This window comes from Callospermophilus lateralis, chromosome 7, assembly GCF_048772815.1.
Source record: "Callospermophilus lateralis isolate mCalLat2 chromosome 7, mCalLat2.hap1, whole genome shotgun sequence".
Classification (NCBI taxonomy): Eukaryota; Metazoa; Chordata; class Mammalia; order Rodentia; family Sciuridae; genus Callospermophilus; species Callospermophilus lateralis.
The window spans coordinates 120,901,546-121,045,724 of NC_135311.1; the positions used below are offsets into that span (position 1 = coordinate 120,901,546).

General features: G+C 39.7%; 4 protein-coding genes across 18 annotated transcripts; 2 read left to right on the forward strand and 2 right to left on the reverse strand.

Moving 5' to 3' along the window:
- The first annotated feature begins 1,275 nt into the window (after positions 1–1,275).
- Positions 1,276–20,963, forward strand: Sync (syncoilin, intermediate filament protein). Of its 2 annotated transcripts, XM_076860821.1 has the most exons (5): positions 1,276–1,434; positions 6,766–7,942; positions 18,423–18,547; positions 18,713–18,789; positions 19,934–20,963. In XM_076860821.1, the coding sequence occupies exons 1-5, from the start codon at positions 1,382–1,384 to the stop codon at positions 19,942–19,944; spliced, it is 1,443 nt and encodes a 480-aa protein (XP_076716936.1). In that variant the 5' UTR covers positions 1,276–1,381; the 3' UTR covers positions 19,945–20,963. The 2 variants fall into 2 exon arrangements, with proteins under 2 accessions (XP_076716936.1, XP_076716937.1); XM_076860822.1 differs by lacking the exon at positions 18,713–18,789.
- A 95-nt stretch (positions 20,964–21,058) lies between these two features.
- Positions 21,059–40,342, reverse strand: Rbbp4 (RB binding protein 4, chromatin remodeling factor). Its single transcript, XM_076860823.1, has 12 exons — positions 40,186–40,342; positions 39,457–39,604; positions 35,175–35,320; positions 31,100–31,273; positions 30,648–30,763; positions 30,376–30,536; positions 30,124–30,250; positions 29,574–29,651; positions 27,911–27,987; positions 27,621–27,678; positions 27,296–27,406; positions 21,059–22,061 (listed from the first exon to the last, which is right to left on the reverse strand). Exons 1-12 carry the CDS (start codon positions 40,199–40,201, stop codon positions 21,996–21,998), a joined length of 1,278 nt encoding a protein of 425 aa, XP_076716938.1. The 5' UTR covers positions 40,202–40,342; the 3' UTR covers positions 21,059–21,995.
- On the forward strand, positions 39,821–68,910 carry Zbtb8os (zinc finger and BTB domain containing 8 opposite strand). 8 transcript variants are annotated; one of them, XR_013091836.1, is made up of 9 exons: positions 40,986–41,194; positions 47,640–47,664; positions 47,941–48,062; positions 48,603–48,685; positions 51,163–51,215; positions 52,987–53,023; positions 56,139–58,832; positions 62,924–63,037; positions 68,547–68,910. XR_013091836.1 is itself a non-coding variant. In XM_076860825.1 (8 exons), exons 1-7 carry the CDS (start codon positions 41,098–41,100, stop codon positions 55,231–55,233), a joined length of 474 nt encoding a protein of 157 aa, XP_076716940.1. In that variant the 5' UTR covers positions 40,853–41,097; the 3' UTR covers positions 55,234–55,273; positions 56,139–56,227. The 8 variants fall into 8 exon arrangements, 6 of the variants coding, with proteins under 6 accessions (XP_076716944.1, XP_076716940.1, XP_076716939.1 ...); XM_076860825.1 differs by lacking the exons at positions 62,924–63,037; positions 68,547–68,910 and adding an exon at positions 55,177–55,273 and having other exon boundaries at positions 40,853–41,194; positions 56,139–56,227; XR_013091837.1 differs by lacking the exon at positions 62,924–63,037.
- A 5,371-nt stretch (positions 68,911–74,281) lies between these two features.
- Zbtb8a (zinc finger and BTB domain containing 8A) lies at positions 74,282–125,756 on the reverse strand. Of its 7 annotated transcripts, XM_076860832.2 has the most exons (8): positions 125,611–125,756; positions 120,732–120,848; positions 116,292–116,368; positions 115,322–115,425; positions 101,933–101,996; positions 90,197–91,020; positions 86,757–86,926; positions 74,282–80,979 (listed from the first exon to the last, which is right to left on the reverse strand). In XM_076860832.2, the coding sequence occupies exons 6-8, from the start codon at positions 91,017–91,019 to the stop codon at positions 80,647–80,649; spliced, it is 1,326 nt and encodes a 441-aa protein (XP_076716947.1). In that variant the 5' UTR covers position 91,020; positions 101,933–101,996; positions 115,322–115,425; positions 116,292–116,368; positions 120,732–120,848; positions 125,611–125,756; the 3' UTR covers positions 74,282–80,646. The 7 variants fall into 7 exon arrangements, with proteins under 7 accessions (XP_076716947.1, XP_076716946.1, XP_076716948.1 ...); XM_076860831.2 differs by lacking the exon at positions 101,933–101,996; XM_076860833.2 differs by lacking the exons at positions 101,933–101,996; positions 125,611–125,756 and adding an exon at positions 121,643–121,691.
- Positions 125,757–144,179: the final 18,423 nt, after the last annotated feature.

Consider the following 144,179-nt stretch of genomic DNA (forward strand, 5'->3'; position numbering starts at 1 on the left):
CCAGTCACTGCAGCCGGCTCCCCATCCCCCACAGCCCACAAAGAACACACGACCACAGACATAATCGCCACACTTGATCTTGTGATCATAGTCACACATCCACACATCCACATACCCACATATGGGAACACAACCCCCACAATCTTGCACTCCACACACAAATCCAGGCCCCACCACTGTGGGTACCTTCATCACAATGCCCAAGCCCACACTCATTCAATACATGATTTTGCAACCCACCCCCAAACCCTGGTAATTGTTCTTCTGGTGATTGAGTCAAAATCACCCCAGACCCAGGGACTAAGTGGGAAAAAAAGGAATCAGGAGAATGCCTGAGACCCAGGTCTGGAAGGCCCGCAGCAGGTGTGTGTGTGTGTATGGTGCTGGGGATTGAACCCAGGGTCTTGTGCCTGGGAAGCAAGCACTCTACCAACTGAGCTATGTCCCCAGTTCCCTGCAGCAGCTTTTTCCTTGGGGGGGTGGGGAAGAGTTCAGTGTTGAAGTTTGACCCTGACACTAATGGGGCAAGAACTTGCGGGGAGATGATATCCCTCGAGGTTGACCAAAGCCAACTGAGTAGGGGTGACAGAGAACACTGGGATACCCCAGGACGGAAAGCGATGTTAAACACGGGCTCAACCGTAGCCTTAAACTCCTTGACAGTCCTCCCACAGTCCTTCTCTAACCCCAGCCAAGGGCTCCTAAGCCCCGGGCTGACCCCAGAGGCAAGGGGTGTGGCCGTTAACACACACACACACACACACACACACACACACACACACACACACACACACACCCCCCCCCGCCCCAACCAGCTCCCTACCCCACCCCTTCACGACAGCTGCGGGGCACTCGCAGGAGGTTGCGCTCCTATCCTCTGCGCTGGTTGGTTTCTGAGGGCGTCAACACTCCTAGACACAAACCTGATGGGGGTGCTGGTTCCCTCTGAGCACCCCTTCCCCAAACCTTGTTCCCCTACCCCGCGGGGCAGCAGAAGTTCTCTCCTGGGATTGCAGAGCCCTCCCCTTGACTCCCCCTATAACCCGGACCCCAGGAAGGGAAGATGGAGAGAAGGAAGGTTCAGGAAGATCTCGGGGCTGGCTGGTTTTGGAAAGGCCACTAGCCGCCCCTCACCCCTATCCCACGCCATCCCACCCCAACCGGCCTCTCCGGCAAGGGGCGGCCTCTCCCCGCCCCCAGGGCCTCGGCCCGCTCCCTCCTCCCGCAGGCTGGAGCCTGGGCCAAGTGGGCGCGCCCGGCCCGGGGCGGCCGGGATCCGGTGTCGGCTGCAGCTGGCAGTGCGGCGGGCGCGGGCGCCTGAGCAGCGGCCGGCGGGGCTAGCTATTAATAACGTGCCCGCTGAGCCCGGGGTCGCGCAGCCATGGCCAGCCCGGAGCTCCGGCGCGGCGGGGACGGCGCCGCCCAGGCCGCGAGGTAGGACAGTCCAAGCTTGTGTCGCCTCCCCTTTGGGGAGGGGGTGTTGGACGTATTCCCTTCCCCCACCCGCAGCCCCTTCACCAGGCTGGAGGTAGTGGTCCAGCCGGGGTGGGGCACGGGGCGGAGCCGCTCATCCAAGGGAGATGGGGAGCTCTGGCTCGGGGTCATGGGACCTTCCTTGATCAGTGGCTTTTTATAATCCCCCTCCCCCTCCCAAGGGCGCGTGAGAATTAACCCTTTCGGGCTATAATCTGCTCAAAATCAACCTGCCCATGTATCCAAAGACAATACTCGTTTTCTGTCATTCCTCAACGCCAAATGTCAACTGGGAATGTCAACTGGGGCAACCAGTTGTGAATTCGCTGGGTGAAGCCACTTGGTGCAAGGTTGGGCATTTGCCAATTTTAAGTTAAAAGTCTGGTCGGCAGCTTGTTCTCTCCTGTCTAATTGGGATGGGGGTGGGGAGGGTCTATTTACCCTGGAGCAGCAGGAGGGTTCTGGCTGGGCAGGGACTAGAAGGGACAGCTGCTACTCTGTCCACATTGTTAGCTTACCACTGGTTAGGGGAAGGGACCTGTGGCCAAGGGATTTGGGAATGAGTGGGGAGTGTTTTTGTTCCACCTCAGGCTGTAGCCCTGGGATTTTCCAGTGTACCAAGAAGGTGGAGGTACAAATATATACTCTTGACATCCCTCCACAGTCACATTCCTCATGTGGATCACATTCAATCGCCTGTACTGCTGTGTACACATAGAGGTGTACACAGAGTCAAATAGATGTAATCTTGCCTGCACAGTGTCACACACACACTCCCAGCCAAATCCCTGAGGAACAGACAGTGTTAGGGAGCTTCTGGAGTCGTCTGGGAACAGGGATAGAATGGCAGAAGCACACTGCCTGGGCTCAAGAAAGCCTGAGGTCAGGGGTCCTGGCCAAACTCATCCCTCTCCCCTTAGTCTCCCATAATGTGCTTCTTGCCCTGCTTGGTAGAGGCAGCTGTGTGAGCACAGCATCTGGTACCCTGGGTGGAGTGACAGCATGGCCTGAGAGTCAGGAAGCCTGGGTTCTACTCCAGCTTTGCCACTTGACCTTGGGTAAGTTTCCTCTTTGAAGATCAGTCATTTCTTCTTGCCTTCCTTTTAAGGACCCCACCCCTGGGAAGGAGAATATAACTGTTTTTAGGAAATTCACTATCAGTGAGACAGACACATGCACTTCGGTAATGCAAAGAACTGCGCGCAAGATGAGCTGCATTCAGTGTTGTGAGGACCTAGATGGATCTTGTTTGGGAAATAACTTCCCAGAGGAGATAAGAGTTTGAGCAAGTCTTGAAAGATAAATAGAAATTTCAGGAAATAGAAAGCTTTTTTTTTTTTTTTTTTTTTTTTTGGTGCTGGAATCCAACCTAGAGAGTCAATGCGTGTTAGGCAAGCACTCTATCCCTGAGTCACACCCTAGCTCTAAGATAGTTATTTTTGACCACTATGTTCCAAACTCTATTATATGTGCCATGCCACATTTACTTCTTCCAGACATCACACCTATGCTAGGCAGAGAGTGGTAAGTACTGTGGCCTTCTTTAGGCCTGTCTGCCATTGTATGAGTTGTGGAACTTCCAGTGAGTTCCTCATTTTCTTTGTGCTTCAGCTTCTTCATCTATACAATGGGGATAATAGAGGAATATTCTATAAGAAAGTATTCATGGGGCTAAGGTTGTGGCTCAGAGGTACAGCGCTCTTCTAGTATGCGTGAGGCACTGGGTTCAATCCTCAGCACCACATAAATGTAAAATAGAGATATTATGTCCACCTAAAAACTAAAAAAATAAATGTTTAAAAAAAAGATATTATGTCCACCTACAACTAAAAAAAATGTTTTGTTTTGTTTTTTTGTTTGTTTTTAAAGAAAGTACTCATGTATAATGCTTAGAATAGTACCTTGAGTGTGGTTAAATCATTCCAAGATGGAGGTCTCAGCAAGAGCATGATGGGAGGGCCATTGGCTGGGAAAGCAGGTCTCTGTTGAGTAGAAGAGTGGGCCTGGCTGACTGAGCAGGTGTGTCTTACTGGTGCCAGGAGCTTGACCTTTCTGTGTAGTACAGGGCTGTTCTCTAGGCAGGTGGTGTTCGCGAAGCTGCATTTCTCAGCCATTGGATCCTTCAGTCATTGTGGGCTCAGAGTGGGAAGTGTGAAAAGTTAACACATGTTCTGGGTTGTCAGGCATGGGGTGGGTTGCAGGAGTAATGTGAGCTGAGGCTAAAAAAGGTAAGTTGGAGCCACATGAAATTGTGAAGTGGAGCAACATTAGGGTGTAGCAAGTGAACTGTGGCCCTGTAGAGAATACATTGGGTGAGGACAGGGAAGAAGCCATTAGAAGGTTGGTACAGCTGAGTGTGGTGGCACATGCCTGTAATCCCAGCAAGTAGGGCAGCCGAGGCAGGAGGATTGCAAATTCACAGCCAGCCTATCAATTTAGCAAGACCCTGTCTAAAAATAAAAAGGGTTGGGGATGTAACTCAGTGGTGAAACACCCTGGGTTCAATCCCCAGTACCAGAGGTGGGGACAGGGAGAATATGATGGGGCTGCCCTATATTCTAAGGAAATCTTGGCTGCCTCAATAGGATTTTAGTGTCTATGGACTTCTGTTTTTTTGTTGTTGTTTTTTTTGTATAGGAGATCGAATCCAGGGACGCTCAACCACTAAACTTCATCCCCAACACTTTTTAAAATATTTTATTTAGAGACAGGGGTCTTTCTTAGTTGTTTAGGGCCTAAGTTGCTGAGGCTAGCTTGGAACTCCCAATCCTCCTACCTCAGCCTCCCAAACCACTGGGATTACAGGTGAGTGCCACCGCATCCGGCCACACCTGCTTTTAATACTCATCCTCAAGGGATAGTGACAATATGGAGCCTGGTCAGAGGAAGTGATTCAAATAAGGAGGACAGAGGAAACTTTGGTATGTATGCAGTAATTGAAAGGTAAATTAATTATCTTTTTATTTTTTGGTGTTAGGGATTGAACCTATGGGGCTTTGCGCATGCCAAGTACATGCTTGACCACTGGGCTATCTCCCTAGCCTCTGAGTTAGTTATCTTTAAGTGTTCAAAGAACATACGTGGAAAAGCAGAATTGTCTGATTCTAAAGGGAGAATCAAGTCCAGCAGGCAAGTATTGTAAGAAAGAAGTTTCTACTTCAACATTAGAATTTTACTCTACTATGAAGCACATAGTAGAGGTTCAGGTGTAAGTTTCTTGTCCTTGAAGTTATGTAAACAGATGAGACAGTGACTTTGAGGGGGTGTTTTTAGGGAATCAAAACAATGGACTGTGTGTGCAGAGGCACCAGATCAATACAGGAAAAGGAGCCTTGATTTGAGAATCTGCTGGAGTCTATGTCTTTGGTTTCTGTATTATTCTATCAGGAATATTGGTCTTTAGTTTTCTTTCCTTGATGCGACTTTGTCTGGTTTTAATACCTGGATTATATTGGCTTCATAGTTGTTTTTAGGACTGTGCCCTCCTTTTTTATTTCCAAGTACTTTGAGGAAGACAAGTGTTAGTTCTTCTTTAAAAATCTGGTACATCTCAGGGTTGGGGCTGTGGCTCAGTGGTAAAGCACTTGCCTTAGGATGTGTGAGGCACTGGGTTTCATCCTTAGCACCACATAAATAAATAAAATAAATGTACTGTGGGGCTGGGATTGTGGCTCAGTGGTAGAGTGCTTGCCTAGCACCGGCGGGACCCGGGTTCGATCCTCAGCACCACATAAAAATAAAGGTATTGTGTTGAGTCCATCTACACCTAAGAAATAAATATTTAAAAAAAAATAAATGTATTGTGTCCATCTGCAACTAAACAATATATATATTTTTAAAAATCTAGTAGATCTCAGCTGAGAATCCATCTTGTTCTGGGCTTTTCTTTGTTGGAAGACTTTGTTTTCAAATTTTTTTTTTTTACTTGTATATGGATACACAGCTTTATTTGATTGATTTATTTTTATATGTGGTGCTGAGGATCAAATCCAGTGCCTCACACATGCTAGGCAGGTGATGTACCAGCCCCAGCCCTGGAAGACTTTTTTTTTTTTTTTTTAAGTTACAGGTGAACCCAATATCTTTTTTTTATTTTTATGTGGCGCTGAAGATCAAACCCAGTGCCTCACGCATGTAGGTGAGTGCTCTACCTCTGAGCCACAACTTTTAATTGCTGCTCCAATCTCATTTGATATTGATCTGTTTAGGTTTTCTCTATTTTCCTGATTCAATGTGAGCAGCTCATATTTGTCTAGAGATTTGTCAGTGTCTTATAGATTTTCCAATTTATTGGCGTATAAATTTTCAAAATGATTTCTAATGATCTTCTGGATTACAGAAGTATCTGTGGTGATCTCTCCCTTTTCATCTCTAATTTGTTGATTTGGGTCTTCTCTCTTTTGGTTAGTTTGGCTAAGGATTTATCAATCTTAGTATCAATTATAGTAGAGGCTCAAGTGTGAGTTTCCTCTCCTTTAAATTATGTAAACAGAGATGAGATAGTGACTTTGAGGGGGTGCTATGAGGGGATCAAAACAATGGACCCTGTGTTCGGAGGGGGTAGATCAATAGAGGGAAGGGACCAGATAAGGGAATTTATGTTTCACAGAACTAACCCTTTGTTGCACTGATTCTTTGTATTATTTTTTTTATTCTCAATTTCATTAATTTTGGCTCTGATCTCCATTATTTCCTGTCTTCTACTGTATATATATGAATGTACCACAGTGAATTTCATCTTTATGTATATCTATAAAGCAGCAATTAAAAGAACAAAAAATAAATACAAGGAAGACAAGTAAAGGAAGGGGAATAGGGAGAGGGAGGAGGGGAGGGAAAGAGGAAGCATTGGGGACTCAAATGGAGCAAATTATATTTCATGCATGTATGATAATGTCAAAATGAATCCCACTACTATGTATATTATAATGTACTAATAAAGACATTAAAAAATTGACCTGTGGCTGATGGTTCTGTCAAAAACCATCCTACCATAGTTGGAACCCTTTCACTTTATTAATTAATTAATTTATTTGTGGTGCTGGGGATTAAATGCAGGGCCTTGTGCATGCGAGGCAAGTACTCTACCAACTGACTATATCCCCAGCCCTCATTTTATTTTTATTTATTTTAAAAATATTTTTTAGTTGTAGATGGTCACAATACCTTTATTTTATTTATTTTTATGTGGTGCTGAGGATCAAACCTAGTGTCTCACACGTTCTAGGCAAGCACTGTACCATTGAGCTATAACTACAGCTCCCCTTTCACTTTAAATAATTTATTTTGCAGAGAAACAAGAGCAGAGTCCAATTCTCCTCTTCAAGAAGAGAATCCTGAATCCTGGAATGAGTCCAAGACTGTGAACCCAGAAGTTACACTATCTTCGGAGGGAACTGTGAACCTAGAAGACATTCTTTACCTTGATGACACAGGAGACTTTGAAGAGACACCGCTCTACGTAGAAGAGACAGAGAAGCCAGAGGAGACACTTTATATTGAGGAGCCCAGGCAGCCAGAGTCACTGTATGTGGAAGAACTTGCAAGTCCAGAAGAGTACGTGGAAGAGACTGTGAAGCCAGATGAGATACAGTTTGTGGAGCAGACTGCAGAGCCAGCAAAGAGTCCCAGCCCAGGGCTGATTGTTTGTGATGGAGAGATGGTGGCAAAAGAAGAGAAATGTTGCCCTGAGGAGAGCCTCAGAGCAGGGTTAAGCCCCAGCACAGAGGACAACCTAAGCATGGCAGACCTGGAACTGCTAGAGGGCCGTTTCCAGCAGTGTGTGCAAGCAGTGGCCCAGCTGGAAGAGGAGCGGGATCAGCTCATCCATGAACTTGTGCTGCTCCGTGAACCAGCTCTGCAGGAGGTACAGCAAGTCCATCAGGACATCCTGGCTGCCTACAAGCTGCATGCCCAGGCAGAGCTGGAGAGAGATGGGCTCAGGGAGGAGATCAGGCTGGTCAAACAGAAGTTGTTCAAGGTGACCAAGGAATGTGTGGCCTACCAGTATCAGCTGGAGTGCCGCCAGCAGGATGTGGCTCAGTTTGCTGATTTCCGGGAAGTGCTAACTACTAGGGCAGCCCAGCTCTCAGAGGAACTGGGGCAACTCCGGGATGCCTATCAGAAGCAGAAGGAGCAGTTAAGGCAACAACTAGAAGCACCCCCAAACCAAAGGGATGGGCACTTTATCCAAGAAAGCCGCCGGCTGTCTGCCCAGTTTGAAAATCTCATGGCAGAGAACCGCCAGGGCCTGGAGGAGGAGTATGAACCTCAGTTGCTTCGGCTCCTGGAGAGGAAAGAAGCAGGGACCAAAGCTCTGCAGAAAACCCAGGCTGAGATCCAGGAGATGAAGGAGGCTCTGAGACCCCTGCAAGCAGAGGCCCGGCAGCTCCACCTACAAAACAGGAACCTGGAGGACCAGATCACACTTGTGAGGCAAAAACGAGATGAAGAAGTGCAGCAGTACAAGGTAGGCCCACTGGTTGTGAAAGGAAGAGAGGTCTTCTACCAGGAAGGAGAGGGTGGTCAGAATCTAATGTCTTTGGGCTTGGAGGATACTATCCTGTGTAGGAAGAACAATGTATCCTTTGGGGCCATTCACTCATGTCTTGACTCCATTCTTCATTCACCTCCTTCAGTCAGGCCTGTGTTAGGAGCTGAAATTACTTACGCTCTTTTAGTTTACACAGCATTTTCACACCAACTGTCTCATTTAATCTTTACATTAATACTACAAGCATTCTCATCTTTTAGATGAGGAGACTGATGCTGTATTTGAACCAACCCAACCCCACCCCAAGTATTTCAGTGCTCCTTCCTAGGTTTCTTTTTCTAATTCTAACTGAATAGTGAGTGAGTCACACTTGGGTATGTGGAGAGCTGGAGGGAATGAGGCCAGATGGAATGAATTCATCCCTCTTCTCCACCCTTAAGTCCCATCCATCCAACCTCTACCTTAAAGCTCTTCAGTCTTTAGACTGGGATGAAATCTATAAATCTCTATTCCTTTTTTTCCTTTTTTGTGCATGTCACCGTCTCCCTTGTATTCAAGTTATTTCTGATTAATTGTGAGCCAGTTCTAATCCCTTTTTAGAACAGTGGAATATAAATACTAAGTGAATAAACAATTACGTCTGCCTTTCCCATAGACTGTGGGCTTTGGGAAGGTAGCGGTGGTGTTTAACTTACCTCTATATTGTCTGCTACTCAGGGCTCAGGACACATCAGGTAAGTGTTGAGTTAGGTATTGCTGAGCACTATGAGACTTTGTTGTGGGACTTTGTATTTATTTTGAAGAGGCAAGGTCTTGCTGAATTTCTCAGGCTGGCTCCTAATTTGGCATTCACCTGCCTCATCTTCCCAAATAGCTGGGATTATAGGGATCTGCAACTGTGCCCAGCTGTGTGGGGCTTTTTCAATTTTTCTTTTGGTACTGGGGATTGAACCCATGCAGGGATGCTTTACTCCTGAATTACATTCCCAGTTCTCCCCTCCCCTGCTTTTTTCCCCCCAAAGACATAAACAAGAAACTTTTTATTAAAAAAAAAAAAATTGTACTGGGAATTGAATTCACGGGTAGGAATGCTTTATCACTGAGTTATAGTTGGTCAGTTGTAGTTGTTTTGTTCAGTCTATAGATTGGGATGAAATCTATAAATCTCTATACCTTATTTTCCTTTTCTGTGCGTGTCACCATCTCCCTTGTATTCAAGTTATTTCCGATTAAATATGAGCCATTCTAATCCAGTTCTAATTTGAGACAGGGTCTCACTAAGTTGCTTAGGGCCTTACTAAATTGCTGAGGCTGGCCTCAAACTTGTTATCCTCCTGCCTCCTCCTCCTGAGTTGCTACAATTATAGGCATGCATCACCACATTACAACTTAGAGGTTTATTTAGGAAAGCAGAGGGTACTTCTAGGGTAAATATGGGCTGTGAGGTGGTTTTGGGTAAAGCAAGGAATATACATTCAAGGGAGAATGTGGGCCAACTCCAAAGGGAGAAACAGCCCCAAGTCTTTGTTAATTTTGAGATAGGGTCTTGCTAAATTGCTGCAGATAGCATTGAACTTGTGATTCCTCTGTCACAACCTCTCAAGTCACTGTTAGGATTATAGACATGTGACACTGTGGCTGGCTGTATGGGGTCTTTCAGAGCAGTATTTTTTTTTTCATATTTAACAACATTTTATTATATAGTTTACAGAAAATTACATCAAATTTTATTTCACCAGTAATCTCAATTTTCCAGTCAGAGCAGTATTTTTGTCTCTTGAAATATGCCAGGTATGGAGGCATATACCTACAAACCCAGTGATTCTGGAGGCTGAGGCAAGAGAACCACATGTTCCAGGCCAGCCTGAGCCATTTAGGGAGACCCTGTCTCAAAATAAAGTTCTTATTATTTTTTTAAGGTACTGGGGATTGAACTCAGAACTGCTGTACCACTGAGCCACAAACCCAGCCCTTATTTTGTATTTTATTTAGAGACAGGGTCTCACTGTGTTGCTTTGTGCCTCGTTTTTGCTGAGGCTGGTTTTGAACTTGTGACCCTCCTGCCTCAGTCTCCCAAATTGCTGGGATTACAGGTGTGTGCCATTGCAACTGGCTCAAAATAAATGAAAAGAACTATGATACATTTCAGTAGCAGAACACTTTGCCTATGTGTGAGGTCCTGGGTTCAACCCCCAGACTGCTAAACCAAAGCCAAACACTTTATGCCTTCCTGGAGATTTTGGTGTATCCTTAAGGGAATATGTCCTCTATTAAAAATGGCTGCACTTACTTGATTAAATATTTTGTCCAGGTTTCTGTGTCTGTATTATGAAAACAATGGGGTTTGGTCATGCATGGGTATATTCCTTTCTTTGTGGGGGGTAGGGTACTAGGGATTGAACCGGAGTGGAGTGATTTACCATTGAGCTACATCCCCAGCCCTTCTTATTTTTGAGACAGAGTTTACTAAGTTGCTGAGGGTCACCTCAAACTTGCAATCCTCCTGCCTCAGTCTCCCCCAGTCGCTGGGATTATAGGTGTGTGTCACTGTACCCAGATGGATGTTTTAAAATTATTCATCAAACACTCACTCACCCAATACCCACATTGATTTTTTTTTTTTTAAGGAAGGGGGGTGGGAAGAGGGTGGAGAGAGAGAAAGAGGGGGAGAGAGGGGGAGAGAGAGGGAGGGAGGAGGACAGAGCGGGAGAGAGAGAAGTTGATTTTTTTTTATTGGTTCACAATGCTAGTGAAAGGGCAATTATTTATTCAGCCTAAGTACTGTCCCTAACAACTAAAACTCAAGTAGATATTATGTTAATAATTGTAACTCAGGGTAAAAAGTAATGGATATAAGAGATGTGCAAGTAAGAGGGCTATGGGATATTTTTAACTACAGGGTTAAATTAGAGAACTCATCATGGAAAAAGGTAGAATTTGAGCTATGAATTGTAGGAAGAATTTAGACCTGTGTTGTCCAGTGGAAATACAATGCAAATCACATATATATTTTAAATTTCCAGTAACTATATTAAAAAAGAAAAATAGGTGAAAGAAGTTTAAAAATGTGTGTGTGTGTGTGTGTGTGTGTGTGTGTGTACACAAATACATACACACACTTTTTGGAGGTAAAAGGCAGGGGGCTACTGGGGGGTTGAACTTAGGGACACTTTACCACTGAGCCACATTCCCAGTCCTTATTTTTTTTTTTAATAGGTATTTTATTAGAGACAGGGTCTCACTGAGTTGCTTAGTGCCTTGCTTTTGCTGAGGCTGGCTTTGAACTTGGCGATCCTCCTGCCTCAGCCTCCTGAGCTGCTGGGATTACAGGGGTGTGCTACCCAGTTCTTTTTTGAGACATAGTCTTGCGAAGTTGTCCAGGCTTGCCTTGATCTTGTGATCTTCCTAACTCAGTCTTTTGAGTTGCTGGAATTACAGGCATAAACCACTGAGCCTGGAAGTTTTAACATTTTATCTAACCCTAAATATCCAAAATATAATTAGTATCTTGGCTGCAGGTAAAAGGTGAAAAGCCGTTGTTAAGGTGAATTGTGAAGGTAGGTTGGGTTGGAGTACCTTGAAGTTTATTTAAAAAAATTTTATGGTACTGGGGATTGAACCCAGGGGTGCTCTACCACCAAATTATATCCCCAGTTCTCTCTCTTTTTTTTTTAAGTTGTAAATGGATCATTTATTTATTTATTTATAGGCGGTGCTGAGGATTGAACCCAGGGCCTCACATATGCCAGACAAGTGCTCTACCGCTGAGTCACAACTCCAGCTCCCCGTCCTCTTTTTTTGATACAGGCCTCAAACTTGCCATCCTCCTGCCTCACCCTCCCAAACTGCTTGTACAGGACTCTGAAACCCAAACTAATCATCTGGATTTTATTCAGTAGCCAATTGTATAATTAAAGACTTTTATTTATTTTTTAATTAAAGGCTTTTAATTAGGAGTAACATATATCATTCTCTACTATTAGAAAGTACTGGTGGCAGTGTGAAAATGGGCCAGACCAAGGGCAAAGGAGGCTACTTAAGAAGTTATTGTAGGGCTGGGGATCTAGCTTAGTTGGTAGAGTGCTTGCCTTGCATGCAGAAGGCCCTGGGTTCAATCCTCAGCAACACACACACACAATAATAATAAAGTCTTAAAAAAAAAAAGATAGCTGTAATCCCAGTGGTGAGGCACTAAGTAACTCAGTGAAACCCTGTCTCTAAATAAAATACAAAGTAGGGGTGAGGATGGGGCTCAGTGGTCGAGTATCTCCCTGAGTTCAATTCCCAGTACCAAAAAAAGGAAGCTATTCTAGGTGAGATTATAACCAATGGTGCAATGGTGGTGGGACTAAAAGGGGGTTTCCAGAACAACTATAGCTAGGGACCTGTAATCCCACCAATCCCAGTGACTTGGTGGCTGAAGCAGGAAGATCACAAGTTTTAGGCCAAACTGGGCAATTTAGTGAGACCCTCCCTGTCACAAAATAAAAAGGACTGGGGGTGTGGCTCAGTGTTGAGCACCCTTGAATTCAATCCTCAGTACCAATAAATAACAATTGCCAAATAAACTTGGTGATTTGATGAGACATCAAAGAGGAGGCTAAAATTTCAAGCAAGGATAACTAAGATGGTAATGCCATAAAATGGGAATTTTCTGCTTTAATTTTTTGACATAGCACCAGTTATTTTCCCCAGTGATTTCCAGCACTTTACTGGGTTTGTTTCATATCTTATGATCTGTTCAGCTTTCTAAGGAGTTAAATGACACATACCCTTGATGTGAGTTTCTGCTATCACTTATACCATAAGTTAAACAGGAATCAGGGTTTAAAGGACCTAATTCTTCTTTTTTGAAATGGCTTTCTAAAATGTATTTGTCAAAGTTTTTCCTATTTTCATCTGATTACTTTTCAAGGGTGCTCCTTTAATTCTTAGACTGTGCTCTTAGAATTTGCAGTTCATGAGGGATACCAGATAAAAGTAATACATTTCATAAAACCTAAGCATTAATTTCAAGATGCTAAAATGTGAAAGTCTTGGAAGCACTTTCCTGAAATCCCAAAATTTTGGAAGGCTGATGCAGGAGGATGGCAAAATCAAGTCCAACCTGGGAAACTTAATAAGATCATCTCAAAATGAAAAAAAAAAAAAAAAAAGAGCAGGGAATGTTGCTCAGTGGTAAAAGTGCCTTTGAGTTCCATCATCAGTACCAGAAAAAAAAAAAAGTGAAAATCTTAATGAAATCAATGAAATGATACACTTCAATGTGACAAACAGTGTTAACTGTTGTAGTAATAAAGCATTTTATCAATGACAACAGGTATGCTTACTCCTACCTGTGGAAAAAAGGAGAAATTTTAGAGGATTAGTAATAGCCAATCATTCACTTATACCTCTATTAGGGAGATCTGAAGTATTTGGAAAATTATAAAATGGAGGGGACACTGAAGTCCTTTGTCCAGAGTTATTCAGCTTGTGAGTGAGGCTGTAATCCTGAGCAATTTGGCCCAAGTCCACACTCAATGAATTCTTCAGAGCTGCGCCTTGAAGAAGTCATTGAGAAGGTAGGGAACTGTATTCTAGACAGAGGGAACAGTTCATATAAAAGCAAAGAGATGCAAAAGGACACTTCGTTTTGGGAAGTGAGCTCAGTGTGGCTGAATCACAAAGAAATCAAGCAGTAGGCATGAAGCTGGGGAGGCAGACTGGGACCAGAGTGTAAAAAGATTTTCTCTGAAGGCAGACCCTTTCGAAAAACAAATTTTACTAGGTAAGCACTCTTATCATTGAGCTACTCCCCCAGCACTTTATTTTATACACAATAGGTGAAAGAGCAGCAAGGGCACTTGTTTGGCCCCTGCCTGGCCTTCCACCAACAGTTTTTCTCTAGAAAGAGCCTGCCATCTCTGAATGACAAAAATGGAGTTGCAGGAGTATGAACTCAAAACAGCAAATTCTGGCTCAATAACTAACTGGGAAACTAGATGCTTAAGCTCTGTGGTTCAGCTCCCTCACATATAAAATGGGATCAAATCACAAGGTTGCAAGGAGTGAGCTAATAAGTTAGTATCTAACAAAGCTTTTGCACAGCTATATGCACTCCTGAGGCAGCACTTTGGATGGTAAGTTGAGAGTGTGGAAAGACCACTTAGATCTTATGAGAGAATATGGAGGTTTTTGAGATCAAACTGGTAGGATTTGGTGACAGCTTGCAGTAGGTGGGATGGGAGATTTGCTGAGGATGATATCAAAGTTTTTAGTTTAATCACTGCTTTAATATGGAATATATTTACCATCGGCATATTTCATACCAACAAACGTAGGGCACTAGATGTGGTAAGACATAAGAACCTACAATCAGATTTGGGAGTACACATGGGTTACCAAAAAAAAAAAAAAAAAAAAAGGCAATGTAATAAGGGGGCAGATGCTAAAAGCCACGGCCACATTTCCTTTCACCCTCACAACCAACTTTATTTTAGCCATCCCTAAATCACCTGCAGTTCCAGTGAGACACCACATTTCCCACAATTTCATGCCTGGTACCTTTTTTTTTTTTTTTTTTTTTTTGGTGGTAGTGGAAAAAGGGATTGAACACTGGGCTATATCCCCTGGCTTTTCTTTTTCAATTTTGAGTCAGGGTCTTGCCAACTTGTGAGGCTGACATCAAACTTGCAATCCTTCTGCCTTAGCCTATTCATTACCTAATTCTTTTTTGGACCCTTATTTACTTTTTATATGTAGTGCTGAGATCAAACCCAGTGCTTCACACATGCCAACCCCTGTTACCTAATTCTTACTCTTCTTTAAGCCCTTGTCTGATTCGTCCTGTTTTCCATACTATTTTTTTTTTTTGTAGTTGTAGATGGACAGCATGCCTTTAATATGCTTTTATGTGGTGTTGAAGATCAAACCCAGTGCCTCACATGTATAAGGCAAGCACTCTGCCATTGAGCTACAGCCTCAACCCCTCCCTAATAATTGTTTTTTAAATATTTATTTTTTTAGGTGTAGATGGACACAATATCTTTATTTTTTTTAATTTTTTTTTTTGTTTTGTTTTAGGTGGACACAATATCTTTATTTATTTTTATGTGGTGCTGAGGATTGAACCCAGTACCTCGCACATGCCAGGCCATCGCGCTACCACTTGAGCCACAACCCCAGCCCCACAATACCTTCATTTTACTTATTGTTGATGGACCTTTGTTTTGTTTATATGTGGTACTAAGAATCGAACCCAGTGACTCACACATGGTAGGCAAGTGCTCTGCCATCCCAACCCAATACCTTTATTTTTATGTGGGGCTGAGGATCGAACCCGGGCCCTGCCCGTGATAGGCAAGTGCTCTACTGCTGAGCCACAATATCAGTCCCCTAATAATTCTTATTGTGCAACAGATGCCTTTTAAAAAAAAATATTAATTTTTTTTTATTTTAGGTGGACACAATATTTTTATGTGGCACCAAGAATGGAACCCAGTGCCTCACGCATGCTAGGCCAGTGCTTTACCACTTGAGCCACATCCCCAGCCCTGCCCTTCTTGTTTTCAAAGCACCTATTACATGTTACTATTGTTCTCTCCATGCCCCTCTCCTGAGATAGAGAATGTACCTTTTCTGACTTCAGCTTGAGTAAGTACCTATGTAGAAACTATTAGGAATACTGCCAAAAGAAAGCACACCTTTGTCAGATTTGGTTTGGGGACTACTATAGAGACACGTACTAATCCTCAGATAATGGGTAAAGTGTAGGCAGGGGAAGGCAGAGAATGAGTTTGTCTTGGTGATAAGTAGCAAGGAGCAAAGGCATTACCAACTTAACTGACATGCAAACTATAGTGTCATTTTTTCTAATGGCCACATTAAAAATGTAAGAAACATGTGAAGCCAAATATGGTGGCTCACACATTCAATCTCAGCAACATGGGAGGTTGAGGCAAAATAATAAGTTTGGGGCAAAGACTCAGCAACTCATATGAAAAGATCCTGTCTCAAAACTAAAAAATAAAAAAGGCGGTAGGGTATAACCAGGTGAGGGGATACATACCTGTAATCCTAGTGGCGCAGGAGAAACTTGGATTCAAAGCCAGCCTGAGCGACTTAGCGAGATCCTAAGCAACTCAGCAAGACCCTGTCTCTAAAATATAAAAAAAGGACTGGGGATGTGGCTCAGTGGTAAAGCACTCCTGGAACCAAAAAAAAAGGGGGGGGGCTAGAATGCAACTCAGTAACAAAACGCCCTTGGGGTTCAATCCCCAGTATCCCCCCTACCCCGAAAAAAAGATGAAATTAATCCAACATAAAAATGTACTTACTTCAACATAAATATTTTACTATTATTCTTAGAAATCTATTTTATTTACATCCACAGCACAGCTCAATTCAGACTAGCTATATTTCAAATACTCAACCACATATTAGTGGCTTCCCTATTGGGACAGCTCAAGGTGAGAGAAAAATATTCTCATGGAAGAATGGATCCAGGAGATTACAGGTGTACCCCACCACACCCAGCTATGTTGGAGGCTGGGGCAAGAGGATTACAAAATCTAAGGCCAGCTTTGGTAATTTATACCCCCTCCCCCCAAAAAAAAAGTAATGTAGGTTCAAACCAAAGGTCCTGAATGCCCCCTAAATAAAATAGAAAGCTTTAGGATTTTGAGATAAAACAATTTTTATTTAATTTTGGACAGGGTTCTCTCACTAATTTGCTGAGGCTGGCCTTGAACTTGCATTCTACCTCAGCCCCCCATTGCTGGGATTACAGGTATGCACCTCCATGCCCAGCTAGCAGCACACTACATAGGATTAAAACTGAAGACAGTCCTCACTGCCACTATATGGATTCATTTCAGTGAGGCTGTTCCAGTCTGTTAGAGCTAATTTCTGGTGGTACAGACTGCTTTCACAACCACATATTTCTGTCTCACCAATAGATTTGCTAGGTAATGAGGCGTGGTAAATCAGGGCAGCAGTGTAAAGATGGCTCCCTTCAGATGACACTTGGTTGGTAAGGTTGCATCTTTTTAGAGTTGTGCCCAGGCATGGTGGGGTACTAAAAGAAATAGCCTTTGATAGTGCTGACAAAAGCTGAGATTCAGCAAAATCATCAAATGAAGATTCATGTACCATAGGTACAGTATTCACGGCTGTCTCAGAACAGTTTATTTAGATCCCTCTAATAATAGCATGTGCCCCAACTGGATACTATTTAGTATTCTTCAGTCTGCCCCTTTACAATATACCTTTCCATGTCAACACCCTTTCCCTCCCCCAGGGCTTTAAGGTTCCAAGCCAGTTACCAGCTAAACCAAAGACTTATTTGCCTGATATCTGCCTTACTGCCTTTCCAGGCATTAATCTGAGGCAGGGACAATTTATAGAATGCACCTCAGACTGTTCTTGGCAGAAAAGGAAGTGGACACTTATCTTGGGGGCTGAAGGGACTCCTCCTAGGCATAGTATCACATTTTCCAACTTAGAACTTTTTTTCCATTACTCTGGATCAAACCCAGGGGTGCTTAGCCTGAGTTAAAGTAGGACCAGCTCCTACTTTTTCTTAATTAAGAAAAAAAAAACAACAAAAAGATCCTTTAAGACAGGATCCTGCTAAGTTCTCAGGCTGGCCTTAAACTTGGGATCTTCTGAGTATCTACATTAGAGGCACGTGCCACCACAGCTGGCCCAACTTAGAACTTTTGAACAAGGCTGGAGATGTAGCTAAGAGGTATAGCACTTACCTAGCATGTACAAGGCCCTGGGTTTGATCCCCAGAACTACCCTTTTTATTTTAAGACAGGGTCCAAGTTGCTTAGAACCTTGCTAAATTGCTGAGGCTGATTCTGAACTTGCTCCTTCTACCTCTCAGCCTCCTGGCCTCTGGGTTTTACAGGTATATGCTGCCATGCAAGGCCCCAGCATTACATTAAAAAAAAAAAAAAAAAAAATCTACACACACATTTTTTTTTTTCCTCATACAAATGTTGAATTTGGTTTCAGTATTGAAATAATCTTTAAAACCTGAAGTCTGGTAAACAATTTATGAAGGAAGTACAGATAAATCCTTAATGTCCTTTAAGCCTTTACAAAGATAAAAATAAACTTTAATAGGTTCCTAAAAGGAAAAGTAGTTAGAGGAAAAAATTTTAAGAATGTCAGCCAGTTGCTGGGGCCTTGAATTCTTAATCCTCTGCCTCACCTCCTGAGGGGCTGGGGATTACAAGCATGAGCTACCACCCTCAGTCAAGCCACCATTTTCTAAAGCAGTTCACTATGTTAAAATACAACCTATTTGATGTTAAGTTGCCTAACTTTTACTATCAAGATGATACAAGTCTCAACACTGCTGTGAAGATTAAACAATGTACAAGAAAAGAAAGTGATTTATAAACTATGATGAGTAACATCAAATTTTTGTTGGCTCATTAGAAATATTCTTGGCCTTTCCATGCAGGAACAGCTGGAGGAAATGGAAGAACGACAGAGGCAGTTAAGAAGTGGAGTGCAACTCCAGCAACAGAAGAACAAAGAGATGGAGCAGCTAAGGATCAGTCTTGCTGAAGAGCTCTCAACTTATAAGTCAGTTTTTGCTGCCACTCAAATCTCATCTAACATTAGTTGAGGGGAGGGGGAAGGCTCAGGAAAAATTTCACTTCACAGTAGAAAACAAAAAATGATTTGGGAAATGATTTTCAAATTGTGCTCATCCAGGAACAGATGGAAAATGGCTCTCTCTTTTTAAAGGGCTATGCTTCCCAAGAGCCTGGAACAGGCTGATGCTCCCACTTCTCAGGCAGGTGGAATCGAGACACAGTCTCAAGGTGATCTTTGTGGGTAATAGAGTGGTATTTGTGTTTCTGGTTTTCTAACAATACTAATTATTGTCTTTTTCCCCCCCACCCCTAATATGACCTAATTACCATTAGGAAATCTGTAAACAGATAAAACACCTAGGCTCTGAGCATTCTCAGTTCTTTACCCTACCCCACCCACACCTCCTGTTCAGTTTCCTCAGTATAAATCAGAAGGCAGCTGTGATATCAAATTCAGACTATGACAAAGGTGGCCAACAAGAGGGCTAAATTAAGTAAGTCATAAAGTTGTATTTCACAGACTTAACTTAGGGCCTAGCGAAACTGAAAGTATTTTTTTTAATAATGAATTATTCCAGACCCCTGGTATCTTATAACATGTCTTATGTAAAGTCTTATTCTTATTCATGTCTTATTCTTTATGTAAAGTCTAAATTCCCTTAAAAAGTCTGTCAGTTGTGTACTGTATCAATGCCCATTTCTTCCATTTATTTCCTACTTAAATTTACATCTTGGATACAAAATCACAACTATCGGAGCCAATGCTCCTTACTTTCTAGGACTTTCTTTTACTGTGTCTTATCTAGATATAATTTATTATGCTTATTGTTGGATTAACTACAAATTGGGGGCAATGATCTGTCAAGTACCTCTGTATGAACAGGAAAAAAAAGACAATGCTCATTTCTGAAGAAATGAAATGAAAGTGGCCAGGTACAGTGGCATGTGCCTGTAATCCCAGCGGCTCAGGAGGCTGAGGTAGGAGTTAGGAGTATCCAAAGTTTGAGGCCAGTCTCAGCAATGTACTAAGGCCCTGTCTCAAAATAAGGCCAGGGATGTGGCTTAGTGGTAAAAGCCCCTCTGAGTTCAATTCCCCAGGACTGGGAAGAGGGGGGAAAAATACTCATGTGAAGTATTCCTGAGAGAAATTTTAACTACCTCAGTCTTCACCATCATATAGATAACCATTTGTTGTTTTGCAAATATGAGGCTTCTAAATATTTGCTAGGGCAACGTCACCCCTGATCATATGTAAATTATATTTCTCAACATAGCCTTTATAAACTAACTTTAGAAGTTCAATATTTCTAATGGTAGCATTTAAGTTGTAGAAAGTATAAACTTAATCTTTTTCTTTTCTTTAACCTTACAGGGGCTGTTTAGAAATGTATGGCCAAATCTGTAATCCAGAAACAAAAAAAACTTATTAGCAAAGGATCACTGAATACCCTTGTGACACACTTCTTCCCAAACCGACAAGAGTACCAGAATTTGATGAGCAATTCACCTGTGGAAATTGCAAATATTGGCTGAACTGTATAAAAAGATTTTAGGAGTGGCTGGAAGCAGAACACCAGTCAACTTTTAGCTGGATCCTATTTTGTAGGCTGCTGATACTGATCTCAATACACTGAGGAATGGAAAAATGCCTTTTATCTGCCAGCAGCAACCCTCACATGCAGAGTAAATGATGAATGTATGGACACTTCTTGAAGTATTGTGAAAATTGTATTTGCCTTATGTTTACCCAAACCAAAAACATGTGTGGAACACAACGGGGGTCAAAAAGACAACTGATTTTCCTTATGTGGGTTTATAGTTAGAATTCTTTGGTGCCATGAGTGTTAGATTTTAAATGAATCCTCTTATATAGTTTACTTTTTCTTAAGGGCTATACATATTCACATGGTATATTCTTAAAATTTGTGTCAAAATAATTTTCACTATACTCTGAAATAACTAACTGACTTGGAGAAAAGGAACCCATCCAGATTTGAACCTCATGGTGTAAGATTTCAGATTTCCCAAAGAGCTTTAGAGTTTTGGGGTCTATTCTGCCAAAACAAAACTAAATGACTGAAAACAATCAGGCATGTTATCTTGTTTTGGCATTTGGTGATAAAGGATTTTAGAACCTGTTGTTTCTAACCTCTAAGTACAAACTCCAGTGAAAAACATACTAGGGAGAGGCAACCCTGTGAGATAAGCCTTAAACACCTTTCCCAAATTTAAATTCTGCCTTAAACCACACTGCCTTTGAAAATTTTTAAAAGAGTCTGTGTTGTTCTCTGGGGTCAGACTTCAAAAAGATGTCATTTTATTGCACATTAGTCTGTATATCTCTAGTTCTGTGTCTTATGTCTTGCACTTTTCCCTAGGAAGGAGTAAAGCTCTTTTCTATAGCTCTTGGCCTATTATATTTAATTCTACTCTTGATAGCCAGGGGATGGGTGTTTGATGGATGTTATATACTAAATAAAACCCATTGGCATAGGGCTATGTAGAAAAGCAATTTATTCCATTATAAGCACTTACACAGTTAGTCATGGGAGTAATAGGCCTGCTGATAAAACAGGTCACCCAAAATGCAGATGGTATCAAACTAGTGGTCAAGGACCAAATCCTAAAAAAAAAAAAAAAAGCAACTCTTATCAAGGATTAATTTAATTTTAAAAACATACAAGCTATCAATTCACTCTTCTCAACTTGACAGTATACCTGTGGTACAACTGTCAGGTAAAAACATACATCTTTACAACTTGGTGGTCCCAAGTTTAAAAAAAAAAAAGAAAAAGAAAAAGAAAAAAACAAAAACCATTTCACATAAATGTAAGGAATAATATGAAAACAGCTCAAGAAATACACTAACAAGCAAAAATATATGGGAAAGGAGGAACACGTAGTTTTGACTTAACTGTAGAAATCAAGAGGAGACTGGTCTACATAGGAAAATGTGCATCCTGGAAAGTCAGGTGTGAAGATTTTAGAGTAGGAATCTATATGACTTGAATCTCCCCTAATTCCTGAATAAAAATGACATCTTGCGGTATTTATACTTCATGGCTCAGACACCTACCTCACTTGGCTCTATTCCTTACTCACTCTAGCTTTTACTTAAATGAGTCCAAAAAACTTGGGGGATATAGCTTAAGAAGAAAAATAACCACACATAATATTCCCCTTTCTGTAGCTACTTTAGACCCGGGTTTGTTACTAGAAAATTCCTGAAGAAAATTTAAATAAGTCTGGCTTTGCTGAATAAAGTATCCCAGTTAATATTTAGAAAACACCCACTGTTTGGGCTAATAGCAATTGTTGGTGGTACCTATATAGAGGGATAGCTGAACAAAGTCTGTGTCTCAAAACCAGTGTTAAATCAATCTCAGGGTTGAGAGGGAAAAAAGGGGAGTCTAAAATCACAAGTGCAGACACATCTAGGATCCTTGTCCTTCAGGATCCACACTTCCTTCAGGATCTTCATCATTATAGATGTTCTCTGCCTGCCAAAAACAAGAAAAAACGGATATTTAGTAAACACGAAGGCTATTCTTTCTCTCTTTCGGTGGTGCTGGGGATTGAACCCATGGCCTTGTGCATTCGAGGCAAACACTCTACCAACTGAGCTATATTCCCAGCCCAAGGCTGTTATTTCAAGTCAAGATTTCTAATTATTTGACTCTGCCATTGCTGGATAACTGCAGCTCTAAAGAATCTGTAATGTGCATCAATCAAAGAGTGGGTATGGCTGCATTCCTCTAAAATAGGCAGCTGGTCAAAGGTCCCTGGATTAGGACATTCCCACAAAAAGTTTGGATATTGCTTATCTTGATAACCAACGTTCTTGAGTCCTCTCATCAGATATTAATAGCCCCAAAGTAAATACAAACCAAGTGTCCACCAAATGATGAATGGAAAAATTATGTATCTTTAAAATAGAATATTACTTGACAATAAAAAGCCACTCACATTGTATGACCCCATTTTTAATATGTTCCAAATAGCCTGATTCATATAGTAAACGGATTGGTGGCTTCAGGCAAATTGTGTGTGTGAGAACTATGGAAATATAGAAGCGATGGCTTATGGGTATAGGGTTTCTTTTTGGGTTGATGAAAATGTTATAAAATTGGTTGTGATGATGGATGCACAACTCTTTAGTGTAGCAAAAACCACTAATAACCTGTAAACAAATAAAAAAAAAAATTCACCTAAAAAGATCTTATGTCCAAATCTTGATTAGTTTTTTAAAAACTGCTCTTACACAAAACACTTGATATTGCTGGAGGCATAATTTAAAATACAGAAACAACTTTCATTTGGGCAAAATGCATTGTTCTTAGAGAATCGACTGTACCCAAATTGCTAGGCTTGATGCTGCAGAAGATGGGATAGTCTTTTACCTTCAGAATCTTGTGATGTGATTGCGGAGAAAAGGAATACATATCATTCCTAATACAAAATATGCTGTCTTTTTTCCTGACACCGAGTAGGCAAAACACAATCCAATTCTAATACTAACTATCCAAGGTTAGCATCACTCAACAGGTTTAAGGTTCAGTCCCATAAGACTGTTCTGTTCTCAAATTAAAAAAAAGTTTTGCATGACACCCACATACATGGTTTGATAATTTGCTAGAATGATTCCCAGAACTCAAGAGTTTTTTATTTTTCTCCCTAGTACGGGGGATGAAACTCAGGGCCTCATGCACACTAGGGCTGATGTATAGCCCCAGTTCCACTTTTGCTTTGTATCAGTGTTTATTATAAAGCACTTAACAGAGAACCAAATGAAAGAGATGAATAGGACAAAGTGCAGAGTAGGCTCAAAAATTCCATTAAGTCCCTGTGCATGCCACTCTCCCAGCATGTCAATATATTTACTAACCGGGAAGCTCATCAAATTACAAGTTCAATCTCCAGATTTCCCTAGTCCCCTGGCTAGTAAGCGGGGGCTAAAAAGTTCCAAATACTTAATCTACTGTTTGGTCTTTCTGATGACTAGCTACAAGGATATTTAGAGGCCCCACCAACCTCACCTTTACATCACAAACCCAGGTTAAAATACTTGTTATTCAGTGTCTTGAGCAAAAAGACAGTTACCACTTTGAATATTCCAAGCATTTCTTAGGAATTATGCCAAGAAATGAGACAAAGATGAATTATTTACTTTGTATTATATCACATTTCTAAAAAGGTAATTAAAGTAACATTTGAGAATAGAAGACATTCTAGGCCTTGGAGGAGATGTAGTTCTATCTCCTAAACATTTCCCCAACTACTACCAATATACCTTCAAATGATAGTCTACCCACGGCAACCCATTTCACTTTCCCATCAGAACTCTTTAATTTATGTTAATTTTGAATGGATGTATTACAAAGAGGTTAAGGTAGATTTTGGTGATACATTTCAAACATCCTTATTGTAAAAAATACAATATAGAAACGTATGGAAAAAAAAAACCAAGTACTGCCTAACTCGATATATTGAACACATTTTGGCAATCTTGGCGGGGGTGGGTGGGTGGTGGGGTGTGTGTGCTGAGGATTGAACCCAGGAGGGTTTTACCACTGAGCTACATCCTTAACCATTTTTATTTTTTTAAATGCTTTTTTAAAAAATACCTTTGTTTACTTCTATGGTGCTGAGGATGGAACCTAGGGCCCTCATACATGCTAGGCGAGCGCTCTACCGCTGAGCAACAACCCCAGCCCCTAGTTTTGAGAGAAGGCCTTGATAAGTTGCTGTGGCTGGCCTTGAATGTGAGCCTGCTTTAGCCTCCGACGCTACTGAGATTACAGTTGGGTACTACCACACCCAGTGGAAACAGCCTCCTAAACAGAGTTGTCTCTTAGTATCCTGAGGGAGTAGCTTCCAGAACAGCCATCCCCAACAGGCTGCCAAAATATCTCGGTGCTTAAATCATTTATATAAAATGGCATAATATTAGGATATAACCTATGTACATCTACCTGTAGATCTTAAGCCTTCTCTAGATTACAATTTCTAATATAAAGGCTGTACATACAGAGATCATTATGTTATTTAGGGAATAAAGACAAAAAAATTTTCTACATGTTCAGTACCTACACAATTTTTTAAAAAATATTTTAAATCCATGGCTGTTTTAATTCACCGATATGGAGGGGGCAGCCGTAGTTATATACAATTAAACACAGAACTAGAGACACAAAATATTAATATGAAGGATACTATCATGTGATTCTTTGATCTGCCTTTTTCCTATTTAACCTTACTTCTTTTTGATACACAATATTCACAAGTACAGAGGTAGTACAATTTAATTTCAAAGGCCATAAACACTTTTTCATATCTTTAATAGTACTATCCATTTTAAGCAAGTTCTGCTTATTAAAATGTTCTTTCTCATGGTTGATTCAAAAACTTTCCTCTAACCCAGCTATCCCAACTCCTCAGTTTATACCCAAAGGACTTAAAATCAGCACACCACAGTGATGCAGCCACATCTATATTTATAGCAGCTCAATTCACAATAGCTAAACTATGGAACCAATCTAGATGCCCTCAACAGATCAATGGATAAAGAAAATGTGTTACATATACATAATGGAATATTATTCAGTCTTAAAAGAAGAATGAAATCATGGCATTTGCAGAGAAATGGATGGAACTACAGAAAATTGTGCTAAGTGGAACAAGCCAGTCCCCCTCAAAACAAATGCCAAATGTTTCCTCTGATAAGTGCATGATGATCCATAGTGGGGGGTGGGTAGGGAAGAATGAAGGAACTTTGTATTTTCAGAGGGGAGCAAGGGGAGGGGTGGGGCTGCGGGATGGGAAAGATGGTAGAATGAGATACACATTATTCCCCTATATACATTATACACTTTATATATAGTGTATACCCTATATACACTACTGGTGTGACTCTGTACCATGTACAGCCAGTGGAATAAGAAGTTGTTCCATTTATATATAATGTGTCAAAATGCATTCTACTGTCATGTACAACTTATTGGAACAAATGTAAAAATAAATAAAAAAGAAAAACAAAATAACAAATGACTTTACTTTCAATCCAGAGTTCATCCTACCATATTTTACCAAATAGCAAAGTAAATGGGGCTGAGTTTGGAATAATGGACTAAATTGGAGACTATGTAAACAAGCCAAAATAAAAACTGTGTACTCTGATAAAAGAACAATAAAAGCTTTTTCCTCTAGAGTTTCTTCCTAGCTCTAGATCTATCTAGACACAAGACTCTTGGAATTAATTTCATTTATCATACTTCCATTAAAAAAAAAAAAAAAGATAAAAAAGTGGCAAAATGCATAACAAAATTATCATCTTAGTTGTTTTATTTGTATAGTTCAGTGGCATGAAGAACACAATGTTGTATAACCATCCAGAATGTATTTTTTTTCCCTTTAGTGGGGTGGGGAGATTAAACTCGGGTGTTCTATTACAGCCTTTTTGAGACCCAGTTCCACTAAATTGCCCAGGCTGATCTCCAAATTGTGATCCTCCTGCCCTAGTCTCCACAAGTACTGGGACTATAGATTTGAGATACCATGCCCAGGAAGAATGTGACAATTTCTCATACTACTACTACTATATTTAGACATTAGTCATTATTTATTTATTTGGTGGTACTGGGAATTAAACCCAGGGGTTCTCTTACCACTGAGCCACATCCCTAGCTCTTTTTATTTTTTAAACTTTGAGAAAGGGTCTTGCCTAGGCTGGCCTCAAACTTACAATCCTTCTGCCTCAGCATCCTGAGAAGTTGGGATTACAGGTATGTGCCATGAATTCAGCTATCATATTTTTAGTACTGGGACTGAACCAGTACCTTACGTTAAGCATACGTTCTACCACTGAGTTACACCCCAAACATGAGGTTTTTTTTTTTAAAAAAACCACTGGGTCCTGGGGACTGAACCCAGGGCCTTATGCACACTGATATTTTTTTTTTTTTTTTAAGAATTTTAATATTTATTTTTTAGTTTTTGGCAAACACAACATCTTTGTTTGCATGTGGTGCTGAGGATCGAACCCAGGCCGCATGCATGCCAGGCGAGTGCACTACCGCTTGAGCCACATCTCCAGCCCATGATTATTTTTTATTAAATTAAGTGCTCTGAAATTTCAAAAGGTGACTGCCTAAAATTGGGGTATTTTTAGTCTAGATGGGTTTCAGAGAAATCAGGTAGTATTTCAAGCTGTGATATACCTCCTCTGGGCATACATATTTGTATTAAGACAGAAGGGAGAAGCACTGCTGAAATAGTATAAAATCTGTTAAGTAAACCAGACTGACAGGTGAACAGATGAAGACTCCTAGGATTTAAGTCTGGTTAGCTGAACAAGACATGGACACTAGTCAGAAAAAAGGACTGAGGAGGAGGAAAGGGGACTAAGGAGAGTGAAGAAAAGATCAGTTTTATTTGGTTGAGTTTAAAAATAACCAGTAGGGCAATCAGATGAAGGCAGGTAAAGAATAGTTAAGAGGGGCTGAAGCTGTGGCTCAGCAGTAGAGCGCTTGCCTAGTACGTTAGGCCCTGGATATGATCCTCAGCACCACATAAAAATAAAACAAAGGTATTAAAAAAATTAGTTATGAAAAGGACAATGTGCATATAATCACTAACATCACATTAGGAGTAAACCAAACAGATGGCAGTCACATTAAGAATAAAATATGAAATAGTATTTATCTAAATTCTCCCCCCCAAAAGACCAAACACTTACCATTTGCCACACTTGCATGATATTGTCTTCTGATACAGAACAAATCACCCAAGGCTCATTGGGATTCCAGGAAAAATCAGATATCTTGGCAGTGTGACCACCATGAATAAACTATAATAGGGAACAAAACAGATATGAAATGAGAAAGAAGACATTAAATTACAAACGATTAAAAGAAGTTACAGGCTGGGGTCGTGGCTCAGTGGTAGACTGCTTACCCAGCACATGTGAGGCACTGAGTTCAGTTCTCAGTACCACATAAAAATAAAGTTATTAAAAAAGAAGTTACAGATTATTTCAATATTGTTTACTGGTTATAACATACCAATAATTCTGGTGGGCCATCTTCTGCATCTTCTGGGGATTGTTCTTCTCCAATTTTACTAGCACAAAAAGATAATTTTAGAAGTTAAAAAGATTTTCCCCAAGTAACTACCTTGGGAAAGTGTAAATATAACTTCACAAAGACTAGAAAAATGAGAAATTATATCCCATCTGATTCAAATGTATGATATGTCAAGATCATTGTACTGTCATGTGTAACTAAGTAAAACAAAACAAACAAACAAACAAAAAAAAAAACTTCACAAAGAGAGTAACTAATACAAGACTCACCTTAAATCCCAGACATTCAGTCTACGATCAGTACCACTAGAAGCCAGAATAGTCTCATTGTGAGGTGACCATTGAACCTATACACAAGAATGAAGGAAACAGAAAAGACAAGAATTAGGCGCGCACACACACACACACTCTATAGTTAAAACTGATAGATCTAATTTTTTATTAAAATACATTACTAGACCTAAGACATCAACTTCTCTTCTATTTCATGTTATATTTTTATTTTTAGTTGTAGATGAACACAATTCCTGTTTTTATAGTTTTTTTTTTTTAATGTAGTCGTGGGGAAAAAACCCCAGCGCCTCGTGCATGCAAGGCAAGAAGAGCCTCTGCTCTACCACTGAGTCACAACCCCATACCCTCATTTCATGTTATACTTTTGAAGATCACACCTCCTTCCCTCCCTTCCTTCCTTTAGTATTGGGGATTGAATTCAGGGGCACTTTACCACTGAGCCACATACCTAGTCCTTTTTATTTTGAGATAGGATCTTGCTCAGTTGCGGAGGGTCTCACTAAATTGGTGAGATTGGCCTGGAACTTTTGATCCTCCCATTTCAGCCCTCCACGTCACTGGGATTATGGGTATATGCTACTGTGCTTGGCTAAATATATTGGCCATACTTCAACCACAGTATCTAATTCTGGCCTCTAGTCAAATGTAACCCACTTCTGACCTAAGTACTAAAATAACAGATGACACACATACAAAAATTACTTTCTTAAGTACTTATATGGAACTCTGTGGTACAAATAAATAAGGCTGATGACAACAATAAAAATTCCTTGTAATAATGATCTTAAGTGAAGAGTTAAGACAAAATTCAACTAAATACATGCAACAATCACATATTATTTATTACTGGTTGGTAAGAAAGGTGCTGGCTCATGTTACAGAAAAGATGACATTACTGTAAACAAAGAATTTGGTTAATCTTCATGCAATAATACCATTTTAAGCAAAGAACAAAGAGGGCAAAGACAAAATATTCTTTGGGGTAAAAAATAAGGTTAAGAGACAAACTATGCCTCACCTAAAACCCAATTAAGATGCCAGCCATATTTATCCATTAGAATTAATCTGACTGCCCTCAGGTCCTTAACAATATTTTATTATAATTTCAAAATAGGCCTTTCTTGCTATAAAAATTTAAGCCCTACAATTTAACTAAAAACTATGTAACTATACCTGTAACATATTCTTCACAAAACCTTACCAAAAGCTTTGAACATAGTGCAACAACACACATTTTTTTTTAGGGGTGGGGATTAAATCCACAGGTGCCCTTACCACTGAGCTATATCTCCAGTCCTTTTTTATTTTGAGAAAGGGTCTCACTAAACTGCTGAGGCTGGCCTCAAACTTGTGATTCCAACTGTCTCAGTCTCCTGAGTGGCTGGGATTATAGGCATGCAGCACCATGTCTGGCCACTAGTTTTCCTAACAACCCTGAAATACATAGGTGGCCAACGAGCGAGCAGTTTGAAAAAGTAAACAACAAAGGAAAAACAATCCCAATTCCCACAGAGAACAGTATGTGCATATGGAATATTACTATTATTTTTGGTAAAAGAAAAATCACAAATGTGCCTACTTGCACTCCCAAGTTTTCCTTTAACATCAACAAAAATTAAGCAGCAATGGCTTCTCTTACCTGAAATATTTCATCCTTATGTGATTCAAAGGAATGCAATTTAAGTTTCAGATTTCTCAGATCCCACAAGGCAACAGTCTACATGCAAAAAGAAAAGGAAAGCAAGACCAATCTATATTTTGTTTTGTTGTTTGTGGCAGTGGGGAGTGAACTCTGAGGCACTCTACCACTGAGCTACACCATGAGCCCTTTTCATTTTATTTTTGAGATAGGGTCTCACCAAGTTGCCCAGGCTAGCCTTGAACTTGCAATCTTCCTGTCTTGGCATCCTAAACAGGTTGAACTAAGAGGCGTTTATCATTGTACCCAACAAATGTTTCATTTTTTTTAAAAAAGAAAAGAAAACCCGTTAACTCAAACTAACTCTGCACATTTGAAATGTAAAGAGATTCACAAATGTATTCTCTTTTTAAAAAACTGTCATTTATTTATTTTTTTGGTGGTGCTGGGGATTGATCCCAGGGCCTTGTGCATGGGAGGCAAGGACTCCACCAACTGAGCTGTATCACCAGCCCAATGAAATTATTCTCTTAGAACAAGTCAAACTTACCTTATCAGCTGATCCTGTGGCAAGTATGAACTCACTATAAGGATTGAAAGACAGGCAGTTCACTTCAGCAGTGTGAGCATCTACTGAGTGGCTTGGTTTGGAAGTATTGTTTGAACGAGTATCCCAACTTTAGTGGAAGGGGGGAAAAAAAGCAAAGAGAAAAGCTTTTGAAAAAGCTTACTAAATATAGAAAATTAAGATAAAATATAAGAATAAAACAACAACAACAAAAAAACAATGGGTTCTACTCACATCATAAGTTTCTGATCATCAGCAACTGACCCAAACAGGGACTCATGGAGCAGATGCCAGGAAACATCTTCTACTACTGCTGTATGCCCTGTAAAGATGGTCTTCGCATCGACCACTTTTCCTTCCTTTGGGACGGCACTGATATCCCATAGGCAGATGGTCTTAAATGTAAAATTAACCATTATGTAAGAGTCTCACCTTCCCACAAATCCCAAAAAAGAAACCAACTGGTAACTAGCCCAGATTTGCTTCAAAATTGGAAGGATACGCACATGGTCATCTGAAGCACTAAGTAAGTGCCCACTGAGATTTGGGTTCCAAGAAAGCCCATACCCTTCCTTCTGATGTCCACGGAGACGCAAGTCTGGGTTGCACTCTCCAGAAGGGTCTGCAAAGTAATAGACACATGAAGATGACTAAGTTTACTGTTACTATGGGTTTAAACAAAATGAAATGTTGAGCATGATGCCTAAAGCTCCTAACATTTATAAAAAATACAGTAATCATTACGACCAAAGATAAAATGCTTAAGCTTCACCATCATCATTCTGTTTATTCTATTTTAAAAAGGATTTTTTTCCACTAAAGGAAAAAGTGTGAAGGAAAATACCCACACATATTATCACTATAAATTACAGGATGTTAAATTATACAGATGACAAGAAATTAAAACCCTGAACAAGCAGAATCTGTGTATTTGAAGAGAAAAGGGGAGGTACCTGACCTGGTTTAGAAGGATGTTTTGTATAGTCAAAAACAAGAACATCACTGGATGGAGTCTTTGTTGCAATGATGCAAGGGTTCTGGGGCATATAACGAGCCCTATTTACTTCTCCTTCATGGTTGATCTTGATTTCTATTTCAATTTTCCCACTAACTGAGCCAAAACCTCCGAATTCTGTAAATAAAAATAAATTGCAAGTAAGGGTGAGACACAAAACATTCTGCTTGGTTTACACAGAATATGAAGACATAGGCAAAGCCTTTTATCAGTAAAATAGTATATTAGACATTTGTTAGCAATATACAGTGTTCTCATTCTCATCTGACATCAGATATGTTGTTAAATGCCTAATAAGAATTACATTGCTAGGCATGGTGGCACACACCTTTATTCCCAGCAATGCAGGAGGGTAAGGCCTGAGGATTCCCACATTTGAGACTGGCCTCAACAACTTAGTAAGAAATCAGAAATAGAGAAAATAAAGAAATAAAGAAAATCAGAAATAAAGCCCTGAGATGTAGCAACATGCATCTGCTACAGGGTTTACTCTCAGTAGAACAAAAACACCACCCTGGCCCAAAACAAACAAGTCAAAGTATTTAATAGTATTTGAAATTAAGAAAAACTTTTACCTCAAAAGGAGGTTCTTCATAAACACTTTTTAAATCTCATTTAAAGTACAAATAAGGGGGCTGGGGTCGTGGCTCAGTTGGAGAACACTTGTCTCGCACGCATAAGGCACTGGGTTTGATCCACAGCACCACATAAAAATAAATAAAAAATAAAGATATTGTGTCCATCTACAAATAAAATATCATTAAAAAAATTACTTTAAAAATACAAATATGACAGTTGTGTAAGATTAAGTCAGTAATCCCACTGATTTGGGAGACTGAGGCAGAATTTTGAGGCTCAGCAACTTGGCTAAGGATGTGGCTCCATGGTTAACTGTCCCTGAGTTCAACCCTGATACCAAAATAAATACAAAAAAGTATGCTGAATAAACTTGGTACTATTTTTAAAAAATATTTTTAGTTGTAGATAAACACAATATCTTTTTTTATTTTCATGTGGTGTTGAACCCAGTGCCTCACATCTGTTAGGCAAGCATTCTACCACTGAGCCACAACCCCAGCCCTAGTCAATTTTATTTATTTTGGGACAGGATCTAAGTTGCCCAGACCGGCCTCAAACTTGCTATTCCCCTGTTTCAGATGAATCACTGGAATTATAGGTGTGTGCAACCACAACAGGCTAATAGTTCCATTATCTTTGTTTTTGGTACTGGGGATTGAACTGGGGGTGTTTAAACACTGAGACACATGCCTAACCCTTTTCTGCATTTTATTTAGACAGGGTTTCGCTGAGTTGCTTAGGATCTTGCTAAGTTGCTAAGTCTGGCTTTGAAATCACAGTTTACCTGCCTCAGTCTCCCAAACTGCTGGATAACAGGTGTGCGCCACTGCGCCCAGCTCCATTTTCTTAACTCCTATTTGCCTTCAATTTTTCAGAACCTCAAATATCCATAATACAAAGAAGATGTAAAAGTAATAGATGAGGGGCTTGGGACATAGCCCAGTTGGTAGAGTGCTTGTCTCACATGCATAAGGCCCTGGGTTCAATCCCCAGGCACTACCATAAATAAATAAATAAATTAGTAATAGATGAACCAGGTGAAATGGCACACACCTGTAACCCCAGTGGCTGGGGAGGCTGAGACAGGAGGATCACAAGTTCAAAGCCAGCCTCAGCAATAGGGAGGCGCTAAGCAATTTAATGAGACTCTGTCTCTAATAAAATTCAAAATAGGACTGGAGAGCTGGCTCAGTGCTTTAGTGCCCCCAAGTTCAACCCCTGGCACCCCAAAAAAAAAAAAAAAAAAAAAAAAGTAATAGATGAAACTGCTGTCAATAATATTGCTACAAAGGTGTTACTCTTTGAAAGACAAAAGCTTCTCAGAAAGCAAAGATGTAAATGGGTAACATTGTTGGCCTCAGATAACTTTCAGCTTCAAAATAACTTTTGTAAGTTTAGAGCATATGTTTCAAAACAAGGTTAAAAGCCCAATAATAAAAGTTTAAAGACTAAAGGAGAAGAAAAAAATACATTTAACTAATTTTATTCCAAAAACTTGTAACAAAAAGGAAGGCAAAATAAGGTATGTCATCATAAGAAACTTTCAGTCTAAGGACACAGTGGTTAAGTACATAACTGTAGAGAATTACCACTACCAAAAAAATTAATAATTAAAAAATAGCATAATTGTCAGAAAAGTGGCACCATTCAGGGAAAAGGAAGAGCTGGCAGCATAGAGCCCATAGATTATTTCAGGATTGGACATATATGGGCCTCACTATAAAACAGTAGCAAGAATTCAACTTAGAGAATTCAAAATTTGTATTTTGTTTCTTGGTACTGGGGATTGAAAATGATGGGGTGCTTAAACACCAAGCTATGTCTCCAGCTCCTTTTTCTATTTTGAAACAAGGCCTAGCTATGTTGCTAAGGTTGGTTTTGAACATGTATTCCTCCAGCCTCAGCCTCTAGAGCCCACTGGGATTACAGATGTGAACCACCACACTCAGTTCAAAATTGAGTTTTAAAGGTCTAGGATTCAACTGGGTATGGTGGTACGCACCTATAATCCCAGCAGCTCAGGAGGCTGAGGCAGAAGGACTGCAAGTTCATGGCTACCCTCATTAACTCAGGAGGCTCTAAACAACATAGTGAGATTCTTTCTCAAAATAAAAAATAACAAGGGTTAGGGACATAGCTCAGTGGAACAGCACCTCTGTGTTTAATTCCAGGTATGAAAACCCTCCCTTCCAAACAAAACAAAACCACCACCCTCCCCACCCCACCCCACCCCCAAAAAAACCCTAGTATTTTTTTTTTTTTAGTGTAGTGCTAGTAATTGAATCCAGGGCCTTGCACATGCTAAGAAAGCACTCTACCAATGAGCTACAACCCCAGCCCTATGTATTTAATGTGATTAGAGAAACAAAAGCATCACCAGTTTGAGGCCTGCTCCAGCAATTTAGCAACATCCTATCTTGAATAAATAAAAACTAGGGGTTCCTAGGTTTATCCGCATGAGGATCAGTTGATTTATATGGGATTTACTGTATTTATTGCTGGCTCTTTCTCTCTCTCTTTTTTTAACCTGTTCTTCAAATATGAAGTGTTAGAGGATAAGGTCTCTTCAAAATAAAAGGAAATTTGATGCCACTCAAAGGGAATGTAAGCTGCGCATGCTGTGTCCACCTGTAATCCCAAAGGCTCAGGAGGCTGACAGAATTACAAATTCAAGGCCAGCCTCAGCAACTTAGAGAGGACCTGTATCAAAATAAAAAGAGCTGGGGATATAGCTCGGTGATAAAGTGCCCAGTACTTAAAAAACAGATACAAGTGTTCTGCTAATCACGAGAAATCTAAGAAACATTAAACATCTAATATTTATGAAAGTGTTCTATCACTAAGCTACAGTCCCAGCCCACTTAAAAAAAATTTTTTTTGAGATAAGGTCTAAATTGCCCAGGCTGGTCTCAAATATAAGGATCCCTCAGCTGCAGCCTACCAAGTAGCTGGGATTAGAGCATGCCACTATGCCCAGTATCAACTTGTTTTTCACTGTTGCCTAGCTACAAAACCTTAAAGTCAATTTTTCCCGTACCAGATGAATATGTAATACCACAAATATCCAATATGTCTGAATATGTGCTAAGTACTTTATACATTCAATGAGAAATTTACACTCACCCAAACCCATGAACCATTTTTTATCTGCTTAGAGAGAATATCTCCACTGATGAGAATGCACAGAAATAACACTGGTAGATTTCTGGTTCTTTCAATGGTAGAAATTCCCTCATTACCAGTTTAGTAGTGGGAAGTTTACAGAAAAGATACAGAACGAGTATGCGTTGAGTAGTTCTTCTATACTGCAACCTTAGCTCTCCCAAGCATAAATCTTATTTCTAACTTGAGGCTACTTTATCAAATTGGTATCCTTTTACAATAATTCAAAGATATAAAAGATAACCATATGTCATAAATTCTTTCTTAAGATTCCTACCTCCTTTCTCACTGTCGTAGTGTGATGCATCAAATTGAGCATCATCATTAGGGAGCTGTACACTGGCTATCACAAGGTGGTTTTGCTCATCTGATGTGTGTGTCCCCAGGACAAGTCGATGAATGCTGAAATCTTTTCCTTCTGGTCTGTAACAGCAATAAACAGTCAATATTCAAATTAGTACCATCAAGAGAGACTACAAACAGTTATGGAGACCCACTTTTTACATTTACTGCGTCTTCCATAAGGTGAAATACAGAGAACAATATAGTTCCTAATTTATTTTATTTGTATGTTTTTCTAATGTGGTGCTGAGGATTAAACCCAGTGTCTCCCACAAGTGCTCTGCCATTGACCTACAGCCCCAGCCCCAAATTTTTTTAAAAAGTATTTTTAATTTTTGATGGACCTTTATTTATTTATATGCACTGTTGAGAACTGAACCCAGTGCCCTACGTGCTAGGCAAGCGCTCCACCACTAAGCCATACTCCAAGTCCTAGCACCTAATTTTATAAGCATCTCTAACTTGTTTTAAAATTTAGAATTACTCTGGAGAAAAAGTTTAAAAGAATAAAAAATGAACTATGTACTCTTTACAATGGGCTAAAAGGAAAGAAAACAGGGGTTGGATACACTAATACTTAATTTATTAAAACCTTTGTTTAAAAGGAGGGGCTGGGTACAACGACATGCCTGTAATCTCAGCTAGAAGGATCACAAAGAAAATCCAGGTGTGGTAGTGCCCACCTGTTACTCCCAGAGACTTGGAATGCTATGGCAGAATGATTACAAACTCAAAAACAGCCTCAGCAAATCATCAAAACCCTGTCTCAAAACAAAACAAAATGTAGCCCAGTGACAAAGTATTCATGGGTTCAATAAATCCCCACTACCCACCCCCACCAAAAAAAAAAAAAAAAAAAAAAAAGATAGGAGTAGCTTGGGGTATAGCTTAGTGGAAGGAAGACCTTAGCATATGCAAGGTCCTAGGATCAATCTTCAGCACCTCAGACCCACCCTAAAAAAGGTAAACTAGGGATGGGGCTGGGGCCCAGTGGCAAAGCACTTGCCTAACATGTGTGAGGCATTGGGTTCAATCCTCAGCACCACATAAAAATAAACAAACAAAATAAAGCCATTATGTCCACCTACAACTAAAAAGGAATTAAAAAAAAAAAAAAAAAAGCCAGGGGTGATGGTTCATGCCTGTAATTCCAACAACTGAGAGGCTAAGGCCCTAAGGAATTTAGCAAAAACTTGTCTTCCCCCCCACCCCAAAAAGAGAGGGGGAGTGCTGGGATTGTGGCTCAGTGGTAGAGCACTCACACGTGTGCAAGGCCCTGGGTTTGATCCTCAGCACCACATAAAAATAAATATTAAGAAAATAAAAATTTTGAAAAAAGAACTAGGGATGTGACTTAATGGTTAAGCATCCTTGGGTTCAATCCCCAGTACCAAACAAACAAAAACCCGGAGGCAATTAGGCAGTCATGTACACAAATAACTAAATATTAGGCAATATATACTATATGAAAAGCACACAAAAATATGGGAGTTTAAGCTGGGAATGGACGCAATCTCCAAAAATCTCAGTTACTCAGGATGCTGAGGCAGGAAGATTCCAAGTTTGATGTCAGCTTTGGCAACATAGAGACACTCAAAGTAAAAATTAAAAAATGGCTGGAGTGGTAGAGTGCTTCTGGGTTAAATTTCCAGTACCACCCAAAAAAGAAACAAGATATGCAGCAATCTAGATTATCTCAGGAAATAAGGAAGCATTCTGGAAGAGATGCTATGATTACAGATACCATGTTAGCCATTTTACATACAAAAAAAAAAATTTTTTTTTTTTTAAAGAAAGAGTGAGAAAGAGTGAGAGAGAATTTTAATATTTATTTTTTAGTATTTGGCGGACACAACATCTTTGTCTGTATGTGGTGCTGAGGATCGAACCCGGGCCGCACGCATGCCAGGCGAGCGCGCTACCACTTGAGCCACATCCCCAGCCCCTACATACAAAATTTAAACACCATAATAATACTATGAATATTATTCCAACTTGAAAACAAAAATATCTGACATTGAGGAAAATTGAGCAATCTCTAAGATCACACAACTACCAAGTTAACAACTGGGATAAAATTCCAAATGAAAAGTACAATGGGAGAGAAACCTATAAAGAAGATAAAAACCAGAATCTTTATTGTTTTGAATGTCAGTTTTAAGGAATTCTAAATTCCATACTGTAGGGAACAAGAAATCATGGAAAGTTTCTAAGCAGTGACATAACTTAATATCATTTGTTTCCTCAGAAGGATTAATTTAAAAATGTAAAACAGAGGTTCTTAAAAGTATAGTACTAAGGCCAATAGAACCAGCATCAGTATCACCTGGGAACTTGTTAGATATTCGAATTCTCAAATCTACTCCAGATCAAATAAATCAGATATTCTGGAAGGTGGGACACAACTGTTTTCTAAGACCTTCAGCTGATTATGTTGCATATTACAATATGAAAACTCCTGGTCTCAATGAGACAGATGCAAACACAATTAGGATTTATAAGGCCTTATAAATGACTCCCTGTCAACTGGGTAAACAGAACATAAATGTCAAAAAGTCAAATATGGCCAGGCACGGTGGCACATGCCTGTAATCCCAGTGACTTGGGAGGCTGAGACAGGAGGATCGCAAGTTCAAAGCCAGCCAGCCTCAGCAAAAGCAAGGTGGTAAGCAACTCAGTGAGACCCGGTCTGTAGATAAAATACAAAAAAATAGTAATAGGACAAAGCTAGGGTGGAACCTCCAAGAAATGAATTATTCTGTTCAGAACATGTCAAACTGAAGAAATCAATAAATAAGATACTTGAGGCACCAGTAGGAAGCCAAATAACACAAAACATTATCTGGAAGGGCTCAAAAATTAGACCAAGACACATATATATGTATGTGTATATATACAGGCACTTGGTTTTTTTTTTTTTTTGATGGTACTGAGGATTGATCTCAGGGACATTCTATTGTTGAGCTGTACTCCATCATTTTTATTTTTTTGAGACAGCATCTCATATTCCCAGATTGACCTAAAATTTGGGATCCTCCTGCATCAGCCTCCAGAGCCCCTGGGATTACAGGCATGTGCCATGGTGTCCAGGTAGGTACAGCACATACCAATCATCTATATCCACCATATCTTTGCACTGTTACTTCCTTCTAAAAGTCAGTCCCGATACTCCAAAGTTGAGGTATATTTTTCTTGCTCTGATCACATCTGTGCCACTCTTGTCATAATTCTGATTTATTTGTGTCCATTGATATGTGGACCTTAGCAGAGCCTCAATAAATGAAAGCCAAACTAAATGATATGCTATCCCCTATATCAGAGGCAAGCTACCTGGGTAAGAAATATATGTGAGGGCTGGGGACATAGCTCAGTGGTAGAGCATCCCTGAGTTCAATCCATAGTACTAGGGGGAAAAATATGAATGTATGTGATTAGTCTCATAATCCTCACTATGCCCAACACCCAACTTCCTTTTATGAAAATCATATTATGGGGCCTGGGGCTGTAACTTCATGGCAGAGCGCTTGCCTAGCATGCATGAAGCACTGGGTTCAATCCTCAGCACCACATATAAATAAACAAAATAAGGGCATTCTACAACTACAAAAATTAAAAAAAGGAAGGAAGGAAGGAAACAAACCATACTATGACACCTCCAGGTATTTTTTTGTTTTGTGTCCTAGGTCATTAAGGATCCAGCCCAGGGTCTTGCTGGATGTGATCTACCAATGAAGTATTTATCTCCAGCCTCCATCAAGGATGTTTTTTAAGTATCTTCCATGAATGATGTTTTCTAAGTATCCTAATTATCTTTCTATAATTGTTCTCATTCTACATCGCTATAATTACCAGCTGACATCTACCTCTTCAATCAGACCACGTATTGTTTATAGGTAGGTCCCATATTCCTCTTTGCATTAAGCAGCTAAGGACTGTGAAAATTCATTCGGTTTGTTGAAGGCATTGAACTTAGACTGCTTACTGAAAGTTATCAAGTCTTGTAATTTGGTCAACTACAGTTGTAATACGGCTATTCAATTCAGTATCACAAAAAGAAAATACCAACATATTTTTCTCTCTCCAGGTAAATTCCAAAATAATTTACATTTTGCCATATTTTCCCCCATAGATCAAAAAACGTCACTAATAGGCTTTGATCACGTGCCCTCTTCAAGGGACTGGAGAAATCAAAGTAACGTTCAAGAGATTCATGTCACCTGGTTACATCTGGAAGCCACTGTGCTGTTAGGCTGGGCCACTCCAGGGCATGGGTCATCACCAAATCATAAAGAAAAGGGGTATTCTTTTTCCATATTTTGTACTCCTCGTTGATCACACGTTCTTCCACTGCGTCGTCAAAGGCTGCTAAAAATTTTAAAACAAATTAAGTTAGAAAACAGAAACGGAAAAGAAGTAAACCTCTCCAAAGCTACCAGCGGCTTCTTCCCTCCAGACCCTGGAAAGGAGGGTTGTGTCCGGTGTTCCCAGGAGCAGTCACCAAACAACGCCGCCCTCTACCTCCGCGGGCCGGAAGTCTCCGGCTATCCAAGCCAGCACTCCGTTACCCATTCGAGGCGACGGCGCAAGGCCTTCGAAGCACGCTTGCGCGAATAGTCTGGAAGACCGGCAAGGAGGCGCGTCACCGGGCCTTGGGTAGGGAGCGAGGCAGGCGGGCCAGGGAAACAGGCTGAGTGGCCGACAGGGAGTGTGAGGAGGGACGCACACCCCTAGGTCTCCCACTGCCAGCTTCGCTCCGCGGTGACGGGCTTCGGCTCCTGAGAAACTGGAGAGCCGTTAGCCCGCCCCGCGGGTAACTCCCTCCTCACGCCAGCGTTGCTGGAGCTTCGCTCGGCACCATTGGGCCTGTCGCCGATGTTAGGCCGTATGGAGGCCGCAACGTAGCCCAGACACCCACCGCCTTCACGGGGCGTCTCAGGCACCCTCACCTTCCTTGTCGGCCATGGCGGCAGGAGAGCCGGGGGTATCCCGGGGTCGAGCGTTGCGGGAGGGGCGGGGAGCCTGCGAGCGCTAGCTCCGCGCGCGCGGCCTCTATTGTTTCCTGCGGCCCCTGCGTGAGGGTCGACTCGCGCACCTTCGCGCCAACGTCGGCCAATCGGAGTGCATCCAACAGCGGGGTGGGCGGGGCAATCCCATTCTCGACCTATCCCGACGCACGGAGTCTCTTTCCGCGGGTCCGATGAGCGCGCTCCGCCCCATCTGTCCCCACACCGCGGGAGCGGACTTCCACTGACTGCGCGCGCGCCCGGACTGATGGGATTGTGCCCGTTCAGGTCACGTGAGAAGTTTAGTCCACACATTCCCGGAGGCAGCCATTTTCTTACGGGCTGTTACGCTCACGTTCAGAATATTGATGTCTGGAATGCTTCGGATTCTAGTTATCAACTCTGGGTGCCAGGCGGAAAGACAAGGTCTCACTACTCAGACCCAGAGTTGTCTAATTTAAGGTGTTCTTCAACTTGCTTAGTCTTTAGAAATAACTAGTGATAGGCTGGGGTTGTGGCTCAGTGGTAGAGCGCTTGCTTAGCATGTGGGAGGCACTGGGTTCGAACCTCAGCACCACATAAAATAAAAGTAAAGGTTCATCAACAACTAAAAAATATTTTTAAAAATAACTAGTGATAAACACAGAAGGTGGGGCCTTGTTTTTTAACCATGTGATCCAAGCGACAAGTCCTAGAATGGAAGTCTCTGGGGTTAACGTCCTTCCGCAAGCTCCGAGAATGGAGTCCTGGGCCTTTAAGACGCGTGCCAAGGGGCGGGGTTTACGGCGGAAGCATTAGCACCCGGCCGAAGTTTGGCAGAGGAAGGGCGGAAGTAGAGTGTACACTCCTGCGATCATGGCGCAGGAAGGAGAAGATGTTAGAGATTACAATTTGACTGAGGAGCAGAAGGCGATCAAGGCCAAGTATCCTCCAGTCAATCGGAAGTACGAATGTGAGTAGATGGCTCACTTCTCTATTCAAATATGGGCACAGGGGCATGCCTGATTCCTTACCTGCAGCTTCCTTCCTCACCTCTACTTTGCCCCTAGGTGCTCGGGCATCAACTCTTTTTGCCCTGTGTGCGCCTGTATTGTATCTTTGTATTTGTCCTAGAGGGTTCTAAAGTAAAAGGCCACCTGGCTTAGGCGTCAGGAAACCTGAGCTTCCACATTTACAGTCTCTTAACTTCCTCAAGCGCCTGATCACATTTATGAGTTTTACTAGTGCGCCAATTATAAAAGTAATTGGGTTTTCAAGAGTTTCGTGTTTGACTTCATATCTAGTAACAGTAGGACAGTTAAAGAGTGTGGCAAATGTAGAGAACTGGGAAAACTAAGATGGGCAATTGTAACTTGGTGTTTTACCTCTTTTTTTTTTTTTTTGTAACCAGGAATTGAACTCGAGAGGCCTACTGAGCCACGCCCTTTTTAATGTTTTAAGTAAAGGCAGGGTCTTTCTAAATTGCTTAGGGCCTCACTAAGTTGTCCGAGGCTGACTTTGAGCTTGTGATCCTCCTGCCTCAGCCTTCCAAGCCTTAGCCTTCCTAGCTCACTGGGATTAAAGGCATGTACCAGAGACCCAGAATTTACCTGCATCGTGTTATAAAAGAACCTGGTTTTGCCATTTCTTAGTGACTTTAGGCAAATTATATTGCCTATCTTTATGTCTCAGTTCCTTCATCTAAGGAATAATGTGAACTGGAGGTGTAGTGTGCTTTATGGCATGCAGAAGACCTTGGTTTCAATCTTCAGCACCACAAAAATAAGGAAAGTGAAAGGATAGTTCAGTCTCTTAAATTCTGTATTAAAAATTTAGCTGTTATCCTATAGGTGGCTATGGTGGGGAGCGCAAATTTAATTTATTTATCTTCTTAAAATATTTTATTTTTTCGGGCAGCTACTCCCAGTGACTGGGGAGGCTGAGGCAGGAGAAACTCAAGTTCCTAGGCCAGCCTTAGCAATTTCGTGAAGCCCTAAGCAATTTAGGGAAACCTGTCTCTAAATAATAAGGTTTGGGGATCCGTGATAAAGCGCCCATGGGTTAAATCCCCAGTGTCAATCAATAAGTAAATAGAGGAGTAGGAAGTATAGGTCAGTGATAGAGCACCCCAGGATTAAATCCTCAGTGCTGCAATAAATAAAAAATGTACAACTACCACATCATTTTTGCATCTGTGCATTCTTAACCCAGCATATCTCCCTTGCTCTTGCCCCTTTCTCACTTAAAAACAATTTAAAATACTATATGATTAAAAAAGTGGTCACTACTTCCGACACTGAGGCAGGAGAAACACATGAGTCCTCCAAATTCCAGATGGCCTGGGTAACAAAGACCAAAAAACACCAAAAAAAAAAAAAAAAAAAAACCAACAACAACAAAAAGCTGGTATGTAGTGAAAAATAAGTCTCGTAGTTCTGATCCCATGTTTTAGTCCCTGTTTCTAGAGCAACCCTGGTCACTTTGCATACACAAATGTTCTAGCATTTTCTCTGTTTAACCAATTTCTAGTTGGTAGACACTTAGGATATTTCTATGCTTTTCCATTTTTGTTCTGGGGCTTGAACCCAGGAGTGCTTAGCCACTGAGCCACATCCCCATCCCCAGTCTCCTTTCCTTTTATTTTGAGATGGGATCTCATTAAGTTGCTTAAGGCCTCACTAAATTGCTGCAGCTGGTCTCCTGTAACTGGAAATACAGGCTTGTGTGGCCAAGTCTGGCTGAGCCTTTTTAAATAGTCTCTGTTAAAAATGGAGTATGTAAATGATGGGAGGGAAGGGGAGGAGTAGGGGAGATAGGAAGGGCAATAGAATAGAATAGACATTATGATTATTGTATGTATATAAGTGACTCTATGACCAGTGTGATTCTGCAATCTGTACAGTTAGAAAAATGAGAAATTATACCCCAGTGATTCAAATGTATGAATTGCCAAGATCATTGTAATGTCATGTGTAGCTAATAAAAAAAAATTTAAAAAATGGAGAATGTGCAGGCTGGGATTGTGGCTCTGCAGTAGGGCGCTCACCTAGCATGTTCTGGGTTCAATCCTCAGAACCACATAATAAATAAATAAATAATTTGAAAGATGGAAAATATGCATAAAGTGTTTTCTGCTGTGTATCAAGGTATTGATGTTCATCTTTTTTTAAATTTTTTTTATTGGTTGTTCAAAACATTACAAAGCTCTTGACATATCATATTTCATACATTAGATTCAAGTGGGTTATGAACTCCCATTTTTACCCCAAATACAGATTGCAGAATTGATGTTCATCTTGAGGAAAAGAACTTGTGTAATTGTGAGGCTTTGTCACAGAACACAATTCTTCATTGTAAGAATGACTACGACAAGCTGTTGTTATTCAGACTTGGTATTTGACATGAATTTTCTCTAAAATGAACAAAGCAATCTGTCACATCAAGGCAAAAAAACTATTATTGGTAATGATAAAATTTAGGCTTTCAAGTTATATTAAAATTTTAGGGGCTGGGGATGTGGCTCAAGTGGTAGCGCGCTCGCCTGGCATGCGTACAGCCCGGGTTTGATCCTCAGCACCACATGCAAACAAAGATGTTGTGTCCGCCGATAACTAAAAAATAAATATTAAAAATTAAAAAAAAAATTTTAGAAAACTTGTGTCTATATCCATGAGCTTCCCAGTACTTAGAAACTTTTCTGGAGGCTGAGGCAGGAGGATTACAGGTTCAAGGCCAGCCTCAGCAAGTTTGTTTTTTTTTTTTAGAAAGAGAGAATTTTAATATTTATTTTTTAGTTTTCGGTGGACACAACATCTTTGTTTGTATGTGGTGCTGAGGATCGAACCCGGGCCGCACGCACGCCAGGCGAGCGCGCTACCGCTTGAGCCACATCCCCAGCCTCAGCAAGTTTGAAGGCAGCTTGCTGACTTCCTGAAACCCTGTATCGAATAAAAAGAGCAAAAGGACTGGAGATGTAGCTGAGCGGTAAAGAGCCCCTGGGTTCAATCCCCCTTACCAAAAATAAATAAATGAATTAATAATAAAAAGTTTTTTCTTAAAGTTCTCTATATGGTTAGGGATGTGGCATAGTAGTAGAGGGCTTTCCTGGCACGTACAGTGCCTGGGATTTGATCTGCAACACTATCCAAAAAACAAAACAATGTCCTATGTAGTTAAATATGTCAGTGTTATCTGTGTAACAATGAACTAGTATTTTCTAAATTACTAATGCTTGACATTACACCATCAGACATGGATAAGACCCATTGTGAATGTACAACAGATCAATGGATTTTAATGCTACAGAGTATTTTCATACAGAGAACTTTTCAAAGTTTCAGTTCTTTGTATATATAGCCTCAGATTCTACATTGGACTAATGTTTAAAAAATGACCACATTTTGCATTTTGGTATAAAATTTAAAAGACTGTTTACTCTTGTTTGAAAAAACTATTAAAATCTCCTCTGGGGCTGGGGTACATAGCTCAGTGATGGAGTGCTTGCCCCAGGGAGGCTCTGGGTTCTATCCCCAGCACTACAAACAAAAATTCTTTTTCTTTTGCATATCTGTGGTGCTAGGGGTAGAACCCAAAGCAGGGTCTCCCATGCCAGGCAAGCACTCATCACTGAGTTACATCCTCCAACCAAGGCTGGGTTATATTCATGCATTCAAACTAAATGAACATACCACAACACATTAAAAATATTTGAACTGGAGATGGTGGTGCATACCTATGATCCCAGTGATTATGGTGGCTAAGGCAGGAGAATTGCATTTAATGAGGCCCTAAACAATTTAGTGAGACCCTGTTTTAAAATCAAAAGGATGGGGATGTGGCTCAGTGGTAAAGCTGGTATTTAACCATAAATAAATAAACAAAAATAAAAGTATTTGGAAAAATATGCAAAACAGTGTTGCCTCAGCCTTTCATGTTGCTGGGATTACAGGCATGTTCCATTGCATCCAGCAATGTCATTGTCTTTGTAAACTGTTTTTTTTTTTGTACCTGGGATTGAACTCAGGAGCCCTTGACCACTGAGCCACATCCCCAGCCCTGTTTTGTGTTTTACTTAGAGACAGGGTTCTCATTGAGTTGCTTAGCACCTCATTTTTGCTGAGGCTGGCTTTGAACTCAGGATCCTCCTGCCTCAACCTCCTGAACTGCTGGGATTACAGGCATGCACCACCACGCCTGGTTTGTAAACTGATTTTTAATTTTTTTTATTATTATTATTTTTTTATTTTCTTTTTTTTTGAATTTTTTAAATATTTATTTTCTTTAGTTTTCAGCGGACACAACATCTTTGTATGTGGTGCTGAGGATCGAACCCGGGGCGCACGCATGCCAGGCGAGCGTGCTACCGCTTGAGCCACATCCCCAGCCCCGTAAACTGATTTTTTAAAAATTGAAGTATAATTTAATATCACAATGGAGTAAAGTGCTTAGACCTTAAAATGTAAAGTCAATGAGTTTTGCTAAACACAGACCTCTGTGTAACCAGCACTCCAATCAAACTAATTTCATCACCCTAGAAAGTTCTATCCTGCTTTTTTTAATCCCTTACCTTGAGGCAAATACATATTTTCCCCACTTCTAATGGAGATTGACCACAGGGACACTCTATCAGAAAGTTACATCCCTAGCCCTCTTAATTTTTTAAAAAATTGAGACTAGGTCACATTAAGTTGCCTGGGCTGGTTTCAAACTTGCAATTATTTTGCTTCAGAGCCTTGAATAGCGGGGATTACAAGGTAGTTGGACTACAGGTACACACCACTATGCCTTGTTCACATTGTGGTTTCTACCCCATAGCTTAATTTTTTTCTTTTTTTTTGGGGGGGGTAGGGTGGGGGGAGTTGAACCCCAGCCTCACATACACTAGGCAAGCACTCTACCACTGAGCTACATCCCCAGCCCTTTTTTAAAAAGTTAAAAAAAAAAAAAAGTTTTTTGGCAGGATCTTGCATTCCTCAAATTTATAATCTTCCTGTCTCAGCCTTCCAAGTGGACTCAGATTACAGGCATGCGTACTCTTACCTGGCACCATAACTTAATTTTTTTCTTTTATTAAAATTTTATATAAATAGAACCACAAACTATAGGTTTTTTTTTTCTTTCTTTCTTTTTGGCCAAGAAGAGGAGTACTGGGGGTACTGGGTATTGAACCGGGGGTGGTTTATCACTTAGCCACATCCCCAGTTCTTTTTATTTTTATTTTGAGACAGGGTCTCACTAAATTGCTGAGGCCTGCCTGGAATTTGTGATGCTCCTGTCTTAGCTATCCCAGTCATGGGATTATAGGTATGCACCACCATGCCAGATTAAGTATAGATTCTTTTATGAATGGCTTCTTCATCTAGGTCAAAGGTAAGCAGCAATTTCTAAAATTTTTTACATATATATATGTAGAGAGAGAAAGAGTTGTAAATGGACATAATACCTTTATTTTATTTTTTATATGTTGATGAGGATTGGACCCAGTGCCTCAAGCATACCAAGTGAGTGCTCTACACAGAGCCCTAGCCCCAGCCCCAGCCCAATATCGAGGGTTTTTAACCCAGGAGCACTTTATCACTAAGCTACGGATATCCCCTGTTCATTTTATTTTTGGTTTTGAGACAGGGTCTGAAGTTGCTCCTACTGGCTTCCTGAGGATATGGGAAAGAGATGAGCTCCATTCCAATTTGTGAAGGCATGATTGGAATGGAAAATGAAGGAGGATGATAGCAAGTGTTCATAGTTAGAGAAGTAACAAAGTACAAAGAGTTGGTCAGTTTAAATGGGTTGATACCAGCTATATCTGCTAGCTAACAGTTACGGAATTTTTGTCCTCCCACAGAAACTGGGGGACAGAGCCCTACCAGGAGATTACATTTCAAAGGAATGTCTCTAAGGTCCTTGAAAAAGATACTTTTAAGTTGTGAGAGATATATATTTATAATTGTAAGCCCTTTTTAGTACTTGCTCTAAAACCTATGTCAGGTTTTAGCTAGAATGAACAGAAAAATCTGCCTGTTGAGCTTTTTTCTCGCAGGGATGATAACTTAGGCTTCTAAAAGCAGCCATGCTAGAGTTTGGTCAAGTGCAGGGGTTCATATGAAGTTCTTAAAGTGCTGAGAGTTTGCAGTTCTTACTTAACAGTGTTTTTAGATTCATATTAATGCCTGTTATCAGTAGTTGATGATTTTTATTGCTGAGTAATGGTCAAGTGCCCCTGAGTTCAATTCCCAGTACTCTCCCCCCAAAAAAGCACTTAACTTTGTTGAGTAGATAGAAAAAGCTCTGGGCTTCCTCAGTTTTCTTGTTCTTCAAAGGATGATGTTCTTAATAATTAATAATAATGAGCTCTAGGTTTTTTCTTACGGTTTTAGGGTCAAGATTAGTAACTTTTAAATGTTTTTACCTTTTTCCCTCAGATTTGGATCATACAGCAGATGTCCAGTGAGTATAGCAGGAGTTTGTTCTTTTGAAATCATGTATCAAAATATGAAGGCTGAATATTTTAATCTGTGTGTTCCTATCTTATTTTTCTTCTCTGTTTATTCGTAACATAAAAATGGTGATTTAAAAGCACTCAGTTAGGATACCATTAAATTGAGGTCATTAGTTTTGTACTTGTCAAGCTGATTTTATTTGACTTTGCTATTGAGGTTTTTATTTTTTATTTTTTGGTGCAGTGAATTATATTACACAGAGAGCATGAATGTATTTCTTTAGGTTACATGCATGGGGAGATACTCTGGAGGAAGCATTTGAGCAGTGTGCAATGGCCATGTTTGGTTACATGACAGATACTGGGACTGTGGAGCCCCTCCAAACAATAGAAGTAGAAACCCAAGGTAACTAACACATTCACAGGGAAAAAATTGTTATGTAGATATGCAGTGTTTTACATAATCTGAGTGTATTTTCACAATAAAAATAACAAATTGGGCTGGGATGTAGCTCATTGGCAAAATGTCTGCCTTGCATTTGCAAAGCCCTGGGTTCAACTCCCAGTTCCAAAAAAAATAACAAATTGCTGAGCATAGTGGCGCATGCCAGTAATCCCAGGGACCTAAGAGACTGAGGGGCAGGAGGATTGAAAGTTCAAAGCTTGCCCTAGCAATTTAGTGAGGCCCTAAGCAATTTAGTGAAACCCTGTCTCTAAATATTTAAAAAGGGCTGGGGATGTGACTTGGTGATTACGTGCCCCTGGGTTCAATCCCTAGTACCCGCCCCCTCCATAAAAACCCCAAACAATAAAATAATTAATTATGAGCTCAAATTTCCTCTTTCAGCTAACCTAAGAAATTCATTACACTTTTAATTTGGAACAAGATTTTAGATACCAGAATTATTAAACTCATACTATTATGGTCCTTTTTGATCCTGTGTAGGAGATGACTTACAATCTCTTCTGTTTCACTTTTTGGATGAGTGGCTTTATAAGTTCAGTGCTGATGAATTCTTCATACCCCGGGTAAGCAGGGTTTTTCTTTCTTTCTTTCTTTTTTTTTTTTTTTAATTGAGCAAATGGGTTCTTAGTTCATATTTTAAATTGAACAATTGATTTAAAATAGAACATGGGCCAGGCATGGTAGCACATGCCTGTAACCCCAGTTACTTGGGAGGCTGAGGCAGGAGTATCACAAGATGGTTACCAGCCTCAGCAACTTAATGAGATCCTGTCTCAAAATTTTAAAAAATAGAAAGGGCTGGGGATATAGCTCAGTAGTAAAGCACTGTTGGGTTCAATCCCAGTGCCAATAAAATAACAGGGGTGGTGCATTCCTATAATCCCAGATGCTCAGGACACTGAGGCAGGAGGATCTCAAGTTCAAAGCCAACCTCAGCAACTAAGTGAGACCCTGTCTTTTAATAAAAAAGGACTGGAGATGTAACTCAGTGGTAAAGCAGCCCTAGGTTTAATCCCCAGTAGCCCCCTCCCCCACCAAAAAAAAAAAGAAAACCCATGATGCAAAACTAATTCATATAGATATTAAAAAGTATTGTTGGGGGTGCTGGGGTTGTGGCTCAGAGATAGAGCACTTGCCTAGCATGGATGAGGCACTGGGTTCAATTCTCAGTACCACATAAAGTAAAATAAAAACATTATGTTCACCTATAACTAAAAAATTAAAAAAAAAAAAATTTTTAAATTGGGGCTGAGGATATAGTTCAGTTGGTAGAGTGCTTGCCTTGCATGCATAAGGCCCTGGACTTGATCCCTAGCACCACAAAAAAAAAAAAAAAAAAAAATTGATTTATATAAATTATAGACACTTCTTTGTTAACCTCAGTTTGCTTTGGAACATACATTTTGTTCTCATGTTCTTTCTCTCTTTAGTACTGGGGATTGAACCTTGCAGTGCTTTATCATTCAGCTACATCTCCAGTCTTTTTCATATTTTACTTTGAGATAGGGTCTTCCTGAATTGGTGAGGCAGGCCTCAAATTTGCATTCTTCCTGCCTTAGCCTACCAAGTCTCTGGGATTACAGGCATGTGGCACTGTTCCCGAATGTATTTAAATCTCTGATCATGTACTTGTCATTAATAGGATTGTATGATAAGCTTAAATCTAAAGTCTTCATCTGTATTCTGTGTCTCCCAAGTTTGAGCTGTGTTTATGTCTTTACATATGTTCCTTTTGTTCCATTTGAAGTTCAGCAGCTCTGATACTTTGGTCTAACTTCAACAATTGCTGCTTTTAGTTTTCCTTAATGTAAAAAAAAGAAAAGCCATATGGAGATTGCTTGCAGCAGTCAGCCTTTAGAAGGAACACCTCTCCAAATCATTGTTACTTATTACATGGCCCTCCCTGCTTCCTTAATTCCTCCATTATCTTCTTTAAAGTCTCCATCCATATTCTACCTACTGAGCCACTCTTTCTACAGAATTCAAGTGCCAAAAGTATCATAAAAATAGACTGAGAAAAGGAAAAGGGGAAATATAAAAGGTTGAGAGTGACTGAAATCTTATATCCTCTTCCTCTACCATGTATCTTACAGAGATGTTCTTTTTTTTTTTTTTTAAAGAGAGAGAGAGGTAGAGAGAGAGAGAGAGAGAATTTTAATATTTATTTTTTAGTTATCGGCGGGCACAACATCTTTGTTTTTTGTATGTGGTGCTGAGGATCGAACCTGGGCCGCACGCATTCCAGGCGAGCGCGCTACCGCTTGAGCCACATCCCCAGCCCCCAGAGATGTTCTTTTGACTCTTCTTTTCTCTTTTTTTTTTGATGCCAGGGATTAAATTCAGGGCCTCGCAGTTACTAAGTGCATGCTCTACTACTGAGCTATACCTTAACCCCTTGAGTCATTTTTTAAATGTCTTTTTGTTGTTGTTGTAGTAGTAGTTTTATTTATTTTTATGTGGTACTAAGGATCAAACCCATTGCCTCACCCTTGTGCTGGGGTTGTGACTCAGCAAAAAATAGAGCGCTCACCTAGCATGTGCGAGGCCCTGGGTTTGATCCTCAGCACCACATAAAAATAAATAAATAAAATGAAGGTATTGTGTCCCACTACAACTAAAAAATAAATATTAAAAAAAAAAGAATATCACCCTGTGCCAGGGCGGTGGTGTATGCCTGTAATCCCAGTGGCTTGGGAGGCTGAGTCAGGAGGATCTCAAGTTCAAAGCCAGCCTCAGCAACATTGAGGTGCTAAGTAACTCAGTGAGACCCTATCACTAAATAAAATACAAAATAGGACTGGGTAAGTGCTCTTAAGTTCAGTCCTCATTACCAGGAGGAAAAAAAAAATAGAATATTGCCCTTGAGTATGTTAAGAAAAACCTTATTTCCTTGAAATGCATTTAGCTTGTTCTGTTTTAATTTTCTTTGCTTCAGAGAAGTTGTTTGCCATTATTTTCTAGAAAAAGTAGTAACCTACACATGTTTTAGTAGATAGTTTAGTATAAACCTTTTTTTAATTTAAATCTCTTTTTTCTTTAGGAAGTGAAAGTACTTAATATTGATCAAAGAAATTTTAAACTACGGTCAATTGGGTAAGTTTTAAACTTTTCTAAAAGTAGCAGGTCATGAAGGATATTGGTTATATTCTTCATTGTACTCAGTGGGCAGAAAGACAAATAGAAATGTTAAGTCAGGGGACCACTTACACTGGGCAGGATGTTGCATATTGAGATTGTGAGAGAGATACCAAGGAGTAAGAACTCATCTGAACTTTGGAGGATCAGAAACTTGTCAGAATAAAGTTAATTCTGTTTATTAAGCTTGATTCCAAATTTGTTGATTAAGGGGGAAAATTTTAAAAAAAAGTGTGAGTGTGTGTATAGCTTGTTTATACATACATATATATGTATATATAAATAAAATTGCTAAATGTCACTGCTTAAACCCCCAACTTGGTGGATGAGAAACACTGGCACATCTTTTGACATAGCTCATAACTTCTAGACCCACTCAAATCAGTTTCTTCTATACAAATTATACTTTTCTTCTTTTATTTTCCTTCCAGAGTTTGTAAACAGTCGATTAGGTGACTTTAACTGGACTTGTTTCTTTAGTCACTTAATTATATCTTTTAGATTATGTATATATAGTTTAACATTACCATTTCATATTGAATCTTATTAGTTTCTTTTTATAAAATGAGGTCTTGTATTATCTTCTCCTTTTTCTTTTATCCCTACAACACATTTTATTGCTCACACATAAGCATATGTACAGAGATTTTTCTCTATGAAATGGTGGAATATTGCATACATTAGGCTAATTGACTTTTTTTTTTTGGAGGGAGGGTACTGGGGATTGAACCCAGAGGCGCTTTACCACTGAGCTACATACCCAGCCCTTTTTATTTTTTATTTTGAGACAGGTTCTCACTAAGTTGTTAGGCTGGTCTCGAACTTGCAATCCTCCTGCCTCAGCCTCTTGAGTCTCTGAGATTATAGGTGTGTGCCACTGAGCCTGGCAGGCAAATTGACATTTAACTCTTAACATTATGTTAAAATTATCTTTACTGTTATGATGTTTTCTCAACATCATGTGTGAAAGGTATATATTATTCATAGTAGAAAAAGTAGTAACCTAGACATGTTCTAGTAGATAGTCTAGTAGAAATGTAATGGTGAGTATTTGTATATATTTATGGTATCCTCTTAAAAAAAAAAACTGGCTCAAAATTATTTAGCTAGGAAGTAGTTGAACAGAATTTTAAAGATTTGCTGTTTCTGCTGTAATAGGTTGTGATATTTAGCCTCATTAGTGTCAAAGGTAGATAAGAAAATTCTCTCAAGTTCTAGGAGAGTATCTTTCTAGGGCTTTCTGTATACAGACTATAGATATTTTGGGAAAAGTTACAAAATGCAAATCAAGCTCAGACTATATTGGAGAATCAAGTATTTTGTGTTTGTGGTACTCAGACCTGCTTTCTCCGTGGAAGATATTATTTAATATATTAAATATATTTTATAGCTCTAAGTGCAGTGGAAATTTTCAACATGGTACCCTATTATAAAATATTCACTAGTCAGTATTTATTGAGAATCTACCTATAAGCGCACTATACTGGGGCTTTTTGGGCATGGGGCAGCTTTCAAGCTTGAGAGCAACAATGACTAGTCGATACAAGTCCTTCCACACCTGTATTTGCTGGCAAATCAAAGTAAAATCTGTTTAGCTTCCCTACCCCTTCCCTCTTCTTTTGGATCTCTACTATCTGAACCATGTTTATAAGGCTTATTTTAAAATATGTAAAGAGAACAAATGTAAAACTTTGGAAATCTTAATCATGTTTTAATTTTACTTCTCAAGGTGGGGAGAAGAATTTTCATTGTCCAAGCACCCTCAGGTATGTTTTAAAGTCTACTCATTGAAAACTTTATGCTTCCTTATCATAAAATCTGTAAATGTGACAATTTTCAACTAATTCTAATAATTGTTCTGATGTGATAAGGTTTTCTTAAACTTTCTGACCTCTGGATATGTTAAAGCACTGTGATTTTACACATCTGATTAGATGTGTTAGGATTAAGCTTTGGGCTCTGGGGCCAGGTTTGTTACAGAGTGTTGTGGGACTTAAAAGTTCATTTGCCTTTTTGAGCAGTGGTTTCTTCTGCAATGAAGGTATAGGACTAAATTGTCCTTAAAGTGCTTTCTACCTCTTATATTTTCCAACCTGTATACACTTACTCTGTAATAGTTAAACCTCTGGGAACAGGAATTGGGAGTTTTTTTTCTGTAAATGTATTAAGATTTGTAGGCCAAACTGGGCATGGTGGTGCACACCTGTAATCCCCCTGGCTCAGGAGGCTAAGACAGGAGGATCGAGAGAGTTCAAAGCCGGCCTGAGCAATGGCGAGGTGCTAAGCAACTCAGTGAGACCCTGTCGCTAAATAAAATACAAAATAGGTCTGAGGATGTGGCTCAGTGGTTGAATGCCCCTTCGTTCAATTCCCAGTATCAAAAAAAAAAAAAAAAAAAAGGATTTGTAGGCCAAGAGCAATGGAAGAGCAACCATTGAACTCTTCTGTTATAGCACTAAAGAAATCATAGAAGATACATAAATGAGTGTATCTGTGTTGCATTAAAACTTTACTTATAGACATTGAAATTTAAATTTTATATCACTTTCTAATGTCATAATTTTTTTTTTTTTTTTTTTTTTTTTTTGCTGAGGTACTAGGGATTGAACCTAGGAGTGCTTAACCACTGACCCACATCACCAGCCCTTTTATGTATTTTATTTAGAGATAAGTTTTCACTGTGTTTCTTAAGGCTTTGCTAACTAAGTTGCCTAGGCTGTCTTTGAATTTATAATCCTCCTACCTCAGCCTCCTGAGTCACTGGGATTATAGGTATCACCACCAGGCCCAGAATCCCCAACCCTTTTGATTTTTATTTTGAGACAGGGTCTCTAAGTTGCTGATGCTGGCCCACAACTCTGGATCCGTCTCAGCCTTAAAAGTGGCTGGGATTACAGGTGTGCACCACTGTGGCTGGCTTTAACTTAGAGATTTAAAACCGTTGTTATTTTGTGAGATTATACAAAAATACATGGCAGGCCACATTTGACCAATGGGCTGTAGTTTGCTGACCCTTGTGTTTAGGCCAAGAAAGCCTAAATTAGTTCCAGATGACTGGAAAATCCTGGTTGCTTCCAGTAACCACGGTATCATTTTTTCAACTGCTGTATGATGAAATGAATTCTGATGAGGAACTTGTATTATAGTAGCTGTTTCAACAAGGTTGAAAGGAAAGAGAAGCATAAAAAGAAGAGAAACCAAGCAGGTGCAATGATGTACAGCAACAATCTCAGTAACTTGGGAGGTTGAGGCAGGAGGATCACAAGTTTGAGGCCAGCCTAGGCAATTATAGAGACCTGTTCTAAAATTAAAAAATAAAAATGGTTAGGGTAGCTCAGTGGTAAAGCACCCCTGGGATTCAATTCCCAGTTGGTGGGGGGGAGGGAGAGAGAGAATCCAGTAGAGAAGGGCATGTGAATTGAAAATGTATTTATAATAATAGAAACATCACACTGGATTTTTCCAAAGTAAACTTGTATATTCAGGACATAGTATGACATTTTGAGGAGACCTAAGAGGGGCCAACCATCACATATCCCTTGGGGCTCCTTTTAGAAGGAGAATACTGCCACGAATGGGGCAATAATATGTTCTAGCATGGTAGTTTTGTTCTCTAAAGTTATTAGAATATGCCGAGTGCCATAGTGCATGCCTGTAATCCCAGTGGCTTGGAGGCTGAAACAGAAGGATCATGAGTTCTAAGCCAGCCTCAACCTCAGCAAAAGCAAAGCACTAAACAACTCAATGAGATTCTGTGTCTAAATAAAGTACAAAATGAGCTGGGGATGTGGCTCAGTGGTGGAGTGCCCCAGAGTTCAATGCCTGATACCACCCCCCACTCCCGCCAAAAATACAAAATTTTTAAAAAGGGCTGGGGAATGTTGCTCAGTGGCTAAGTGCCCCTGCATTAAATCATCAGTACAAAAAGAAGAAGAAGAAGAAGAAGAGAATGAATGCTGGAGAAGATGTGAAGTAATTTTTGAGTGAAGGGGACAAAGGGAACTTAGCAATAAGTGGTCAGTACTGAATGCCTGTTTGAGATTTGCAAATATACACAGAGGGTATTACTAGTCAGCCTGGTATGTGCTGCCTTATGGTAGAAAATGAAATTTGATTTAGGTGGTGATTTCTCCAGGTGCTTATGGCAGAAGAGAAAATGCAAAAGTAATGCCACTCATACCCTACGAAATCTTTGAATTTATTATGTGCGGTTGAGCTAGCAAATGACGGAAGTCAGAATTAAAAAATAAATAAATACATTTTGTGATACACAGAACCATTATAGATTCTTTTTAGAGCTGGAAGAAACTTGAGACAATATCTAATCTTGTGGTTCTAAACTGGGGCAAGGTGAGGGGAGTGTCATGTATCAGAATCATGTGGAGAATTTTCACCTGAAAAGCTGTATCTCACTTTACAACTAGACTTGAAGAGAAGTACAAAGGTAAAGTGAATATTGGCAGCTGAGGAGAAGACAATACATTGACATTCTAGGGCACAAGTTGGAGAATGAGGGGGTAGTTAGGGACTAGGAGAAATCCTAGCTAAAGAGTGGAAAAGCTTGTGTTCTTTGATTAAACCCATGTTTAAGTGAAAAAAATGGATGTCCAGACAGGTCAGGCACCTTCCTTGCCCAAGTGGTATCACAACCTGGAGTGGAGTTTCATCTCCTAACTCCAGGTCAGTACTCCTTAAGCTGTGTACATTTTCCCTCTCCTTTTTATTGGATCAGCATATAATATTGTCTTAATGTGATAATTAGTTGTTTTATGTGGGTTTTTAATTTTTCAGAATAGTATTAAATTTTTGACTTTCTGACAGTTGCTGAAATTAATAATTCTGATTCTTTTTTTCCTATTTTTTCTCTAACCCCATCTTCAGGGAACGGAAGTCAAAGCAATAACATATTCAGCAATGCAGGTCTATAATGAAGAGAAGCCAGAAGTTTTTGTGATAGTTGACATTTAAGATGCAAAAAAATGAAAGAAAGAAAAGGAAGGACGGACATACTCCTATGAAGACCTTTTTTTTTTTTTTTTCAGAAATCCTCCTTTTGAGAAGTTCAGTGATTTGATCTCTATGGTATCTTGATAAATGGACATTGATACATCAGAAAGTTTTAACTTAAAATGTGACTTTCAGAAATGGGAAAATCAGAGCATACCCTTGGTCTGTGTTCTCTACATATTCAAACTTTAAAGAATTCTTCAGTGCTTGAGGGCATTTATGTTCTCTTTGTTAATTCCCTGTTATGTCAGCAAGTACCCCAGATTCTTCTAATGGAATGAGAGTTATCCAGGTTGGTCCCAGAAAGAATCACTGGTATAAGTAGCAATTGGGATGGAATCTAATTTTGAAAAAAGAATAATTTGAGAAAATAACATTTCTATAACTAGAATTATGCTTTTCTTCTAAATTTGTTAAGACACATATTCTGTATGTATGTACCTAAGGCATATCATGTCTTATGTTGCTATGGGACAGTTACCCTGTATTCTAGTTTGTTTTAGAAAAGAACTGACCAGAAGATTTCTATAGAAAGAGTCCTGATTTTTTCCTGTTTTACTCTTAATTTTTATTAAGTGCCACTGCTTATCTATTTTCTCATAAGAAGAACCTGATAGTAGCTGGGTGCATTGACACACACCTGTAATTTCAGCAACTCAAGAAGCTGAGGATTGCAAATTTGAGGCCAGCCTCAGCAACATAGGGAGACCCTAAGCAACTTAGCAAGACCCTGTCTCAAAGTAAAAAATACAAAGGGCTGAGGATGTGGCTCAGTGGTAAAGTGCCCCTGTTTAAAATCCCCAGTACCAAAAAAAAAAAGAAGAAGAAGAATCTGATGGTATATCTTGCTTGTCTTTTTTTGCAGGGGAGGTATACTGGGGATTTTAGTATTATCCCACCATGCCCAGCTGACACTTTTTATTATTTATTTGTTTATTTGGGGTACTGGGGATTGAACAGGGGTGCTTAACCACTGAGTCACATCCCCAGCCCCCCTTTTTTTATATATATTTATTTTTTAGTTGTAGGTGGACACAATATCTTTATTTATTTATTTGTTTTTTATGTGGTGCTGAAGATCTAACCCAGTGCTTCACACTTGCTAGGTGAGCGCTGTACCACAACCCCAGGCCCCAAGCCCTTTTCCTTTTTATTTTTTATTTTGAGACATGGTCTCTAAGTTGCTTTGGGCTTCACTAATTTGCTGAGGCTGGCTTTGAACTTACAATCCTCCTGCTTCAGTAGCCCTGCCAACTCTAGTGGTTGGGATGACAGGTATATGCCACCTTGCTTGGCTCTTTGCTGTAAAAAGTGCATAAGAGACAGGAGACTGGGGAAACAACTTTAAAGTTATTTGGAGTTTAAAGATTTAACTCAATGGCAAAGTGATTGCCTAGCATGCACAGGGACCTGAGTTTGGTCCTTGGCTTTGAAAAAGAAAAAAAAAAAGTATCAAATCCAGGGCCTCTGGAATGTTATACAAACACTCTAACTCTGAACTATGCCCCCAGCTCTTCTCTTATTATTATTATTATTATTTTCTTCTTTATGGTACTGGGGATTGAGGGACATTGAGCTATGCCCTTTTCTTTTTTCTTTTTTGGTACCAGGGATTGAACTCAGGGGTACCTGACCACTGAGCCACATCTCCAGCCCTGTTTTATATTTTACTTAGAGACAAGGTCTCACTGAGTTGCTTAGTGCCTTGCCATTGCTGAAGCTGGCTTTTGGACTTGCGATCCTCCTGTCTCAGCCTCTAGAGCCTCTGGGATTACAAGCATGTGCCACCACTCCCAGCAGCCCTTTTTTATTCTTTATTTTGAGCTAGGGTCTCAGTAAGTTGCTAAGGCTAGCCTCAAATTTGTGATCCTCCTGGCTCAGCCTCCAGAGATGCTGGTATTATAAGAGTTTGCCACCACTCTGGGCTCTTATCTAAACTTTTGTTGTTTTTTTTTTTAGTCGTAGATGGACATGGTACCTTTATCTAATAATTTATTTTTATGTGGTGCTGAGGATCGAACCCCTGTGCTTCACACATTTGAGGCAAAGCGCTGTGCCACTGAGCTACAGCTCCAGCCCTTATCTGAACTTTTTAAAGTAGATTATTTGCAAGTTGATTTGCAACTTTATATTTCTGTGGTATTCTCTCAGACCATAAGATTGCCACCTGGTGGTGCCAAATATCAATATAGGTTGCTGAACTTGAACTAAAAGGAAGGGATTATCTATGTGCTTTCTAAATGTTCTCTAAGCCTTGTATTTTTTCCTCTGGATGTATAACAAAGTAGGGCTCATGAAGATGAAGCCAAAAGTCAGAGATTTGAAAAGCAGCTCTTCAAATGAATGTATAACAGGATCACTAGGGTAGTGTTCTTTTGTTTGTTTGTTTTTGGTGTTGGGGGTTAAAACACTCAGGGGCACTTTACCACTGAGCCACATCTTCAGCCCTATTTTGTATTTTATTTAGAGAAGGGGTCTCACTGAGTTGCTTAGCCCCTCATCATTGCGAAGGCTGTCTTTGAACTCATGATTCTCCTGTCTTAGCCTCCTAAACCGCTAGGATTACAGGTATGCATCACCTTACCCGGATGGGTATTGTTTCTTAACCTTCTTTGTACTCAGGCATATTTTGTCAGTCTGAAGTGTAACTCTCAAAGCCGGAAAAAGATAGAAGACTCCATACCTTTTCTTAGGGCAGTTTTTCAGACTGAGATGGGCCCCTTTTTACTGTGGACCCCTTTTCATAATATCACCTGATTGAGGCTTGAGACAATGAAGGCAATGAAAATCAAATTCAGAATAAGAAAAACTCAGGAGTGGGACTGTGGTAAAACCAGGTGGGATGTAGTCTTGCCTAGAAAAAAAGTATGAGTTAGCCATCTCTCTCACCAGTGCTATGTAACAAAATTCATTAAAAACAAGTCAGGACAGGTGCGATGGTGCACACCTATAATGGCTCAGGAGGCCAAGTTGGGAGGATCACAAGTTTAAAGCCCTAAGAAGCTCAGTGAGACCCTGTCTCAAAAAAATATATAAATCAGACCGGGGATGTAGCTCAGTGGTTAAGCACTCCTGGGCTCAATTCCCTATACCAGAAGGGAAAAAAAAAGGCACAGTGGCACACACTTATAATTCCACCTGTTTGGGAATGGGGGTAGCTAGTTCAAGGCCAGCCTGGGCAACTCAGACCCAGTCTGAAATATAAAAAATAGCTCAGTTGGAAGAACACCAGCTTAACATGGGTAAAGCCCAGTAAAAATCAAAATGAAATGGGAAAGACTAAGTCTTTATCAAAGTAAAGAATTTAGGAGGAAATATATTTTCCTACTTAGTGCTTAGAGCAAACTATACTTTTTTTCCCTTTCTGTTGTTGGGGGGAGGGGACAGGACAATCTCCTTTCTAATGTCCTGTCCTATCCCCTGCCCAGTTCCTGCAGGCATTCTGAGGTAGTAGGTGGGCTTTAAATAGCATTCAGAAGTACATTTTTTTGTAATGACAATTTTCAAGACAAAGACAGTTGCCTTTAGTTCCTATAACATGGGTTTTGTAGCTCCAGTGGTCTCGCCTGTCCTTAAGATTGTGTTATCTCTTTTTCTTTTGAGATTGCATTATTCTTTCTTCGATTTTTTTTTTTTTTTATACTGGGGATGGATCTCCAGGCCTTAGACATGGCTGGCAATGTCCTACTACTGAGGAACACCATCAGTTCTTTTTCTTTCTTTCTTTCTTTTTGCATTCTTGGGAATTGAACACAGGGTCTCAGGCTAGACCAAATTCTTTCCCACTGAGCTATACCTCCCAGCCCCTAATTTTATTCTTTCACATGTCTTTGTGTATCAGGGTACAGCTATTTGCCTCAGATGGAAATCAAAAGATTACTGTTATGAACTTAGAGTGGATTGTCTTTGAAAGTCAATAAACTTTCTCCTTTTTGAGTGTGTAGCTCAATTTTTAGATCTCAAGAACAGATGAAACAAATACACTGTTCTACAAAGAAAAATCAAAATTTTAAGTCAAAGTCAGATTAATTAGTTGGGGCCCTTGCATTTGGAGGTTTTGACCTTGGAGGTCTGGACTAGGAGGGTACATTCTATATATATGGAACTATATATGGAAGCATGTATAAGAGAAGGAGAGAGAAATATTGTTTTGTAGTCTTGCTGGTGAAGGACATCCCTTCCTACTGAAATCTTTAAGTTCTGTGTAGGAAAAGGCAGGAGAAAATCACAATTCTTCCAGTGACTTTTTAACTTCAAATAATCAGCATACCTGCTGGGCATATTTTGAGATGACATGTCCTAAACTCCTTGAGTGCAAAAGGTATCTCAGTTTATGGATCCTTTTATACCAGTTCTTTATTTTTCCTCCCTAGTTGTTTTTGGTTTTGTTTTTGTAGTTAAATATCACATAGGACTGTGTTACTGAGTGGTAGAGCATTTGCCTAGCATGCTCAGAGGCCCTGAGTTTGATCCCTACCCCTAGCAATGCCAAAAATAAAAAACCTGCCAGGCCTGGTGACACACACCTATAATTTTGTTGACGAAAGCTCAGTTCTTGTCCCCAATGCCAATGCAATAATGAGGACAAGGTTTTGATAAAAAGGAAGAAGTTTTGTTGCTTTGCTAACAAGAGACAAGGGATTCCTGTCCCAGAGACTGTGATTCTGCCCATTAGAGTTAGAAATGAGCTTTTTTTAAAAAAGAGATGAATCCTTTTTTTCTGAGATTAGGAAGGAGAACAAATATGTCAGTTTTAGAGGAACAAGTACTACATTCAAAGCATAAAGTGGACCAGTGTTAAATTTTCCTACTGTCTTATTTCTACATTTCCGTTTCCATGGGAAAATGGTGGTTGACATCTGAAGCTGCTTCTTTCTGAAAAAGGTCATAGTTGGGGGAGGTGACCCAAAGTTCTTGTTCTCTGTTAGATGGGGCATGGACAGTTAAGTGTATCCAACATCACCATAGTGGCAGTTGGTGGGTGTTTGGACAAGGCAGACATAGAGTAGATATCATGCTAAGACAAAAATAATTTAGCAAAGCATTAATTTTTTTTAAACAATCATCACAAAAGCAATTAATATTACAGCCAGTCTCTGGAAAAAACAAAGATAGTAACTCAAAATCATACAGATCAAGTTATCTATGTGGGAGGTTAGGAAAAATGTGTAGGTCTATGGGATCAGGCTCAATTGACTTACGACAAATTTGTGACTCTAGAGTCCTTTGTGATCATTATTATTAGGCACTCGTACACAAGAGCCCTTCCTTTATAGCCTCTAAACTTACTTAATTTGGGTTAGGGCATCTTGAGTTACATTAAAAAAATAATCTTTTGTTTTAAATGTTCTCGTATGACTATGCTTTGGTCATACTCTTCTGCCAGGTGTTTTAAGACCAAGTTGGTCAAAATTGACCTTGTTCTTATCTATACTTAGGGTCAGCTGGGAATCCTCAGAGGTTGATCTTGGGAATGTATGAGAAACCTCCTGGCTCCTTTAGCCTTCCTCTACCAGTCATGCCATCTGTCAGGATGGGTCAGGGTCTTGCTGTCCATATATGGCTTCCTTTTGAAGTATCAGGGACATTTCCCTGTCCAGTGACCTTCCTCTTTGTATTATGTGCGCTATTCTCTGGCTTCCTGTTCTCTAGTATCCTCTTGATCCTCCTGATCAGGAGGTTGGGTGACTCACCAGAGATGCAGGCCCTTAGCAGGGTCCAGTCATTCTCTAGGTCCTAGCTGACCTTAGAGAGCAAGGGCCCTTGGCCCTTTTACTTCCTTGACTTTGATCTCCAAGTTTTTGGTTTTAAACATTCAGCAAGCCAATTTCACCAGTCTTAAAGTGGGAGTAACTGTTTATAACTGCAATATCTATAATTTTGCAGTTACTCTTTTCATTTAGTTGGGGTCAGTATTAGTCCTAGAAGTTAGAATTATATTCTATCTGTCCTGTGTGTGATGATTTATTATCTTAAATTAGAGCAGGTTAATTTTTTTAAAACCTCTATTACAAACCTAAGTACCTTTTACAATTAACCTTTTACTTGTGTTTTGTATTATATATCCTGTTTAAGATCACAGTAATCGTCGTCACCCCCCCCCCAAAAAAAAACCTATCTTTTTTTTAAATGGTTGTTTTTTGGGGGGGGGGTCTTAAAAAGGGGAGACCATGTAGAGAGACAACATGCCTTTATTTGTTTATTTTTATGTGGTGCTGAGGTTTGAACCCAGTGCCTCACACATGCAAGGCAAGCTCTCTGCCACTGAGCTATAGCCTCAGCCTACAAAAAAACTATCTTTTGATCACAAATTTATTTTTATTTTTGGTACTAGGGATTGAATTCAATAGTACTTGACCACTGAGCCACATTCCTAGTCCAATTTAGAGACAGGGCCTCACTGAGTTGTTTAGTGCCTCACCGTTGCCTAGGCTGGCTTTGAACTCACAATTCTATCTCAGCCTCCTGAGCTGCTGGGATTACATGTGTGTGCCACCATGCCCAGCTTGAACACAGCTTTAAATAAGCTTAATTCTAGCCAACCTCAGAGCCATCTCTTTTTAAAAAATATTTATTTATTTTTTTAAAAAGTATTTATTTTTTAGTTGTAGTTAGACACAATACCTTTATTTTATTTATTTATTTTATGTGGTGCTGAGGATCGAACCCAGGGCCTCATATGTGCAAGGCGAATGCTCTACTGCTGAGCCACAACCCCAGTACTCAGAGCCATCTTAATATGGAAAAGGATGAGAGACAGAACCTCAACTGAGGTGAGACTGGCCTCTTGACAAATCTTAAAAAAGTGTTTTACTTCTGAATCTGATCTTTGCCTCTCTTAAAAATATTATTCTACGAAGTTCTCATATATTATTTCCTGAGTATCTGAATATCAGTTAACATAATACAACATTCATCTGAAATACAGTCAAATTCTAAGAGTTCTTAACCCATTTTGTGGGGGGAAAAAATGACAGAATGTTTTCATGTTCCACATTGTCAGCCTTTGAACAAACCAAATTCTCCATTTTATTCATTTATGTATTTCAAAAATACATTTGATTTCCCATTCCAGTGAAAAGGGTAACACAAAATTTTATACATAACTTATTGACAAGAGGTTACCTTTATCCCTGGAGAGAGTTGGATAATCTGACATACACAAGAAACTGTGCCTTAATCTTTTCTTCTCCCAGGTTGCATTCAAGGGGGTGGAGTACAGGATAGTTTTTAGCCTGAACTGTTTCCCTTATTATCACAATGCTATCAACTTTAAATGAGTTCCTCACTGCTGGTTGTACCCAGAGGCTCCTTTGGGGCCTTTTCTTTCATTAGACATATTGATATTCAGTGGAGGAGGCCTTTCTATCCTTTTCTTTAGGCTTCCTTGAAGATCCCTTTTCAGAGGTTACCAACAAAACAGATTTGCTTTAGTTTCTGGATTTGTTTATTTACTTTTCTGGGTTCAGTAATTTATCCTGCCAGCATTTAATTTGCTGGGATACTGTACAGCAAGAATTGTTCTTCCCCAGTGATATGTGTTCCCTGGCCAGATGAGATGTCCTGTCAGATCTTAAAAAGGGGAGACCATTCCTGTCTTCAGGTCATACACTAACAGTGCTGGAATGTACTGCCATGTCCTTGCCAGCAGCCTCCACACACCCGACCCCATGGGCAAAAGGACTGGAAGGCCAGGCCCAGGCCAGGTTTTCTTTGCCCATTTTTCTACAAACCAGGCAGCTTTCCTGGGATTTTTTTCCCTTTAGCCCAGGGCTTGTGTCTCTGCTCCACAACAAGATGCTCTGCAGCTTCCTGGGCCAGGATGAGAAACAGTGCTGTACTGGGTTGAAAGGATTTAAATCTTTTTAAAACCCTTTCTTGTATAATAATTCAGAAAAAACATAAAGGCCACAATGTGTTACAGTAAAACATCTTCCTCTTAGGCTTATATGTACAGGTGGCCCATATAGCCAAGCTCCCTTCCCAAAAGAATACAGGTAAGATTAATGTAGCATGGCCCATGTCTTAAAGGACCAGTAACAGGGAAAAAACAAACAACAACAAACTACAGAGACAACCAGAAAATATCCCCCAAACCATAATCAACACCCTTTTGTGGGGGGTGGGGGAGGTGCGGTGGGTACCAAGGATTGAACCTATGGGCATTTAACCACTGAGTCACATCCTCAGCCCTTTTATATTTTATTTTGAGATAGGTTCTCAATTGCTTAGGGCCTTGCTAAATTGCTGAGGCTGGCTTTGAACTTGCAATACTCCTCCCTCAGTCTCTTGAGCTGTTGGGATTACAGGCATGAGCCATTGTACCCAGGTTATAGAAACCTTTAAATTAAGACAAACCTGCATATTCAGAATTTCTTCTTGCTTTACCTCTGACAGACCAACTCTAACTGCAAGATGATAATGTATAATTCAGAAAGCCGTTCAAGGGTCAGATAATTATAGTAGAACATTTTCTTTTTTCATAGGTTTATACATATAGGTGGCCCTTTCTTCCACTTTACCTCTCACAGACCAACTCCAACTGCAAGATTGTACAAAAAAGAAACAGGTGACCAGAGGGGATACCCTAAACCATGGCCATTAGACCTTTAAACAGAACAGCCAAGATCTTTCCCAGGAGACTTCTTGTAGGATCAGCACAGCACTGCCCATGTCTTAAAATGAACAGTCACATATGCAAACAAAAGCAGACAACCAGAAGGAATTCCAAACGCAAGGCCAACATACAAACCTAGAATAGACCAGAATAGAGTAAAAAAAAAAAAAAAATTCTTGGTGTGTGTGTTGCTGGAAATCAAACCCAGGACCGTGTGCATGCAAGGCAAGCACTCTACCAACTGAGCTATATCCCCAGCCCTCTATGTTTTTGAATCATCCTTACCCATGGTTCCTACATCAGTGGTACCACAGATGTTCCCACAAAGACATACCAGATTGTGGAATCAAGGGTCTGGGTATGCACACGTGGAGACTTAACAGATGGCCAAGGGTGTGTTCAGTTGCCTTTTTCTCAAAGTGGACCAAGATGGAGCAACCTATACCATACAGGGGGAGAAGGTGGGATTTCCCCAAAGGGGCTTTGGCAGCTGCTGGGATAGTTCCTCAGTTCCTCCCTCTACTCATAGGAATAGCTTCTCTGGTTCAACCTGAGGCAAACTCACCTGTCTCAAGTTTGCTAGCCACTTTGCATCCCCAACATGAAAGTGAGTTTGCTTGGAGTGCCAGACCTGCCCAAGAAAGCCAGGGCAGGGGCTGCTGTCAGATCCTACCTGGGGTGCTAAATTTGTTACCAAAAGCTCAGTCCTTGTCCCCAATCCCAATTCAATAATGAGGACTTGGTTTTGAGAAAAGGAAAAAGAAGTTTTGTTGTTTTGCTAGAAAAGGAAAAATAAGTTTTGTTGTTTTGCTAGCAAAGGAAAAACGGGATTCCTGTCCCAGAGGCTGTGATTCTGCCCATCAGAGACTTTTAGAGAGCTGTGAATCAAGCCAGGTACAATGGTACATGCCTGTAATCCCAGCAGCTCAAGAGGCTGAAGCCAGAGGATTGCAAGTTCAAAGCCAATTTAGCAAGACCCTAAGCAACTTGGTGAGACCCTGTCTCAAAAAAATAAAATAAATAAAGGGCTGGAGAAGTGGCTCCATGGTTAAGCACCCCTGGGTTCAATCCCTGGTTAACCCCCAAAAATCCTCCTGAGCTTAGGGAAGAGAGATTAAGAAGGAGAAGACCATGGAGGAGATGATCAGGGATGAGAAGATTAGGAATGAGAAACTACATATCAGTTTTAGAGCAGCAAAGCTTAAAGTGGACCATTGTCAGCAACTTGGGAGGCTGAGGCAGAATAATTACAAATTTCAGCAATTTAATAAGACCCTGTCTCAAAGTAAAAATTAAAAAGTGCTGGGGATGAAGCTCAGTGGTAAACTGCCCCTGAGTTCAATCACCAGTACAGTTTTTTTTTTTAATATTTTTTTAGTTGTCAATGGACTTTATTTATTTACATGGGTGCTGAGAAGTGAACCCAGTGCCTCACACATGCTAGGCAAGCGCTCTACCACTGAGCCATAACCCCAGCCCATCAGTACAATTAAAAAAAAAAAAAGATAATAAAAAGGCTAATGATGTAACTCAGTATTAGTATCCCCTGAGTTCAATCTCTAGTACTGTAAGACAAACGTAATTATACAATACAAACTATATTACTTTTTTATTTATATTTTATTGTGTTTTAATGTAAACTTCAGAATTTAATTTGTTTTAAAATATAATGAAGGTATTAAATACAAGGAAAATGTGTATGTCAGCCTTTTCATGTGGAGTTGGCATTCTTTATTTACTTTCTTTTTTTGTGGTAGAGTGCCCTTGGGTTGTAAATTGAACCCAAGGGCACTCTACCACTGAGGTATATCCCTATTCCTTTTTATATTGAAACAGGGTATCACTAAATAGCTGAGGCTGACCTCAAACTTGGAATCCTATTGCCTCAGCCTCTAGAGTTATGGGGATTACAGGTGCCACTATACCTGGCTAGAGTCAACATTCTCAACCCAGCAACAGCAATGAACATTTTGATTATTTTTAGTTTATTTATTGAAATGGTTATATTGGTTCTTATCAAACTCTTCTGCTAATTTTGGATGCATGTCTTAGCCTAGAGAACAGATTTTCCCTCATTGCAAAGCTTATTGGTTGAATGAGAACTGAACCTTATTCTCACATGAGTACTGTAATTAGAAATATCTCCACATTTTTTCCTCACCCTATGACATACCACTGTGCTAATCAACTTTCCATTGCTGTGACAAAATGCCTGAGAAAATCAACTTAGGAAAGGTTTATTTTGGCTCACTATTTCAGAGGTTTCATTTCGTGGTTACTTGGCTCAGTTGTTTCTGGGCCTAGTGAGGCAGAACGTGATGGTGGGAAGCATGTGGTGGAACAAAGCTGCTCACCTCATGGCAACAAGGAAGCAAAGAGAGGCAGAGGAGCTGGGGATACAGCTCAGTTGATAAAGTGCTTGCCTAGTATGCATGAGGCCCTGGGCTCAATGCCCAGCACACACACACACACACACACACACACACACACACAAACTAGCAAAAAGAGGCAGAGTATGCTATACCATTATTTTTAAGGTGACCTAGGTCCTCCCACTAGGTCCTATCTCCTAAAGTTTCTACCACCTTTCATAGCGCCACCAGCTAGGGACCAACCCTTCCACATGTAAACGTTTAGAGGACATTCCAGATCCCAACTCCAACACCTCTGATCTTCACTTCCCTGTCCTTATTGACTTCTGAGTTGCCTTTCTCATTCCTCATAAAGTAGGAGTAGTAAACCCACCACTGAGGAAGCTGGCAGGTGATGGGCTTGGCTGTGAGTGTTGAGCAGAGGGCTTATGTGGTGTCTATGGGGGCAGCTGCCTCAGCTCTAGCCCTTTATGATAGTTTGAAAACAAGCCAAGTGCTGCAGTTTTTAAAACATCCCAGAAATCTCAGATTTTGCAGGGGCGGTACTGGGCATTGAACTCAGGGGGCACTTAACTACTGGGCCACATCCTCAGCCCTATTTTGTATTTTATTTAGAGACAGGGTCTCACTGAGTTGCTTAGCACCTCGCTTTTGCTAAGGCTGACTCTGAACTCAGGATCCTCCTGTCTCAGCCTCCAGAGCCACTGGGATTACAGGTGTGTGCCACTGTAATCCAGGGCTGGGGCTGTAGCTCAGTGGTAAAGTTCTTGCCTCACATGTGTGAGGCACTGGGTTCAATCCTCAGACCACATAAAAATAAATAAAGATACTGTGTGTGTTCATCTACAACTAAATAAATATATTTTTTAAAAAAGGTGAAAGCTGGGCTGGGGATGTGGCTTGAGCGGTAGCACGCTCGCCTGGCATGCGTGCGGCCCGGGTTCGATTCTCAGCACCACATACAAACAAGGATGTCGTGTCCGCCAAATACTAAAAAATAAATATTAAAATTCTCTCACTCTCCCACTCTCTCTCTCTTTAAAAAAAAAAAAAAAAGATTAAAAAAAAAAAAGGTGAAAGCTTCCAATATTTTGGAGAAAAACACCATGAGTCATCACAGTGAGAGGCAACCAAATCTTGTGTGAACTAAATCAGGTCTACTGGGAAGCCTTGTTAAACATTTCAGCCAGTAGTGTTTCTCTGAATTATTCCTGTCTAGTTAGTGTTAAAGATTTACCATCTTTCTCAATTTTATAATTATTGAATGTTTGCTTGTTTTGTCCTTCTTAATAGAAAGAAAACTCCCAGATGGCATATAACAAATGGTTATTGACTACTTCATGATCGATGGGTTTGAACATTTTAAGACCATGTAAAACTCTCCAGGCAGAGACTAAAGATCAACTTCTGGAGCAAATCTCAAGATCATAAGAATCTCAAGTTACAAGCCACAGTTTCTGACCTTGCTATGCTAAAGCTAGACCTACCTCCTTAACTACTTGTATGTGGGTATTAGTGATTTCTTTGTAACTATACAGGTATACATATCTCTGATCCAGTCATATGCTTTTCTGATTGAGATGGTGGTCTCACTATGTGGCCCAAACTGGTCTCAAACTCCTTGGCTAAAATAAAGTTCCCATCTCAGCTTCCTGAATAGCTAAGCCTAGAAGTAATATTTTTTAAACAGCTTAGCTTACTGAAAAAGACAGGATCCCCCTCCCCATGCACAAGGATTGAATTCAGGGCCACTCAACCACTGAGCCACATCCCCAGCCCGATTTTGTATTTTATTAGAAATGGGGTCTCTCACTGAGTTGCTTAGCACCTTGCCCTTGCTGAGGCTGGCTTTGAACTCATGATCCTCCTTTCTCAGCCTCCCAGGCTGCTGGGATTACAGGTGTGCACTACTGCACATAGCAAGATGGAATTTTTTGTTGTAATAGTAGATAGTTTGTTTAATCTAAATGATCCAAGTCATACCTTCTGGCTCTGCACACCTGTTCTAAAATTATAGCCATTGCCGTGTTATACATGTGTACTATATAAAATGATAGCATGACTTTTATAGAAAGTAATAATAGTGGTATTTATCCCCTAAGTAGCTGTGTGTTCTCTCTTACCAATTCTCTTTCTATTGGGCTTTGGAAATGGAATGTTCCAAGAGAGCAGATCTACCCTCCTCAAGGTGGGAGAAAGTTATTTTAAACTAAGAATGGGCTTATGTCCCTGATTCTGTCCAATAAAAGCCCTAAATGACACCGGGCATGGTGGTGCACACTTGAAATCCCAAGGGCTCCGGAGACTGAGATTGGATGATGGCAAGTTCAAAGCCAGTCTTGGTAACTCAGCAAGTCCTATGCAACTTAGTGAGACCCTGTCTCTAAATAAAATTCAAAAAAAAAAAAAAAAAAAAAAGGCTGGGGATGTGGCTTAGAGGTTAAGCCCCTGAGTTTAATGCCCAGTTCCAAAAAAAAAAAAAAAAAGTCCTGAATGGTATCAACAGTACCAACTTTGCCTCAGTGAGACTATGAGACTGAGAATTTAGTATCCTCGCCTGAGAAACCTAGAAGTTGGAAAAAATAGCCTCTAAAGCTCCTTCCAAAGCAAACATGTTTGGTTGGTTGTTTCTGGGTACTGGGTATTGAACACAGGGACATTCAACCAAAGCTATAACCCCAGCCCTTCTTATTTTTTGTTCTGAGACAGGGTCTCACTAAGTTGCTGAGGTTGGCTTTTAGACCTCAAAACTCAGGGAGATTAGGATAATTCCTCCTAACCATAAAATCTGTAAGAATTTGTGGTTAAGAATCCAATTAGAACCAGTCAGCATGCTGTCCCTCTCTCTGACAGGATCTACTTTTTCCCTTGAGAGTGTCCCCTTTCGCTTTTCCTATCCCTCCAACAAATTCATACTTGTTATTCTGAATATATGTCAAAAATCTTCTGACTTAATTGCAAAAATCAGGGGGAGGGTTGATGTCTATGCATTGCCTCAGTCTTCCAAAAGCCCCCAGCCCTGTAACCCACACTTTAGACTTCTGGATAGATTGCCGCATGCAATTTTGTAAATCCATGCCTGTAGTCACAATTCCCATTCTGAGTTCCAGGTACCTTAAGGCATAAAGGAACTGGCTTCTGGTTATTTTACATACCTTCTTTGAGCCTTCCAGTTTCAGTGGTCTGTTTCAATGACACTTAACCCAGGTCTTCCTTCTTCCAAAGCCCTTGCCAATATATTCCTTAGGGAGATGATACTTTATGTTTTAATGTCTATGTTCCATGTTACTCATATCTGGCATTAACACCCTTTTATTTGCTAGTTTCCCCCCACCCCACAACAAAAACTCCTGGGCTCAAGTGATCTTCCTGTTTCAGCTCTCTGACGAGTTTTTCTTAATTACACTGATCAAATCCCCCTGTGCATTGTTATACTAGTCTAATTAGATGTATTTTCCACTCTTCAAGGCATACCAGAAAAAATTGAAAAATTAAATATATTTTTTAAAAAATCATCAGTTATTGGGCTGGGGATATAGTTCAGTTGGTAGAGTGTTTGCCTTACATGTACAAGGCCCTGGGTTCAATCCCAAGCACCACAAAAATATAAATAAATAAATAAATAAATAAATAAACAAATAAATAAATAGTTTTTTAAAATCAGGAGTTATTTGCATGCTATGTTCACTTTTTTCCTCTTTTTTTTTAATAGCTGTAGATGGATACAATTCCTTTATTTTATTTATTTATCTTTATATGGTGCTAAGGTTCAAACCCAGAGCCTCACACATGCTAGGAAAGCACTCTACCACTGAGCTACACCACCCAGCCTCTATCTTCACTTTTGTATGAACATAAAGTTAACAAATGTTACATAGTCCCTGCCCAAATTATTTGAATTCCATGCAGGGATCTGGGTGCCTGGAGGATGATACCAATAGTGGACACTAGGTTATTTGTGGAATGAATAAATGGAGATATTTGGTACGTTCTATGGTATACAGACCCAGCTGGAATATAAAAGTTCCTCCAGGACTTCATTTCATTCCTCTGCCAAACATGTGGTAGGGATTCCAAAACTAGGTGTACAAGCCTCACATTCCAACAGATGAGTATTTACATCTGTGTTCCATATAAAGATAGGAACTAGAGCCTCTGTTTGCAGTTCTATTTTTTTAAATACTTATTTTTTTAGTTTTAGGTGGACATAATATTTTTATATTTATGTGGTGCCGAGAATCAAACCCAGCACCTCATTCATGCTAGATGAGAACTCTACCACTGTGCTACAACCCCAGCCCCTGCTTGTGGTTCTTTACAGGAAAGAACCACAAGCAGGTGGTGGCACATGCCTGTAATCCCAGCGGGTTGGGAGGCTGAGGCAGGAGGATCTCGAGTTCAAAGCAGCCTCAACAAAAGCGAGGCCCTAAGCAATTCAGTGAGACTCAGTCTCTAAATAAAATACAAAACATAGGGCTGGGGATGTGGCTCAGTGGTCGAGTGCCCCTGAGTTCAATCCCTGCTACCTCTCTCAACGCCCTCAAAAAAAGTGTGACCCCAAAAAGGAAAGGGAGAGAGGCGGGGGGGGGCGAGGGGGAGAGGGGAGAGGGAGGGGGAGGAAAGAAAGAAACAGCAAAGGCGGGCATTCTGAGTAAACTCAAAGATAGTCGAAGAGCTGGCTCTGCCCAAGTCCGCAAGGGAAGGGGTGGAAACCCTAGAGTTCTGCTCGGCAGGGAATCTCGCGGCTCCTATTGGCTGGGCTGCAGACTGAATTGCTCTTAATTGGCCGTTGCGGGGAAGCGTCGCAGGCTGCGGATCGGGTTTCTGCTGTACTAGGGCATTCCTGGGATTAAGTGACCTTGGGGACAAGGCAGAGTAGTGTCACACAGCTCGCAACAGCACGATCTAACATATCACCAAATAGCTTTTAAAGCGCAGGAAGAGCTAAGTGAGGCTAGCTAGCTCTCCGCAGGAAAGGGCTGCTAGGCACCAGCCACCTTGTCCGAGGTCCCTGACGACCAAGTCGTTGGCGTGGTTTGTGGGGCAGTCGTTAACTTCTCAAGCCTCCGCTTCTCCTGTTTATTACTGTTTCAATTTTATTTATTGGTAATGAGGTGGAACACAGGAGCGCATTATTACTGCGTACATCCCCAGTCTTCTTTAAATTTTGAGGCAGGGTCTTGCTAAATTTCTGAGGCTGGCCTCAATTTTGCAATTCTCCCGCTTTAGCCTCCAGAGTCGCAGGATTACAGGCGTTAAACACCGCGACTGGCTTCACCTGTTCTAAACAGGAGACGGCGCTGAAATCTAGTCAGTAGCTTATAAACATGGGCTTTTTATTAGAGGAACCCAAGAAAAATTTCTCTTCCCCACCCCAAACCGAGATTTAGGGGTGTGTGGTAGCCTCTCCAGGGATCTAGCTGCTGGACTGTGCATGAATTTCCAGGAAAACTAGTTGTGGGGGAGAGCAAGACTGAAAGGTTCCCGTCGTTCTTCTCGTTCACTGGTGGAGTATTCGCTGGAAAGAAGACATCAAGCTGTGCTGGCTGGTCACTCGCCCTAGCAACGGGCTGGGGGTTGCGGGGACAGATTTTCACTTCATTGGCATGGACCTCAAATATTGGATGGTCTGGTGCGAAAGTTTCATAGTGTATCTTCCACTGCCCGCGCTTGTTATGGGTCTCTTCCCTCCCGATAGAGAAAAAAGTTTAAGTCAAATCAATACACAATAAAAGGCACAGTATCTGTGTTTTATTTCAGCATTTTTGAATTATGCAAGAAAGTCCCATTTCATCATTGGAATTATTATTATTTTTTGTAGGAGACTCAATGAATATACTTGTCATGTATGGACTGCAAATGTAGTTCTTAAAGGATTATGGTCATGTTTTAAGTTATTTTGAAAGCTTTATTTATTTATTTTTTAAAAAGAGAGAGAAGAGAGAGAGAGAGAGAGAGAGAGAGAGAGAGAGAGAGAATTTTTTAATATTTATTTTTTAGTTATCGGCGGACACAACATCTTTGTTGGTATGTGGTGCTGAGGCTCGAACCCGGGCCACCCACATGCCAGACGAGCGCGCTAACACTTGAGCAACATCCCCAGCCCAAAGCTTTATTTTTTTAAAAAAAATATTTTTAGTTGTAGATGAGCACAATACCCTTATTATTTATTTGTTTAAATGTGGTGCTGAGGATAGAACCCAGAGCCCCACATACGTGCTAGGTAAGCGCTCTACCGCTGAGCCACAACCCCAACCCTTTTTTTTGAGGGCGATAACTGAAGTAAAGGGAAGAAGAAAATGGCTTTTGTTAACAAAGTTTTCTATAGGCTTTTAAAAATAACACATCTTTTTTTAAAAAATAGTAAATCTAAGAAGACATCTTTAGAATTTTTATTTATACCTTTATTCCATTCATTTATTTTTATATGATGCTGAGAATCGAACCCAGGGCCCCACACATGCTAGGCAAGACTACAGCTGAGCCACAATCCCAGCCCTAAAATAACAGAGCACGGTGTGCCTACCTGTAATTCCAGAGGCTTAAGGCTTAGACAGTGGGCAAACTGACCTTAGCAACCTGGTGAGACCCTGACTCAAGCCAAAGAACTGGGGATGTAGCTCAGTGGTAAACCTTCAGTTTCAAACAAAACAAATAAAAAATTAAATTAAAAAGCATATCTTAATATTGTCCTACCTTTCTAGTACTACTTTTTTTTTTTTGTATTGGAGATTGAGCCCAGGGGTGCTTAACCTCTGAGCCACACCCCCCAGTCCTCTTTATTTTTTTAGACAGGGTTTTGCTAAATTGTTGAGGCTGCCCTCGAACTTGAGATTCTCTTGCTTCAGCCTCCCCAGTTGCTGGGATTGCAGGTATTCACCACCGCAGGAAGCTAGTATTGTACTTTACTGGAATAAAATTGATTCAGTGCATTATTTTACGGAATGCTAATGTGTATCAATTGAGCTTCATGGTGCTTGAAGAGTGTTCTGGTTCCTTTCTAAAGAAACTAAAGCAAATTTCAGATATTGTATTTCAACCACATACTCATAATATAGTTCTTTTATTAGTTTTAAGTACAGACTAAGTGAATTCCCAGAGTGTGACACTCATGATTAAATAAAATGCAAATATAAATAATTAAATAAAATGCAAATGGGCCACTTTTAGACGTCCTACTAGAATGTTGATTATCTGATCCTCTTAATAACTCAGATTAGAGAACATACACAGTGGCTTGAAATGTCACAAAAATTATATGTATTTTATTATTATTATTTTCTTTTTGCAGTACTGGAGATGGACCCAGTGAATGCCAGGCAAGCATTGTACCACTAAAAAACACTCCCAGCTTGCATTTTGTATTTTACTTTTTGGCTTGAACCCAGGAGACTTTACCACTGCAGAACATCCCCTAACCTTTTCTTTTTTTTTTTCTTGAGGCAGGGTCTACTTAGTTACTGAGGGTCTAAATTGCTGAGGCTAGCTTTGAACTTGACATTGTTCTGCCTCAGCCTGGGATTACAGGCATGTGTCACTGTGCCAGGCCCATGATCTGTGTTTTTTAAATATTCCCTTATGTGATAGGATTGAGATCCTGTGGACAGAAGAATCAGATGGTCCTACTGCCTCTCCCTAGCATATGTATGGGGAGGACAGAGGAAAATCTTGACTAAAGGGCCTATTTTGCATGTAAGAAACACTGGGATGCTTTTGAGAAAACACTGATGCCCAGGCCCAACATGCTAGAAATTTTAATTTGCCTAAGCTTTGTATTTTACTTTTTTGGTTGTGGTGGAAATCAAAGCCAGGCCCCTGAACACAACAGACAACCAATTCATATCACTGAACTACACCCCCAGCTCGGCATCTATATTTTTTAAACCTTTGCAAATGACTTTAATGTGTAGCCAAGGTTGAGAACCCTTGGTATACAAATAAAATCTTTCCATTTTCCCCCCTTATAGGCTGAAGAAAAATGTAAATCCTTAACAAAGGAATTAAGTAGCAGTATGTAATATCAATAAGGAATGAAAAGATTTTCTCTGGGCTGAGGATGTAGCTCATCGATAGAGTGCTTGCCTAGTATGGGCAATGCCCTGAGTTGGATCCCCAGCACTAGGAATGGGAGTGGGGGTTAGAAAGATAAAAGGAAAAAGGTATATCTAGTGGAATAAAGAAACTATATAATGTGAGAGAGGCAGGGGGATTGCCAGTTCAAGGCTAGCCCAGATAACTAAGGGAGACCCTGTCTCAAAATTAAAAACAACAAATTAAAAGGAATAGTTCTGTGGCTCAATAGTAAAGTGCCTCTGGGCTCAATTCCCAGTACCCAAAACAAAAACAAACAAGAAACCTCAACTGTATAGTAGAATGCTTATCTAGAAATTTGAAAGAGGAAAGCAGACAAAATATAGTAAAATCTTGGATGTACTTTCTAAGCCATTCAATAGAATCAAACTTGCAAAAGATCTAATCAAGTCCAAAGGTAAAGGGGCAGATGGACTTCAGTTTCCTATTTAAAAATGATGAGTAGCCTGGGAGCAGGATGCACACATATAATCCCAGAAGCTTGGGAGGCTGAGGCAGGAGGATCACAAGTTCAAAGCCAGCCTCAGCAATTTAGCGAGACTCTGTCTCAAAATAAAAAATAAAAAGGGCTGGGGATGTAGCTCAGTGGTAAAGCGCTTCAGGTCCAATATCTGGTACCAAAAAATTTTTTAAAAAAATTAAAATAAATAAAAATGATGAGCAGGGCACAGTGGTGAACATCTGTAATCAGGAGACTGAGGCAGGAGGATTGCAAATTCAAGACTAGCCTGGGTAACTTATCAAGACCTTGTCTCAAAAAAAAAAAAAAAAAAAAGGAAAAGAAAAAGAAAAGAAAGGGCTAGGGATGTAGCTCAGAGGCAAAGCATCCCTGCGTTCAATCCTCATTATTAAAAAAATTAACTAAACATTATGTCTTTAAGAGTCCCTTTGCTTCTCTTGCTTTGTATGGCTTATACTTAATAATATTATACTTAAATATTTGACTTCTTGGTGGCATTAATACAGTTCTGTGGGGAGAAAGCCGATGTTAAAAAATAAAGTTTATAGAACATCTGTTGATTTCATCTTTCTGGCCCATTCATGGTTCCATTGGCATGGATAGTCAAGAAACTCCTGTATCAAAATACAATATTAATTATACTTCACAATGTATGAAACACTGGCTAACATTGCCATTCCTGATAACCTGAATTTTATCACTTAAACTTTCATAACTCAAGCCGCATTTTTTTAATATTTATTTTTTAGGTGTAGATGGACACAACACAATACCTTTATTTTTATGTGGTGCTGAGAATGGAACCCAGGCCCAGCCCGTGCTAGGAGAGCGCTCTACCACTGAGCCACAATCCCAGCCCCTAAAATCACGTTCTTTATGTAGCATTTATTCTGTATAGGATTTATCCACATACAATGACTAAACAACTTTAAAACAATGGACTGTTACTTGTATAAAATCACCTTATAAAAGAGAATGATACACAATACACCTGTGAGTAAGTTGATATTCTAGGATTCAGAAAACCTGATCATTCTAACCCTATTTTTTGCCATTGATTCACTGGCTGTTTTAAATAGGCTGCTTTACTGTTCTGTGCCTCAATTTCTTTACCTTTCATGTGGGATAACTGTCCTACTTCATAGAAATGTAAAGAAAAACAAAAATTATTAAATAATTTGCAGATATAAAATGCTATATAAATGATAAATAGTAATACTGATACACTCTAATATAAAATAACATAAAAATTTTCATGTATAGAGTTTGGTCCTCCTGTACCTGTTTACTATCACCGTTCTCAGTTACATACGTCTTTTTATGCCATAGTGCTTCTAGTGATTTTCTACACTACTAATTTCAGACTCAAAATACATTTAAAAAAACTAATGTGAGTAGAAATTTCAATATATCTTAGAATGACTTAGCAAAATAATTTTAATGAATTGAGTTCTGAGCTCATATATAACTGGAACACCAAGTTTTTTTCATCCACTAAGCAGTAACTTGGCCACATAGGAAGCAATAACTATGTTTTGATTGTATTACTCAAAAACATAATATTGAAAAATATTAAAACTTTTGTTCTTAAAGTTTTAAGATCTCATGATCATACAAGGAACATCAATGCTAAAGATGTGATCTGCTCACTAAGACATCCTATCTTAGTTACCTGCTTATAAATACAGTCAATAATAGTAGTAATGAAGTGAGCTTTTGATACTCAAAGGGAATACAAGAAGTCGTCTAGCTCCATGATTTTTCAATTCTGTGTTCTGGAGTTCTGCAGAGGTGTCTGGGAAGAGGCACAGGGAAGATGTGCCACAGCAGCTTGATTTTAGAGCTTCTTCCTCCAATGTTGAACTTCTTTATGAAACAATTCATTTGAAGTTTCTTGGGTTAAAAAAATTTTTTTTAAACTGATGCTGGTTTGTTTTTCTTCTTCCAGACACTAGGCATGACTGCAGTAGTGGTTTATTTTTGCAAAACTTCATCCCTTCAACCAGACACCCTTGAGGACAATAAAGTGAGGACATCCAGAAGATAATAAACAGCATATCTGCAAAAGCAAACTTTGGCCTAATCAATTCCCATTATTTTCTTGATGTTGAAGAAGAAAGAAAAAAAAAAAACCTTGGCATAAATAAAGCTTATTTAAACATTATTTAAACAAATTATATCCCTTGTAGCATTTTTCCACATTTAAAAGCTAAAGAATTCAATTTTCTCAGAAATCATTAATAGATAGTTTCATTCTAGAAAATAATTTTCTCTAAAGTCTTACATACATATGATATGATAACTGGAGTCATTATTTACAACTTGCAAACATTCTTAAATGTTCTTCTTTTATGCTGCTAAAATGATAGAACAGATGTTTTGTCTGCTGAATCTGACAGCTATTTGGTGGGTACTGTTTGATGCTTGATATAAACAGTTATGAGAAAGCATTCTTTCTGAAAAAGGCAATTAAAGTGCTGGTAACACTGTGTTCAGTGGACATTGCTGAAGTTCATGCTGATGTGTGTGAAGTTTGCATGCAGAAGATAATAGCATAAAAGAACATTTAGGTCATAGACTAAAGTGCGTTAGGGTATACACATGCAAGCACTACTTCATTTCTATGAATAAAGCTCAAATCAGTCATTTTTCCTATTGGCCCCAACAACTAAAAATCAGGTTACAATTTGGAAAGGTGTTAGTATCACTCTGGTGAGACTAGAGAATGGCAGGCAATGCCTCCCTCTTCAGATATTACTTAGTAGTTAAGAATCCTGATATAGGAATGGTCATGTTGGGAGAACCAATGAACTCAAAATACACACGGGTAGTCTTGAGCCAACTGGAAATTTGCCATCAGGGCAATCTTGGAAAAGACTCAGAATTAAGTATCATGAAACAAAGTAGTTATTTATCTATTTTAAAAAAAAATTTTTAAAGGATATTAAGTCTTGTGGCCCACAAGCTGGTATCAAGGACAATCATTAACTAAAGAATAAGAGGAAATAATAACAAAAATATCATCTTGAGGTATGTCATGGCATTTAAAAATACAGTATAATACATGGAGCTTCACTACGATAACTTGCAGAGACCCCCTCTTTTGTGTGTGTGTATGGTACTGGGGACTGAGCCCAGGAGTGCTTTACTCCTGAGTTACATCCACAGCCCTTTTAATTTTTTGAGACAGGGCCTCCCAAAGTTGCCAAGGCTGGCCTCAAATTTGCAATCCTCCTGCCTTAGCCTCCTTTGTAGCTAAGACTACAGACATGTGCCACTGCGCCCAGCACAAAGAATTTTATGAAGTACCATTGTTCTGATATTTTTATTTTATTCTTAGAACTAAAAACAATGCTTCTCCAATTTTGCTGTGATGTTGGAATGTCTCAAAATTCATACTGGGGAGAAGTTTAAACTTTGTATCCTAGGATAAAAGTTTGTTGTGAAAAATATAAACAAGATATGCAAAAAATGCTCAAAGCATTTAAGAGAATAATTTGTTCAAATAGTTTTGTTTTAAATTTACATATAAATAACCCAACAAAAAATATGTCAGAATGTATTTTAGGGACATTACTTAACACTATTTGAATAACTTAACATAAAGATACAGGTTGCTGAAAGTGACTAAATTCTTCTTTCATACATTCTAATTCTTTGTGTGTGTGTGCTGAGGATTGAACCCAGGGCCAAGTGCTAGGCAAGCACTCTACCACTGAGCTATATCCACCCCTGTATTTTCTAATCCTGATTCTTATAATGTGTTTTTTAATTCTAAATCTGATTTTTATCATTGCTGCAGGCTGGTAAGGTTTGATTCCAATTCTCTGTCATTTCAGGAGACATATCAGGAGAGACTGATAAAAGAGGATTACTTAAAACCATAGTCTGTCCAATCATTAGTTGTACCACTCATATTTTCTGACCTTAATTTCCTCAGAGGTACTATCTCCTTTACTAAATAGTGAGAAAATATGTGATAGAGCACTTTAAAGTAATATATAGCACTAGATAAACGTTAGAAATTATTCTTAAGAACTGGAGAGAACCTTCTAATATATTTTTTTAAACTTTTTATTCATTTTTTCCTTTAGAGAAGAAGAAAACTGTTATTGACAGATCTTTTTTTTTTTTTTTTTTACAAACTAACTACCTTTACTTTTAGGCAGTGTGTTTCCTATTTTGAAAAAACGATGTCTATATATAATCTTTGGCCAGCCTCTATGTTAGTTTTTTCTTTAAAATAATACTGACTATATAAAAGTCATTTTTTAAGGACAAAAATTTTAAATATGAACGAACTCAAGCATTTCTTATTAGTCTTTAGTCATTAATCCTAACCATTTAGAATACCAGAAAGTGATAGGTTGCTTCAGATCTGAAATGAACGGCAAGGTGAGTTGCCAGACCCTTAAATGTGCTCTTACCCGTTTTCCCTGTGAAACTTAATATTGGCAGTGTATTTGTCTTTGAAACACCTTAAAATTGTCTTATATAAAGCTTGGCTATGATAAATTTATTTAAAATATTTTCTTTGAAGAAAATTTGCTAAGTATATCTTCCAATATTAAAAGAAAGAACGTATCTGTAATAAAGAGGGTAACTGTTCATCCATCATGCCAACTCAAGCTAGGTCTTTCTTTCCAGTGCAGCAACATATTTTAGGGCAACAAAGTTCAGAATGGATACAATGGCCTGTTCAGAAAGCATGCAAGTTATTTCAGGTCATTTCTTTTAAGTCAGTATGATAAATTTGTTAACCAGACTCTGACCATGGAAAGGAGAGATACAGGAAGTGAATGGAAATTGCAGACATGCCAGCTCTGTTGGTTCATATTACAGCTACCTAATGTTGGGCTTTATTTCTTTTTCTTCTTCTTCTTCACTATCATCAACCTGTTGTATGACCAGATCGGCAGACCCATCCTCTACAATCTCCACATAGGATCTATTCTCATCTTCACTCAAGTGCCATCGGGAATGTTTATCTCCATCTGATGGGGACATAAGATGTTGCTCAGCTTCCAAATCAATGGGGAGGCTGTCTATGCCAACTTCTGCAAGACACTCATTACACAGTCTGTAGCGCCTGGTTCCTTCCTGTACCACTTGCCCTGTCAGGTCAGTCACATGGCGTTTGCATTTTCTGCAGATTAGTTTGCATGCCTGGTGAATCTGTGTAGAGATTTAAATAGTGATAAAAATGATTTTTCAAAAGCAGGACAGTTTGATATTTTAGGTATCAGTTCATAAACTTGAGATGTCCAAAGCCATGCATTAGACTCAAATTAACATCTAATCATTAGAAAAGGTTTGGGGGATAAATTGATGTCACAGAAATATTAAATATCATTTTCTCTAAATGATAGTGGTTTTATTATTTTTTAAAAGTTTGTATTAGTTATTGATGGAGCTTTATTTATTTGTTTATATGTGGTGCTGAGAATTGAACCCAGAGCCTCACATATGCTAGGCAAACACTCTACTATGTGCCATGTACTGTATTATATATATATATATTTTTTAATATTTCTTGAGTTGTCAATGGACCTTTATTTTATTTTTTGATACATGGTGCTAAGGATCAAACTCAGGGCCTCAGGCATGCCAGGCAAATACTCTACCACTGAGACACAACCCTAGCCCCCCATGTATTGTTTTTAAAGACTTTACTTTTTTTTTTTTTTTTTTTTTTGCAGTACTGTGAATGGAATCCGGGGTGTTCTAACACTCAGCTTTGGCCCTAGCCTTTTTTTAAGACAGTGTCCTGCTAAATTGCTGAAGCTGGCCTCAAACTTGAGATACTCCTGTCTCACTCAGCCTCCCAGATTGCTAGGGTTACAGGGTACACCAGCATACTCAATTCCCTTTTTATTTTGAGTCAGGTTCTAGCTCAGTTTCCCAGGCTGGCCTCAAACTTTGTGATTCTCCTGTCTTAGCCTGCCAAGTAGGTGGGATATAGGTATGTGCCACTGCACCCAGCAGGACTTGATATATTTTAATTCAGAGAGGAAAAAAACTTTTGTTTATGTATTTTTTTTTTTGTTATTTAACCAAAGAAAGAAAAATATTGTCCCAAATATATATATGTATGTGTGTATATATATGTATGTATGTATATATGTATATCATATATACACACACAAATATATATATATATGATTTTTTTAATATTTATTTTTTAGTTTTAGGTGGACACAATATCTTTTATTTTTAATATTTTTATGTGGTGCTGATAATCAAATCCAGTGCCTCACACATGCTAGGCGAGCATGCCTCCACTTGAGTCACAACCCCAGCCCCTATTAATTTTTTTTTTAAACCAGGGATTTAACCCAGGGGCACTGAACCACTGAGCCACATCCCCAGCACTTTTTATATTTTATTTTGAGTCAGGTTCTTTTTTTTTTTTCCTTCAGGTTGATTGAGACAGGTTCTTTCTAAGTTGCTTAGGGCCTTGCTAAATTGCTGAGGTTGGTTTTTAACTCACAATCCTCCTGCCTCAGCCTCTGGAGCCACTAGGATTACAGGCATGTGCCACTGTGCCTGGCCCCAAATATAAATTAATCAATATTTTTGGATAGAAGGATTATTAGCTGTCTTTATTAATAAAAGAACTGGGAGAAATAGGATGACACTAGGAATCAGAAGGCTTGTGTTCTAGTCCTAATTTGGTCACTTTCTATCTTTGTCAATTACTACCTTGAACCGGCCACTCCCACTGGTCCCACCCCCAGGAAGATGGGAAGCCTGACTAGTCCAAATGGGCACTGGTCACAAACAACCTATAGGTGGTTTTTTCACACATCAACCTATTATTATCCCAGCCTGATTCTTTTTTTTTTTTTTTTTTTTTTTTGTGGTGCTAGGGATTGAACCCAGCACCTTGTGTATGCAAGGCAAGCATTCTACCAAATGAGCTATATCCCCAGCCCCACACTGATTCTTTATTGTTAATAGGCACACTACTCATGGGGTTGATGTGAGAACCGAATGGGTGTGGAATGCTTTGGTTAAAAAGTTGTAACTGATGAATGATTATAAGTCATTTTAGTTAGTAATAAACAATTTTGTTCAATAGCTGTTAAGAGAAGTAGATTATGGGTTCTACTGTAAAAATTATGAGAATTAATTATATAATGATGAATTAATGTTTATGAAATACTCATTTAGAGAAAGGCAGAAAAGTATGAAAACCAAACAATAAAATTAAATTTAAAAAAAACTAATTTAGTTTGGTAAAATATCTGCGAATATGTATAGAACATCATTCAGGACAGTTATTATCTTCTGCTTAACTGTTGACATTAAATAGCAAATATCAAAAGTGTACAGTTGAAAAGAATACTTATTTTCCTGAGAGAATAATATTATGGGTATCACATGTGGTGGTGTTTTTGTTAACAGAGTATTGACAAAGATTCATGAATTCCAATATAATTATGATGTCAAAGAAATTAAGTGAAACACTACAATGTTAAACTGAAAATATCAACATGAACTCATAATTTTAAATATATATATATATATGTGTCCACTGAAATAATTTAAAAAGAAATGACGGGCCAGGCGAGATGGCGCAGGGCTCTAATCTCAGCAACTGGGGAGGCTGAGACAGGAGGATCGAGAATTCAAAGCCGGGGCTGGGGATGTGGCTCAAGCGGTAGCGCGCTCGCCTGGCATGCGTGCGGCCCGGGTTCGATCCTCAGCACCACATACAAACAAAGATGTTGTGTCTGCCGATAACTAAAAAATAAATATCAAAATTCTTTAAAAAAAAAAAGAGAATTCAAAGCCAATCTCAGCAATAGTGTGGTGCTAAGCAACTCAGTGAGACCTGTCTCTAAATAAAATACAAAATAGGGCTAGGGGATGTGACTCAGTAGTTGATGTGTCCCTGAGTTCAATCCCCAGTATCCCCCTACCCCCGCCAAAAAAAAAAAAGAAAAAAGAAATGACAGGTTGGGATGTAGTTTAGGGGTAGAGGGCTTGCCTAGCACGTGCAAAGCCCTGGGTTCCACCCCTAGCACTGCCAAAAAAAAAAAAAAAAAGATGCCTGACAACTCCATAACAGTGGGTACCCAAATTCTGGTCTCTAATTTCACCCCTCGTGAAAGGAACCAACGTCCTTCGAGAAGTGGCTGATTCCACTTCTGTGGTAGGGAAAATATGAGGTGAGTGTAGGCCTCTTTTGGGTCTAGTGAACGAGGATACTTTCAAATGTAATGGGATGTGCCCAAAGGACACAAGAGCCACTTTAAGGTAGAGAATGGTCTGGATATAACTCTGAAATGTATCAAGAAGCACAGTGAACCAATGAAAATTCCTAATACTCTATGGTATCTAAAACAGCAAAGCCTGAGAAAGCTCATATAAAGTCACTGAGGCTGCTATTAAATCAATTCTTCACTTTGAAAATTGATTTAAGAGAAAGGAACAAATGTTTATTCTCCTTCTCCTATAGGATTTGGATTTCAAAATAACCAAATAGCTCCAGATGATAAAGGGAAATTTTGCTTCATAGAATTCCAGCTAATACTGTAGAAGAAATTATAAATTGGTAAATCATTCTACAACTCTAAGTAAAATCATTAACTGGTGTTTTTGTTTTTGTTTTTTTGTTTTTTTGGTGGTAGTGGTGGGGGATTGAAATAAGGGCCTTGTGCATGCAAGGCAAGCACTCTGTTAACTGAGCTATGTTCCCAGCCCCCTAAAATTATTACTTCTTACATATTATCAATCACTGATAATATCATTGAATGAAGGGTTGATGGGGAAAGGGGTCATTCTTGGATGCCAAAATTCTTTCACAAAAATTCCTTTCTCGTTACAAGGCAGCACCTTGATATATACAATGTGGAATTACATTATCATTACCCACAGAGAGAGATCTATCTTAACATCACAAATGATGGGTCCACCATACGTGTCTCTCCTAATGTAACAGAACATGAAATGTACAACTTTGCCCTTGATGTGTTCTAATTGAAAGTGTTTAACTTGAATCCACTGGAACTTTAGATAAAACTTCTAGTTTATAGAAAATGCAAGGAGAATAATGGAACAAACTAAATGACACCATATGGAAGCAAGCAGACAAACCAGAGGTAGGGTGCTTTGAAGAACCACTGGCTGTCTTCAATAAGTCAGTGTTGGGGTAAGGGAGGGGTATGTGGGGGGAAACTGTGCTAGATTAAAAATATACTTGAGGTGGAGCAGAGGTGCAGTCAGTGGTAATAAAGCATATACTTAGGATGTGCTAGGCCCTGGGTGTGATCCCCAGCTATGACAAATAAAATAAAAGAAAAATATATTTAAGAGATTTAGCAGAGAGATGATAATTGGTCTTAGACTGGATTCTGGCTTGGACAAATCAGCTCTATTTTTGTTTTTTATGAGACATTTTAAGTGCTTGTCTTGCATGCACAAGGCCCTGGTTCAATCCCCAGCACCACAAACAAACAAACAAATTAAAAAAAACCAAACAAACACAAATAAACGATGATTATTCACTAAAGAAAACAGGTTACAAAACAGCATGTACGATATGATCTCATTCGAAGCTAAAAATCAATTATATCCATAGAAGAAATTGTGGAAGACTATATCATAGAACTGTTAAGAATATTAAGAATAGTAACACTGGAGTGATAAAACATTGTTTTTTGTTGTTGTTTTCTTATTTTTACCTCTAGTTTCTTTTCTTTATTTTTTTGGGGAGTAGAGTTACAGGGATGAACTCAGTGGCACTGGACCACTGAGCCACATCCCATCCCTATTTTGTATTTTATTTAGAGACAGGGTCTCAATGAGTTGCTTAGCACCTCACTTTTGCTGAGGTTGGCTTTGAACTCACAATCATCCTGCCTCACTGCTGGATCATAGGGATTCAACATCACGCCCGACTATTTTCTTATTTTTTTATAATACATATTTATTGCTTTTGTAATAATAAGATGGTTTATTATTATTATTATTTTCTTAAGTAACAGAGAATGAAACCAGGGGTGCTTGATGACTGAGCCACACATCCCCAGTCCATTTTTATTTTTTATTTTGAGACAGGTCTCACTGAGTTGCTTAGGGACTTGCTAAATTGCTGAGGTTGGTGTTGAACTTGTGATTCTCCTGCCTCAGGATTATAGGCATGAGCCACCAAAAGCATTTTAGTTTTTAAAACTCTAGTTCCATAAGGTTAACAAAGACAGAGATTTTGCCTGTATTTCTCATTGCTTTATACCTAGCACTTAGAAAAGGAACTGGCATATATAGTGCTCTAAACATATTTGTTGAATAAATAATTATAAAGCAATGCATGATGCAATCACTGTAAGTGACCCATTGTCTTTTAAATTTAAAAAGAATGCTTGTAAATGGAACAGAAGCGTAAGTGACAGAACACATATTTCAGAAAAAAACTGTGTTGCCAAGATGAAGAGCAGAACAATTTCAATGTCACTATCTTATGAAACCCCCAGGGCATCAAAGAACAAATTCTCTGAATATTTTTTGACTGCTAACAGTCAACCCCTGACTGGAAGTGGCTTCCTTCCTTTAGAAGACTGGAGAGAAGCTGAAGGGAGACTAGAAAGGGGATGTAGTGGAGAGAGGTCGGCAACTAGACCAAGATACTACCAGACAGGACTCAGGAATCACTGGTAGATGCCAAATATGTGAAGTGGTGATTCTGACCTAGGTCTCTCTCTATATATATGTATATACATATATATATATATACATAGATAGATATACACACACACACACACACATACATACATACATACACACACACACACACACATATACATAAAATTATTATTTTGTGCATGACTTTGCATAATTTTTCCTATGGTAGAGTTATATGAAAAGATATACCCCTAAACTGGATTATCCTAAAGCAGATAAATGCACACTCTCTCAAGAAGTAAAATGATAGAAGATCTTATACATACTGTTCGGAAATGGCTACTTAGGTGGTCTAGCCTGCTAAACCTTTTTCCACAAGCTTGACATGGATACGGCCTTTCTCCTGTATGACAGCGCAGGTGTCGCTTGAGGTCTGCTTTCCGCTTTACCACATGTGTGCAGTACGGGCACTTGAATCGCATCCTGGGCAGGTCATCTGTCACAAGACAGTTTTATTAAATCACTGGAGAGAGCATAACAATTCTATGAACATAAAGAATCCAAAAGGAGGGGTTGGGGATGTGGCTCAGGCGGTAGCGTGGCATGCGTGCGGCCCGGGTTCGATCCTCAGCACCACATACAAAGATGTTGTGTCCGCAGAGAAGTAATAAATAAATATAAAAAATTCTCTTTCTCTCTCTCTTAAAAAAAAAAAGAATCCAAAAGGACTTGGTGAGTTCAACCTTGGAAAAGTAAAAGGAAGGCGGAAGACATTCTATTAAGACCAGAATTGTCAATGTATTCCTATACAGAACTATAACTTTAGTATTTGATATATTTACAAAGTCCAGGTAAATTTAGACTATTACACATATGTCTTCATTTAACATAGTACAGTCATTACATTAAAAAAAATTTTTTTTTTAGTTGTAAATGGATAGAATGCCTTTATTTGTTATTTTTATGTGATGCTGGGGATCAAACCCAGTGCCCTGCACATGCTAGGCAAGTGCTCTGCCACTGAGTCACAGCCCCAACCCCAGTCATTACATTTTTAAATGTAAAAAGGTAGTATTGTATTCTTTTTTTGGTACTAGGGATTGAACTCAGAGGTGCTTAACCACTGGGCCACATCCCCCACATCCCCAGCCCTTTCTATATTTTATTTTTCTTTTTTTTAAAATTTATTTATTTTTTTAGTTTTTTCAGCGGACACAACATCTTTGTATGTGGTGCTGAGGATCGAACCCGGGCCGCACGCATGCCAGGCGAGCGCGCTACGGCTTGAGCCACATCCCCAGCCCTATTTTACTTTTTCTAAAACAGAGTCTCACTAAGTTGCTTAGGGCCTCCCTAAAATGCTGAGGCTGGTCTTGAACTTGCAATCCTCTTACCTCAGCCTCCTGAATTGCTGGGATTACAGGCATGTGCCACTATGACCTGCTAATACTGGATTTTAACACTATAAAACAAGGCAAAATTAAAACATTTAATATTCAGATTTTTGTTTGGTTAGTTGGTTTTTGTTTTTTTAGTAGTGGGGAATTACCTCAGGGGTGCTTAGCCACTGAGCCACATCTGAAGCCCTTTTTATATTTTATTTTGAGACAAGGTCTTACTAAGTTGCTTCTGGCCTTGTTAAGTTGCTGAGGCTGGCTTTGAATTTCTGTCAGCCTCCTGAGCTGCTGGGATCACAGGCGTGTGCCATCAAACCCAGCTAATATTCAAGATTTTAAGCAATTTGTTTTATTTATGTTTTTTATCACCTTGCCTTTACTTATCATGTACATGTATAATTTCAAGGATCTTTAATATTTGGTTTTAAAGTACACATATAGTTATCTACAAAATGTTAGTTGTGGCCAGACACAATGATACATGCCTGTATTCCCAGTGACCTAGAAGAGTGAGGCAAGAGGATTGCAAATTCAAGGCTAGCCTCAGCAACTTCGCAAGACTCTAGCCAAAAATCAAAACAAAAAAGGCCTAGGATATAGCTTAGTGGTAAAGCATTCAAGGGTTCAATCCTTAGTACCAAAAATAAGAAAAGAAAATTGTTAGTTATAATTGGAGGCAAACCTCAAAATTTTTTTTGTGGTGCTATGGATGGAACTCAGGGTCTCACACATGCTAGGTAAGTGCTCTGCTACTGGGCTACACCTCTAGCCCCAGACATTATTTCCAGGAAACACCTCTTTACCACCACCAGATACAAATCCACAGGTGCTCAAGAGACCTTAATAGAAATAATGTAGTATTTGCATATAATCTAAACACATCCTCCCATAAACTTTAAAACATCTCCATTATTTATAATACCTATATTATATTTATATAATATAAATGTTATATAAATAGTTGTGATACCATATTGTTAAGGAAATACAGTGATAAGGGAAAGAGTGTACACATTCAGGCCACACACAAACTTGTTTCAAAGATCCTTTTGTGTGTTTGAAATTTTTCTAAAAGAAACATTTAAAATATATGTAATAGACCCTATAATCCTCAGGGACTTCTTTTTATTAAAATTTTGTTTGATATTCACATATAAACAAGCAAACTTGTTAACTAGTTCATTGGGGAAGAAGACTGGATGATATATATTTCTAATCCTTCTTTATTTCAGCCATATGGGAATAAGGGTAGTATACATACTCTATTTCTATATTAAAAAAAAAAAAAAAAAAAAAAAAAAACACAGCTGGGTGTGGTGGTACATTCCTGTAATCCCTGAGAGGCTGGGATTTGAGGCCAGCCTGGGCAATTTAGCAAGAATCTGTCTCAAAATTAAGAGAGAGAGAGGGATCTTTGTCTTGTCTTTATTTATTTATTTTTTCTTTTGGTACTGGGGATTAAACCCAGAGCCACATTCCTAGCCCTTTTTATTTTTTATTTTGAGTCAGGGTCTCAGTAAGTTGCTTAGAACCTCACTTATTTGCTAATGCTGGCCTCAAACTTGTAATCCTCCTGACTCAGCCTCCAGAGTCACTGGGATTACAGGCATATACCACCACACCTAAGTGAGAAAGATATTTTATGTTGTTGCACACTGGTTCACTGAAGAATCACAGTATAAATTTTATGAGTTGTGTGTTACGAATTTAAAAAAAGAAAAGTATTATGGGACTGGGATTCTGGCTTAGTGATAGAGCCTTTGCCTAGCAAGTTCAAGGCCCTGGGTTCCATCCTCAGCACCACACACACACAATTATATACTTATATGTTGATAAATACTCCTCCTGAGGGAAGACATTGGGGGGGGGGGAACTATGTAAAATGAAAATACATATCTTAGAGATTGAACCATTTAGAAAAGACTTTAAACATTTAATAGTAATCCAAACAGATATAGGTTTGGAAAATTATGTAGTTTTTTTTTTTTTTTTTAATATTTTTAGTTGTAGATGGACACAATACCTTTATTTTGTTTATTTAGTTTTATGTAGTGCTGAGGATTGAACACAGGGCCTCACACACACTAGGTAAGCGACCTACCACTGAGCCGGCCACAACCCCAGCCCCAGAGAATTGTTTTGACCATCAGTATTCTACTGACTGTCATTGAATGTATCCAATATTATTTTGAGTTAAACATTTAAAATTCATGTTTTATAAAATCCATTTCATTATAAAAGTATGACTTTAAAGAAAATTACTTGGTTTAACTGCCTAAGACACACCTAAAATTAGGGCATGTTGAGAAAGGATTTATATATAATAGCAGTTTGGAACCTGGTTGGGGAGTCATGCTCCTTTTGAGTACCTGAAAAACTTCCGGATGTGACCTCAGATCCTTGACCATACTGATAGCCAACAGAGGCAGAGTCCATTTCTGTGTCAATTTGCGCTTGTTCTTCAGCCTGGGAAACATGGCTGGAAGAATCAGATGCCCGTGCTTCTCGTTTGCTTGACTTGTACTGAGCAGCTTCAGGAGGCTGTGACAGTCGCAGATGCTTGGTCTTTTTAATGGAATCTTTCCTCTGCTCATGCTTGGCCCCAGGGAGCTGAGTGCTCCGTTGGGAGGCCGGAGGGTAATTATACTTACCCCACGACTTTCCACTTATTATACCTGCTCCTTGATCTGGGCTGAGGTGAGAGTGTGGGGAACTGCTTTCTTCTTGCCAGCTGCCACCATAAAAAGCAGAACGCTCTATGCCATTAGAATTGGCATCCTTATCTGAGAGACTGAAGTAGCGATCTTTTTCCTTCTCACTAATGTCCAAGGAAGATTTGATAAAAGTCTTACATACACTAATGACATCAGTCATCTGAAGGAAGCTTGCAGCGGACATCACTTCTATGACATTCTGCCCAGTAAGAGAGAGTTTGCCTGAATAGACAAAGTCCAGGATAACTGTGAAAGTGTCCGGAGAGAAAGCCTGAAATGTAGCTGTGGTTGGCTGACTTGTCTCCTTGGAATTCTGAGAAAGAAGCATTTTGAAGTAGCCACTACTAGCAAATAATACATTTCGATGAGCTTTGAAGACCTTCCCTTCAACTAGAATACTGCAATCACAGAACACATCTTGCCTGCGCTGCTCATTTAGCTGTTGCAGGAGATGAGACTGATGGGTGGAAATCTCCATCCTGCAGGGAGAAGACACAGGGGGTTAACAAGAGTGGGACAGCAACCCCTTCTAGCATGAGTGCACTGAAATCCAACAAAACCACTTTTCTTCTTGAAGAATATAGTCCCAAGACATAGAAAATAATAGGCTTCGGGCTGGGATGTGGCTCAAGTGGTAGCGCGCTCGCCTTGCATGCGTGCGGCCCGGGTTCGATCCTCAGCACCACATACAAAGATGTTGTGTCCACCGATAACTAAAAATAAATATTAAAAAAAAAAGAAAATAATAGGCTTCGACATACTATTTAATACTATACTACGTTATTAGATTTTTAGAAATTTTGTTTCACTGGGTGCAGTATCACACACCTACTATCCCAGTCGCTTGGGAGGCTAACGCAGGAGGATTAGCCTCAGCAACTTAGTGAGGCCCTCAGTGACTCAGTGAGACCCTATCTCAAAATAAAAAGCCAAAAGGCTGGGGATGTAGTTCAGTAGTAAAGCACCCCTGGGTTAAATCTCCAGCATCAAAAATAAATAAATAAATAAATAAATAATCATCTTAAAAAAATTTTTTTTTTGTTTCACCAGCAAACTTCACTAGGTCTTCTATCTATATGCTAAACTAAACACATTTGAATCCTACCCTCACATAGTTTTCAGTCTAGAGGAAGAATCAGGCATGAAGTAGTCAGAGGAAGCTCAATGGAAAGTCAAGTGCTTAAGGAAGGGTGCTATAAGTTATATAAAGGTTACACTAGTTTAGACTGGATGGAAAAGGTTAGGAAATACCTCCCTGAGAAATGACATTTAAGCTGGGATCTCAAAGGTGACCAGAGGGGCTGGGGTTGTGGCTCAGCAGTAGAGTGCTTACCTAGCATGTGTGAGGCCCTGGGTTCGATCCTCAGCACCACATAAAATAAAATAAAGATAATGTGTCCATCTACAACTAAAAAAATTAAAAAAAAAAAAAAAAAAGGTGATTAGGAGTCAGCTAGCTGAAGAACGAGGGGAAAGATTCCAGTTCCAACAAATGGTGGTGGAGAAAGTGCAGATGTTTCTCTGGCACAAATCCCTGAAGACACTGACTAAAATATAATCCAAATTTGTTAAATGTGTTATGGTTGAGCTTGCAGGAAAGAATAAGAAATCCCCAGATGCCAGCAAAGAGGGAGTGGAGCCACAGCAATAAGCATAGGAGTGAGGGCCAGGAATGACCAGGAGCTCAGCTGGTTTTTTTGTTTTGGTTTGTGGTGCTAGGGATTTAACTCAGGGAAGCTCTCCTGAGATACCCCCGGCACCTTTTTTATATTTTTCAAGAAGTTTATTTATTTTTTAGTTGTAGCTGGACACAATATCTTTATTTTATTTTTATGCGATGCTGAGGATCGAACCCAGGGTCTCACACGTGCTAAGCAAGCACTTTGCTGCTGAGCCACAGTCCCAGCCCCCTTTTTTTATATATTTGAGTCACTAAGTTGCTGAGGCTAGGCTTGAACTTGTAAACCTCCTGCCTCCACCTCCCAAGTGGCTGGGATTTCAGGTGTGTACTAGCTTACCTGGCTCAGTTGGTTTTATCAGTAACAAACCCAATGTATGAGGTAGGAAGTTAGAACCCTCCCAGGAGAGCAACCTTCCTGAAAAGGGACTTAGTGAAAAGTTTTGTCCATAGTCTGGGGAAAAGAACAACAAAGTTTGTCTTTGTAGGGCCTTAAGAAAAAAAACAAACAAACAACAACAAGATATTCAGATCTAAGATTGTACCTTATCTGATTCTAAAGTCCAAATTTATTTTATCTGCTTAGTGTGGGAAATCTCAACCTGAAGAATTAACACAAAAATTAGCTTTGAGCTGGTGGGGCCCTGGGGCATCTTGCAAACAAATGGAAAATTGCTCAGGACTTATGCTCACAGAATTCAAGCCAGACAGGAAGTAAGTTCTGAGTAAGCCGAACTCAAAATCATTTCCCCTTTTTAAGTGGATCATTTCTAATATTGTATAAACATGACATCTAATATTTCCTCTTACAAACAAGCAAGCAAACAAAAACCTCCCCTTGATTTCACATCTACCTCTGCCTACTACCCCATTTCTCTGCTCCTATACACAAAATTCATTGGAAGAATTTTATTTTGTTATTTGTATCTGCTGTCTTTACTTCTGTTCTCCCTTGAACCCATTCCAATCAGGTTTTCATCCCCATCCATCAAAACCATTCTTTGTTTTTGTGTTTATTTTTATTGAGACAGGGTTTTGCTAACTTGCCCAGGCTGGCCTCAAACTTGCAATCCTATCCTCTTGCCTCCTGAGTAGCTGAGATTACAAGCATTTGCCACTGCATCCAGCTTTAAAATAATTCTTTTTTAAGGTCATTAGTAACTTGCCTATGGTCAAATACAACGGTCATTTCTTTGTCCTCATTTTACCAACACAGTTGATCACTTTCTTTATCCTAAAACACTTTTTGTCACTTGACTGCCAAGACACAATTCCTTCATGGTCCTCTTACCTTCCTGGTCACTCCTACAGTCTCCTTTGCTAATTTTTCTCCATTTTCCTAATTTCTAAGTGATGGAACACTCCAGGCCTCAGACATTTTCTCTAGGGAATGACAGAAGATCCCTTGGGATATCATTCAGTTTCATAATTTTAAATTCCATCTTTGAGTTTATGATTCCCAAATTTACATATCCAGCTCCTGGCTTCATCCCTGAACTTCAGACTTAGGACTCATATATCTATTTACCAGCAACTCCACTTAAGATGTTTAATAGGCCTCTTAGCTTAACAGGTCCAAAAACAGTCTTTGTACACCCCTGACCAGCCTGCCTTCCCTATAGTCTTATCCATTTCAGGAAATGGGTATCCCCATCCTACCACTTCATCTGTTACTTTACCTTCAAAACAGATGGAAAATCCCACCACTTCTCTCCATGACTGCTACTACCACCTGGGGCACTTGGATTCAATCCCAATACGCCCCCCCCCAAAAAAAGAGTGCAAGTGTTTAAGTAAACAAGATGTTGCTAAGGTACCTTGGCACAAATCTGTGAATGTGTTTTCTAAGAACTTCTAAGGCTAAATTAATTGATACAGGTGCAGTTACCAGCAATTCTGGACTTAATGTGTCAGTATGGGCACTTGGGAATGGCTCTAAAATTTTTTCACTGGCTGACTGAAACATGAAATGAAGGGTAGGCCATCTTTAATGAGGTCCTGAACTTCTGGCATGACGTGGAGGAAGAAACCACAGGACCTAGATGCCATTATGAGAGATAATACCCCAAGAGATTAGGTGCTGTTCCATAGGATGTGATATATGTATTTAAAAGCCCTGACCAAAACATGATGCTTATTTTTTCCCCTGTAGTTAGAAATTAAGGGACTTGCGAGTGGTGATGGGGCTGAGGGTGGCTCAGTGGCAGAGCACATGCTTAGCATTTATGAGGCCCTTAGTTCAATTCCTCAATCCCCAGCACCAAAAAATGAATGAGGTTCTCACTGTATAAGAGGTGAGCCTTTGACAATCACGTAAGTCTAGAGCTGTAAAGGATATGTTCAATAAATGAGAAAGTTCACCTGAAATAATGCTAAAACAGAATAAAATCTGACAAAACTATTTATTTGTTGGTACTGGGGAATGAACCCAGGGACACTTTACCATTGAACTATATTCTCATCCTTACTTTTTTATTATTTTTTATTAAATATTTATGTTTTAGTTTTAGGTGGACACAATATCTTTATTTTGTATTTATGTGGTGCTGAGGATCAAACCCAGTGCTTCATGCATGCTAGGCGAGCACTTACCACTGAGCCACAATCTCAGCTCCTGTTTTTTTATTTTGAGACAAGTTTTCTTAAATTGCTGGCCTCAAATTTGTGATCCTCCTGCCTTAACTTTCTAAGTCACTGACAAAACTATTTATACAATGTCCTGATGCTATTCTTTTCTTTTACTTTCCTTTTTTGGTGGCACTAGGGACTGAACTCAGGGGCATTATATCACTGAACTACATCCCAGCCCTTTTTTATGTTTTGAGACAGGGTCTTGCTAAATTACCCAAGCTGGCCTCAGACATGTGCCACTCCTGCCTCACAGTCTTCTAAGTTGCTGGAATTTTAGATGAGTGCCACTGTGCCTGCCCCTGATAATATCATTTCAATTCCTGGATCCAGTTATGCCTGAAGCCAGTGTTGTCACTAGATTTTTAGTTACATGAACCAATGAATTTCCTTTGATGCTTAAATTTAAGCTGAATTTTTATCGTTTGTGGCCAACAGTCACATGCTGCTAATATGTGACCCCATACATGGTCCCAACTCACAGCCGATTCAAGAATACTCTAAGTCTTCAGTTCTTTCATAGTTGTGTCAGATAGTACTCCTCTTGAGTGCGTAGCAGAATTTAGAGAGAATGTGAGGAAGACCAACAATTTTTTAGCTTTTCTTGCCAATGTTCAGAAAGCTTTTACCACTATGGTTTATAATTAATGTATAAATAGTATATAAAAACTATTGGATTTTTTTCCCTGTCATGTCTTTTTATTAAAAAATGCCCATATGGGGCTGGGGTTGTGGCTCAATGGTAGAGCGCTCACCAAGCATGGGTTCCATCCCCAGCACGAGGCACTGGGTTTGATCCTCAGCACCACATAAATGTAAAATAAAGATATTGTGTCCACCTAAAAAAATATATATATATATATATTATTATTATTATTTTAAAGAATGCCCATCCATTGTCTGACTATAAAAAAAAATAATATTTGGGGCTGGGGTTGTGGCTCAGTGGTAGCGCACTTGCCTAGCATGTGTGAGGCACTGAGTTCAATTATCAGCAACGCATATGAATAAGTAAAATAAAGGTCTATGAACAACTTTTAAAATAAAAAAATCTTTAAAAAAATTCTACTTAGCAGGGAAAATAATTTTTATGAGGAAAAATTGATGGAATCAGTGCAATCAAATTTATCATATCACTAAATAGTAGTTCTAATATTGGTATAATGGCAGTTTTTTTCCCCTTTATATGCCCTAAAGTCCTGGAAGGCTTCCAGAAATTTCTTTCACCCACGTTCATTTTTAGTTGTGAGTCATTTCTTCCCAGGCTAAATAATTTTTTATGATACCTTTCATGATGTCAGAAGCTTTCCACCAATCTCTAATTAACAGCCAGCCAGTTTTATGAAGGTATTTTTCACAATTCATTGTAAAATATCCATTTTAACATCTAAAGTAAGATTTCTGTGTAGCAGTTTTGCAGTAACTTTAATACTTCACACTCTGTGGTAAGTCATTGTGGATCAAAATTATTCAGCAGAACATGGAATTTAGCAGAAAGTGAGACCGTGGCCTATAAATATGAATCGATTTGTGAGGACCCTTAATTTTCAGCAATATACAGTCTGTTAAGCCTGCTCTCATTACTGCTAACCATACCAAAGTGGCTGAGAGGTTATGTTAAAAATACATTAACCACAATTCAGTACTATATCAATTTTTTTATTTGTGAGTTTATAAAAAAAAAAAAATGTTTAACGCCAGTGGAAAAATTGAGCATTCATTGGCCAGGAATCAAACCCAGGTCTCCTGCAGGGCAGGAAAGAATTCTACCACTGAACTACCAATGGTAGTACTATATCAAATTTATAAATACAAACATATACAGAGATGAAGAACAGTAAAATAAATTAGTGCTCAAGAACTTATGTCTATAATGCAGCTTATTCCACATTTGACGTAATTGAGGTTCTAGCTAATAGTGGGTTTCAAAATCACAAACCTCTCCAAACTTATTACATAAAATAGACTGAGGTGGATTGGGGTTGGGGCTCAGTGGTAGAGTGCTCACCTAGAACACGCAAGGCCCTTGGTTCGATCCTTAGCATCATGTAAAAATAAAATTAAGGTATTGTGTCCACCTACAACTAAAATATATATATATATTTATATATATATATAAAATTTTAAAAAAGATCGAAAAAGATTGAGTCCCTTGGCTAGAGGTTAGGGACTTCACATAATTATTATATGCCCAAAGACCAGGATTTGCTGAGTCTCCAGAATGTGGACAAACTAGGCATTCTAGGCCAATGGAGGCAGAATTATTCAGGACCATGTCAGACAACTGCAGAAACAAGACACCTGGGAATATTACTGGAGAAGCACCAAATCAACACCCAGTCTTTCACTTTCATATCCTATCAGTGGAAATCTAATCATTTGTCTGTTCTCATTTGAAATGAGGTAGGTGGGTCGGGACTTTACAATTTTTATTTTTTAATTAAATTTATTTATTTATGTTTTGTGATGCTGGGGATTGCACCTAGGTTCTTGCACATGCTAGGCAAACTAGGCAAGCATTCTATCACTGAGATATGTATGACCTTGGCCCATAATTTTTTGATTTTATAAATAATGTTGTAACAAATACTTCCACACATAGATCCCTGAGCATTTGTGAAATAGATTCCTAAAGGTAGAGTTTCTAATTGGATACTGCCAGATTATCTTCTCCAATCATTATATCCACTAATACCATTTGATAGTGTCCTTTCTCCCAACACAATCCTGACTATTATCAGTTTATTTATTTAGTCATTTTTTATTTTTTGGTACTGGAGATTTAACCCAGGGGCGTTTTACTACTGAGCTACACTCCAGGCTCCCCTACACCCCCCATTTTTTTTTTAAGACAGGGTCTCATTAAGTTGCTTAGGGCCTTGCTAAGTTGCTGAGGCTGGCCTTAAACTTGCAATTCTCCTGCCTTAGCCTCCCAAAAGATTACAGGTGTGAGCCACTGTGCCTGATTATTTATTTATTTATTTTGCAGTGCTGGGGATTGAACCTGGGATTTTACACATGATAGGCAAATGCTCTATCACTGAGCCACATCCTCACCCCACTATTATCTTTTAAAAATGTTTTTCTGCTTGCCACAGTGGTATATACTTATAATTCCAGTGGCTGTAGAGGCTGAAATAGGATTTCAAGTCCAAGACCAGTCTAGGCAACTAAATAAGATCCTGTCTCAAAATATAAAAAGGTCTAGGATGTAGCTCAATGGTACAGTGCCCCTGGGTTCAATCCTTAGTACTACAAGAAAATAAATAAATAAAATGATTTCCTGCTGGGCGTGATGGTGCATGCCTATAATCCCAGCAGCTCAGGAGGCTGAGACAGAAAGATTGTGAGTTCAAAGCCAGCCTCAGTAAAAAGCAAGGCACTGAAACAAAAAAGGGTTGGGGTTATGGCTCAGTGATTGAGTGCCCCTGATACCCAAAACAAAAACAAAAGATTTCTCATCTACCCTTAGTGGAAAATACTAGGAAAACATCAATACTGTTATTTAACATTATGCTGAAAAATCTAGCCAATGAATTAGACAAAGAAATTAAATATGAATATTGAAAAGGATAAAGCAATTATTGCAACTGATATTGTATACCTTTAAAATGCAAAAATAAGTTAGAAAACTGTTAAAGTAAGTTTCATGGGCGTTTGACATAATATTAGACTTGGTATTTATTCTACTATTAAAAAAACTAGAAAACTGGGTAAAGTACATGAAAAAATGTTTTTGGCAATGAAAAGGGAGTGTAACTGAGATCCCCAAGAGAAAGAAATCAAGTGGGGTAAGTCCCACCATCACTTTGGCTTCCTGAATTGGGTTACAAAAAGGGGAAATCGAACTGGACTTATTGGACAGCAATTATTATTCAGGAAGATGATGCCCAGAAGTTATAGGGCAGAATACCAGAAAGGAGACAATGATGTAGGCAAAGAGATCAATAAATTTGCACAGGAGCTGGGCATAATGGTGCGTGCCTGTAAACCCAGTGGCTTGGGAGGCAGAGGCTGGAAGATCTTGAGTTCAAAGCCAGCCTCAGCCTAAGCAACTCAGTGAGACCCCTTCTCTAAATAAAATACAAAATGGGGCTGGGGATGTGGCTCAGTGGTCAAGTGCCCCTGAGCAGAAAAAAAAAAAAAAAAGAAAAAGAAAAAAAAACTCTGCACAGGAGTCCCCTAGAGCCTGTGCTGAACACAACCTATATACATGCAGGGTAAAACGGCAAGAGTCCTGGGGTATAAGTCCTTTCTCCCAACACAATTCTGACTAGTCAGCTTTGCATTGCTGTGACAAAATAACCTGAGATAAACAATTTAAAAGGAGGAAAGATTTATTTTGGCTTGTAGTTTAAGAGGTTTCAAAAGTCCATGGTCACTTGGCCCTGTGGCTTTAAGCCTGTGGCAAGGCAGGAAACACATGGTAGAGCAAAGCTGCTTACCTCAAGATGACCAGGAAGCAGAGAGAGAGGGGAAGGGGTGGGAGTACCCTAATTCCCTTCAAGGGCACACCCTAATGACTTAACTTCCTTCTACTAGGCCTCACCTCTTAAAGGGTGCACCATCTCCCAATACCACCACAAGCTCTGCCATTGTAGCAAAAAAATCCTGCCATAAATGACATGCAATGAAAGATCGTGGCTGTGTTCCAATAAAACTTCATTTACAAAGGCAAAAAATGATCCATATTTAGCCTGTAGGCTGTGAGTTGCCAGACCCACTGCATGTGAAGCTATATAACATGTGATGTGTGACAAGTTATATGCATATTATAACGAGGGAAAGTGTATATTGTAACCCCTTGAGCAAGCACTAAAAGTACAATAGATTAAGCAGATGAGCACATGGTGGAGACCAAATACTAAGAAATGTTCAATATTCTTTTACTGAAGTAGGGTATGGAAAAAAGGGAAAAGGAAGAAAAAAACTAATGGCATAAGTACAAAACAAATAGTAAGATAGTACTTTTATCCCACTATATTAATACTTACTTTAAATGAAAATAGTCTAAATTCCATTTAAATAAATTATTAGGGGCTGGGACATAGCTTAGTGGTACAGTACGCATACTTAGCATGTGTAAGTTCCTAGGTTCAGTCCCCAGCCCACATGCAAACACACACATACAAGGTAACTGAAAAAGGAAGACTCAAATATTAAAAATATCAAATATCAAATATTCAGAAGTATACTATGAACACACTAATTGTAAGTGAACTGGGATGGCTGGTAATATTAATATCAGACAAAGCAGGCTTAACAAGGAAATATTACCAGTCCTAAAAGATATAATTATGAAAGGATTAATTCATCAAGAAGATATAACAAAAAAAGGTATTTATGTATCAAATAACAAAGCTTCAAAAACTAGTAGAAGTGAAAAAGAAAACAAAGAATTTTACAATTATAGTTTTGTATTTCAACACTCCTCTTTAAGTAATTAATAGAAAGAGAAGTTGGAAAATCAATAAGATTATAAAACATTTGAGCAATACTATCAACCAATTTGACTAAATTGACATTTAGAATATACACTACAGTAAAATATACATTTTTAAAAAATGAACAGCAATCATTCACTAAGATAAATCATATGTTAGGCCATAAAACAAGTTTTAAATTAAAAAAACTAGGGATGAAGCCAGGTAATAGAATGCCCTTGGGATTCAATCCTCAGTACTGAAAAAAAAAAAAAAAAAAAAAATCAATGAGTTAAGTTTCAACTTAAGAGGGGCTGGGGTTGTGGCTCAAAGGGAGAGCGCTTGTCTGGCATGTGTGAGACACTGGGTTTGATCCTCAGCACCACTTAAAAATCAATAAATAAAATAAAGGTAGTGTGTCCATCTATAATTAAAAAAATATATAAAAAAAGTTTCAACCTAAGAAGCTAGAAAAAAAGGAGGTAAAGTCAATGCAAGCAGTGGGAAAGAAATAATAAAGACAAGATCAAAAATGAATGAAATGGAAATTGAATGGAACAAATGCTAGAGAAAAACTAATGAAACCCAAAACTGGTTTTCTATATCATTACCAATAAATTAATCAACATCAACAAAACTGATCAATCTCTAGCAAGATCAATCAAGAAAAAAAGAAAGAGACATAAATTATCAATATCAGGGATGAAAGAGGGAAAACAGACCCTACATTAAAAGAATAAGAACTAGGACTGGGGTTGTGGCTCAGGGGTAGAGCACTCACCTCACACATGCACCACCCTCAGCACCACATATAAATAAATAAATAAAGGTACTGTGTGTCAACTACAACTAAAAAAAAATATTTAAAAAAAAATAAGAAGAAGAACAAGCCAGGTACAGTGGTGGCATGCCTGTAATCCCGAGGCAAGACGATCACAAGTTCAAAGCCAGCCTCAGCAATTTAGTGAGGTGAGGACCTAAGCAATTTAGTGAGACTCTATCTAAAACTAAAAAGAACTAGGGATGTAGTTCAGTGGTAAAGCATCCCTGGGTTAAATCCTCAATATCAAAAAGAAAAGAAAAAAAGAATAAAAATAAAATATAATTATAACCAAAAGAAAATAAACTTAATGAATTAAATGAAATGTAAAAATTCCTTAAGCAAGATAATGATCAAAATACACACTAGAAAAAAATTGGAAAATCTGAACTGCTATGTAAATTAAGGAAATCAAAGATAAAATATTAAAAGAAATAAAAAATATAATTTATGTTAATAGTGCTGGGGATTGAACCAGGGATGCTCTACCACTGAGCTACATCCCCACCCCTTTTTATTTTTAGACAGAGTCTCACTAAATTGCTGAGGCTGGCCTCAAACTTGCAATCCTGCCTCAGCCTCCTGACTAGCTGGGATTACAGGTGTGCACAACTTTATCTGGCTGAAAATGTTAAGTTTTAAAACTTTCCACAAAAATACTCCAGGCCCAAATGGCTTCAATGTTGACTTTTTTGGTGTGGGGGAGAGCAGAGCAGCACTGGGGACGGAACCCAGGGGCACTGGACCACCAAGCTGCATTCCCAGCCCTTCTTGTTTTTTATTTGGAGATAGAGTCTCTCATTAAATTGCTGATATTGGCCTAGAATTTGTCATCCTCCTACCTCAACCTCCAGAGTCCCAAGGGTGTGTCACTGTGCCCACTTCAGTGTTGAACTCTGTCAAACCCTAAAAGAAGAGATAATACTAGTCTCCACTGTGATAATTTGAGAGGTGGTAGGTAGGACCTTCAGCAGGTAGAGCCTGAAGTGGGAAGTCATTAGGTCTCACTTGGGGTTGCAGCCCTGGGAAGAGATTAAGGTAGTTCTATGGCACTCCGGATGCAATTGCAAAAATTAATTGTTATAAAAGATCTCCTTTCTGCTCTCTGGTTTCCTGTTTTACCATGTGATCTCTCCCTCTTGCTCGTGTTCCCATTATGGTGCCATCTGCCAAGACGTGATACAGTCAAGGGGCCCTCAACAGAACTGGTGCTACACTGTCTGGACTTTCTAGTCTCCAAAACCAAAATTGAAATAAACTTCTTTTCCTTATAAAGTTCCCAGCCTCAGGTATTTTGTTATAGTAATGGAAAATGAACTAATACAACCATATACAAAATTTAACTTGAAATGAATCCTAGAACTAAATGTAAAAGTTAAATTTCTAGAAGAAAACAGGAGAAAAAATCTCTGGTTTGCTTAGGGTAAGCAAAGTTTTTTTTTGTTTGTTTTTGGTATTAGGAATTGAACCCAGGGGCACTTTACCACTAAGCTACATCCCCCTATAGCTTCATGCATCTGAGGCAAACATTCTACCACTGAGGTACCTCTAGCCCCTATAAAATATTTCTTTTCTTTTCTTTTTGGTACAGGGAATTGAACTGAGGGGCATTAACCAATGAACCACATCCCCAGCCCTTTTTTTGTATTTTATTTAGTGACAGGGTCTCACTGAGTTCTTAGCACTTCACTACATTGCTGAGGCTGGCTTTGAACACTTGATCCTCTTGCCTCAGCCTCCTCAGCCACTGGGATTACAGGTGTGTGCTAAAATATACATATATATATACATACATATATATATATATAATATATATATTATTCCCAGCCCTTCTTGGGTGTGTGTGTGTGTATGTATGTATGTATGTGTGTGTGTGTGTGTATATATATATATATATATATATATACACACACAATATTTTTTAGTTGTTGATGGACCTTTATTCTATTTATTTATTTGTATGCGGTTCTGAGAATCAAATCCAGTGTCCTACACATGGTAGGCAAGTGCTCTGCCACTGAGTCACATCCCCAGTTCAAAATATATTTCTTAATGAGGATTTTGGTAAAAGAAAAAAAAAAACTTTTTGAGAAACACTAGTTAAGCCATTTAACAACAGAACTGTCCCCTTTACAAAGTGGTGAATTCTATGCCACTACTGTGTCACAGGTAGACTGTCACCAACTTAGGGTGAATGCATTTGGCAGGAGGTAGGACTGTGTGATCTGTGCAGAGTCTTCCAACTTCAATACTTTTAAACTATTTTGTTGTAGTTTAATATTTTTTTTTATTTTTTAATATTTATTTTTTTAGTTATCAGCAGACACAACATCTTTGTTTGTATGTGGTGCTGAGGATGGAACCCGGGCCGCACGCATGCCAGGCGAGCGCGCTACCGCTTGAGCCACATCCCCAGCCCCCAAGTTTTGTTTTTTTTAATAGAGAGAGAGAGAGAGAATTTTAATATTTATTTTTTAGTTTTCGGCGGACACAACATCTTTGTTTGGTTAAATATTATACTACATATGTTCATGCTTCTTACAATAAGAACCTAAAATAATCAATTTCTATTGTAAGATGCCAGCACAAGTTGCTAGGTTAGGTTTAGTATATTTGTTTTGCTTTCTTGGTATTGGGGATTGAACCCAGGGATGCTTAACCAGTAAGTTACACCCCCAACTACTTTATATTTTATTTTAAGACAGGTCTCACTCATTTGCCCAGGCTGGCCTCAAACTTGTGATTCTCCTGCTTTAACCTCCCAGGGGTTATAGGCATAGGCCACTGAATCTGACAGTGCTTGGGTTTTGTTTTGTTTTTTTAAAGGAATGAAGTCCCTATTTATTTATTTATTTATTTATTTTAATTTCAGTTGTAGATGGACACAATACCTTTATTTATTTATTTATTTTTATGTGGTGCTAAGGATCAAATCAGTGCTTCACACATTAGGCAAGCGCTCTGCCACGGAGTTACAGCCCCAGCCCCACGTTTTGGGTTTAAAAAAAAAAAAAATCCTGAAAACGACAGAAACTATTGGTTCCACAATGTATATTAATTGTTTTAGATATATTTTAATGTTGAGTATGTGTACTTATAATATTCAGTATTTTCTGAATGAGGACAGATAAACAAATCCATTCTCCTAAAGAGATATTGGTCAAAGGCCTGGTTGGGGGAGAATTTGTCAGACGTATATGGAAAAGAGCAGATACGGAATTCCATCCTGCTTCTGAGTAATTCTGTCAAAAACAGGCAATTTGCCTCAACTACTCAAGACATTTATGTTACATCACCACTCAGCTAATACAGCCCCAGATATAAAGTGGCCAGAGTATTACATCACAGTTCACCAGAACATTTTTTTCTAGTACTGGGGATTAAACCCAGGGCCTCCTGCTTGCTAGGCAATTGCTCTACCACTGAGCTACACCCCTCCCACTAAAAATTCTAATGTATCAATCAGTGAAGAACTTGGTACTGGAATGGAATAAGGATAGTAAAATACCATTTATCTAGAATTTCCAGGGATGAGTCATTCTGGTGGCACTTTTTTTTTTTTTTTTTTTTTTTAGGGATTAAGAGCTATACAAAGTAATTAAGGCCCTTGTGGCTCTGAACTACAGAAGTCATAGGAATCTGTGCTGTCACTCAATGCCATTCAAACCCTGCAGTGTCTTCAGGACAGTGCAAGTGTGCAGTCTGCTCACTGTGCCCATGGCTTCAAATTAGCAAATGCAAAACTGAGATAAAGGATTTTGTACAATGTCAGAACATGGAACTGGTATCTGCTGAGCACAGTGGTGTATGCCTACTCAGAAAGCTGAGGCAAGTGGATTGCAAGTTCAAGGCCAGCAGGTGCAACTTAGTGAGACCTGTCGCAAAATAAAAAATAAAAAGAATGGGGGATGTATCTCAGTGGTTAGTGTGCTTGCCTATCACATACGAGATTCTGGGTTCAATCTCCTAAACTAATAAAACAAAACAAAATTAATAGATACCTTATAAAAATTTTTTCTTTTGCATGCTGGGCAAGTGCTCTACCACTGAGTTACACCCCAGTCCTGTAAGGATATTAAAGAATGAGGTAATCAGTGGGGAATGAAATAAACAAATTATATGGTTATACTGTGTGCATATGCAAATTTCTAACAATGAATCTCACTGTTATATATAATTATAATGCACCAATAAACACACACACACACATACATGCACACACTCACACATAAATAATATAGTTAGTCTACCTGCTTTAAAAGTGTATCCTGTTGGGGCTGGGGTTGTAGGTCAGTGGTAGAGCACCTGCCTAGCATGTGTGAGGCACTGGGTTTGACTCTCAGCACTGCATATAAATAAATAAAATAAAGGTTCACCGACAACTTAAAAAAATTTTAAACTGTATCTTGTTGGATATGAAACCTAAATGCAGTACATAACTCTTCAGGCATGTCTCAAAACACAAATTATTTACATCATGAAACACCAAATAACTATTTATACCTAAAAACATTTCAGTACTTAAAAACAGCCTGGGATTCAAGTATACCAGAATCTTGGACCACTAAAACCTTGTACTACAATTACATGCAACTCCAAACACTATCTGTATACTAAAAATCCCATATTATTCACGTCCACCATAGCCATTAACATACACTCAGGTGCCTCCTGGAGCACTCCACTTGCATTCATTCAATTAGTAACATACGAGCAATTTAAGAGGCTCTGGGCATCCTAACATGACTGAGACAAGCTCTCATTCTAAAAAAGGAAAACAAAGTTAAAACAAGTTGGTGCTACATTATGAATAGCACAGCTGAAGTGTTTAGGGGGCACAAAGAAGGGAAGGGGCACAAAGAAGGGAAGGGGCAGAAAAGGTGTGGGTTGAATTGTAACCCCAGAAATGATATGCAGAAGTCCTAACGCCTGACACCTAGGAATATGAACTTATTTGTAAATAAAGGCTCTACAAATACAATCAAGTTCAGCTGGGTGTAGGGGTGCACGCCTGTAATCCCAGCAGCTTGGGAGGCTGACGTAGGAGGATTGCAAGTTAAAGCCAGCCTCGGCAATTTAGCGAGGTCCTAAGCAACTCAGCAAGACCCTGTCTCTAAATAAAATACAAAATAAGGCTGGGGATGTGGCTCAGTGGTCTAGTACCCCTGAGTTCAATCCCCGGTAATACCAACAACAAATATATTTATATATATATATATGAATGAATGAAATCAAGTTCATATGGAACTCAATTAAGGTGGGCCATTAAAGCCACCAACTAGGTCCTGGAGACATGAAGACATAGAGAAGACAACAGAGGGAGATGGCCGAATAAGGCAGAAGCAGAGATTGGAGTAATACTGTAGAAAGGCAAGGAGCGTCAAGAACAGCTGACAGCCACAGAAGCAGGCAGAGGCCAAGAGTCTCCCCAGAGCCCTCAGAAGGAGCACGGCCCCTGCTGACCCCTTGATTTCACACTTCTAGCCTCCAGAACTGAAGAAAAAATAAACTGATATTGTTTTAAGCCATCTAGTTGTGATAATTTGTTACAGCAGCACTAGGAAACTAACACAGAAAGCTTCTAGGTGAGGTGAGCCTGGAGTTGAAGGGAAGGACATTCTAGGCAGAGGAGATCATTTGAGCAGAGGTGAGCAGCCATCAAACAGATGGGCGTGTTTAGAAAACAGAAAGTATGCTGCTCAGTGTGGCCAGGGCACCTGGTGCAAGAGATGGAGAAAGTGGAGGTGATACAGTGTGTTTGCCTTGTTACAGAGTTTGGACTTAACCCTGTACATGCTGGGGGCCATTAAATGGTTTTTGTGTAGAGGAGAGAGGCAACTTGGTATTTGATCAGACAGCAGAGGAGTCAGAACACAGCAGTAAGACTGGGAAGAAGGCAGCTGTAATGCAGGTGAAAAAGGGAGGGTAGAAAGGAGTCAAAGAGGCAGAATGAGCAGGGTTTGGAAGTAATAGAAATAACAATGGACAAACAACAGGGGATATGAGATCAAATTAGTGGGTTTAAACCCTGCTCTGCTGCAGTCTACACTACCATCTCCTCACTGGCAAGTAAGAGAGCTAAGACTAATGCGCCTGAGGGGACTAGAAAGACTCAAGGAGACATTGCAACTGCAAATAAGCAACAGGCACCTGGTTTAATGTAGTTGCCTGTGAGCTGCTGCCATTATTATGGATCACCAAAAGATGCGGAAGATATTTCAAACTCAATGTGTTCCTAACTTAGTATTGCTAAACATATTATTGCTGCCTTTTCTGATCCCTGAAATGACTTCTTCATATTTTTTGTTTGTTTGTTTTGGTATTGGGAATTGAACCCAGAGGCACTTCACCACAGAGCTATATCCAACCCTTTTTTATTTTGAGACAAGGTCTAAGTTGCTGAGGTTCTCAGCTAAATTGCCCAGGCTAGCCTCAAACTTGTAATCTCCAACCTCAATCTCCTAAATGCTGGGATTACAGGTGTGTACCACCACGTCCAGCAGCTCAAAATATTTTATTTTTTAAAAATCTTTTTAGTCATCGATGGACCTTTATTTATTTATTTATATGTGGTGCTGAGAATTAAACCCAGGGCCTCATATGTACCAGGCAAGCACTCTGCCACTGAGCCACAACGCCAGCCCCTCAAAAGATTTTAATAGGTGATAATCTGAGTTTGGTGAGACAGCATTATCCTACAGCTAATAAGGAAGGGTGTAGTTGTTATATATCTAGAAGTTGTTTTGGTATTCCCATTTAAAGATCTATAAAAAATATTTACATCCTTGGTCCAATACTTCAAATTCTGGGAAATTATTTTAAGAAAACAGAAAGGCAGTCAAAGTATGTTTATTATAAAGTTACCTATAATCTCAAAAGTTAGGGAAATTCTGAATATTTATTTGGCATATACTTTTTTTAAAAAATATTTATTTTTTTAGTTATAGGTGGACACAATATTTTTATTTTATATTTATGTGGTGCTGAGGATCGAACCCAGTGCCTCATACATGCTAGGGGAGCACTCTTCCTCTGAGCCACCCTCAGCCCCTGGGCATATACTTTTTAAATTTTTTTTAAAATTATAGATGGACACAACACCTTTATTCTATTATTTTTATGCAGCACTTAGGATCGAACCCAGTGCCTCACATGTGCTAGGCAAGTGCTCTACCACTGAGCCACATCCCCAGCTATTGGGCATATACTTAATTAAGTACTTTAAGTAATCCCCACAATCCTCCCTACAACTATGAAGTACAGAGTAAGAATATCCCCATTTTTTTAAAGAATTTTTTTAGTTGTAGATGGACACAATATCTTTATTTTTTTTGTTCATTTTTTATGTGGTGTTGAGGATCGAACCCAGTGCCTCACATGTACGAGGCATGCGCTCTACCACTGAGCTACAACCCCAGCCCACAATATCCCCATTTTACAGATGAAGAAGCAAAAGTTCAGAGGGTAAACTTGTCTGAGGACATCCAACCAACAGAGAGTGAAGAAAAGATCCGAACCCAGGCAGTTTGACACCAGAATCTCACCATTTTTTCTTTCTTTCCTTTTTGCAATACTGGGGATTAAATCCAGAGTCACTTTACCTCTTAGCTATAAACTCAGTTCCTCTTCTTCTTCTTTTTTTTTTTTTTGATACCAGGGATTGAACCCAGGATGCTTAACCACTCACTGAGTCACATCCCAGCCCTTTTTTGTATTTTATTTAAAGACAAGGTCTTGTTGAGTTGCTAAATTGATGAGGTCGTCTTTGAACTTGTAACCCTTCTGCCTCAGACTCCTGAACCTCTGGGATTACAGATGTATGCCACTGCGGCCAGTTCTTATAAGCATTTTAAAGGCAGAAACAGTCACACTTACTTTATGTACTTATTTATTTATTTTTGCTTTACTAGGGATTGAACCCAGGGACATATTCTCATTGAGCTACAACCCTACCCTTTTTCAGTTTTTGAGATAGGGTCTCGCTACATTGCTCAGGGCTGGTCTCCAACTTCTGATCCTCCTGCCTCAGTTTCTGAATAGCTAGGATTACGGGAGTGTGCCACTGCAACCAGATCATTTTATTTTTTAAATATTTACGCTAGGATATAGAATCTGTCTACACTCTGTTCTGAATAAAAGCTTTTTGGTGATAAAACATGTCTATCTCAGCCCAAAGTCCAGCATCCTAATAGAAGCATTCCTAGTAAAGTCAGCAACAAGACAAGGAGGCCCACTGTCAGCTATGCAGCACATTAGCCAATAGAAACAGGATAGAGAGAGAAATTGGAAAAAGGACCACTGGAAAGTAGATGGTACCATTATCATCATATACAGATAATAACAACAGACACCTGGACAATATCAAAGAATAAACTGCAAAACTATCACAACAAGAAGAGAATTCCCAAGAATAAAGTTATATAATATTAGAAATCAATAATTTTCATATACACAAAACCAGTACTAGATATAATGGGATAAAGGACTCCCATTCACAGCTGCATCGACAATATGAAATGAGGTCTGGGGACGTGGCTTTAGTGCCCCTGGGTTCAATGCCATCCCCCCCAGAAACCAATATATTAAAAAAACATATCTGGGCATGGTGGCTCACGCCTGTAATCCCATCAGCTCAGGAGGTGAGGACAGGAGGATCGTGAGTTCAAAGCCAGCCTCGGCAACAGTGAGGTACTAAGCAACTCAGTGAAACCCTGTCTATAAATAAAATACAAAATAAGGCTGGGGATGTGGCTCACTGGCCAAGTACCCCTAAGTTCAATCCTGGTACCCCCCCCCAAAAAAAAGTGCGCGCGCGCACACACACACACACACACACACATATATATTATATATAAAATGAGGTGAGCAGGATGTAATTAAGGAGTAGAACACATGCTTAGCACACATGAAAAGTACTCAATCCCTAGCACCCCCCCAAATATATGTATATAATTATAATATAAATATATGTATCTATACCACACACATATACATACCATGAATAAATTTATATAATAATAATAATAAAAAGAAGTATTTGGGGCTTGAGGTTATTCACCTTCATGAAGGGATTAATGCCCGGACTGGTTAATTCTCTCAGAAGTGAGTGAGTTTTGCTCTCATTTTTGAAAATGAGTTTGGCTTCCTCAGTTCTCCCTTGCTTTCTCTCTCTCTATGTGACCCTCTACCCTTATGTTATGATACCGAATAGGACCCTCACCACATGCCCTTTGACTTCCCAGACTCCAGAACTGTGAGTCAAAATTAACTTCTATTGTTCATAAATCATCTAGTCTCAGGTATTCTGTTACAGCAACAGAAAATAGACTAAGACATGTTAGAACAATTTTTAGCCTTCTGGGGAAAAAAAAGTATGCTTTATTTGCACGGCCAACCTCATAACAGGATAAATTCCATATGGCTCAAAGACTTAAGTATGAAAAAAAAACCACAAAAGTTCTCAAAGAAAATATGGAAGAATTTATAAACTTAGAGTATAAAAGGCCTTTATAAACCTGACTCAAAATACAGAAGATATAAAAGATATATACACACACACACACACACACACACACACATATATTTGATTACAAAAAGATGAAACTTCTACAGGGTGGAAATTACCATAAGCAAAGGCAAAAGATAAATGACAAAATGCAAAAATGCAAGACAAGAGGGTAATCTACATAATATATATCAAGCTTTTAAGAAATTGATAAGAAAAATAATAATAATCTTAAAAAAAATAGAACAAAGGACAGTTTGCAGAAAAAAATACAAATGTCTCTTAATCATATTATTAAAGGATGCTCAACCTCCCTCATAAAAATATAAACACAAATTAAAACTACACTGACGGGTCATTTTCCCTCTATTCATTAAACATCTGAAAATTTGGCTGGGAAGAGAGCACTTGCCTAGTATGCATGCAGCTCTGGGTTTGATCCCCAGCAATGCAAACAAACAAAATCCAAAATTTGATAATACTGACAAAGCTTTGGGAAAACACTCAGTTATTGCTCTCTATCTCTGGCACTCTCAGTCACTGATGTGGAAATACAAAGTGGTACAAGCCCAAGGAGAGCAATTTGGCAATAACTCTCAAAATTACAAATGCACATAATCTCTGACCTAGCAATTTCACTTCCGGGAATTTGTCTCTACAAGTATGCTACCACATGATCAAAATGACATGTGGATACGGTTATTCATAGCAGCACTGTTTGTAATACCAAAACATCCATCAAGCTGGGCATGGTGGCACATGCCTGTAATCCTACTGGCTAGTGGCTAAGAAAGATCACAAATTTGAGGCCAGCTTCAGCAACCTGACTCAAAATAAACAACAACAACAACAAAAAGAAAGGGCTAGGGATGTAGCTCAGCGATAAAGCACCCCTGGTGCTTTCAATTTCTTGTACTGTGGAAAAAAAAAAAGTGTCCATCAAAAGAGGATAGTTAAAACAATTATGCTACATCCATATGATGAAATATTAACAACTCTATGGGCTGGGGATGTGGCTCAAGCGGTAGCGCGCGCCTGGTATGCATGCAGCCCAGGTTCGATCCTCAGCACCACATACAAACAAAGATGTTGTGTCCGCCGAAAACTAAAAAATAAATATTAAAAAATTCTCTCTCTCTCACTCTCTCTTTAAAAAAGAAAAGAAATATTAACAACTCTAAGTAAGGATAAAAAACTACTGATGTAGAAAGATAGCTATCGGGGCTGGGGATGTGGCTCAAGCGGTAGCACGCTTGCCTGGCATGCGTGCGGCCTGGGTTCGATCCTCAGCACCACATACAAATAAAGATGTTGTGTCCGCCAAAAACTAAAAATAAATAAATATTAAAAAAAAAGAAAGATAGCTATCATACATAATCTTTAAAAAGGCAAAGTATAAAACAATAAATACATGTGTCTATGTATGTGTAAAATAAGGTTAAAAAAAAATTGGGAGCTAGGGCTATAGCTCAGTGGCAGAGTGCTTACCTAGCATGCGTGAGGCATTGGGTTTGATCCTCAGCACCACATAAAAATAAAAAAACAAATAAAATAAAGGCCTTTTGTCCATCTACAACTTCAAAAAAAAATTTTTTTTTTTTAATTGGAAACTCTCCAAGGGTTAACCAAAAAACCCAGAATAGTAGCTGACTGTTGGGGTCTGGGAGACAGGAGATAAGAATGGGATAGAGACTTTATGCATTATTTTTTTAATATTTTCTGAGTTCTGAATCATATGAATATATTCAGAAATAAAGTATTTTAAGTTTGTCAAATAAATCAGTGAAGTATTAACTATCAGTCTCATACTTAACCAGATCCAGCCTACAATGCAAGATTAAAATATGTTACCAGCCATAATGGTGCATACCTGTACTCCCAGCAAATTAGGAGGATGAGGCAGGAGGATGGAAAATTCCAGCCCTGCCTCAGCAACTTATGGAGGCCCCATCTTAAAATAAAATGAAGTAAATAAATAAAGATCTGGGGATGTAGCTCAGTGTTAAAGTGTTGCTGGGTTCAATCCACAGTACCCAAAAGAAAAAAGAAAAAAAATTATTAAAATATTCTGTGAGCTCCCAGAGTGATACAAGTCTCTTTCTTTACTTAAATCAAGATTCATACACTACATGAAAACAAGCTGACCTTCAGTTGTGAAAAGTAAAGAAGCTGTATTCCTATTGGGAGAGAAAGTAATGGGGTGGGGTCACAAGCAATGCGGGAGAACTATTTCCAGCTGAATAGCTCTTTTATTTTCTAGTGTGATTATCAGTCTGATTAATGGCCTGATGGTAGGCATGGAAAGGAAGAACAGTCACAAACAGTCAATGATAAATAAATCCACGGGCTTTGACGGCTGGTTGGCTGTGGAAGGCTAAACAGATATAAAAAGACAATAGGGGCCAGGCTTGGTGGTGAACACCTGTCATCCCAGCTGGGGAGGCTGAGGCAGGGAATTTCGAGTTCAAAGCCAGCCTCAGCAATATCGAGGTGCTAAGCAACCAGTAAGACCCTGTCTCTAAATAAAATACAAAATAGAGTTGGGGATGTGGCTCAGTGGTTGAGTGCCCGGGAGATCAATCCTCAGTACCAAAAAAAAAGACAACAGGGGCTGTGGTTGTAGCTCAGTAGCAGAGTGCTTGCCTAGCACAGGTGAGGCACTGGGTTCCACCCTTAGCACCACATAAAAAACAAATAAAACAAGTCATTGTCTGAAATCTTGGACAATTAAAAAAAAAAGACAACAGTATCTTTTAAAGCCTAGGTGTTCAGTGGTAGCACTAAAAATTGGAAAGTCCAGAAGAAGAAATGGCTTAGAGGAAAAGCAATGCCGGTTGTAAGTGCATTTGAGGTGAGAGGAAAATCAGTTTGAGGTGGCTGGAAAGCCACTGGAAATGCTGATCTGAAATTCAGAGGGACAGTCAGACTTGAAGACAGGTGCAAGAGACATCTACAGATAGCGATTGGGCTGTTAGCGGGGATGAAGGGGCTGAGTGGAAACAAGTGCTAAGATGAGAAACTGGAGGATCGCCCACCACCATGGAGTAGGATGGGCAAGAGAAGCCAGCATCACAGAGAATCATAGGGAGAATTAGGAGAGCTATGTGACATGTTAGTGAGGGGTGGGAGTTTTAAGAAAGACACAGTGTAAGGGTTAAAGGATTGAGGGACAATAAAAACAGTAGCAGTGTTCATGGTTTCATTTAATCCTCACATATAGCAATGAGTCAGGTAGATGGTATTATTACCCCCCTATTTTACAGAACAGGACATTAGCCCAGACAATGACTCCAAAATTGCATGACATAACTTTGGGAGATCAGAATTCTGATGCTATTTCGCTATTTTTTACACTAACTTAGCTATATGTCTGTAAGGCAAGTAACTGCCTTTTAAGGCTTCATTTCCTTCCTGGCATATTGAAAGGATTGGTGTAGATCATCTTCAGTTTTTGCAACGTGAGTCCTGGATTAAGATACAATGAAAGAAGTTCATATACAAGAGAGAGACCATGAATTAAAAATCTAGCCCACATTCAGAAAAATATGCTACTTTTTTGGGGGGGATGGGGCGGACGGGTACTAGGGATTGAACACAGGTGCACTTAACCATTGAGGAACATCCCCAGCCCTTTTTATTTTGAGATAGGGTCTTGCTAAAATTGCTTAGGGCCTTGATACGTTGCTGAGGCTGGCTTTGAACTCACAATCCTCTTGCCTCAGCCTCCAAGCCTCTGGAATTATGGGTATAAACCATGGGGCCCAACCTTATGCTACATTTCTTTTAAGAGATCAGTGATGGGCTGGGGATGTAGCTCAGTGGTAGAGCGCTTGTCCAGCATGCATAAACTCTGAGTTCAATTCCTAGTACCTGCCCCCACCCACTAAAAAAAGAAAAGAGGTTTATCAAACTGGGTTCAGGAAGCTGAAGCAGGAGGACTTTGAATTCAAGTCCAACCTGGAAAACTTAGCAAGAAAAAAAAGTCCAGAGAACAGGGGAGCTGGTAGTGAAGACTAGCAGGTATTAGGCCTTGGGTGCATCCCCAGATCCATAAGAAGAGATATAAGAAGGGGCTGGGATTGTGGCTCAGCGCAGAGCACTTGCCTAGCACAGGCAGGACCCATGTTCGATCCTCAGAACCACATAAAAATAAAGACATTGTTTTGAGTCCATCTACACTTAAAAAAAAAAAACAATTATATATATATATATATATATATATATATATATATATATATATATATATTTTTTTTTTTTTAAAGAGATAAGACATTAGTCAAGATAAATTATCCTTAAAACATTTTTTAACAATAAAATCAGCTTAGATTTTACTGTTAAATAAATCCAAATGATAAATATTCTAAGTTTTTTCTTCTTTTTTTGAGACAAAGTCTTGCCTAGTCTGCTCAAACTTCCTGCCTCCACTGCCTGAGTAGCTGAGACTACAAGCATGCACCATCCCCCCGCTAGAATGCTGAATGTCTGATCCAGTGTATTTCCAAGCAATAAATTCATTTATATCTATAGTTACAAAAAAGTTGTGTATGTGTGTGAGATGTATCTAATATTTAATATTTAAGTGAGGTATAATAACAAGAATTATAAATTTTCATTTGTGGGTTGAAAATGCTGCAGCATTTTCTTAGCATACTCAAGACCTTGGGTTCAATCCCCAGCACCAAAAATTTATTTATATATATCTTTCTATATATATTTTCCCACATACCTGGAAATTTATGAATGCTGTTGTTGAACCCTGTTAAATCAGTCAAATGAAGTAAAAAAAGTATAGATTCCAAGTGAAACAAAGTCTGTATGTGGAGAACTGTCCTGTAGAGAGAGAAAAGAGCTAGTTATAATGTACTTTTATAATAAGAGAAACATCTATTAAAATACATACTTATTTAAATAAATTATATGGGAGCATCTATGAGATAACATTTTTCAGCATGTGAAAATAGATAATCTGGCATAGATTATTATTGGAAAATCATTTGGTCATCAATTTGTTCACTGAGATTAAACAAATATATGTATGTGTATATTTAACCTCAATATTGTACAAAAGAGATATATACAATATTGAATAAATTATGATAAAATTAAAGGAAACACTTTTTTTATTTTTTTATTTTACTTATTTATTTATTTATTTATTTTTAGTTGTCAATGGACACAAAACTTCGTTTTATTTATTTATTTACTTACTTATTTATTTTATGTGGTGCTGAGGATCGAACCCAGTGCCTCCTGCATGCAAGTCAAGCACTCAACCACTAAGCTACAAACCCAGCCCCTAAAGCAAACACACTTTTTAACTTTTACAATAAAATAAACTTCTTAAGATGACAGACTTTTCAAAGGCAGGACAGCAGACACCACCAAAACAAAACATAAGTCCTCTTGGCCTTTTCCTTCAAGTGGCATCAGCATGATTTACAAGAGAACAGAATACAATAGCTTTAAGGATTCAACTTGAAAAATTCAACATATCTTAAAAGCAGTATAATTCTGAGGGAAGTAGGAAAAAAAGTTCTATTGTATATGGTTCAGAATGCCTATTAGTCACTCAGATCTTTCATATAACTCTTTCAATTTGCCAGACTGTACCAGAGTGTACCATGTTTTGCAACTACAGATATGATAAGTAATGTTGTTTTAGAAAGCAGTTTCACCCAGGAAGGAGTTGTACACACCTGTAATCCCAGTGACTCCAGAGGCTGAGGCAGGAGGGCTGTGAATTTGAGGCCAGCCTGGGCAATTAAGCAAGGTTCTGTCTCAAAATAAAATAAAAAGGGATAGGGTATAGCTGAGTGGTTCTATCCAAACCTTTCCATAACAAAGAAAAGACATTCTAATTTTTGCATGGATCATTATGGTTTTGTTAATGTAGAGTTCTTTATTTCCATAAGCACTGGAAAAATGAATTTGATGTAAACCAATTAGTTAAGCTAAGAATTCTCACCAAAATAATGTTGACTGAATTCATGGAATCACTTTTTTTTTTTTTTTTTTTTTTTTTTTTTTTTGGTGGTAGGGAATGAACCTGTGGTGTTATACCAGTGAAAAACATCCTCACCCCTTTTTAAATTTGAGACAGGATCTCACCAAGTTTCTGGGTTGGCCTCAAACTTACAGTCCTCCTGCCTTCGCCTCCTGAGTCACTGGGATTACAGGTATCACTCTTTTTTTTTTTAATACTTTTATTTAGTTGTAGTTGAACAAAATACCTTTATTTAATTTATTTTTTTAATGTGGTGCTGAGGATCAAACTCAGCACCTCACACATGCTAGGCAAGTGCTCTATTGCTGAGCCACAACCCCCAGCCCCCAGGTATCACTTTTTATAATTTTTTCAAATTGCAGAAATATTATGTGCTTATAAAAATACAGTCAAGTATTTAAAAATCCAGTTGAAAATTTAAAATTTTTTGAAATTTTTAAATAAACAATTTATTTTTATTTTATTTTGGTACCAGAGATTGAATCCAGGGGCGCTTAACCACTGTGCCACATCCCTCAGCCCTTTTTCTTATTTTGGGACAGGGTCTCACTAAGTTGCATAGGGCTTCACTAAGTTGCTTAGGGCCCTGCTAAATTGCTGAGGCTGGCTTTGAATTTGCAATTTTCCTGTGTCAGTTTGCTAAGCCCCTGGAATTACAAGCATGTGCCACTGTATCTGGTTGAAATAAACAATTTATAATGATAATTTAAAAATAATTTTACAAATAATTTATTACTTTATAATTTATAATTAGTTATAATTATTATTTATGGGGTATAAACTGATGTTATGTTTTTGCAATCACAGTTGTAACAAGTATTGTTATTTCAAAAAGCAGTTTCAGGGCTGGGGTTGTGGCTCAGTGGAAGAGCGCTTGCCTAGCATGTGTGAGGCACTGGGTTCAATTCTCAGCACCACATACAAATAAATAAATAAAAGTCCATCAATAACTAAAAAATAAAATAAAATAAAATAAAAAGGAGTTTCAGCTAGGAAGGAGTTGTGGTGCATGCCTGTAATCCCAGTGACTGGGAAGGATGAGGCTGGAAGGATGAGGCTAGTTCTGAACTTGCAATCTTCCTGTCTCAGTCTCCCTGATTGCTGGGATTCCAGAGGTGCATCACCATGCCCCACAGAATCTGCCCGCCCCCCTTTTTTAGTACCAAGGATTGAACTCAGGGGCAACTGAACCACATCCCCAGCCCTTTTTTCGTATTTTATTTAGAGACAGGGTCTCACTAAATTGCTTAGGACCTCACTAAATTGCTAAGGCTGACTTTGAACTTATAATCCTCCTGCCTTAGCCTCTTGAGCCACTGAGATTACAGGTGTGCACCACCATGCCCAGCCATTTCCCTCTTTTCAAAGGCTAAATAATATTTCATTGTGTACTCCATATCACACGTTCTTTATCCATTCAGCTTTGATGGGCACTCAGGCCACCATGGGAATGCATGAAATGACTTTTAATTGAGATCCTGAAAACACCACCAGAGAAAAGTAGAACTATTCAAATATTTTTTCATCTACTTTCTCTAATGAAAACAAAGACAAAAATTACCTATTCCTGAGGGAGTCTGAATTCTGGCAACTCAAAACTGTTCAAAACACTGCTGACACAGAGGTTTGGGAAACAATTTCTAAGTATCAACCAATAGAGAAAGTAGACAAGATGATCAGAGCATTCCATAAAACGTAATGGAATTTCTTCTTGGATTGGCAAAGGTTATTAGGAGAAAACAAACTAACAAAAACTCCATGGATGTCTCTACAGCTGGGAATAATATGAGAAACAAAATGAATATTTTTTAAAATTTAGTGCTGGGGCTCGAACCCAGTACCTGCTAGGCAAGCACTATAACACAGAGCTACATTCCAGCCCCCAAAAGAACTTTAAATAAAAAGTCAAAAGCAGAGGGCTGAGGATATAGCTCAGTTGGTAGAGTGCTTGCCTCATAGCACAAGGCCCTGGGTTCAATCTCCAACACCCTCAAGAAAGGGTTGAAGGGGCTAAGGTTGTGCCTTAGAGGTAGAGCACTGGCCTAGCATGCGTGAGGCACTAGGTTCGATCCTCAACACCACATAAATTATAATAAAATAAAGATACTGTGTCCACCTATCACAAAAAATAAATATTAAAAAAAAACGGTTGAGAGGGCTGGGGTTGTGGCTGAGTAGTAAGTAGAGTGCTTGCTTAGTGTGAGGCACTGGGTTCGATCCTCAGAACACATAAAATAAATAAAGTTTAAAAAAAAAAGCAGGCTGAGAGCAAAAGGTGGTAGAGGTGAGAAGCAACAAAGCAACAAACCTCGGACATGGATTACCAACTGTGACATCAAGGTACAATAAGAAATAGAATTGGCTATGAAAGGGATTTTAGGAAGTGCCAACAATTAAAACAGCAGGATTCAATTTAAGGATAAACTAGGATTCTGCGGTTTCGGTGAACAAAATTAATGTGTTTTTTTGGTGGTTGTTGTTCTGGGTTTTTGTTTTGGTTCCAGGGATTGAACCCAGGTGTCCTTAACCACCAAGCCACATCCCCAGCCCTTTTTAATATTTTATTAGAGACAGGGTCTGAGTTGCTTAGGGCCTTGTTAAGATGCTGAGGCTGGGTTTGAACTTGTGATTCTCCAGCCTCAGCTTCCCTAGTAGCTGGGATTACAGACCACACCTTGCCATGCCAAAAGTTCATCTTCAACGAGTCCTAATGAGGCAAGAGGGCACTCAGAGAATGGTGTTATTTTGACAGCTCCACAACTCTGACAGTGTCACTTAAGAGCATATTAACTAGTTCGGTACTGGGTCTGCATGGTAGCCAGCAAAAACTAATTCTGTACCTTTTTAAGAGAACTGGTTGGGATTATGCATGCTAGGCCCTGGGCTCAATCCCCAGCACGGGATAGAGGGGGTGTAGAACTGGTTGTTGAACAATGTCTGTGCCCTTGACAGCTTTTATATGCTGGTGAAATTTCATTTTTAGGAATAATCACCAAGTTCTGCCCTGGAGGATATCAGAGTACCTTTGTGAATTCACACTACATCCTTTCTAACTTCCTATGGAAAGCTAAGAAGTACATTTCCCAGACTCCTTTGCAGTTAAGTTTTCCCATGTGAAATGGGGCCCATCAAGAAGAGTTATTCTGTTGCGATTTAGAAGACAAAAAAACTAGGCAGGAACCATCTTTCCACAGTTGGGGCTGTCAATGCCAGCAAGCACATTTATGGAAATTTCATTGTCAAGAATTCCTTGGTTGTGAGGAGACAACTGTGACGAAGATGGCAATCACTATTTGGTGGGTGTTGAGGGCAGCTGACCCTCAACTGTTAGCAATGTCACTGACAGCATCCTGATTCCCTCCCTGGTGGGCCCATTAGGCAGTCTTGTTCTGGGATCATTTCTGAAGGCTTAACCTGGAGCCCCCCCTCCACACCAGGTCTTCTGTTGATGTTATAAGCATCTAATTCTCTTTATCAAGTCCTCTTCTACTTAAGATATTAGAGTGGTTTCTGTTTTCTGCAGCTAGATCTAGACATTATTTTGGTATATCATCTACCTCAATATTTAAGCAGAGGGGTGAGTGGTGTCTGTGAGCTGCCCATCGGGTAGCATACTCTGAGGTACAGTTGGAATGAGACTGCCTGTGTGCAGATTCTGGCTATCTAAACACCAAAGGGGTGACCTGGAAGTTAGCTTTCCTGTGCCTTAGTTTCTTCATCTGTAAAATGGGGACAACTCAGAGATCTGTGAGACAGAGTAAATAAGAAGATAATCTAAATATAGTGCTTACTAAACAAATGTTGGCTATTATAATCAGCATTATTATTTTTGATTAAGCAAGCCACTTTAAAATACTGCTTTTACTTGGTAGAAAAGGCAAGCATTTTAGCATTTAATCACCACAAATTTCTTTTAGCTTTCAGAATGCTAATTTATACAGAGGTGAGCACAGCTGAGCACAGTAGCCTGCATCTGTAATCCCACTAGTCAGGAAGTTGAGGCAGGAGGATGGAAAGTTCAAGGCCTGGATTGGTTTGCCAAAGTGTGTTCTGTTGATGAAAGGAAAATTGCAGATTCTGGAATAAAAACTTTCCCCAACTATTCCGAAATTATAAAGATTTCATGTTGTACCTTATCCAACAGTGCCAGCAAGCAGGGGGATCTGAAGGTGACACAAAGCCTCTGCCAAACCCTCCATACTTCACATATGCAGCTGAGAGCCACAGAACTCAAAGCAGCAGGGATTTTCTGGAGAGCAAGAAAAACAATTACAAAAAATCTATTTCATCTTTTGATTCAATAATTAATTTACACTGTTCCAAACTCCATACAGTTATACCCAATTTCTTTTCCTATATTTTTTTAAAGAAAAAAACTGTTTATTCTATTTTTATGATGAGGACAGATATCCAAACTGAAAGGTGAGATACATTCATTCAATTTGTATTTATCACCCAGCGTGGTGATGCACACCTGTAGTCCCAGTGACTCTGGAGATTGAGGCAGGAGGACTATAATTTGAGTTCAGTCTCAGCAACTTAGTGAGTCCTTAAGCAAATTAGTAAGACTCTGTCTCAAACTTTAAAAATAAATAAATAATAACAGTAAGGGGTGTAGATCAATGGTAAAGTACCCCTGGGTTCAACCTCCTAGCACCAAAAAAAAAAAAAAAAAAAAAAAAAAAAATCAAGTATTTATTGGCTAGTGCACTGGTGCACGCCTGTAATCTCAGTTAATTAGGAGACTGAGGCAGAAAGTTCAATGCCAGCCTCAACTACTTAGTGAGATAATGCCTTAAAATAAATAAAAAGGGATGGGGATGTAACTCAGTGGTAGAGCACCCCTAAATTCAATCCCCAGTACCACACACACGTATACAAGAGGTTTCCACCACTTATTTATTTATTGTACTGGGGATTGAACCCTGGGGTACCAGAATACTCTAAACTGTTCACTTTTAAAGTTGTATAGTATGTGAGTTGTATAGTATGTGAGTTAGATCTCAAAATAAATAGCTAAGCACTTGACACTCATTATCTTACTTCAGTCCTCACAATGGCCTCATGAGGTAAACACTGCTGCAATTCCCCCTGTACAGGTAAAAAAATTAAGGCAGAGAAGATTAAAATGACATCTTCAGAACTACACAATGAGCAAGTGAGCAGACTAGAATACAGGTAGACTGCCCCAAAGTCAACAAGCCTAAGTCTTGATCTCCTCTGCCCACCATAACACGTGCAAACACCTCACACACTGCCTGCCATGTAGTTAGGGCTCAGTGAATCATAGGTATTACTGAAATGATGATCACCTTGCACACCCAAAAGGATCTGAGAAATATGGGAGGATGGAATCAGGGGGAGAGGCAAGGACAAGAAATACGAACATATGTGTGTGTGTGTGTGTAATAAGAATTGTAATACATTCCGCTGTCATTTTTTTTAATCAATTAAAAAAATAAAGAAATACCAACTTAAAGCCTAATGCAATTGTTGAAACAAGCAATGGTGAAGAATTTACTAAGACAATGGCAGTGAAGACAGGAAGGTGCAAAAAATAGGAAATTAAAAAAAAAAAAAATGAAGTGTCCTCTACATCGGGGCCAGTTACAACATTCATATCTACAGGACTTTCTTAGATGTATCAAGAAAAGCTGATTTTCAAGCCTGGGGTTGCAGCTCAGTGGTAGACCACTTGCTAGCATATGTAAGGCCCTGGGTTCAATCCTTAGTGCCACATAAAAATAAATAAAATAAAGGAATCATGGGGGCTGGGGATATGGCTCAAGCGGTAACACGCTTGCCTGGTGTGCGAGGGGCACTGGGTTCGATCCTCAGCACCACATAAAAAATAAGATAAAGATGTTGACTCCACCGAAAACTGAAAAATAGATATTAAAAAAATAAACAAATAAAGGAATCATGTAAGAAAGAAAGAGAGGCTTATTTTCAGAATACGTGACAGTCACAGAAATGGGTAATACATTTCAGATTTTGTTTCAGTTGATTTTATAAGTTGAAACAAAAGTTAGACTAATTCATGTAAGACATCATGTAAGTCCAATGGAAACACTTTAAAGATCTCTAAGAGTTAAATATCTATTATAGATTTAAGAATATTACATAATTTAAGATTCCCATTAAGTTCAATGACCTTTAAAAAGGTGGCTGGAAAAAACAATTACATATTTTAGGAATATTAAGTTTGAAGGTCTTTGGAATAGAGAGCAAAGACATGTTCTTCTCTGAGTAAACTGAAGAATCAAGTCTAGAAGACCACCTGTTTTTAGATAGACAGCATTAATCTAGAATTTACTGTGTCCCATCAGGGTCACTGAAATGAATCTCATTAGCCTCCTTAGCAAAAATTCCTGGATCAAAACTTTAGCTAATTGAAGCGGTCATTGTATTCTCTGGTGGATGAACATCTTTCGTAACTGGGAAGATTTAGAATTAAGTACTAAAACACTTAATAGCTATAGTTTACAAAATTCACATTACAACTTACTCCTCAGTACAACAGTATTGAGGAGCCTTTAGAAGGTAGTTAAGTCCTGGGGGTTGCCCTCATGGAGAGGACGAGTACCCTAATGAAAGGCCTCAAGGACTCAGGAGTTAATTTGTCCCTTTTCATCCCTTCCCTCCCTTCTGCTATGTGAGGACACAGTATTCATCCTCTGGGAGAATGGAACAAGAAGGTACCATTTTTGGAAGCAGAGAGCAGTCTTCACCTGACACAGATAGCACTGCCAAGGGCCTTGATCTTGAACTTCTGGGCATCCACAGCTGTTAAGTAATAAATTTCTCTTCCTTATAAATTACCTAGACTCAGGCATTTTATTGTAGCTGCACAAATGGACTAAGACAGGAAAGATCTAGAATTAAGTATAAAAACATTTAAAAGAATCAAAACCATAACTGGGAAAGCCTCATTGAGATATTTGTCCAAAGCAGGTAACAGAGTCTCATGTGGGTGTCGGAATGAAAAGTATTTCAAGCAAATGGAATAGCAAATGCAAAGGCCCTGAGGTGAACAGGCAGTGTTCATCAAAGGAGGGATGGGGAGAGCAATGGGAGACAAAGCCGGAAAGTGAGGACAGATTATCAGAGGGTAGGACATGGTACAACCAGTTCCTGTAGGGCCTTGGAAACTATAAATGGGTCTTTGGCTTTTAGTATGCATAAGATGGGGAGCAAATACTGTTTTGAGCAGAGAAGTAACAAAAACTTCCATCCAGAGTTCAAAAAATTTATATCAAACCCTTTAAACACTAACGTACAATTATGTCACTGAAAGCGTTAAACCTGCTAGAAACTGTTATATTTATCTGGGGTGGCACAAACTTGTAACCCACTTGGGAGGCTGAGTCTGGAGGACTGCAACTTTAAGACCGGTCTAGCAAACTGGCAAGACCTGCCTCAAAATAAAAATTTCAGGGCTGGGCTGTAGCTAAGTGGCAGAGTACTTGCCTAGCATGTGTGAGGCACTGGGTTAGATCCTTAGCACCACATTAAAAAAAAAAAAAAAAATTAAATAAAAGTATGCTGTTCATATACAACTGCAAAAAAAATTTTTTTTAATGAAAAATAAAAAATAATGAAAAATTTTAAAAGGGACAGTGGTAAGAGAGCTTGCTTAGCATGTTGGAGGCCCACAGGTTCAATGCCAAGTATTGGTGGGGAAAAAAGTTTTATCTTAAAATAAGATTTGAATGATAAAGATTAGTTGAGGTTTTTTTAGAGCTTGGGGAGAATGCTCCTCGAAATGCACAGCACTAACAGGAGGCCTGGGGAGGCTCAGCTCCTGGCCTAGGGGTGAATCTCCACCCTTAGCATATATTTCTTCCCCAAATAGAATAACCAATAGCCTGATTGGGTCGTTGTTTTATGTGAAATTAAATGTAGCTTCCGTATATGTGAAAGCAGTCCGTTTACTACATAAAGTTCTGCAAATATAAAGGTTTATTAGGAATAGAGGTGATATTGGCGCGTGTGGTTTGGAGCCCACTAGGTGTGAATCCAATTCCAAACACGTCTTGGAAAGGTGTGGAATATGGCCACTGTACAAAGATAAATAAGCACATCTGAACGGGAAGGGGGCCAAACCGCTAATTTACAAAAGAGGCAGTCTCCCCAGGTGGGAGACGCGTGGGTTCGGTTCAGTCACGACACAAATACTCGGGGCTCTGTACTTGGGAGGTGTCGTGTTCTCCCTTCGGTTCTAAGCCCAGAACTGTCGTATCATGATATAAAACCACAGAATGGAGGACGCACGGAGAAACTCGGGCTGCCGCCCTGGCAGCTCTCTCCCGGGGCAGCGCCCCGCTCGGCGGCCGCCCGTCGCTGCGCCGGCAGCCGGAGCCCGGCCGCCGCCGACCCTCCGAGTGCGCGGCGCCCGACGGCTCCAGACACGCCCGGCACCGTCCCCCGCCGGCTTCCCGCCGCCACCGCCAGGAGGCTCCGCGCGCCTTCCCGCCTTTCCCCCGGGCCGGGCCAGGCCGGGCCGAGCCGGGCGGCGGGGCGGGTGCGGGCGGCGACGGTGCGGCCATTGTCCCGCAGCCCCTCCCGGGCGCGCAGGCGGGCGCGGGCAGGGGCGACTCGGGGCCGGCGGGCGGGCGGGAGGCGCGGGCAGGGGCGACTCGGAACCGGTGCCCGCCGCCACCGTCCGCCGTCCCTCGCGGGCCGGCCGGCCTCAGGCCGGGGCCGCCGCCGCCGCCCGCGCCTCCTTTGTGACGGTCCCCAGCCCTCGGAGCCGGCGCGCCACCGCCGCGCTGCGCCCCGGGCTGCAAATGGCGCCCGCTCGCCTCTGCGCCTCCCGCCGCTCTCGGGCCGGCGACGCCTGCGGGCGACGCGCCCGGGGCCCCGTCCCTGCGCCGCCCGCCGCAGCCGGCCGGGCCGTCCGAGCCCGCGCAGCCGCCGCCCGCGCCGCCGCCCGCAGCCAGGCTCGCGGGCCGGTCCGGCAGCCCCGACGCCCCGCCCGCCCTCCGCCCGCGCCGCGCGCAGCCACTTACCGCGGGCCGCGGCGCACCGGCCGGTCGCGCGCACGGGCGGGGAAGGTTCCTGGTTCTCGGCGGGGGAAAGACCCCCTTCCGAAGCCGTTCTTTTGCGCCCTAAAACAAGTAGCCCCAACGTGAGAGAAACAAAAGGTATTTGCTGACGTGGGCGTTGGACAGAAACGCCCGAGGGCTGGGGACACAATTAAAGGGGCAACGCACAGATTTCAGGCACCAACCAGCAGCTTCGCCCACTCCCCCTGCCCTTGCCCACACCCCGTTGCACCCTCCAGAGGCTCTGGGGTGCCCAGATTCCCAGGCAATTGGCTGCGGATCATTATTTTAGTCAAGAGCTTAATTTTAAAATTGTACTTTACGTTGGGAAAGGCGCCTCCGGAGGGCAGAAGGGCTGGATTTCTAGGATGTGGGGAAATTGGTTTAGGAAAGAGGGAGGGACTTAGGCGTGCCTACAATTACTGAATAAGTGCATGTGACATTATTGTACTTAAGTTTAGCAACGTCAAATGTAAGAAATTTTCACAGAATTTTCCCCGTTTATTGAAGCAGTTATTTTTGTCGGGGCTAACCTGTTCTAAACCTCTACAGTTCACGAGCATTTCTTTTGAACAGGAAAACCAGAGAGAGGCTGAGATAAAGAGAACATAATTCTTGATTAATATAAAATTAGTAGCAACAACAGATTTTGTATTTACAAATACAAAAATTCATTGTACGTCAAGCTTCTCTTTTTTATTTATTTCTAATATTTATTTCTAATATTTAGAATACCAACATCAGGTACTTTTGCTAAAATAGTAAATCACCAAATTTTTCTTTTACACAAACAAAAATTCTATAAACTAAGTTTTTAGCTCCTTATGCTGGGGTCAGTTACTGAAAAGTACTGTATTTTAGTAAAACTAAAGAAAAAAGATTCATTTTCAAAACCTACACTTATTTAATGGATTCCTCTCCCGTGTCTTTAGCCAGTCATGTTAGACAAAGTTTATTACTTTGGTTTCATCAATAATTAGCTGTGCACTTTGAATATCACACTCTGTGAGAAGGATAGAAAATATTTGCACTGTCTTTTTCTGACCCTTCTATATTATTCCAGAGGTGCTTTGCTATTCATTTGTTTCCTGGAATTCTGAATAGGTAAATGGAAATACGTTGAAAACCACTAAGAAACAGTATCATTGACTGTGCTCAGCTGATCTGCTAGCACATTGAAGATTCCCTCAGAAAGATCTGGACATTGTTTTAGCAAAAGTTTTGTTTGTTTGTTTTGATGAAAATTTCTGTGTTGCCCAGGCTGGCCACTAACTTCCTGGGCTCCAGCCATCCTCCTGTCTTGGCCTCCCAAGCAGCTAGAACTATAGGCATTAGCACAAAAGGTTTTACCTTAGCCTAAGTGAAATAAAACATGTAAAAGAGTTCCACAAGTATGTTCCTCAAGAGAGTATACCACATTGGTGATAAACTTGTTATTTTTTTTTTTTCGATGAAGAAGTAATGGGAATTTTTTCTCTCACCTTCATCCTCCTAGCTTCAGGAGTTGGTGCTTCTCAAAGCTGTTGCCCCTCCCTTAACGAGCAGTTATTCTTTTAAACTCTGGGGTTATTTTTGAGGGGAATTGGAGAATCACCTCCAGTTCATATTCTTTTTTAATGGTGTTGGTGATTGAACCCAGGGCCTTTCACACGCTAAACAAGTGCTCTACTACTGAGCTCTGCCCTGGGCCCCTTCAGTTAAAATTCTTAAGGGAGAGAATTCATTTCAGCACTCATTTCAGGTAAGGTGTTTGCTCTAGGTTCATGGAATGCAATGGTGATCTAAAAATCCATCTGACCCCTGCCTTCATGGAACTTGCAGTCTAGTTGGGAGACAGATGGTAATCAAATAAACATATAATTTTATCCCAGCTGCTTGGGAGGCTGAAGGCAGGAAGATCACAAGTTCCAGGTCAGCCTAGGCAGGGAGACCTGTTTCAAAAATTTGAAAAGGAATGGGGGCAGGGATATAGCTCTGTGGTAAAGTGTCTCTGGTTTCAGTACCCAGTACCCCTCTTCCATACGTTGAAAGTATGATTCACAAATTAGATAAACCTGAAGTAAAGGTACCTAGTGCTATGGGAACATAGATGAAAGAGATCTGTCTTATGAGAGAGGGGACCTGTTTTGGGGAAGGCTTCCTGGAAGAAGGTATGTTGACTAGAAATCTGGTGTAGAAATAAATAAGAGGCATGAGTGGTCAGGAGCATTCTGTCTAGAAGGAACAAAATGTACAAGAGTGCTGGTGGGAAGGAATGTAGCATAAAAGGCTGACAATACCAGAATGCAGAGGGAGGGAAGGTGTCAGAGGATGAGGTGGGAGAAGTAAATAGGGATCAAACCATCATGGCTTTGTGGGCCATGTTAAAAACTTTGGAAGCCATTAATGGCAGGGTGCATGTGACATGACGAGATAAAGCATTTTGAAAAGATGACTGTGTGGAGAATAAATTGGAAGGAAAGATGGATTACAGTGGTCCAGCTAAGAGATGATGGAATCTTGAACTATAATGAAGACAGAGGAGATGGAGAGAGGTGAAGAGATCAAGAGAAGTGGAGAGAGAACTATGAGAAATAATAAATAGGTTGACTGTGGGGAATGATGATGAGGGCAGTCAAAGACAACCCCTAGCCCTTTGGCTTATGGAACCTGATGGACGATGGCTCTGTTCACTGAGAGAGAACACCAGAAGAAGATCAGATTTAAAAAGAATAGAAAAGCAACAAAGAAAATAAATCCAGCTTGGACATGTGAGATTGAGGTGTTCTTGGGCTACAGATGGACATCTTCATTTCTTTTTTATGCATATCATCTGAAACTCATTTATATGTTTGGAGAATTCCTTAACCTTATGATTAATTGTTGGGAGGTAGTATCTGCCTTCTGCAGTAGAGTGTGAAAATGCCAATGACCTGCTTTCCCAGAGTCCCTTGCAGCTACAGACAAGAGCCAAGGTATCCACTTTGACAATCAAAGATTTTTTTTTTTTTTTTTTTTTTTTTTTGTGATGCTGGGATTGAACCCAGGACTTTGTGCATGCAAGCACTCTACTGACTGAGCTACATCTTCAGGCTGACAATCAAAGAATCTTTTCTGGCAATAGTGGCTGCAAGATAATATCCAGGTGCCACAATGCCAGGCTTCTAGTGGCAGTATCCACTGTTTAGCTCCAAAACTTTGGGATACAATCTTATGTTATGTTCTCAACACTGCGGAAAACAGTGTTGATTTTCCTCAATAGGCCAATTCTGGGATGTGCCTTTGGATACTCTTTCTGGCTGCTTGGCACGGTTTCCAACCCTTATGCTCTGCCTCTTCCTGTGATTCTATGAACTTTTTTTTGTTTTGTTTTGTTTTGGGTACCGAGGATTGAACTCAGGGGCACTCAGCCACTGAGCCACATCCCCATCCCAATTTGTATTTTATTTAGAAAGACAGGGTCTCTCTGGTTGCTTATTGCCTTGCTTTTGCTGAGGCTGGCTTTGAACTCTCAATCCTCCTGCCTTAGCCTCCTGAGCCACTAGGATTACAGGCGTGCACCACTGTGCCCATCCTGTGAACGTTTTTTTTTTGGTTTTTTTTTGTTTTTTGGTTTTTGGTTTTTTTTTTTTTGTGATTGTAGATGAACAGAATGCCTTTATTTTGTTTATTTTTATATGGTGCTGAGGATCAAACCTAGTGCCTCACACATGCCAGGTGGAGTGCTCTGCCATTGAGCTTCAGCCCCAGCCCCTGTGAACTTTTTTTTTTTAATATATTTTCAGTTGGTGATAGACCTTTATTTATTCTTTTATTTATATGTGGTGCTGAGAATTGAATCCAGTGCCTCTCACATAAGAGGCAAGCACTCTACCACTGAGGCACACCCCAGCCCTCCTGTGAACTTTTAATATATGCGTTTCTGCTTAAATCAGCCAAGGTCATCTGTGCACCTAAAAACCCTCATAAATACAAAATGGTAAGAAGGCAGATGAAAATATAGCTTGAAGCTTAATCAATAAAATTGTTTGAAGTAGTCTCGTTCTGCTTCCAGGCTGTCATGAACTGAACAGTTTTCCTCACCATATCCTTCTGCCAGAGCTCTAGAGTTGGCCAATCATGGATTGAACCTCTGAAACCATGAGACAAACTTTTCCTCCCCTAAAAAAATTGCTTGAGATAAAAATTTGTCACTGATATCAAGTAAATGATAAATTGCATAAATGGCAGTAGGACTATGGATATGGACAGAAACTATAAAGTGAGGAGATGAAGGCTGTGGATCAAGCTGTGAGCAAGTCTATTGTTTAGTGCCTGGATAGAGGAAGGTGAAATTGCAAATGAACCTGAGAAGTGACTAAGAGTAAAGAAGAGAGTTAATGTGGTATCATAGAAGAGAAGAGAGTAATTCAAGAAGAAAAAATTGGACAGTAGAATTGTTAAATACAGCTAAAATAACAAGTCCAAGAGAAAATGTCTATTAGACAACAACTTAAAGATCTTTGGCTTCAGAGAACATTATTAATTTTGAAAGATGTGGGGGGTGGGGTCTGAGGATACAGTAAACAAACTCAGTTTCTTCTATACACTTAACAATCAACACAGAAGACTTCTAGGACCAGGTGTGTGTAGGATTTTACTCACACTAGCAGATTCCAACTAGGTGTCCTCAACTCTGACACTATCAATCTGACACTATCTGCATGGAGTTGGCATTAGATCCCACAGGTTGAGGGCTTAGTCCCAAGACTGTGCCCCACCTTCAGATGCCAGTTGCAAGCCCCAGTTTGATTTAATTGTGCATCTCACCTACTGGTTAAAAATCAGGCTTCCCATATCCCCTTCTATTAAGATTCAATTAATTTACTAGCTGGGCTCAGAGAACTTGGGTAAATACTTCAGTTTACTGATCCATTATGAAGGGTATTACAAAGGATATGATAAGCACCAGATTAAGACGTGGCTAAGGTATGGAGGAAGGGGCATAGAGCTTCCATGTCCTCTGGGTACACCACCTTCCAGGAACCTTCTTGTGTTTGTAATGGGTTCACTTGATGCTTTGACTATATCCCTTGTGGCTTTGAAATTTACATGTTTTGTTTTGTTTTTTCTTTTTCCCAACCTTCTCCCTGATTTTCTCCTCCCTGATCTTCTTTTCCCTGAACTTTTCCTTGATCATCTCTGATCTTCTTTTCCCTGACCTTCTCCTCCTTGGTCTTCTTTTCCCTGATCTTCTCCTTCCTGATCTCTCCTCACTAATCTCATTTTCTCTGAATCACCTCTACAAAAGCCCTCTGTTCCTGTTGATGGGCAGAATCATAGCCTTTGGAATTGGAGTCCCCTGTGTTTCTCCTTTACTAGTGAAGCAATAAACCTTCTTTTTCCTTTTTTTTTTTTTTTTTTTCAAACTGTGTCCTTATTATTGGATTGGCATCCAGGACAAGGACTAAGCTTTTGACAACATGTTCAGTTAGCTATTGGGAACTCTTTAGAAACCTGTCCTATTGGTTTGTTTTAGATGGACACAATACCTTTATCTATTTGTGGTGCTGAGGATCAAACCCAGTATCTCACAAGTACTAAGCAAGCACTCTACCACTAAGCTATACCCCTAGCCCTTCCTATTGCATTTTTATGGAGGGTTTCATTAAATAAGTATGATTATCATTGACCAATATAACCTGAAGATTAGGGGATAAGTCTGAAAGTCCCAACTTTCTCACCTGCTATGGACTTTCTGGTGACCAGCACTCTACCTGAAGCTATCTAGGGGCTGCCAGCCATCAGTCATGCTATTAGCATACAAAAATATTCTTGTCACTTTGAAGATTCCAAAAATTTTACAACAGGAAACGGATCAAGATATATGTGTTTCACAGTATCACAGGGGGAAATTTATAATAGAGGAATATGCAGGGGATAAGAGACCCTGCCTCAAAATAAAAAACAAAAAGGGCTAGGGGTTGGGGTTGTAGCTCAGCAGTAGAGCTTTCGCCTAGCACGTGCAAGGCCCTGGGTTCGATCCTCAGCACCACATAAAAATAAATAAATAAAATAAAGGCATTGTGTCCATCACAGTCTATGATGAAATAAAGAGTGTGGCTATAAAATCCTTTAAGCTTTCAGAAGAATCTACACGGTACCTCAGAGTACTGTTCAATTAGACAAAGGGTTCTCTAGGGCTTTCCAGAAACTTCAGGGCAGAGGTCTGAGGTAGAAAAGGGCTTATCCTGAAAAGTCTTGAAAAGACTTTCTCTGATGCCTTAAACCCCAAGAAGATTCATAGGAGATCTACAACATTTTTAAAAGTGTTCAGGGGCTGGGGTTGTGGCTCAGTGGTAGAGCGCTTGCTTAGCATGTGTGAGGCACTGGGTTCAATTCTCAGCACCACATATAAATAAATGAAAATAAATAAAAAATAAAGGTTCATCAAAAACTAAAAAACATACTAAAAAAAAAAAAAAAAAGTGTTCAGAGGAGCACTGCCAGCTTGGACTGGCAGAGTCAGAGCCAGGACCAAATGAAAAGATATCTTCTGACCCTAAAAATTCTACTGATAGGATACATTCTGTGCAGATTACACAATTGCAGGTATGGGGTTCCTTTCTTGCAAAAGGAAAGATGAATCTGAAGGCAGCACTAATAGGTCAGAGGGCAGAACTTAAGGTATTGGATAATTAATCCCACGCCCTGAGTCCCAAGCAAGCAATTTCCATTTGCCTGCTGGGTTTCAGAATTGTTATGGACCAGTGAATCATTTATGCCTGTATTTCCCCCTATTTTGAACAGGAACGTCTATGGTTGTCGGAGACTAGAAGGAAATTTTCCTTCAAAGGTTAGCCTGACATCCCCCTGGGAGACATCCTGCCCGGGAGTCATCCTGCAGCTACCTACCTCCCTGGAACATCCCATGGTTATCAGGATCATCAGACATCTTTATCAGGATCATCAGACATCTTTATCAGGATCATCAGACATCTTGCACCTGGCAGTTTTACCACCCACATCCAGCAATTGCTGATTAGAGAGCTTCCCCATCCCCAGCATATAAATACCCCTGTGTGAACAATAAAAATTTGCAGCTTGATCAGAACTACTGTCTTGCTGTCATCTCTCTGTGTCTTTTGTCCCTTCATTCCTCCCCATCTAGGTTCACTGCCCACGTTGATGTATACTGCCCGACGGGACATATGGTAGTTATCCCGTCTGTCCCATCATTGCATTTTGAGTGTGTAGGAAGCAGATAACTTATATGTTTAGTTCATAGGACTTTGAATCAAGAGGAACTGTACCTGAGAAGCTGCATGTAAGCAACTGCAGCTTTCGGAGCTGTTATCAGATTTGGGTGAGAATGGTCATAGGGTATTTAATCCAATCCTTGATGTATGTTCAGGGGACTAATGGGGGAATGATGTAATGGTCATTGATTTAATTTGAATTAGATTTGGCTGAAATGACAGAAACCCCAGAGTACCAATGGTTTAAACAAGATGGAAGGTTTTTTGTGCCCAGTACAGTGGCAACACCCATAATCCTATCGGCTCCCAAGGCTGGGACTGGAGGATTGCAAGTTCAAAGCCAGCCTCAGCAAAGGCAAGGCACTATGCAACTCAGTGAGACCCTGTCTAAATAAAATACAAAAAATAGGGCTGAGAATGTGGCTGAGTTCAATCCCTGGTACAAAGAAAAAAAAAAAAGATGGAAGTTTTTTTGTTGTTGTTGTTTTTAATGTAAAAATCTAGAGGTATATGCTCCTGCATTGATATTGTAGCTCCATTCTACAAAGCCCTTAGGGAATCAGAGGACCACTTGGTAAGCTGTTACCAACTCTCTTCTCTGTCATGCTTAAGGTATTACTCTCACAATTCTATTCTCCAATGGACCTCCAACCACACATCCCAAGCAGAAGGATAGACAAAGGAGAAGAGGGGAAAAGGGACATGTGCTTGCTGCCTCTTAAAGAAGGTTATTGGAATCCACCACAGTAGACTTTTATTACTTCATTTTGGTCAGAACTTCATCATTTGACCACATCTAGCCACGAGAAAATCTGAGAAATATCATCTTTATACAAGGGGGTCATGTGCGTAGCTAAAAATTCTGTTACTGAGTGAAAGCCCTGTCCCAGGAGGAGCAGTGGCAGAAAGGCAGTCTGGTAGGCTGGAGTGCAGGCAGCTGCTCAGAGCCCACCAAGCCGGCGCAGGCCTGAGGCACAGTCATTGTTGCACTGTGGCCCCCTGGCCCAGCCAGTGAGAAAGCTTCCTCCACACAGCATCACAGTTCTGAACCTCAAGCATCCATGTTCTGCTGACCTCAACCTCCTGGAAAGCTGGCACTGCAGGTCTGCAGCTGGAAATGGATGTGGGGCAGAACTGATTGGCAACTCAGGGTTAACCAATAGCGTTAGTATTTTTCCAAACCCTAATTAGCATAAATTTGCATCAATAGCATTGACCCCAGTGCTATATAATCCCTAGAATAACACACTCAGAGGAAGGACTTTATTGGGTCCGCTCTGGCCCAAAAGGAGTTCTGTTTCTATTCACACTTGAATACTCCTATTTTTAAACTCACTCAACCTTGTCTGTGGATTTCATTCTTTGAATTTACAAGACAAGATCCCAGAAAGAAGAAGTTGGCGGCAAGCTCTGGGGTCTACTGCAACACTGGAGAGCATAACCTATCCTTAAGAACTACAACATACAACATGGTAGTGGGGACAAATCAGGCTTTTCCCACTGTGACTCTCAGAGCTGACAGGAACAGGCATCACCGCTGCCTTGGTTAGTTGCTAACACTATAACAGGCTTTTTTGGTGGTAGAGGCCTGAAGTGTATCTAGACTCCACCCGCCAGCAGAAGCAGACAATCTAGTTTCATCTCAAATTCTGGTTTCATTACTATGAAAGAAGGAGAGAAGAAATATTGAGGGACAGCTAACATTCTTCTATAGTCAATGTAGTTACTTTGAACCAGCCTCCAGAACTGTAAGAAACTAATTTTTTAAAATATTTTTTTAGTTGTTGATAAACCTTTATTTAATTTATGTATTTATATGCGTTGCTGAGAATCAAACCCAGCGTCTCAGACATGCTAGGCAGGTGCTCTGCCACTTGAGTTACAACCCCAGCTCGAGAAATTAATCTTTGTTGTTTAAAACTAATAGAGAGGAGCTGGGGTGGTGGCTCAGAGGAAAAGCACTCGCCTAGCATGCGTGAGGCACTGAATTCGATCCTCAGCACCACATAAAAGTTAAATAAATATATTGTGTCCACCTACAATTAAAGAATAAATGTTAAAAAAAAAAAAAGCTAATAGAGGGGCTGGGGTTGGGGTTGTTTCTCAGTGGTAGAACACATGCCTACCATGTGTGGGGTGCTGGGTTTAATTCTCAGCACCACATATAAATGAATGAATAAAGTAAAGGAGTCCATCAACAACTAATATATATATATGTATATATAATAAAAAATTATTTAAAACTAAAAGAGCTGGGCGCCCTGGTGCACGCCTATAATTCTAGCTGCTCAGGAGGCTAAGACAGGAGGATTGCAAGTTCAAGACCAATTTCAGCACCTTAGAGAAACTCTAAGGACTTAGCAAAACCCTGTCTCAAAATAAAACATGAAAAAAGGGCCAAGGATGTGGTTCAGTTTTAATAATCCTGGGTCTGGTCCTTGGTCTCAAAAATAATATTAATAATAGAGCCAAGTACAATGGTATACATTTGTAATTCCAGGGACTTGGGAGACTTGAGTTTTAGACCAGTTTGGGCAACTTAGCAGGACTCTTATCTCAAAATTTTAAAAATAAATAAATAAACAAGAAAGTATATAGAGTAAGCCAATACATAGTATATACTACAGTCCATCATTTTGTAAATTATTAATCCATATGACCCTCTTCTCATACTTAAAAACAAAACAACAACAACAAAAAACAGCAGCAACAAAACATGCCTATATTTTGAAGCTACTATAATTCTTATTTCTGAAACTGGAAAAACAGTATCTGCTCATAAGGAAACTGTTGGCATTTATCATTTCCTTCCTCTGTTCCTCATTTTATGTTCCATACTATCTTTAGTCTTGATCTATTTTTTATTTTTATTTATTTACTTATTTGGGTGCTGGGGATTGAATTTAGGGCCACTTGACCACTGAGCCACATCTCCAGCCTTTTTATGCATTTTATTAAGAGACAGGGTCTCACTGAGTTGCTTAGTGCCTTGCTTTTGGTGAGGCTGGGTTTGAACTATTGATTTTTCTGCCTCAGTCTCCTAAGCTACTGGGATCACAGATGTGTGCCACCACACCCAGCTCTATTTTTTAATTTTAAATTCCATTTTATTAAATATCAAGATTGATTATAATCTTTTGGATTCTTTTCCCTGTATGTTTGGTGTTACTTTTCCTATTTTCAAGTTTTCTGTTCTTATTGCTTTTTTTTTTTCTTTTAATTGTAGTTTTTATTTTATTTATTTATTTTTATGTGGTGCTAAGAATTCAACCCAGGTCCCAGGATCTCGCATGTGCTAGGCAAGCGTTCCACTGCTGAGCCACAACCCCAGCCCTGTTTCTTATTGTTTTAAATAAGTTTTGACTAGTTATCTTTGGAATTTAAAACAATCTAGTCTGTGACTGGGAATGTGGCTCAATGGTAGAACACTCACCTAGCGTTCATGAGATTTTGAGTTCCATCCCCAGCACTATGAAAATATACAATTCATTAACTTAAAAAATTAGAAATCTGGTTGGGTATGGTGATACATGACTGTAATCCCAGCAGCTCAGGAGAGTAAGGTAGGAGGATACTGAGTTTAAAGACAGGCTCAGCAACTTAGGGAGGCCTTGAGCAACTCAGAAAGACCCTGTCTGTAATAAAATATAAAAAAAGGGCTAGGAATGTGGTTCAGTGGTTAAGTGCCCTTGGGTTCAATTCCTGGTACCACAAGGGGAAAAAAAAAAAAAAGGAAAGAAATCTTGTCTGAGAGTCTTTGCCTTTTAATTTTGAATTTAACTCAGCTGATTTTATTATATTTACAACTAAGATTTACTTTTGTGTATTATTTTATATTTTTAAGTGGTTGTTTATCCCTATAGTCCATTGGTTACATTGTGTTTTTTTCTGTTATATGTTATGTTTTGTTTTTGGTGATGCTGGGAATTGAACCAGGGCCTTGTGCATGCAAGGCAAACACTCTACCAACTGAGCTATATCCCAGCCCTGTTATGTGTATATTTTAAAAAATAATTTTAGTTGTTGTTGGACACAATACCTTCATTTTTTTTATTTATTTTTATGTGGTGCTAAGGATGGAACCCAGTGCCTCACACATGCCAGGGAAGTGCCCTGCCACTGAGTCACAACCCCAGCCCCTTGCCTGCTATATATTTATACTTTGTTCTTATTGTGGTTGCCCATATTCTCATGTTTTTTGCTCCTATGGATATAATAAATATTATTAATATATATTTCTTCCCCTTAATAAGAATACACTTACATATACCCTCTTTCTTTTCCACCCCCTCCAATATTGATATTCTTCATTATGGATTTTTTTTTTTCTGATGTAAACCATTTTCTGTAAAGACAAAGGTAGACTTTACAAAGGTAAAGTCTACAAATACTAAGGCATTTGGACATTTATCTCCCCTATCTCTTGTAGCATCTCCTGGATTTGTTTCTCATCTTGAGTACTTTTGAAGCCAGAATTAGACTGGTAGTCAGCATAGATAGGTAAATTGAGTCAGATTGGATCAAGGAGGCCAGTTTTGAGCGAGTCCAGCAAGTTGGAGACTGTGCCCTGAGGGACTGAAATGTTAATCCCTTCAGAGCCCTTCCTCCACCCTTATCAAGAACCTCTGCTTGCACCAACCCTTTGCTAAGGTAATCTGTCCCAGGAATTGCCCCTCCCTACAGGGAGCTACAAAGTTGTTAATTAATGAGTCCTTGGCTGCTCCATCCTGCCCTTCCCTGTTCAACCCACCTGTTACCCACCTTTTAGCCATCCCGCTGAGCATTCCTGGGCCTAGTAAAATGCCTAGTCACCTACACTGGAAAGAGAAAGATAAGGGGAAGAGGGCAGGAGAACAAAGGAAACCTAGGACATATAAAAGGGCAGAACACCTCACTTCTTGGGATACCAGGATACCAACTATGGCCGCCTTCTCCCTCCTGGGAGAAGTCTATGTTACCCCTTTTTAAATAAATCCTGCTTTACATGCTTGCCTCAGGGGGCTTCTCTAATGTTCAAACTTCAACATGTGAGGAAGCAGGACTCCTCACCCATAACCCTAAGTATCACTTTCTAAAGATGTTTTCAGTGGTTTCTTTTTTCTTTTCTTTCTTTTTTTTTTTTTTTTTTTGTGTGTGCAAAGTGTTTTTTGGTGTGCTGTTTTAGTCAGGTTTTCTGTCTCTGTGACCAAAGGCCTCACAAGAACAATTTTAAAGAAGGAAAAGTTTATTTGGGGCTTGTGGTTTCAGAGGTCTCAGTCCATTGACAGCTGACTCTGGGCTGTGAGGCAGAACATCATGACTGAAGGGTGTGGTTGAGGAAAGCAGCCCAAGACATGAACTCTGCTCCTCAGGGACAAATTGTATACCCCAAAGATGTGCTCCCAGTGCTGTATCTTCTTCAGCCACACCCTCCCTGCCTATAGTTAACCCAACTAATCCATTCAAGCTGATGAATGCACTGATTGGGTTAATACTCTCCTAACCCAATCATTTTCACCTCTAAACTTTCTTGCTTGCATTGTTGACATCTTAAATCTAATCCATAACATGTGCTGAAAAATATTTATACTCTAATATTCAAATGGCAATTTGAATAGATATAAAATTCTAGAGTCAAGGGCTGAGGTTGTGACTCATTGGCAGAGTACTTGCCTAGCACATATGAGGCACTGGGTTCAATCTTCAGCACTGCCTAAAAAAATAAATAAATAAAATTAAGTTATTAAAAAATTCTGAAGTCAATGTTCTTTCCTTTGGTACTCTGTTTTTTTTACCTTGTGTCAATGGTTCTATTGAGTGAGGTGGTATCAATTTGGTCTTCTAGTATGCCTTTACAATTTTCTCTTTGTCTTTCTGATATTTTTCATGGGCTGTTTTTCCATTTTATTTATTTATTAATTATTATTTTTGGCATGGGGATTGAACAACTGAGGGGCACTTGCCCACTGAGCCGCACCCCCAGCACTATTTTGTATTTTGTTTAGAGACAGGGTCTTACTGAGTTGTTTAGTGCCTCACTTTTGCTGAGGCTGGCTTTGAACTCTCAATCCTCCTGCCTCAGTCTCCTGAGCTGCTGGTGCGCCAATGAGCCCGACTTACATTTTATTTTAATGTGCTTAGGTATATATTCTTTCCTAACTCTCCTGTTTGGCAGTCTATGGGTCCTTTTAATCTAAGACCCATCCTTCCTTTCTTCCCTAATTCCTTCCTCCTTTCCTTTCTTCCCCAGGGCTTCACACATGCTAGACAAGTGCTATACCACTGAGTTACATCCCCAGCCCTTTTATAAATTTTATTTTGAGACAGGGTCTCATTAAGTTGCCCAGGCTGGCTTCCAATTTGCCATCCCCCTGCCTTAGCCCCCCTACTAATTGGAATTACAGTCATACATCATCATGTCCAGAAACCTAAGACCTTTCATTCTTTTTTAATTCTGGAAAGGTTCAATATTTAAAATATTATTTCTTCCTCTCTATTTTGTCCCTCTCCTTCTGGGACCCCTAATTTTTAAGATTTCCATGTTCTTAGCTTTCTCTCTCTCTCTCTCTCTCCACATGCATGCATGTGTTTTGCTGGGAGTTGAACCCAGCCTCACATATGCTAGGCAAGCACTGTATTACTGAGCTACATCTCTAGCCTGACTTTTTTAAATTATTATTATCTATTTTTTTTTTAATTTGTTCCTGCTGTTTTCTGGGAAAGTTCCTCAATCCAATCTTGAAATTTACTTTTTGATTTTTCTTAAACTGTATCCATTATGAAATTATTCTATTTCTTGTATTCTTTCTTTCAATTACATTTTCTTTCTTTTTTTTTTTTTTTTTGGAATTTCAATATTCATTTTTCAGTTTTTGGCGTACACAACATCTTTGTATGTGGTGCTGAGGATCGAACCCAGGCCGCACGCATGCCAGGCGAGCGTGCTACCGCTTGAGCCACATCCCTAGCCCCTCAATTACGTTTTCAATTCTAAAATTTCTTCTATATTCTTTTTATGCTCTCTCATTACTTTCTCTGGGGATTGAACCCATGGGCACCTGATCTCTGAGCTACATCTTCAGTCCTTTTTATTTTTTTATTTTGAGACCGGGTCTTAATAAGTTGCTAAGGGCCTCACTTAGTTGCTGAGGCTGAACTCAAACCTGTAATCCTGCCTCAGACTCCTGAGTCTCTTGGATTACAAGTGGGCACCTATATCCCCAGCTTCCTTTTAAATGTTTGAGCTTTCTATTTCCAAAAATTCTTAGATCATATATACAGCTTATATGTATAACAATAGCAATTCACTAAATCACACACATACTGTGAGTGTTGGGGTATGTGTGTGTAATTTAGCTGTTCATTTTTCTCATGGTGGTTGCATTTTGGCCTATGAACTCATGTGCCTTAGAGGTATGGGCTACTCCATCTTCTAATGAACTATTTCTCGAAGTGTAGTGAAGAACCAGATTTTTGTTGTTGTTGTTGCTCTTAATCTGTTATGAGTCTATTAACTACAGCAACATCAAATTTCTATAAAACTTTTAGCTGGGCACAGTGGCACATGCCTGTATCCCAGTGGCTTGGGAGGCTGAGACAGGAGAATCATGAGTTCAAAGTCAGCCTCAGCAATAGCGAGGCGCTAAGCAACTCAGTGAGACCCTGTCTCTAAATAAAAGACAAATTAAGGCTAGGGATGTGGCTCAGGTTGAGTGCCCCTGAGTTCAATCCCTGGTGCCAAAACAAAAAAGAAAAGGATCAAGGACTGAAGTTCTTGAGCCACTGGAATTCAAGCCACTGCACTTAGCTTGAACCATGTTTTGATAGGACTGTCCCATTGTGTGCTGGGAAGGGGTGTTGGTCAGATGGCATACTATGTTAGTCTATCCAACCATTGCCTTCCTTCACTCCAATAGGATTCCACATTCCAAGCCCACTGCCATGTGACTTTCAGTGCTTTTGTGTAGAGTGCTATTCCCTGCCTCATTATCTGACTTGTCCTTGTGACTTGCTTGGGCCAATGAAATGTAAGCAGTGGCAGCATTCCAGTTCTGAGGAGGAGCTTGAAGAGGCATCATTCATTTCTATCAGTTTTCTTGTTATTTTCTGGTGCAAGAACAATGTAACCCAGGTAGGGGCTGCTCCTGCAACACATCACTCATGATGACCTATCTAGGTCATGAGTGAGTCACAGAAGCTGACCTGTGATCACCAGCATGTAATGTGAGCAAGAACTCTATGTTGATTTTTGTAATCAAGGATTGGCAAATTACAGATTATGAGCCAAATCCAGCTCCTTGTCTGTTTTTTAAAGTCCACGAGCTGAAAATGTTTTTTGTTCTGTTATTGCATTTTTGAAGGATTGAAAAGTAATCAAAAGAAAAATTACTATCTTATGTCATGTGAAAAATACATGGAATTCAAATTTTTGTGTTGATAAAGTTTTATTGGAACACAGTCATGCTCATTTATTTACATATTGTCTATGGCTGCTTCCATGCTACAGTGACACAGCTGAGTGGTTGCAAGGGAAACCATAGGCTCTGAAAAACCAGCCTCTACCTCAGAGCAAAGCCTGTCCAAGGAAGGGGGTGTGACCCTTGTTCTTGGAAAGACCCACAGAGCACTCCTAGGCACATATCCACCCTGCTGAGTTGTTTACCTACAAATAACAGGAGAGATCTGCTGAGCCAGGTGTCCCTGACTCAGTCAGGCTAGGTGGGGATCCATAGCAGCCCCCTAGCAGCCACCAATCAGCATTAGACAGGGAAATACCTGGGATGCCAGATGACCCTCCCAGTAGTTTATGGTGGTTGATAACAAGTTGGGAAACCATGTATTTCAGCATGTACACCCGTCTTGGCTTAAACCAATCAGTTCAAATGAATACCCCTTTTGTACTGACCAATCACCCTTACCCAACTTGTTCCTGCCAGTGAATGTGCTAATCATGTTTTAGAGTTGTTATTTGATTTTCCCATGGTGTGTGATGATTTGCTATGATGTATGTGAAGTCCCTGCCCTCTCCAAAGAATGTATAAAACTGCGCAAACCCTGGGCTGGGAGCCTCTCAGCGTCACCAGTTGCTGTGTGTGTGTGTGCGCGCAGAGGACCAAGCTAGCTCGCAATAAACACCTCTTTGCTGCTTACATCCATCTTGGGTCTCTGGTGGTCTTTGGGGGTCCCGTATTCGAGCATAACACCTGCCTTCCCCAAAGAGTGTATAAAACTGTTGCAAACCCTGGGCTCGGGGCCTTTCAGCACCACCAGTTGCTGCGTGTGCAGAGGACCGAGCTAGCTCGCAATGAACACCTCTTTGCTCCTTACATCGATCTTGGTCTCTGGTGGTCTTTTGGGGGTCCCGAATTCAAGCATAACAGCCCATCCCTCAGAGCCCAAGATATTTACTACCTGGCCCTTTACAGAAAAGACTTGCTGGCCTCAGAGGTTTTGAGGTTGGTTGTTACCTTGGCAAAGATGAGTAACATAGTCAAGATGAGGTCAGGAAGAGAGGGAGTAGACCCGGGGAAAGGAGTGCCAGGCACCACGAACCCTCTCGGTCTCCCCCATGTGCTGTCACTGTGCAGAGGCTAGGGCCTTGCAACTCTTAGGAAGAAGCAGCATCAGGAGGAGGTGTGATTCCTTGGCCTCAGGTTCTGGAGAAACTGCCAGAGCGAAGTCCACCTGCCCACCCCCACTTCCATCCCCAGCAGAACTTGGCATTTCCTGATTTTCCTTGGTCAGTGCTGCTTTACTGGGCTTTTAAATCCTGGGCTTCACTCCCTCCCTCCCTTTCTTTCTTCTTCCTCCTCCTCCTCTTCCTCCTCCTTCTTTTTAGTTGTAGTTGGACACAATACCTTTATTTTTTTTATATTTGTGTGGTGCTGAGGACTGAACCCCGGGCCTTGCAGTTGCTAGGCGAGTGCTCTACCACTGAACCGCAACCCCAGCCCTCTCTTTCCTTCTTTCTTTCTTGCTTTTTCCCATTGTAGAAAAATTCATATAACATAAAATTTACCATCTTAACCATGTTCAGGTGTACCATTCGGTGGCATTAATGTTTTGAAACCAACACCACTATTCACTTCCAGAACCCTTTCATTGTCAGAAGGATGAAACACAAAGTCTATACCCATTGAAGAGTAACCCACCCCTCAACCCTGGCTGTCAACCAATCTCTTTGTTTTTGAATTTGCCTATTCTAATCATTTCCTCAGGCCCTTTAGAATTAGTGTGTGTGTGTGTGTGTGTGTGTGTGTGTGTGTGTGGTGCTGGGGATTGAACCCAGGGCCTCATGCCAATTACATCTCAATCCTTTTTTTTTAAATTGTATTTTGAGTTAGGGTCTTGTGTCTGGCTTTTAATTTAATTTATTTTTTTTTCCCCTCTCTCTGGTATTGGGAGTTGAACCCAGGGTGCCTTATCAGTGATCCACATCCCCAGCCCTTTTTTTTTTTTTTTTTTTGAGATGGAGTCTTGCTAAATTACTGAGGCTAGTCTTGGACCTTCGATTCTCCTGCCTCAGACTCCTGAAGCACGCATCATGTACCTGACTTTTAAACCTATGCTTTGTATATTTATTATTCCAGTGACCATAGCTCCCTCATGCCACAATTCAAAACACATCATCTAACAGTGAACTACTTTCCAATTTTGGATTTACTTTTCACAAAAATATTTACAAAGGGAATCAAAATTAACTCTAATTTTCATTTAATGTTTCTTTACTTAAAAGAATGTCTTACTAAAAGTTACTGGTTAATTTAATATTAAGCTAGAATTGCCACAATCATTCTGTTTTCCTACCACATTGGTTAAAAATGTTACCCAGAACTATCATGTTTCTATTGAATTATTTTTGCTATTTAATTACATAAGTAATATTTGAAAAGCAGTCTTATAAAAGATTTAAGCAATCCAGAAGTACACATCATTAAAAGTCAAAGTCCTCATTTATTGCAACTAATTATGCTAGCCCCAAATTATCCATGACCTTCAATTGGCTTGATGGTCTTTTCTTCTTGGTATTGAAGGCTTGCCAGGATGGCCTGGTAGTAAGTACATTCCTCTAGGCGGCAGGAGGCTTGTTTGCCAAGCTCCTAAGGGCATCAGTTATATTGTTCTGGTGCTTCATCACTTTGTCAGGAGGGTTCATTGTAGGGGCCACTCTCAATCCACAAGTTGGTCACAGGCATGACCCACTCTTTCCTCTAGATCTGTTGTTGCTCAAGCACAACATTCCGCAAGACCCACTCAGCACCCACACCTGCCACGCTGGCTGGTCAGGCTGATTCCAGAAATGTGGGGGAGTTGATGTCTTTGGGGGAGTATTTTGTA

Coding starts and splice junctions, on each gene's coding strand:
- Sync (XM_076860821.1), top strand. CDS start 1,382: ATGGCCAGCCCGGAGCTCCGGCGCGGCGGGGACGGCGCCGCCCAGGCC. Junction 7,943..18,422: donor AAGAAGTGCAGCAGTACAAG/GTAGGCCCACTG, acceptor CTTTCCATGCAG/GAACAGCTGGAGGAAATGGA. Junction 18,548..18,712: donor GAAGAGCTCTCAACTTATAA/GTCAGTTTTTGC, acceptor CTCTTTTTAAAG/GGCTATGCTTCCCAAGAGCC.
- Rbbp4 (XM_076860823.1), bottom strand. Junction 30,764..31,099: donor AAAACATCCTTCTAAACCAG/GTCAGGTACCTC, acceptor ATTACTTTGCAG/ACCCTTCTGGAGAGTGCAAC. Junction 22,062..27,295: donor TCATGCAAGTGTGGCAAATG/GTAAGTGTTTGG, acceptor TGTTTTTGGCAG/GCAGAGAACATCTATAATGA.
- Zbtb8os (XM_076860824.1), top strand. CDS start 41,098: ATGGCGCAGGAAGGAGAAGATGTTAGAGATTACAATTTGACTGAGGAG. Junction 47,665..47,940: donor GATCATACAGCAGATGTCCA/GTGAGTATAGCA, acceptor GTATTTCTTTAG/GTTACATGCATGGGGAGATA. Junction 53,024..56,138: donor CATTGTCCAAGCACCCTCAG/GTATGTTTTAAA, acceptor CCCCATCTTCAG/GGAACGGAAGTCAAAGCAAT.
- Zbtb8a (XM_076860836.2), bottom strand. CDS start 91,019: ATGGAGATTTCCACCCATCAGTCTCATCTCCTGCAACAGCTAAATGAG. Junction 86,927..90,196: donor CACATCCGGAAGTTTTTCAG/GTACTCAAAAGG, acceptor GTCTTGTGACAG/ATGACCTGCCCAGGATGCGA. Junction 80,980..86,756: donor TAAGTAGCCATTTCCGAACA/GTATGTATAAGA, acceptor ATCTCTACACAG/ATTCACCAGGCATGCAAACT.